The 144,179-nt window shown below is 32.6% G+C and overlaps 2 protein-coding genes across 6 annotated transcripts; one reads left to right on the top strand and one right to left on the bottom strand.

The window, feature by feature from the left end:
• The first annotated feature begins 13,996 nt into the window (after positions 1-13,996).
• On the top strand, positions 13,997-58,396 carry LOC115888289 (centrosomal protein of 131 kDa-like). The gene is made up of 15 exons (XM_030907966.1): positions 13,997-14,216; positions 16,346-16,468; positions 16,627-16,738; positions 18,509-18,718; positions 20,600-21,601; positions 21,725-22,073; positions 22,130-22,255; positions 25,799-26,096; positions 26,195-26,338; positions 27,607-27,824; positions 38,634-38,805; positions 42,514-42,758; positions 47,998-48,169; positions 55,798-55,940; positions 58,182-58,396. The coding sequence occupies exons 1-15, from the start codon at positions 14,154-14,156 to the stop codon at positions 58,312-58,314; spliced, it is 3,510 nt and encodes a 1,169-aa protein (XP_030763826.1). The 5' UTR covers positions 13,997-14,153; the 3' UTR covers positions 58,315-58,396.
• Positions 58,397-125,217: 66,821 nt separating this feature from the next.
• LOC115888294 lies at positions 125,218-129,812 on the bottom strand. 5 transcript variants are annotated; one of them, XM_030908002.1, is made up of 3 exons: positions 129,501-129,812; positions 128,259-129,081; positions 125,218-126,453 (listed from the first exon to the last, which is right to left on the bottom strand). In XM_030908002.1, exons 1-2 carry the CDS (start codon positions 129,643-129,645, stop codon positions 128,273-128,275), a joined length of 954 nt encoding a protein of 317 aa, XP_030763862.1. In that variant the 5' UTR covers positions 129,646-129,812; the 3' UTR covers positions 125,218-126,453; positions 128,259-128,272. The 5 variants fall into 4 exon arrangements, with proteins under 5 accessions (XP_030763862.1, XP_030763855.1, XP_030763835.1 ...); XM_030907995.1 differs by having other exon boundaries at positions 125,218-127,171; XM_030907975.1 differs by having other exon boundaries at positions 125,218-129,081.
• Between the last annotated feature and the right edge of the window lie 14,367 nt (positions 129,813-144,179).

Below are 144,179 nucleotides of genomic sequence, written 5' to 3' on the forward strand. Positions count from 1 at the left end.
GTATATAAAACAGTGGCAGTTTTAATGATTAATACCTACAAAGCCAGGTAAACAATTTGTCATTGAAACCATAACACAAATAACCTTTTTAGATCTAGTATGCATTGAATTGGAACTAGTCCAGGAAAATTCCTAAACGACCACAATAAATTGGTGCAGATTAGAAAATTGGTTTCGAACCTGGCCGCTAAGGACCTCAGGACAATTTTAAACTGTCTCTGAATTAGTTGTTGATAGAATAAATTTGAGCCATATAGATGTACATTGTATAGACTAGACAAAAGAAAAGAAAAAAAATTGCCCACCTTTTACTTTCTTAAATATTTATATACAGTATGTCCCCGGATTGCCTTTACAAGAGAAAAAACTTTTTATTACTGACATTCCTAAAACCGACAAAGTACTAAACATCCAAATGCCTTTCTATGGTAATATAATATCGATTTCATTCTTTGATAGATGGTTATTATTAGTTTCGATTAACACCATTTTTTTCTGTTGTTAAATATACGTTTAATACCACGACGTTGTCTACTAGCAAGCCAATAGAATGTGGAGTACCACAAGGCTCAGTACTAGGCCCTATTTTGTTTCTTCCTTTTATTAACGACATCGCTAACGTAAACATCAGCGGTAAAATATGTCTTTTTGCGGACGACACTAGCTTCACTTGGAGCAACACGGACGTCACGGCACTTCATTGGATTATATCAAATGACTTAAGCTTGATTTTCATGCATCCGTTGTCCGACGATACGATGAGACGATATTAATTTTATTGGTTGAATTTAAAGACTTCGATTGGTTAACCGTTTCTAATCAATTGAAGTCTTTAAAGTCAACCAATAAAATTAATATCGAACCATCGTATCAACGGATAACGGACGCATGAAAATCAAGCTTTAATCACCATTAAATTTTGGTACGATTCGAACCTCCTGAGTCTCAACATTTCTAAAACTAAAGCTTTGTCGTATAAAAACTCGCTGCAGCCTTTTGTACTTAACAACACCACCATTGACGTCGTAAATTCGGTAAAATTCTTAGGGCTTGTAGTAGACAATTCTCTGAAATGGGACATGCATATCGACGCTTTGTCGAAAAAATTGAGCTCTGCCTGTTTTGCATTAAGATCTGTTTCTAAGGAGCTTAACTTGTCAGTGGCTAGAACTGTTTATTATGCACTTTTTGAGTCGCACCCTCAGGTATGCCCTTCCATTCTGGGGTACGTGTTGTGCGACTCAATTTGACCGCATTTTCAAGCTCCAGAAGAGAGCTGTTCGATATTCACTGGGACTAAACAGCAGAACTCATTGCCAGGACTTTTTTAAGAAAATAGAAATATTAACTCTTCCTTCCTTATTTATATTTGAATCTGTTTGCCTAATATGTAAGCATGTATCAGCTTCTCAAGAAAGGCCATCTCACACGCTCAGAGTTAGTTAAAAGTTCAATATTACACAACTCGAAAAAAATGCACAATCACCTGCCACTTAATTCACGTAATAACTCAATCAGATTCTGGTGGATCCATTAGCACACACTGCTGTATATAGAAAACCAACACATACAGGACAATATTTAAATTCTCAGTCGAACCATTTTGAGGCAACCAAAAGAGGTATAATAATTAAAACACTATGTCATAATGCAGTCACCAAGAATCTCTGAATTCTGAACTAAATAATATTAAAACCGATTTGCTTCAGAATGGTTACTCTGCAAAATCCCTAGACAATATTATATCCAATTGCAGGTCCGACTCATTGGTGCGCCAACCTGAGGAGGATGCTCTCTCTCTCTCTCTCTCTCTCTCTCTCTCTCTCTCTCTCTTGACGATTCCATATGTAAAAGGAACAACGGGAAAGATTAGGCGAATAGCTAAACAATATAAAATTTTAGTTTTAAGTCTGGGACTACTCTAAGAAGTATCCTAACAAAAACAAAACCTGAATTATCAAACCAAGAGAAAGAGTACATCTACCAGGTACCTTGCGAGTGCGGTGAGTCGTATATTGGAGAGACAAAACGTCCTCTAGATGTACGACTTGACAAACATAAAAAACATACGCAAAGAGGTGAAACAATGAAGTCGGGCATTGAAGATCATGTGTCGTCCAAGCACCACAACATAAAATGGTCGGAAGCCTGGGTTGTCCACAATGAACCCCATTGGAAAAAGCGCAAATTTAAAGATGCCGTATTCATTTCAAACAATAATAAAATCTTTAGCAATCCAAGTATGGAAATTTCAACAATGTGGCAACCACTCATAAGACGTTTCAATGTAGGTGTTCTTAGTGGAAAACCTCATGCTTGACTGCACCCAACAAATTCACGGGTGAATGCTCGGCTCTAGTATATAAGCTCAGTAGTTTTAGGATTTAGTTTAGTTCACACTTGATAGCGATCAGTGAGGACCGAAACGTTGTGTAAGCAAAATAAACAAAGACAATGGAAGTCCGAAACTCTTTTGAAAAGTTGAAGAAATTTGTAAAATCAGAAAAAATTATAATATATAGGGTATACCATTTAAAAAATGTGAAGTTCCTTAATTTTAAGTAGTTAAAATTCATAAATATATTTTGAATACCCTGTAGCATCTAACTAAAATATTTTTCCAGACGTCTTTTTCTATATCTCTAAATGCTCCTACCAAATTTTAGTAACTTTACTGACAATTTTTACTACACTGATGCACTCTAACATTTGTTTTAACAAATTTAAATATTACAAAAACTATTAATTTTAAGTAAATAACACTATATGTGTATAAAAAAGTTATGGAATTTTATGCAGAATCTAAAAATAAAAAAAATGACGCCGGGAGGCACGTATAGCCGCCCATACTAAAATATGTTAATAAAAAGTTGGTAGGCAGTTCTTTTAGTTTCAAAGTAAAGGATTTTTTTCAATTTTGGTCCGCGGTTATTTCCCCTATCCGCCACCTGGGGTCGCGTCCGATGGGAGTTTGAAGTTCTTCACACGGATTTTCTCAAAAACGGACTACGGAAACACGGAATATCTCAAAAACTGCGACTTTGATTGATTTTGAAATTATTACAAATTTTGTTGCAAATATTATTCCTAATCTTAAATTGAAAACCGCGTTTCGCTAGCTACTGTAATTTTGGAGTTACGATTTTTTTAAATTTTTAACCCTCCCATACCCCCTTACCAATCCCCCACCCCAATCAAAAACTAATGGCCAGATCCTCCATAGTATTGTGTTGCCATAGTATTTTTGTGCCAAATTTGGTTAAAATCGGTTGTGAATCGGTTTTTGAGTTATTCTGTTACAGACTACTACTACTACTTACAGGCGGTCAGACACCATGAAAATATTTTGTATTTAGGTCATTTATGACCCAAATAACTCATTTTGAGTGAAATTAAAAAAAAAAAAAATTGCCGATCTTAATAGCCTACCATACCTGCTGGTATGGTTGGCTAAAAATAGGGTGTTGCATTTAAAAAAAAACATATGTAATATTCGCCACATTTTTTTGAAGCACCCTGTATACTCTATAATAATTTTAAAATGTGTATCTTAACCGTCTCTATAACTTTTATATTTAATATTTTTTTGTAAACCTCGAAACAAATGAGATAATGGACTTTACTCTATCGTTGACTCACCCTGTACATTCTTAATATGTCATCCAATGGGAGGTAAAGTAGTGGAATTTTCCTTTTGAGTATGTTGAGAGCTCCTGAACTCACAATTCTCCTAGTACTGTTGTCCGTCAATGACCATTATAATCGACAGATACAGAAATCACGCATTTTTGAACGAAAAAATCATCGGAAATCCATAATTTTTAGTTCCCTTGGAAAGAAATAATTTTCTACTAAATTAGGATTTTATTTGTATTTATTATACAGGGTGGTGATAATTTCGATGCTCAACATTGGCGTCTCAGAAACTACGAGAGATACGAATTCGGTTAAATGGGACAAAAGTTGCGTAATTAGAAGTTTAACAAACACCTATGAAGAAAACTCCGGTATCTTGATTAGTTTCGGATTTATGTCAAAAAAATGAAAATGATACGTTTATTTTAAATGGCAATATCTTTAGAACTATTGTATCCCCATGCCGTTTTCATAAAATTTCTAAGCCTTCTAGATTTCGCACAACAGTCAAGTTTTTGTTTTTTTATGGGCGCCATTTTGAATTTTTATACTGTTAGATAGAGCGAAAAGTTTATACGGTGGTATCTAATTTTTATTAATTATTATGTAAATTCACCACAAAAAATACATTTTTCCAAAATTCGCCGAAGATCAAGTCGGCCTTGAAAATCCAATTGACACTTTATATGTCGGCAAGTTATTTTTTGTTTGTTCTATTAAGTGTCAAAAATAATTTTTTACGTGTAACAAATAGTTTTTTACATGTAAAAAATATTTTTTTTGTGTAATAAAGTTTTCTTACCAGAAATAATAAGTTCTTGACGCGTAAAAAAATAGTTTTTTACGTGTAACAAATCATTTTTTACACGTAAAACATATTTCTTTTTGCGTAAAAAAGGTTTTTACCAGAAACAATAAGTTTTTGATGCGTACAAAAAATAGTTTTTTATGTTTAACAAATAGTTTTATACGCGTAAAAAATAGTTTTCTACCAGTAAAAATAGTTTTATACGCGTAAAAAATAGTTTTTTACATATAACAGTTTTATTGGCGTAAAAGAATAAAAATAGTTTTTTACGAGTAACAAATGGTTTTTTACACGTAATAATTTGATTCACTTTTAAAAAAATTGTATTAAAATATCAATATTTTTGATAAACACGTGGATTGCTCACAAATACACGTCGCGTCACTACGTATTTCTAAGCCGTTAACACGTTTCATTACAACTAGCTCGTGTGTCAGGGTCGTCTCGCTAGCTCGTATGTCACGGCCTTGAATGTTTACTCCCAGCGCGCGTAAAGAAGTTTTACTCCAAAAAGTTTTATAAATCATGTCCTAAAATTGCGTTAGCAGCTAGTAATATATATTTACTATTCTATTATATAATTATAATTCTTTATTATATTATATTATATTATAATTAGAACAAGTAACCACAACACTACAACATAAAAAACTATAACAAGTAACCACAACAATACAACATAAAATAACTATACACATATAAACTAAAATTCGTAAAATAAATGGCAAATTATTATTTTTACACACACCACTGGCACTAGCAGTAGATTGTGTTTGTCGCCGAATATATATGCCCCGGTTTATCCACAATTCAATCCCAGCATCTTTTATCTTCGTCTCTTCAACGCTAACCGCGCCGATCTCGCCTATCTCTTTCTCACAGGATTGATTGTTGAACGGGCCGGGAATCCACAAGCTTGCCGCGTCTTTTGCGTGTTTTTAATGGACACAAATCGAAAAAAACGCTTAAAACGGTAAAATCGCAAAAAGCGCTTGAGACGCAAAAAACGCAAAACGCTAAAAACGCTTTCTGTGTGGCCGTGGGCTAATTTACAATAAATTCCCACGTTTTTAGTTAATTTAAAGTGTATTATACCGTTTAGTATGCAAGTAAATTTAAAGAGACATTTTAACGTTCTAAACTTGCGGGTACTTTAACTTTTAAATGGCCTTATTCAATATCAAGAGAGAAAAATAAATCTAAAAAACCGTTTACAGCTCATTCGAAAGCAGACGGAAATATTTTCCTTTAAGGCGAAAACGCTGTTTGCAAACCTGACTTTCCGGCTTGTTGGTACATATAAATTAAGTTTATATTTATATAGAACGTATATAAATTGCTGTAAATAACTTTTGACATGAAAGAACTCTTTCAAAACTTTTTTTGGTAAACAGAACTGTAATAAATAAGAATTTTGGATATATTATATTTGGATATATTTCTTTAAATTATAACACACGATTAGGTATACTATGTTAAGGTTGATTTTCACTATACCTTCCGTTTCCATTCCATATCCATTCCATATCCGTTCCGTATTTTTATTGTATTGACAGTATAAGTACAGCTTCCGTTCCGTATCAGTTCCATACTTTTTATTGTACAATTTATATCATTACGAAAGTTTTATTTTAAAAATTTGTATCGTTTGAAAAAGGTAATAGATTTAATTAAGAGGTGAAAGAATAATTATCAGCAAAATTTTAACAGAGCTGTTACTATTGTAGGAACTTGACAACGCTGTTTCTTATCACTGATAAAAAAGATAGACTTGAACTAAAGTTGTCATCGTTCTTGAAAAAAAAAATTTAGTGGCAAGAGAATTTATTTTAGCGTAAAAGAAAATATGTTCGCTGAAGAAAAACTCTCTTAACTCAAGAAAACTTGTTCTCTTGAAAAATTCGAAAATTTCTCTTGAATCTATTTTCATTCAACCAAGTGCAAGTTACTTTGTGTCAAGATAATAACAAAAATACGCTAGGAAGTACTTCATTCAAGGAACATGGCCAATAGCTAAATACTCTTTTGATGAAAAATAATAACGATACGCAAAGACGATGACGAAGGATGGTATATACAATCAGTCGGCAGTCCGATCAATCTCACGTCCGTCGCATTTGATAGGTCGCACATCATATTACGCACGGGTTTTGTTGCTTGGAATTTTCCACTTGGAATTTTGCATAATTTGCTTTTTAAACGCATATCACATAACAAATTAGTGATCGTTATTAACATGTATTTGTCATTTTTTATGCACAAATTTTAGGATATATGGATTTTTCAAAAAAAAAGGAGTTTCTGAAAAAATGGAAATTAGAGCATTTATTTGCTTTATTTGAAGGTAAGAGACATTTACCTAATGCACCTGTTTAGATAATGCATGCCTGACTATAGATAGAATAAGAATATAGGTATCGATTTTTTTATGCAAATAATTACAAAAATTTTAGAATTTCAAGTCGTCGCGTCGTATTAAAAAATTCAAAATGTGACCAAAGCTTATAATTTTAATAATTTGTTTGCTTTACTTTGATTAATCGTGATGTAACGTTTTTTTGTAATTTGTAGAGTGATGAACCACCCCAAAAAATACCAAGGAGTGAAGAAGCAGAAATAACTACCTGCTATCGAGGAAAATAATATCACTTTACTTACTACAGACTACGAAAACCTAAATTTATCAGAAAATAATATACCTCGTAATATGCCTGTATGCCTGTATATGATGTATAGACTTCTCTTAGATCAAAATAAATTTTAGTTGAGTCAATGGTATTCGCTATTGGTTTAAGAAAAGTGTCTCTTTAATCAAGAAATGTCTGTTCAATCAAGAATTTTTGCATGAATCAAAGAGACTATTGTTCTTGTAGCAGGAACTTCTTTGCATATTAATTTTGGGTCAAGAGTGAAATACTTGGACAGATAGATTCTTCTATTCTCTAAAGTAATTTTTTTAAAGCTTAAGAAAAGAGAGTTAATGCTTTGGGCAAAGAAACGTCGTTCTTGGCCCTATTGGAAAGCGCCAATCTTTTGGGTCAAAGTCATATTCATTTCGACTGAGAGATCCTTTTCAGTGATACGCTTCAGTCCATTCGCCAAAAAATGTAGGATACGGAAGGAAAGGATATGGAACAGAAGGGAAACGGAACGGATAGTGTACATTGTCCTATTCATTTACATGATATAATATTTTATGTAAACTGAAGGGAAACGGAAGTGAGCTGATATGGAAGGTATAGCGAGAATCAACCTTTGTACTGCCTGGTAATTTGAAAAAAAAGGTGACTCAATACGAGTATGGATAAACGAGTTGTAACAAATGCTGAGAAACGGGATACACAAATGGTAAGGAATTGTCTCACGCGCAGAAGCTTTTGGTATCAGAGATTAAAGAAATTGCTGATTCAGGAAAGTATTTTTTGAAAAAAAAAAAACAACGCTTTATTGTACAAAAAGCCAAAACAGCTTCATCGAAAAAGCAAAACAAAAAAAGCACAAAAACAAATATACAAATAATAAAAAAATGTCACAAAATACAAATCAATTTAAAAAAAAAATTACGTCATAAAATTATAAATAAAACATATATGGACATTGCAGAACACAGGCGTATCTAGAAAATTTTACAAAAGGAAAACTGTAAATGGATAAAATCATGTTATAATAACATAAAATCAAGAGTTATAAAATATTAAATACTAGACCTTTAACCAGTGTGTGAGATGATCAAAATATTAATATTAAAATTCTAAATTGTTCATGATTAACCATCAACAAAAAGTCGTTTACCGCATATAGGGCTCTCTCCAGTAAGTATGATTTCAGAGCTTTGCGAAATGCGGGAAGGAATGAAAGTGACTTGATATTCGAAGGCAAATGATTGTACATTTTCTTGGCATTGTACAGAATTGAGCCCTTAACTAGTTCTGAGCTCGGGGTTGGCAGATAAATATCGTGCTCCTCATTCCTAAGTGGATAGTTGTGAGAAGGCCTTTCCGGAATAGAGAATATGTGCTTGCGGATTAAGCAAACGGACTCAAAAATGAATAAGGAAGGAAGAGTCAGAATTTTGAAATTTTTAAAGAAATTCTGGCAGTGAGTTCTACTGTTTAGTCCCAATAAGTATCGAACTGCTCTCTTTTGAAGTTTGAAAATATGATCAAATTTTGTCGCGCAGCAAGTACCCCAGAATGGAAGGGCATAACGAAGATGCGACTCAAAAAGGGCATAATAGACCATTCTAGAGGTTGATGAGTTACGTTCCTTAGACACTGATCTTAGCGCAAAACAGGCAGAGCTTAGTTTCTTTGATAAGGCTTCGATGTGCAAGTCCCATTTTAACGAGTTGTCCACAACAAGTCCTAAGAATCTCACAGAGGCCACGACGTCAATAGTGGTGTTATTAAGTACAAAAGGTTGTATAGTACTTTTGTATGACAAAACTTTAGTTTTTGAAAGGTTGAGTCATAGGAGATTAGAATCGCACCAAGATTTAATGGTGCGTAAGTCACTGGATATAGTATCATATAGTGCCGTAACAACTGGGCCGCTCCAAGTGAAACTAGTATCGTCCGGAAAGAGGCAGATTTTACCGCTAATGTCGTTTGGCATATAATTTTGACGCCCTGTATTTTTTTAAGATTACAATATTTATAGCAAAGTAAGTACAGACCAACTATAGTAAATAAGTAAATACCCAGTATAGTTTTTATTTCAGGACATTTCTTGTATTTTTAATATTTTTTTTTAAAAAAGGCTGAAAAAGACATTTTTTATTTATTTATTAATATCTCTTAAACTAACAAAACAAATTTAATAAAATTTAGGGTTATGTAAAATAATCAGAAAGGAAACCAAAAATGCAATAACATAGAGGATTTTCCATTAAAAAAAATCATCGCGATCCACTCACACTTTTTTGAGCTACCCTGTAGAAGTTAACATATTTCCCTGAAACACATCCTACCTACACTACATACTTTAGGTCTGCACTTATACAACAATGCTGGAGTCTTTATGAAACATGAACTTAATTTAAAAGCGTTGGCCAAAAATAACATTTTGATATATTGTTAAATAACTTTAGAAACTTGAGTGCACTGAAAATAAATACCACAGACAAAAAATGCTAATTATTTATACAGAGGAAAATATTAAATGGAACTTACCTTGTTGTTTATATTTGAGAAGCACTTAATAAATAATAAGTGATCTTTTCAATTAAAGTAAACTATATCATAACCCTTATCGGCTATCGACTGATTTTTCTATTTCAGATTTCTATCTGAAACAGAAAAGCCAATCTAAGCATCAGATTTTGTTTTAAGATATACAGTGTGCCTAAGAATATTGGGCATATACGGATTTTTTTATTTAAGGCTTCTTAGAAATTCTTTATTTTGATAAGAAAACTTAAATTGAAAATCGTTTTATTTCAGCAATGGCTTGGTGTACCGGTTGCGTCTCAAAAGTGGCTCACCCCTATAACTTTTTTATTTTTTTAGTTAAAAAACACAGATTTGGATGTTAGTAGTACATTAGTAGATGACATAAATTAGGGTTGATTGGAGGTATTCAATTGTTTTCGGTCACTTCCTGTTTCACCGGAAATGACTACAACTTTTGATTTTATTCGATAGAAAATAACACTCTGTATAGAATGACATATCATATGTCCACTTTTGACATTTTCGCATATTTAAGAATTTATGATATATTTGATATTATAACTTTTGGTTCGTAACAAAAATTTGACTCGAAATACCAAGTGTGTGGTATCAAATTATTCGTAAAAAAATGCTTGTTCCTAATATGCTAATGAGCCATCCTCGTTCCATTTGAAAAAATTGAGATATGATTAAAAATACAATTTGAGCATTTTCAAATTTGACAAATGACATGCCATTCTATTCAGAATGTAATTTTCTATCGAATAAAGTAAAAAATACTGAGGGTGCCATTTAAAAATCAAAAGTTGCGATCAATTCCGGTGAAACAGGAAGTGACCAAACACAAATATATACGTCAATCAATCCTGATTTATGTCATATATGTAATAGAATAATATCAAGCTTTGTAAAATTTTATCTTTTTGGTTTGTTATTCTAAGATGGGACTATTTCAGTTTACAAAGTTATCAGTCGACATAGGCAAACGAATTTTAAAAGGCCTAAGCAAATAATCTAATGATATTCAAGAAACATAAACTCTCTAAATGTACGCATATATCCTGAGAAACTAACTAAGCAAATAATACAATCTTCTAGATAATTTAAAGTCACATAAACGAGGGTAAAGTAGAACAAACATTCATCCCTTATTATCAAAACTCTATTTGACAGAGTGGTACCAGTTGTGTACCCTAGGGATATCTCAAAATAAACAACGCAGAAAAAGCACGTAGGCATGCTTAAGGAAATAAGTAAAATGAAATCATCCCCTCGCTAGAGGTTTGACATTGAAAATTAAAAGTATTAAATATATATGTTTTAAAATCAGAATCCAAATGTTCACGAGATGAATGTCTGAAAATGATAGAAATAGGATTATCTTTTTTCCGTTCCTAGAGTTAAATAGAAATAGACAAAAATATGAAGAAATAAAGAGTTCGTTTCTAGGCGGTTTTTTTTCTAAGGTAGTCCTATGGCACGATATCATTTGTATTAGTTAAGGCTTAGATTATGAATATTATTCAGCAAATTGGTAAAAGAGTAAGATTTACACGGAAGGGTTTAAAAAATTACATTTAATTAATAAATAGGACATGCTGATGCTCTCTCGGGATAAGGACCAGAAACAAGGATGAAAGAAGTCTAGGGATCTTTCGGGGAAGGAACCCTTAGGCCAATTAAAAACGTGCGAAATATGCATTTGGATGGGTATTCGAAGGTTCCTCAAACAGGGGCGTGCCGAAGATGTAGTAACGCCTGTCAGAGATAGTATCAGCATAATGTATTTTCATCTTAAAAATTAGTTCGGTACTTACTTTTAAATTAGATGGTCGAATTTACTTCGTGTAGATCTTATTTTATCCAGTGGTCTTTTTAATTGTTTTAGTAAGTTCTCTATCTAAAAATTTTCTCAAATAAATTCTGAAATTAGGAAATTCTAAACTATTCATGCTTAAAATTTTTTAATTGTTGTTTTGGATTTTCTCTAATAGTTTTTTATTAATGATTCAAGACTTTCTGTTCTAAAGTCTTTAGTCAAATTTAGATGTCATTGCATAAGTGATTATTTTGCAATTATTCTTTTTATTAAATTCTAATTTAAATTTAATTGTTCAGTTAATATTTTTTTTAACATATTAATTTTCTGGCAACGATAACTCTAAGAGAGATTTGAAATTGTATGCTAATTGTAGATCATTTAAATTAGACTAATAAGAAGAATATTTTGTATTTTTTTAACTTTATCATCTCTGAGTTTTAATTTCATTTCTCTAATTGTCATTAATTATTTTTGATTCAATTTATTTCTTTTTCTTTATACTTCATTAATTATAAATGTTTTGTTGTTAAATCTTTTTCTTTATTTTTATTTATTTATTTCTTTATATTAAATATAGTTAGGTGTTGTGAAAAATAGGCATTTTATTTCTTTCTTTCACCTATTCACTAAAATATTAAGTTATTTAAAAGAACACTGTGATAACCGGTCGAGTGGTTCAATCCAAAGAATGAGTCCAAGACCGAATGGGTAGATCTACAAGGGGATCAACGAAGTCTTCGATAGGTTCCTGTTGTTGATGTATTGCTGACGGATGTTGACGTAATAAGGTAAGTGGCAGTAGAGTTTTATGTTAACTGAATTTAGAAAGAACCCTTACCATAAAAGTGCGATGCCTTAATTTCTATTTTTAGCTGGTTATATTTTGTTTTTATATGTAAACGATAAACTATATTTACGCTCTGAAAAGACGGTGCTCTCATTAATCCAAGTTCTGCCTACCGCTCAATAAATTATTTTAATTATAATAATTATACAAAGGCCACACTACCATGATAACGGACATCTTGAAAGTTTTGTCACATATACTAACATACCAATACTTGTTTTTTTTATCTGAAAAAATAAAAAAGTTTTAGGGGTGAGCCACTTTTGAGACGCACTCGGTATATTAAGACTTTATGATAATTAAAGTGAACATGTTCATAACAACAAGGAATTAACCCATAACCAAGCACAAGAAACGTCAAGGATAAAATCATAAAACAAAAAAAATCCAGTTTTATATTTAACAACTACAACTTTAGTTTGAAAATAAGTTTATCATTCTGTATATGAGGCATTCTGTATATGAGAAAAAATATTTTAAAAACGTGCTAATATCATTAAATCAAACATTGTTAAAAAACTATTTCTAAATTAAAATAGCGTACAACTGGTAATGGTATATTATTCTTTTGTCAAATGCCTAGATCATATTGTACTATAAGAGTGTCCCAATATTCTATGGACATGGAACTACTACGTATTTTTGGAATCAAAATAATAAATAATAATCAATATAATAATGGAATAAAATAATCAATATAATAAACAAAAAAATTAGTAAATACTAGAGGAACCAGGTAGGCAGTTGGTTGACCGAAAACTTGCATCAATCAGCAAAAATAAAAGCTCGAATAGAAATAGCCAGAGCATCCTTGGTAAAACTCAAAAAATGTCTGTGCAGTAGAGACATCAACTTAAAGCTTAGATTAAGAATGCTAAGGGGTTACATATTTGCAACTCTACTCTATGGTTCAGAGGCTTGGACACTTAAAAAGGCCGAAATGGAGAAGCTTGAGGTATTCGAAAGATGGTGTTATACGCGTATGCTGAGGATTGCATGGACTGACAAGGTTACAAATGTAGAACTGCGACGCAGAATTCAGAAGGACGAAGAGGTGATTAACACCCTTAAAAAGAAAAAACTTGAGTTCTTTGGATACATAATGAGAGGACCTAAATATGCCCTGCTGCAGAACATAATAGAAGGAAAGATAAAGGGCAGAAGGAGCCAAGGAAGAAGAAGAACATCATGGTTCAAGAATTTGAGAAAATGGTTTGGAATGACTTCAAACCAGTTATTCAGAGCAGCCGTTAACAAAGTTAGAATTGCCATGATGATTTCCAACCTCCATTAGGAGATGGAACCTGAAGAAGAAGAAGAGGAACCATTGTTCTAAAAGAAAATCTGTCGTTGGTAGAGTTGGAAAATATTTATACTAAAATTTATGTAGCGTTAAGGGTAGTAGTAGTCACCCTTCCCGCTTACTTTTTCTTGATTTTTGTGAAAGTCAAATCTTAAAACACTTAGCAAAAACATAGACACCCAAAATCCTATCATTCAAGTCGGGATAACGGTTCTTAAAATATCTGAAAAAAAGTGTTTATTTTTTTAAAATTTGATGCCTTCTAGCGGACAAACAATGCACTTTGAATATTGGGACACCCTGTATATTTGTATTATCATCAAGGTACAGGTACAGGCAATCAATCAAGATCACCGAGGTGTATGGTGTCCTTTATGTTACATTGTGTGGGTTTCCATGACAACCGGGCATCAAAACATAACCAACCACAACAAACGTCATGGACACCGTCATGTCATAACAAACCATGCATTGAAAGAAATACTTTGTTTGATAGATAAACCGTTTATTTTTTTGCTTGGAAATCGTTATTGGAGAATGATTATAATAGAACTGAAGAACAAAAGATGTCAAAAGGCAAAGAAATTAACTCTAGTTCAAACAATGAGTTGAAACTTACTGGCGACAAGGTAATATAAATTTTAATATCTAATTTTTACTATGTTTTTACTTTAATATTTTCAAATTTAAAATTCCGTTATATTATAAACTTTTCATATACAGGGTGTTTCAAAAAACATGTGCCACCTCTCGTGGGGAGATTCCTCTTCATCATAGGTCCGATTCTGCATTGGTTCGTAGCTGCAGGGTGTTAGAGTCTTAATATTTTTTGGATTTATTGTAATTTTCTTCCAAGTACTTTTAGTGATTTGAATGAAATTTTGACGGTAAATATTACTATAAGTGATACATATTTTAATGCTAAAAAAGTGTCGATAAATTCATCAGGGGCCTGCATATAGGTTATCACTGGAATATTAAAAAAAAAAAACATGTGAGCCACTGACTTTTTTCTTTTGATATGAAAATCGTGTAGGCCGTTCAATGTCAATTAAAAATTATCTCTTGATATTTTGTCGATTTCGGTCCCCTTAATGAGATAAACGCAATTTTATTAATTTGCCTTGATCCAAGACTAATAACAACCTTTAAAAAAAATAATATCATTAACTTAAGAAAATATTCATTGATTTCTCATCAAAAATATAAAAAAGTTTCTATAAACATGGGTATGGAAATGCATAGTTTTAGAGTTACAGGATGTTAAAACTTTTTAAAATGAGGTTTTCTGTAATTATCTTAAATACCATAATTTTATTATTTGAAATTGCTGTATGTTGGACTAATACTAATAATAACTAATAGTAATAATATTTAATAATAAATTAGGTAAAAAATATAATATATTAATTTAATTTTTATTTTAATTTTATTAATTGTGAATAATAAAATTGCGTTTATCTCATTAAGGGGGCCGAAATCGACAAAATATCAAGAGATAACTTTTAATTGGCATTAAACGGCCTACACAATTTTCATCTCAAAAGAAAAAAGTCAGTGGCGCACATGTTTTCTTTTGAAAAATATTCCAGTGATAACCTATATGCACGTTTTTTAGCATTAAAATATGTAGCACTTATAGTAATTTTTACCCTCAAAATTTCATTCAAATCACTAAGTACACAATTACTTGGAAGAAAATTACTATAAATCGAAAAAATATTAAGACTTTAACACCCTGTAGCTACGAAACAAAGCAGAATCGGACCTATGTTGATATAAAAAATATATCTTATTTTAACGTGAGGAATCTCCCCAAGAGAGATGGCACATGTTTTTGAAGCGCCCTATATATTCTTATTTTAATTTTAGTTTTATTAAACACACTTTTATTGCTAAAATATTTATTTTTATGAATATATTAATTTTTATGAACATATTAAATTCTTATTTGTGAGTAAACTGTAGTAAAAAATAATATATTAAAATACAACTATTTAATTTTACTTATTATTATACCGTATGATCTGAAAAAACGGCGTTCAGTTGGCTTATAAATGACGATCGATGACATACCTCATATAATTTTACATAAAAATGACAGCGATCTTCATTTTATAGCTATCACTGACGCCGTTTTTTTTTTCAATCACACGGTATTATTAGATAGGTACATAAATATTATTAATATTAATTACTGTTACTATTAAATATTGACAGAAGTTATAATTTTTTGGATATCTTTTAATATTTAAAATAATGTCTATATCATTATGGCGGATTCATTTCTTGAAAAGATTTCTGGGGTTTTCGCCATGGTTTCGCCAGAAAAAAATCTACAAAGTAAAAATATTTTTTGTAAACACCATTGCGTTGATCCAACGGAGACCAATTTGTCAGTGGTATTTTACCAATAAAACAAATTTACCTAACGGACAAAAAGTGCTTAACATAATGGTATATTATGATTATTGTTTGTTCCCAGTAATTAGTATGGAGAAAAAAAATTGTGGGTATTTGGGAAGCCTCAAAGGAAAATAATTTATGTTTTTTTGTGCATAGAAATGAATTCTTTATTATAATTGCTTTAACAAAATATTAATAGGTCTCTCTTAAAACAATTAGAGTTCAAAGCTTTTGCAACTAAATGTTAAAAAACATTTTACAAACTTCTGTTTTAATCAGCTAGTGATGAATATGATCCTGTAATTAGACTGCTATTATCTACTCATATTTATTTACGTACTCATATTTACAGATAAACTTGGAACAAAGAAAGTTAAACACAGTAAACACTGCAAGTGCAAAAAGTTCAATGTTCATATCGAAATGCTTTTCCAGACCAGTGTCAGCATTACCGAGACTTAATTATTCTGAAAAGGTAAAATTAAAGTTATTTTTGTGCCAAATTAAAACATTTATTATTATCTAACAGCCGTTAGTCAAGTTTTAATATTAAACCATTGAATCTCCCTAAACAATAGGAAGATTATATCATAAGTTTATTTTTTTATGTATTTATCTATAAATTGGATGCAGGAGGATCAGTCTTCAAAATGGGACAATAGACCGTTCTCTGCAGATTTTGTGGCCAAAGAACAAAAGTACTTATCCAGAGGATATTTAGGAAGCAGTGTAGAAAGTATTGATGGTAGGTTACAATGACATTTACAGACATACAATAGAAGATGTCTTATTTTTCAATTCATTCTAAGGTCATTGTTAATAAAATAAATGTGCTACCATATATTCTGTCTAGTAAAAGAACATAATTATATTAATGCCACCCAAGTAGCATTTTCAGGACTTGCGACCACATGTTTGCTAAACACAACGTTGGATTAGTTACAAAAAATAGTTAGCTCCCTACCTTGGGTATTAAAATAAATTTAAACGTTTTTATAACGTTGTGCCGACGTTGGACTAGTACTACAGCAAAGTAGAAGCTTCTGCGACGTCGAATAAACGTTGTCTTGTAACCTTTTTTGCTTAAGTGATCTTTAGGTGATTCGGACAACGTAGTTACAACGTTGGACAATATAGAGTTTTCCGACGTCAGTTTCAGGACTTATTCCAACGTTATGCAAACGTCGTCTGTTTTACTAATTCCAACGTTGTTTAGATTTCCTTATTCTTACGTTGGTAGGACGTCGAGTCACTACTTTTTTGCAACTGTATTGAACCATAACCTTAAATTTTAAATTTTCACTTCATTGTTCTGTTCAGTCAGACAGTTCAGTGTTGTTTTGTTTTTATAAAAAACTTAATTAAAATGGGACATAAGAAAGGTACATATAAAACTAAATTTAAATATACATCGACATATATTACCGATAGTTTATCCACTCCCTCGTTTATTTATATTATAGAGGGGGGGCACAAGCTAGACTCTAGGATGACTAAATTAGGCAATCTTGCGACTAGTATACTACCTGTTAAGGCCGAACTGCGACTTTATTAGTCCAGTATGCGACTACTCGAACTACTCCATCTTAATCTCCAAAACAACAAAGTGAAAGCCGCCATGTTGTTAAATAAGAAAATGTTTCGTTCCTAAAATAGCAATTCCTGCTTTTTGAATACATTAACTTGAAATATTTGACCCTAAAAACACGCGGAAACAATTTTTCGACTGCGAATAAATTATTCTCATTTTACTAAAATAAAAAATTCAAGAAAATTTTTAAAACTTCTTTAATTTTAAGGCCCATTAGTATTTTTTAAAGTAGAAACAATACATTTATCAATAAAGTTGTTTGCGTTTAACTTTTTTGCCTTGGGTAACGAGTTACAGAGTCGGTTAAAGTGTTTCAATAATTAAGATCTTCAAACATCCTCCACACTTAAATACTTTTGTTTTGTTTTCCTTCACTGCCATCTGACATATGTCTCTAACTAAATCATAAAAATAATATTTTTACTATAATTATCCCAATTTAGGATAAAACTCGACTTAGACGCCATATTAGTTTTGTATTTCTGTGAATTAGGATATTAAACAACGTTGCAGTTTGTACTAAATTAGGCTTCTAGCCAACGTCGGTATCCAACGTCGTTTCGACCCAAAAATTATTCTCCAAACTAGTGCAGTCTAGGGTTGGCACGAGGTTGTGCCGACGTTGCTCCCCGACGTTTGGTCGCGTGACACAACGTTGTCCCGACGTCCAAATGCTGCTTGGGCAGTTTTGTGATGTTTTGATTTAAAAGTAGATTAATAATTGTTTTTATGTTTTGATGAGATAATTGGTGTTTATAATTTGTTTTATGATGTTTCTTCTTTGAAACCATATATAGATACTCTCATCAGATATAGTATACTAAACTCATAAGTAATTTTTTTTTAATTTAAATGAATTTTAAAAGTATTTGTATACCCAAACTAACAACAACTAATATAACAATATCTTTTTTTTAATTTTAGATGACAAATGTCTTCCATCTACCCAGCTTTACAGAAACCTTCTTTCTGAATCAGTTACTAAATCATGGAAAGGCTATGATGTTCCATCTGCATTAGTCAACAATGATGATACTTCCGATTTTGCCAACGAAAGCAAAGAAAACACATGCGAAGAGAGTAGTTCTATCTCTTCTGTGGATACTTTGCAACCTGAAAATATACCATATGACGGTACAAGAATTTTGATCCAAAATAAATTAATTTTTTTTCTGATTCTCACACAATTGAAAAATTCAGAATTCGCAAACAAAAAAAAAAGGAAATCGCAAACTATTAAAAATATGTATATGATATACCTAATTGAATTTAGATAATAGAATCAATAGAAAATAAATTTGTTCAATAGGGAGGGTGGTAATACTTTCGAACGCCATAGAGCATTAGAAACTAGTTTGTAGAAGTTGATTTATTTATAATAACTACAATTAAAATTATGCATATTATTAGATCCCACACTTAGATTTCAAATTCACAATAAAAAAAAGTTAATTATTGCTGGATATTATCTATTTGAATCTTGGCTCGATTTTCCTTATTCAATATTAATTAGCGCTGATCAATATTGTTGCAATAAATATAATCAGATTAAATAATTTAAAAAAAACAGAGTCGGACTTGAAATTATTTTAAATAATAATTAAACAGTTTTGTTGTAGTTAAGATACCCAGAGTATAAAGTACCCCAATAGTATAAATTGTAGTCAGAAGACTGAGTTCTTTCAAAACCTGAAATAAAAAATGCAAATCCGTGTTTAAAAAAATTAAGTGGGCCTCTGTATCTCACAAATTATCAGCTAATTTCAAAATCTAAAAATACTATCAGATAGCCTCAATAAAGTGGCTATGAGAATGTGCAATTAGTTTTTTGATTTTCTAAAAAATAAAGACATGAAAAAATAAAATTTATTTTCAAAAAAATGCAATCCTTGAAATTTTTAAAACTTTTTTGATGGCATCTTGGCGAACATCCTAAAGCGCATTTTTTCCCAATTTAACCATGTTCGTATCTATTACGGTTACCGAAATACCAATGCTCGTACCGCGAATTTGTAGCACCCTGTATAATAACTGAGTTCAGGCCTATTTGAAAAATGTACCGTAAATAACTACTTTACAGAGCATTCTTATATTGATTCTTTTATATCTGTCTCAAGCATATGTATATCAAACATTAGATAACATTTAAGTTATTTATCAAAAAATCCTAAATCAAATTTTTCTTTAATTTATACCGGGTGCATCTCAAAAGTGGCTCACCCCTATAACTTTTTTTATTTTTTTAGTTAAAAAAACGAGATTTGGTATGTCAGTATATGACTTCCGGTTTCACCGGAAATGACTACAACTTTTAATTTTTAAATGGCACCCCCGGTATTTTTTTACTATAGTCGATAGAAAATGTCACTGTTAATAGAATGACATATCATGTGTCAACTTTTGATATTTTCGCATATGGTTTATTTGAAATTAACTTGCGGTTCGTAACGAAAATTTGACTTGAAATACCAAGTGTGTGGTATCAAATTATTTGTAAAAAAATGCCTTGTCCAAATATGCTAATGAGCCACCCTCGTTCCATTTGAAAAAATTGAGTTATGATTAAAAATACGATTTAAGAATTTTTAACAGGCCAGGACAAGACACTAAAAACATTAGACAATCAAATATATTTTTCCAAGGCTCCTTGAAGAAGAATTAGTGTTTTTAACATAGCCATGGCACTCTAGATTGAATTTTAAAATATAATTTTTTATTTAGCGAGAATGTCAAAGGTTGACATATGATATGTCATTCTATTCAAAATGTCATTTTCTATCGAATAAAGTAAAAAAATACCGAGGGTGCTATTTAAAAATCAAAAGTTGTAGTCATTTCCGGTGAAACAGGAAGTGACCAAAAACAATTGAATACACCAATCAATCCTAATTTATGTCATATTTTAACATACCAAATCTCGTTTTTTATCTGAAAAAATAAAAAAGTTATAGGGGGTGAGCCACTTTTGAGACGCACCCGGTATATATGGTTCCAAAATTTTAGTTATATTTTTAGGGTACTCTGAAATGATGCCTGGACTAAGAACCAAACCACCACTGCCCAAAAAAACTGACCACTCTGTAGACGACAATACGCACACAATGGATGTCATACGTGATTATTTTGATATAAGATATGATACATTTAAGTCCAGAGAAAATTCTACAGTTTCAATTGGTAATGAGAGAAATTTAAATATAAATGATTATAATACACATGGTTATGACTATCATGCTAATAAAATAAAAGAGAACCAACAACAGGAAAGTACCACAGATTTAAATAATGTGAGTTCGAGTGATTTAATGTACAAGGATTGGTTGGATGAAGATATCACGAAAAAAGAAACTGAGACTGATAAATATTTAGAAAAACTTAAAAGCGAACATTGTATTTCAAATTCAAACTTTACTGATAACACAAAAATTGTCGAAAAATGGAGTAAAGTTGATGAATTTCCTACTCTATCGAGTATGGATATAGATGAACTATTCAAAGACGACACTGATAAGAAATTTGATAAGTTCTTTCAACATGAATTAAACAGTGATAGCTCACTTGATGATGTTAACAAAAACAAAATAGTTGTTAAAGAACCCAAAGTAACTAAATTAAAAGAAAAAATTTCAGGAACTACAACTCCAAACATAACCAAGAAGACATTGGTAAATAATAAAGAGCTGCCAAAATCAATTGTACCAAAGAAAATTGATTCCAAACAAAGATTTATCTCAAAACCAATAAAAGGAGGTAAAGATTATACAGATGCATCTAGAAAATCTCCGGACATTGAGACTTGGATGAATAGAAGTTGCTCCAAGTCTAAAAAAACAAATTATCGAGATTTGCTAAAGAACGTAAGCGAAATAGAGCAACTGAGTAGTGTAAAAACTCCGGAAAAGATTATTTCTGAATGCGACGCCGATGATAAAATTGAAGCTTCAAGTCAAATATCGGAAGGTTTTGATGATCTAGTTTCAATTCTCGAGGTGTTGGAAAATGAGGACAAAAAATCGAGTGAGTATGAAATCAAGCTACCTGATTTGATTACCTTAGCTAAGATTCTTTGTTATTAATATAGTAAACCTTGCTGAAGTATAACTTCCAGATCAAGATATTTTTAATTTTATTCATTTTTAGAAAAGAGAATTGCTTCTGTTAAAAACTTAGTTGACTCTTCTTTAAATCAGTATGATACTAAAGAGAGCGAAATAAAAATCAACCCAGTTCATGAACAAACCACTAAAAATATAAGTTTAAATAATGAAGAAGATACAAACCTCCCGGAGATAAATCAAAAACGAGATCCAAGTGAAAGGCAAGTCACTTTTTCTCCGGTAGTTTCGCAAAGAAACATTGAGTCAGCTTGCAGTAATAATTCAGACAGTCCTGAGCCTTATTGTAATACTAAGTTCATTTACCAAGATGCTGACTTTGCTGTGGATAGATTTAATCATAAGTTTGCGATTAAGGGTGATACTAATTACAAGTGATCTAAGAACATATATTTGTTATTTCCAAAAAGTTAATAATGTTTTATTTCAGCCAGCTGCTGTCATTTTTAGATGAAATGGATAGAAAGTGTTCAAAGTCTATAAAGCAGGCAAAAGAAAACGCAATGCTAGCTACAAAAATTACCCAATCTTCTCTAAATTTGGACACTGTACCAAGGTATATGTAAAAAATATGAAGTAGACTAGACAAACCCAGTTTAGTGCGCACTCGGCGATGACCGAATTCTTTCTCCCACCTCGCCCGCAGTGTGATGGATTCCATTATACATTATACACTCTATGAATTTTAAAACTTTCCACCCTTGATATCTTTCTTGCAGTTAAAAATATGAAAAATCAAAAAGACACGTCAATTTTATTTGCAAATGGGACACTTTAGATTAATATTTTTAGCTTTTTTCTTTCATCCCCCTAGGAGAGGTAGATGTGACCGTTACAATCTTAAATGGGAATGGGGGTCAAGTGGCACATCGTTTTAAAGGGCGTTTAATTATCTTTTCAGTGGTAGGTATTCTACTTTGTTGCTTTTTATCCAGAGGTTTCCGAATAATCGCGTTTCAAAGTTGCAGAAACATAAACATTGGGATTTTGGTTTTCGGGCTAGTGTTAACACAAAAATTATTGCAATGAATCTCCTTGTAGTACAAATGATTAGAAGATTAGATTACACCATTTACGAATTTACGCCCTATTTTATAAGTTGCTCAAAATGGTGTCCATTTACCTGTAAACAATAATAAAGTCTGTCTTGAAACTCCTCCCTAATATATTTCGCAAAACTTCACCGGGATTTGACCCACATTCTGCTGCAATGTCAGGAGGTTGTGTTTTATAAACAATGGATTTAAGATGTCCCCAAAGAAAGAAGTCTAAGGGTGTTCAATCCGATGATATAATAATAAATAAATAAATAATGTTTATTCAAACTGATCCAATTACAAAGTATATACAAGACTTATACATAACTTACGAATACAAAATAGTGAATAAACATAATATCCTCTTAAGGTAGAACCTTGTCTGAGGAGTTTTATTTCTACAACAATAACTACAATATTTTATACTAAATTACCCTCTGTTTCAATTTGAGTTTCTAGCTCTTGGGTGATAAGAGGATCAATAGTCTCTTGAAGCATATTAAGATACAGATCACCTGTTAAGTTTCTTTTAATAAATAAAGTACCAATAATGACATTTCCAAGAATACCAGCCCAAACATTAACTTTTTTGTGATATTGTGTATGTCCTCAAAAAATATGCAGGTTTTCGTCACTTCAATATCGATAATTTTGTTTGTTAAAATTTCCATTTAGAAGAAATGAACATTCATCGGAAAAACATATATTCGACAGAATGTTAGGGTTGGCGTTGACTTGACGATTCATGATTTCACAAAACTCTATTCTTCTATCAAAATCATCGTCATAGAGTTCTTGAAGTATCTGCATTTTGTATGGATGAAATTTATGCATTTTCAGTGTTTTTCTTAGAGTTTCGTGTGATATTCCTCTCTGTTGTGCTACTGTCCGCAAGAAGCTTGTGGGCTCCGCAGCAAATAATTCCAGAACCTCAATTTGAGCTCCTTCATTCATCACTTGTAGGTTATTTCTTTTTCGAACCGAACCAGTTTCGGAGAACTTTGTAAATTAACTAGGTAGGTACTCGTAATTTTTTTCTTAATTTTTTATGTAAATTTTTTGAGGTGCCACACATGGCCGTCGCGAAGAGAAGGCAAGGCGCAGCATGCCTCTCTGGAACGCGATGAATCCCAATTATTCGGAAACCTCTGGACAAAAAGCAACAAAGTGGGATACCACTGAAAAGATATACTCTGTTTTTTTTCTCAGGTAAGATTTCGACAGACGATGACAGAAGAAAAGCAGATGACGTCCCATACCAATCTATTTATTTTACTAAAAAAGTTTCTAATAATTTTTAAGTTAACTATGGATGAGTTTAAATACAAATTCGTCATGCGTCGTCACTTGTTGTTTTTAACCAGTTTTATTGGTTTATTTCAAAAATGACAGATCGTCTTTCAATTTTATTGGTTTGACGGAACGATGAACGACAAACGGACGCCGATGCGTATGAACTCGCCTTTAGATTTTTGACGTTTGTCAAAGTCTTGCCAAATTATAGGTTATAATTTTGTGACAACTTTTGTCAAATACCCTGCGTTTTGGAAGATGATGCATTTTGATTCGTGTTATTACGTGTGTTTTGTGTCTTTTGAAGTCAAGTGGAGGAAAAAATCGAGTGAAAATTAACTGTAGAACCCAGAGCACAGTTTATGGTTAATACTCGCTGCCCAGGCAGAAAGTCTTATACAGATACACCAATAAAGTTACTATCAATAAAGTTCGTATACCATCTCGGCGTAGATAAGAGCATCTCGAATATGGTAGAAGGACCATACTAAACACATACTAAAAACTGGAGTAGCTGTAAAATATCGACATCACACGATAGGTAAATAATGGATTTTAGTACTGCAGAAAAATAATGTCAAAAGGTACTTGTTTAAAAAAATTAAGATTAAAGTTAATTAATCAACCTATGAGGTATAAAATTTGGTAAGTGTTATTTTTTGCTGCTTTTTTGGTATGTGGTGTCTTGTTTTTGTTTGTTTTATATTAACACATACCGTTTTGTATTAAATAAAATAACTCGATTACATTTTTTCAGTTGTATACAGTTTTTTTCACAATATTTTGAAGTTACTTGTCAGTCAAATTTTAAACACATATATTAATTTCCTGCTATGCGGTCCAGTTGTACCAACTTATTCCTTTGTAAAGTAAAATAAACTACTTTGAAATTAAAATGACAGACACATCTATCACTGTCAAGGATCTTCTCGTTGGACAGACTATAATTATACACCCTTTAAAACGATGTGCCATTTGATCCCCATTCCCAATAATAAAGCTTGATTTTCATGCATCCGTTATACGTTGATACGAAGGTCCGAATGTGCTCTGATTGGTCATAGCGGTTTCGCGCCACTTAAATGCGCGCCATCCTAAATATTTTACTTCAGCCCGTCAACGGACCCGTTCAAGACCCGTTCATATGATAACGGACGTTTTGACACTTTTTTGACAAATTTAATCTAACCTTAATAAAAATATAAGTAAAATAGCAAAATCGTTATGGAAACACAAATATAAAATAACAGCAACGTATATCCGATAAACGGAGGCATGAAAGTGCAATTAATTTAAAAACTGCGTTATTTTCTAACCAATCAAAGTCTTTAAATTCTACCAATAAAATTAATATCGTATCAACGTATCGTCGGACAACGGATGCATGAAAATCAAGCTTAAAATTGACGTATCTTTCCGATTTTTCATATTTTTAACTGCAAGAGAGATATTTAGGGTGGGAAGTTTTAAAATTGACACAGTGTATACTTATAACTCTAACGGTTTTTGCAGCGCACGGCAGAAAAGCTTGCAAATGGTAGAATTTTACCTATTTACTTGACACATTATTATATTTTGGACAATTCACATATCTTTATAAATTATAGCCTATGTGTTATACAGATGTATAAGCTATATTATTGTAAAGCTTCATTAAAATCTATTCAGTAGTTTTTGCGTGGAAAAGTAACAAACATCCACTCATACAAACTCTTTTGAGTTTATAATATTAGGAAGGATAGTTCCAGGAATGAATTTTTGGATTTTAGGATAGAAGATTTAGAATCACTTTCTAGACAAGAACTAGCTAGCCAGTTGATAGATGTTCATCTTCGTCTTAAAGAGAAACATTCCTCTATTTCTCTATTACTGAACGAGTTGTCAGCATTAAGAGACCAGGCAGTAAAACACAATTCACAAACTGATAATTTAGTGAAACAGAAATTAAAGCAACAGAAAGATGAGTATGAAGGTGTTGTAAAGAGACATCAGAAATTTATCGATCAGTTGATTGCTGATAAAAGAGCGTTGAATCAGCAATGCGAAGGATTGATACAAGAGATGAAGGTAAGCTTAAACAAAATATGTTAGTTATTGTTGCTATACTTTTTTCATAGAATTTAGTCAAGTAATAACTCACTTAACGTAAGGATTTTCAACTTCAGGTAGTCGAAGACAGGTACAATACAAACACAAAAGCGTTAGAGCACAAGCATCAAGTAGAAATTCGCAAAATAAAGGAAATGCATGCAGCTGGTGAAAAGATCAGAAGAGAGCGATGGATTGAAGGAAAAACACAGAAAATTAAGGTATTTCATCTATGAACAGTAGTAAAAATTATGATTTTTGCTCAATGAGAATAGAACTATACCAAGTGCATCTCAAAAGTGGCTCACCCCCTACAACTTTTTTATTTTTTCAGATAAAAAATCAAGATTTAGTATATTAGTTTATGACCTGCTTATATATGACACTTTACACTTACATACACATAGTACGTGACACTTCCCTGTTTCACCGGAAATTACTACAACTTCTGATTTTTAAAGGGCACTCTCGGTATTTTCTTACTTTATGCGATAGAATATGACACATTGAATAGAACGACATATTAGAATCTGGTTTATATGAAATTGCAACATGCGGTTCATAACGACAATTTGACTCGAAATACCAAGTATGTGGTACCAAATTATTCGTAAAAAAATGTCTTTTCTGAATATGCTAATGAGCCATCCTCGTTCCATTTGAAAAAAATTGAGATATGATTAAAAATACGGTTTGGGCATCTTTTAACCGGCCAGGATAAGACACTAAAAACATTAGACGATCAAATCTATTTTTCCAAAGCTCCTTGATTAAAAATTAGTGCTTTTAACACAGCCAGAAAATATCAGAAGTTAACATTCGATATCTCATTATATTCAGAGTGTCATTTTGTATCGAATACGGTAAAAAAATACCGAGGGTGCCATTTAAAAATCAAAAGTTGTAGTCATTTCCGGTGAAACAGGAAGTGGCCGAAAATAATTGAATACGCCAATCAATCATAATTTATGTCATATACTAACATACCAAATCTCGTTTTTAACTCAAAAACTAAAATAGTATATTAAACAACGAGTTTCGAAAATTACGTTTTGCGCACGAGTTCAACAGTTTGTTGCCTGCGGCTCGAGCCACAAATCGAACGAGTGTACAAAGAAGTTTTCGAACGAGTTTTTACGCTATTTTTTCTACGACTACAAATTAGCAGCAGACTCACTCAGTTTTTGTCAGTTTTGTGAAATAATTATTTGGGATGTGATGATGGCACTTTTCTGACGGCTGCGTTGCGTTTGGCGTTTCAGCTAAACATTGAAGGTTAAAAATGTTAAAATTGACACATGTCGTGTGCAAAAAAAAGATAAAGAAAATAAATCCTTAACCCACGACAGTTTGCAAAACGCCAATTTCAGATCGAGATTTCCGTGTGTCAAACTGCATTTTCTAGGCTAGTCGTAGAAAAAAGTCATTGGAATCTCATTGGGACATCAGAAAGGAGCCTTGTAATATCTAGATTATTTATTTATGTTAGGAATTAACAGTTAAAAGTATAGAGCCAGAAATTCAGAGCATGGAAAAGCGTCAACAGCAAGAACTAGCCGATATGAGAGCTTTACAGAAGAAAGAAATCGAAGATATAGAGTTAAGATTGGTCAAAAAGCATCAACAGCAACTGGAGCAATTAAGGGAGCAACTTACGGAAGAAAGAGAAAAATTATTAGCCCATGAAAGGGAAGTTGTCAGACAAAGGTATTTTAGTTCTTAATAAATTTAAATTATTATTAGTGTTTTTATAATTATACTTCATACTTTTTAATTTTCAATCATTCAAAATGTCTAAAAAAATACAGTAAAAATTAATAGAATATCCTAAAGCTTGGAAAATATATAATAGAAAAAGCCCAATATATTTAGCTTATAAAAATACATCTTTATTTATAGCTACAATTTCTCTTAACAGATGATAATCAAGGGCCAAAATAACATTACTCGCAAATTTTGAGGTATAATTAGTGGAAAAAGTTAATAGCTTGTTAACTTTTTCTAATAGCTGAAAATTTCTACCACTAATTTTGATGTTCTGAATACTTACATTTAAATTAGAGGAACAACTTCAACGCTAATTGAAACTACTAAATTATGCCACTAATTTTGAGGTTCTGAATGAGGCTTTTAGCTCAGGGCCGATACATCGTTTTACATGGGTGATCTTCAACAAATTAGAGACAAGCTGCAATTTTGCATGGAGCTTCATTTTGTAGATCTTTAAGCATCCTGAAACGCCAGCGATGAACCGTTGAGCCCGTCACCCTAAAACCACCCCTATAAGGGGTAACAATGGCCCTTTTTTTACTTTTTCTTCTATAACTTTAAAACTACGAATTTTAGGAAACAAAGTCACGAGTAAAAAATTGAAGAAAGTTACCACTGGGGGAGATAATTTTTTTAAATGTGCGTTTTTTACATTTTAAAAATATTGAATAAGAAAAATTGCAGTTTTACAAATAATTTCCGATGAAATAGGTATATTGAAAAATTTAAACGTTTAATAACAAAATAAGAAAAACCTTAGCTCAAAAATAGGATAACTCGTCTTAAGGATAGTCCTCATTCACTCCCACATTTGTTGGGTTCATACATGTAATGCCATTGCATTGACCACATGCCATAGTGCAGGTGAGTTCCATTCGCTTGTATGTACACGCTTTTTTACAGCCTCCCGAAGAGCAATTGCAATTTTTTTTTTCTAAAACCTGTGTAGGAGCAATGGGCTGGTCTGAATGTATTGGATTCATCTCTCGATTTTTCAGATTCTAACCCCAATCTTGCGGTGGTAAATTGTTATTTAACCAACGCTGCGATATTTTCAGATCTGTTTTCTCAATACTATAATTATATAACATATCACTATGGCAAAAATGTCACTGTTGTTTTTGATGGCTATGAAGAGATACAGACCAAAATTGTGGGGCAGAATCGCAGATCTACAGGTAAAAAAATGGTACCAATTGTATCTTTCTCGAATTTATCTGCAGTGAAGGTACCAAAGGCAGATTTTTTGTCAAACAACACCAACAAAAGCAACTTCATTCGTGCACTCGGAAAAGTATTGTTGGAAAATGGAATCAATGTTAAAGTCGCTGATGGTGATGCCGATACTCTTATTGCAATTACAGCGATCTTAATAAGTGACAATTTACCAGAACTGACCGTAGCACTAGTTAACGAAGATACGGACATTATAGTGTTACTGATTCATTATTGCCACAAGAGACTGTTTATGATTCGTCCGGGAAAGGTGTAAAAACCAAATAAAATAATCGACATATCGGCCTTACAACAAAAATTGGAAGTGATTCTTAGTCCACGTCCACGCTATATCTAGTTGTGACACAACGTCTGCTGTGTTCAATAAAGGGAAGATTAATTTAGTGAACACCAGGAGAAAAAGTTATGTGAGCTATTAAAAGAATTATATAATCCCGAGGCTACAAAGGAGAAGTTAGAAGAAGTTACATCTCAGTTTTTTATAGCAGCATATATGTTAAAAACTCGACAAAAAAAATAGATTTGAATAGTGCCAGATACATGCTTTATCAAAAGTACGTAGCTAAACGAAGTCTTAATACCAACTTCAACTTGGCATCATTACCACCTACCTCCAATAGTGCGAAATATCATGGACTTAAGAGTTTTTCACCAGGTAAGTTAAATTTATGTTGCATTCAAATGTTAAACTAAATTCTCATTTTTAACTTACAGGTACAGGCTTGGTTAAATAACAATTTACCACCGCAAGGGGTTCGAGTCTGAAAAATCGGAAGATGAATCCAATACATTCAGACCAGCCCATTGCTCCTGCATGGGTTTTAGAGAAACATTTTTTGCAATTGCTCCGCGGGAGGCTCTAAAAAAGCATGTACATGCAAGCGAATGGGACTCACCTGCACTATGGCATGTGGTCAATGCAACGGCATTACATGTATGAACCCAACAAATGTGGAAGTGAATGAGGACTATTCTTAAGATAAGTTATCCTATTTTTGAGCTAAGGTTTTTCTTATTTTGTTATTAAACGTGATTACAGTTGAGGGTTGGAACCTTTGGTGTTACACAGCAAAATAAAAGCTCCTGCATGGGTTTTAGAGAAAATTTTTTACAATTGCTCTGGACGCGCGTCTCCTGCTAACCATGTTAGCATCATCAGCAGATGATTATAAACTAAGTTTATAACTACTCAGTTTATAATCATCTGCTGATGATGCTAACATGGTTAGCGAGACGCGCGTCCAGTGTAAAAGTAAAAGTGTTTTGGTGTATTGTGGTGATTTAGTGTTTTTATTAAACGTGTAAATTTTTCAATATACCTATTTCATGGGAAATTATTTGTAAAACTGCAATTCTTCTTATTCAATGTTTTTAAAATGTAAAAAAAAGCACATTTAAAAAAATTATCTCCGCCACTGGTAACTTACCTTTATTAAAAAGATCGTTTTTATAGGAACTTGCATCCTAATAAATTTTTTGGTCGCGAGATTTATCTCAAAAATGCTTTCATTTGAAGTTAAACACAGAATGGTGGGTTATTAAAACAATCCTCCTAAATTAAAGAATTCGCACCTGCGCCACTGAAATTCTAAAAATTTGGTTCTTTACCTAGGTGGTAGGAAATTTTTTTCTCTTCAATTTTTTACTCGTGACTTTTTTTCCTAAAATTCGTAGTTTTAAAGTTATTGAAGAAAAACTAAAAAAGGGCCATTTTACCCCTTATAGGGGTGGTTTTGGGGTGACGGGCTCAACGCTTCATCGCTGGGGTTTCAGGATGTTTAAAGATTTACAAAATGAAGCTTCATGCCAAATTTCAGCTTGTCTCTAATTTGTTGAACCTCGGCCTGTATAGACTCTGGGCTATTTAGAGTTTGCTAACTTTTTCTACTGATTGAAAATTACTATCGTTTTAACCTAACTACTATTTTGACGTTCTGAATAGGGTTCAGAACCGGGACTCGAAATTATTAATTCCCGGTTCTTTCGGTACTTTCGGGACTCGGTAATAATAATTAAAAACATATTTTTTGTAGTTTCTATAATGTTTATTAGCAACTATAGAATTTTAAACATGTTATTTTATTATTTAGTATAATATTGCTGAATGTATTAGTTATATTTTTTGTGTTATTTTATATAGGCATTTGCATCTTTAATTGAAAATGTTTTTTCTAGTTTAGTTAAGTTGGTTTTGACGTTGGTTGATGTTGTTTGATGTAATTTTAAAGCTACCTATGTGTTTTCTTTTTTTTTCGCTTGTGTTCAATATTTGCGTTCCTGTTTACTTTCTCATGACCTAATAATTTAATATTGTTTTCATTTGAAACTCAATTTTTTATCGGTTTTACTTTTGAGAACCATCCCTTGCTTGCTAATTGACGAACTCCACAATTGTTGAACGAAAATATTTTAGTACGGTTTTGGAAACTCTAATACTACCAATTAGGGTTCAACTGGGGTTGGGGGTTAGGGTTCAAACCGCCAATTAGGGGCCTCGGTGGTAACAATAATTAAAAAAATATTTTTTTTACGTGAGAAAGTCCTTTGATACCTTCTAGCAGTCAAAATCAAACTCTTCTAAATAAGTAATGATGCTCATTTCTTAGCAATGATTCTATTTTCTATGATGCTTATAAGTAATTATGCTATTCTCTATTTCTTTTTTGCTTTCTTGTTCTTGCTTCTTTTTTCTTTTGACGTTTCTATAATATTTATTATGTTATGTTTTAATAGATATTTGCATTTTTAATTCAATATTTTAGGGCTTTTGTCTCAAATTCAGTTTGGTTGGTTTACGTTGTTTGATGTGAAATTTAAGTTACCTATACTTTTTTCTTTACTGGTGTTCATGTTTGTGTCCATGTTAATTTTTTCATGACTTAATAGTTTAATATTATATATAAAATAGCTCTAAAAGCCTAAAAGGCTCATGGCTTGATTGGTTATCTTTCTTCATTTGTTCCTGTCTTTCGTCTTTATTCTCCACCTTCCAAGTCCTCTTCTACATCCTTTTTCCATCTGATTCTCGGTCTACCCCCCTTCTCTTTCCACCTATTTCACGTTTCATTATCATACTAGGAATTCTTGCTTCGGCCATTCGTTCAATGTGTCCTTGTCCGTCTTGCTACTCCCGTTATACTCGGTGCCCGATATAGTTGCTTTACTTCTTCATTTGTTCTTCTGGTCCATATGTTGTCTATCTTCTTTCCTCCAAAAATCTTCCTCAGTATTTTTCTTTCCCAAATCTCTAGCCTCGAACTTTCTGTTGCATTGAACGTCCACGTTTCATATGCATACAGCACTATTGGTCTTATCATTGTTTGGTACATTCTGATTTTTAAACTTCTAGAAATGTTCTTACTCTTAATAATTTTCTGTAATACGCTGACACATCTATTTCCTGCCATTATTCTTGCCATAATTTCTTGAGTTAAATTTGGATTCCTTAGAAATACTGCTCCCAGATATATGAATGTATCTACTTCCTCAAACTTGTATCGTTTACATCTCTCAGACTTCAATTGTAGACATCTTCCCTTCTCAAAATCTTTATGTAACCACTCCATAAATTTGGTTTCCTTCTCATTAAACACTAAGCCTACTTTTTGCGCTTGATTTTGTACTCTTTTGGTCACCGATATCAGCTCTTTCCGATCTCTTGCTAAGATAACCAAATCATCGGCAAAGGCTAAGCATTGGTGTTTTTTAGTATACAGAAGGCCCTCTCTGTTGATTCCCGCCTCTTTTATAATTTTTTCTAATACTACACTAAACAGTACTGGAGATATCCCCCTGTCTTAATCCGTCCCTGATTAGAAATTTTTCCGTTGTTTTCTTGTTTACTTTGACTTCATTTACTGTCTCTTGGAGTGTCAATTTTATCATCTTGGTCAGTTTCTTGCTAACCCCTAATTCTGTTAATGCTCTAAACATCTTCGTCCTTTTAACTTTGTCATATGCCTGCTGAAAGTCGATAAATAGGAGAATTGTCTGTTTTCCATATTCATAACTATCCGCTTGTATTTCTCTAAGGGTAAATATTTGGTCAATGGTACTTCTTCCTTTCCTAAATCCATATTGGTGCTCTCCAATTTTTTCATCAACCTCCTCTACTAACATTTCTTTTATATATGTTGCCAGTACTTTATATGCTACATTTAGGAGAGCTATACCTCTGTAGTTTTGACACTCGCTCTTATCTCCCTTCTTATGTATAGGGCAGATTATTGCTTCTTTCCACTCTTTCGGTATTTCTTCTTTCTCCCATACGTCTTTCAGTAGTTCCTGGATGTGTTCTATCAACTTGGACCCTCCATACTTAAATACCTCAGCCGGCATGTGATGATTTCCGAGACTTTTGTCATTCTTTAAGTTCTGGATAATTCTTTGTACAGGGTGGGTCAAATTCGAAGCTTTTAAATGGAAACACCCTTTTCTATAGGAGATAGACGAAAACTAGTATCGGTGTCTGGAGCTCAATTTTCATCAAAAACATGATGGTGAAAACCGCATATCAATATCTGTTACCGTTTCGGAGTTACGGGGTGTTTTTCAAAAATATGCATTTTTAACAAATCGCTGCAACTTTTTTGCTATGGAAAATTTTGTATTTCTATGAAAACATTTCCAAAGCACCTTTTTACGTAGAATTCAATGGTTTAAGTATAATTTTTTTGAAATTAATAATTTAAGAGTTATCAACAGAAAAATTATTTTTTTATTTGGGACACCCTCTATATTTTTAATTCATTGAAAAGAATTTAAAATTACCTTTCCAAAAATATAGCACACTTGATATTTTGTTATAATCCCCTACGAAATACAGAATTTGTTAAAGTTCGCCACTTTTCACTAGTAGGCTTTGGACCCCTTATTGATGATGCCCTTAATGGAACTCGAAAACATATTTTCCAGCAAGACGACGCACCGCCTCTGAACGCTGAAGTTATCACCAAATTTTTGCAGCCAATTTCAAGAATAATTGAAAGCTAACGAAGATCCCAGCCGTTGGCCGTCGAGGCCGCCTGACTTAGTGCCCATGGATCTAATCCTATGGATATATTTGCGGAAGAATAAAGGTTCCTTATTATTCCGTATAATCTAGACAAGAATTAGAAATATTTAGCAGTTATGAGAGGGTATTTTTCACATCCACTGAGTTAATGAATTCCGCGAGAAATGTTCAAAATCTGTCTGTCCATAACAGAAGACAGTCGATATGTCGAAAACCTGTAGCAAAATCTTATATCCTGGTATTTTATGGTAGCAAAATCTTATGTCCTTATTTTTATTGTTATTAGATATAGTTTAAATGTGTTGATGTTAGTTAAATATATTTTAAATTGTTATAAAATTCTGCATCTCTCATAGCAAATATTATTTTCGTTTTAATTGATGCTCACAGCTAGAATTTTTTTGCATTACAGCCGGTGCCGTTCAAAGCCTACTTATTTAAAGCGGGCGAATTTTGATATACTCTATATCTCGAAGAGGAATCGAGCAAAATATCAAGTGTGTTATATTTTTAGAAAGGTAATTTTAAGTTCTTTTCAATAAATTAAAAATATACAGGGCGTCCCATTTAAAAAATCAAATTTTCTGTTGATAATTCTTAAATTATTAATTTAAAAAAAACTATACTTAAACCATTAAATTCTACGTAAAAAGGTGCTTTGGAAATGTTTTCATAAAAATACAAAATTTTCCATAATAAAAAAGTTACAGCGATTTGTTAAAAATGCATATTTTTGAAAAACACCCCGTAACTCCGAAACGGTTACAGATATCGATATGCGGTTTTCACCATCATGTTTTTGACAAAAATTGAGCTCCAGACACCAATATTATATTTTGTCTATCTCCTATAGAAAAGGGTGTTTCCATTTAAAAGCGCCGAATTTGACCCACCCTGTACACTTTCATAATTCGGTGGGAGTTTCAATTTAATATTATTTTCATTAAAAATCTCAATTTGTTATCCATTTTACTTTGGAAAACCATCCCTTGCTTTCTGATTGATGAACTGCACCACCATTGAACGAAAATTAGTTAGTAACGAAAGAACAAAAGAAACCGGAAAATCCCGGTTCCTAAGAGGCGCGGTACCGAAATTCTCGGTTCCAAAAAACAGCTCCGGTTCCGGAAACAATAGTTCTCAACGCTTAGATTGAAATTAGGGGAACCAACTTCTATGCTAACTGAAACAACTAGTTTATTCCACTAACTTCTGAATGAAGCTTGGTCTCTCCAGTGAAAAGAAAATACAATTTTAACAGAAAATTCCTTTTCAAAGTATACATTTGAATTAAAATGGAAGGCATTGTATTGTTATACAGGGTTGTTCACCACATACGACACGGAGTATTGTCGCTAAACGATTAGATTTTTACAAATTGTAAGTTTTGGGTTCGTTGAAGGTCTATTAGAGCTACAATTTAAAAATATTTTTACAAGATACAGAGTGTCCCAAATAAGTAAAAAATATTATAGTTGTATTTTTTTAAATGGAACACCTTGTATATTATTCTATTTTTGGATTCTACGATTGAAATAAAGGTAAATTTGATTAAGGTTTATCACACTTAAATCTTACGGTTTTTGAAATATTTTCAATTTTATGAAATTGCAGAAAAAAATTTAAGGCTTTATTTCTCCAAAGGTATCAAAGTTTTTAATACTAAATATTTACTGAATATTTATTGATCAGATATTGTGTTGCAATAATAAAAATTTTACTACCTTATACAGAGTGTCCAAAAATTTATATTAAATAATTACTAGCTTTAAACGGCAATAACTTGTTTAATTTAAATGGAACACCCTATATATTTTACGTGAATCAGATGCACAATGTAATTGTCTATCAAATTGTATTGTTCCATTTTTTACCCATCTCTTCAAGTTTTCATAGAAAATGCATTTTCTATGAAAACTTGATTTAGACCTCATTGATCACTATACCCATGGAACATTCACATTTTAGCTTATTTTTAAAGATGTAACAAATTTTCAAAGGGTACAGATACTAATATTGTCGATAGACTTCGCTTATATAATTAAAAAATTTAAAAAAAAACTGTTTAAATATTTTTTGTCAAAGAAGACCAATTAATATGATCCCAATATTCAAACTACATTAATTGATTGTTTACGTTGTAGTAATAATTGCTCCAAATACTAAAAAACTGAATTTTGTGTGTGTATTAGACAGTGTGGTAAAAAGTACTACCTTATAAATTTTAATTCATTTGTTGACGCATGCTTATTTATAAAAACAGAGACATTCATGTTCATATCTTATTATTATAATGATTTCTGAGCCAAATCCACATTTATTTAGAATAATTTATCAATTAAAACAATTTAAAAGCATGTAATTTACTAATTTTTGGTGTTTTTGTTAGGAAATAATGGTGGTATATTTAATTGGTTGCGAGTAATATTTAATTGGTTGGTATAGTAAACGCCACGAATGTTTGGGAGTGATTTATCGGTCGCTACCATGTGAACTAATCTGTTCAAGGTCACATAAAACTTAACTCCAGTGCCGTGGTGTTTCAAGTCATATAATAATCAATCTTTGAATGAGAAGACTAAGGAAGGAGCATATCAAAAATCTTAGGTATACCGCGATGGGCCTCAAATATGGCCGACTTAAATTCCGGTTTATCAGTGCCGTTCTAATTTTATTTTAAAAATGTAAAACTATGATGTAGGGTAGACGTGGGGTAGACTCAATAATTTGTTATTTTATTTTACGTTGTGAATAAATGTTGGTAGTCATTAAAATTGTTATAAAAATATATAATTCTAATAAAAATAGATAAGTTATAATAAGTATTTATTAACACAAACATCTGATGCGCTACTGAAGCAGTTAAGTCAAATTAACGTATCAAAATTCTTTGACATCTGATCTTTGACAAGTAGTAAATAAAAGTTCTAAAATGCAAGAAAATATATACTTTAGTTATTTTAAGTGAATTTCATAAATGATCGGTTTACTACACGTATGTATATTATATAATCACTTACTAGCGAAAAGTTGTTCCATTATTTCACTCAATTTTTGCCGAGATCTACCGCACGCTACACAACCAACTATTTTAGAGTCTTTTTCGATAAATCGTGATAATGTCACTGTTAATTTAAGTTCTGCCACAATTTTCATCTAGATTTACTACCTTTATACAACTATCAGTAGTAGAATAAATAATAAATAACATAAAATAAGCTCCGTAAAAACTGACAATTCCACAAAATTTCAAATCAAATTCAAATGTGTCAAATGAATCGTCAAACAGAACTGTCAAGGATCCCCACCCTAGAGAGCTTTTTCCGCCCACCATGCATGAATACATGGATAGCATTATGCTCCTTCCTTAGTCTTCTTATTCAAAGTAATCAATACATAATCTGTTGTAATTTGTTGTTTTAACTGTCAAAGTCTTGTCAAAACATATATTTGGTTATAAATATAAAATGGAATGCCCCATTGATCGCACTGCAAGCACACCAATGGACTGACGCACAAAAACGAATCAACCAAAGAAACGCGATATAGTATCGTCTTTGTCAATGGCGCTAACATTTTAGAATAAGTAGAAGGAGCGCAGGCAGATGATTTAAAGGCCGGGCTTTAAAAACCTACGTCTGCGGTAAAAATTTACGTTTTTAATGTAAAAATGATAGCGCGCGTGTCGATTCTAACTTCATCAAGCGATGAATCACTCCCAAACATTCGTGGCGTTTACTCTATACCCTTTTACAAAGATTTAAATAGTTTTTTTGTATGCCAATGGGCTTGCAATATTTACCACCTGTACGTTTTGTACATATTAGGGTGCTATAAAAAAATCTGAAATATCAATATTCCATGGGTATAGTGATAAATGAGGTCTAAATTATAAGAAAATGCATTTTCTAAACAAGTTATTGCCGTTTAAAGCTAGTAATTATTTAATATAAATTTTTGGACACTCTGTATAAGGTAGTAAATTTTTTATTATTGCAACACAATACCTGATCAATAAATAATCTTCAGTAAATATTTAGTATTAAAAACTTTGATACCCTGGGAGAAATAAAGCCTTAAATTTTTTACTACAAATTTATAAAATTGAAAATATTTCAAAAACGGTAAGGTTTAAGTGTGATAAACCTTAATCAAATTTACCTTTATTTCAATCGTAGAATCCAAAAATAGAATAATATATAGGGTGTTCCATTTAAAAAATACAACTATAATATTTTTTACTTATTTGGGACACTCTGTATCTTGTAAAAATATTTTTAAATTGTAGCTCTAATAGACCTTCAATGAACCCAAAACTTACAATTTGTAAAAATCTAATCGTTTAGCTACAATACTCCGTGTCGTATGTGGTGAACAACCCTGTATATTCTCCTTCTAAACAAAACAAATTCATTGCATTCTATAAACGTGCATTGAAAAACTTCTGCACATTGTATCTATAATGCGAGATTTAGGTTAATATTCCCTTCCATTAGGTACGAGAAATTAGTGGAATCGGAGGAAAAAAACTACCAAGAACAAAACAAACGTTTGCAAACGGAACACGCAAATCGAATGAAGGAGTGCGACGAGCGGGATGAGCAGGCCCAAGTGGAGAAAGAAAGGGCGATTAAGCACGCCAAAGAGGAATTTGACGATCAGTTACAGGTAAAAAAAGTTATATTGATCGTAAAAATAAAATATGATTGAAAAAATGGCGTCAGAGTTGGTTTGGCATTAAGATCGCATTCATTTTACATGTAAAATTGTAAAAAACATTGAAGATCATTATTTACAAGCCAACTTTTTTTTAAATGTTTTTTTTTAAGTTTTACAGGGTGGCCCGAACTGTAATCCGGAAACTTCGGCAACATATTTTGCAGATAAAAATAAGTAAAAGTGTTTGTATAAATGTCTGTCCTAAAATGCTTTGAAAATTTGTGTCTGGGAGTATTTGACATGAGAAATTTGATTTTGACGTCTACAGGGTTGTTCACCACATACGACACGGAGTATTGTAGCTAAATGATTAGATTTTTAGAAATTGTAAGTATTGGGTTCGTTGAAGGACTATTAGAGCTACAATTTAAAAATATTTTTACAAGATACACAGTGTCCCAAATAAATAAAAAATATCAAAGTTGTATTTTTTTAAATGAAACACCCTGTATATTATTACATTTTTAGTTTCTACGATTAAAATAAAGGTAAATTTGATTAAGGTTTACCGCACTTTGATCTTACCGTTTTTGAAATATTTTCAATTTTGTGAAATTGCAGTAAAAATTGTAAGGCTTCATTTCTCCAAGGGTATCAAAGTGTTTAATACTAAATATTTACTGAAGTCTACTTATTGGTCAGTTATTGTGTTGCAATAATAAAAATAATACTACCTCATACAGAGTGTCTAAAATTTATTTTAAATTATTTCTAGCTTTAAATGGCAATAACTTGTTTAATTTAAATGGAACGCCCTGTATATTTTAGGAGAAATTGAGATGCATACTATAATTGTCTATCAAATTGTATTATACCACTTTTTACATATCCCTTCAAGTTTTCGTAGAAAATGCATTTTCTTATAATTTAGACCTCATTTATCAATATATCCATGGAATATTGACATTTTAGATTGTTTTTAAAGCAACAAATGTACAAAATATTACCAGCCCATTTGTATGCAAAAAGAAAAATATTTAAATCTTTATAAAATAGTATACCATTAATTAAATATACCACCATTATTTCCGCCCAAATACTAATTAATTAATACTTAATTATGTCCGTTAATAAATTATTCTAAATAAATGTGGATTTGAGTCAGAAATCAATATAATAATAATTTATGAAAATGAATGTTTCTGTTGTTATAAATAAGTATTTGTCAAAAAATTAAATAGGTATCATTTTTAAGGTGTTACTTTTTACCACACTGTCTAATACACATACAAAATTCAGTTTTTTAGTATTTGGAGCAATTATTATTAATCAACGCAAACGGTTAATTAATGTAGTTTGAATACTGGAATCATATTAATTGGTCCTCTTCAACAAATATTTAAACAGTTTTTTTATTTCTTAATGAAATAAACAAGCTATATCGACAATATTAGTATCTGTACTCTTTAAAAATTTGGTATATCTTTAAAAATAATCTAAAATGTCAGTATTCCATGGGTATATTGATAAATGAGTTTTAAATTACAAGAAAATGTATTTTCTATGGAAACTTGAAGAGATAGGTAAAAAATAGTATAATACAATTTGATAGACTATTAAATTATGCATCTAATTCTCATAAAATATACAGGGTGTTCCATTTAAATTAAACGTTAGAAAGTTATTGCCGTTTAAAGCTAGTAATTATTTAAAATAAAATTTTAGACACTCTGTATGAGGTAGTATAATTTTTATTATTGCAACACAATCACTGATCAATAAGTAAACTTCAGTAAATATTTAGTATTAAAAACTTTGATACCCTTGGAGAAATGAAGCCTTAAAATATTGACTGCAATTTCACAAAATTGAAAATATTTCAAAAACGGTAAGATCAAAGTGCGGTAAACCTTAATCAAATTTACCTTTATTTTAATCGTAGAAACTAAAAATGTAATAATATACAGGGTGTTTCATTTAAAAATATATAACTTTGATATTTTTTATTTATTTGTGACACTGTATTTTGTAAAAATATTTTTAAATTGTAGCTCTAATAGTCCTTCAACGAACACAAAACTTACAATTTGTATAAATCTAATCGTTTAGCTACAATACTCCGTGTCGTATGTGGTGAACAACCCTGTATATGACCCCTCTTTGTAGGGGGCGTCACTTACATGTGTTTTAACTGTTTTGAAGAGTGGTAACTTTTCGTCCGTACTTGTATAAAACCACCGAGTGAAGAAATATATATTTTCGTGATTTTTTACGTAAAAAATGTCTTTTGGTAAAAATCGCTACGAGCAACCGTTCTCAAGATATTTAGAATGGAAATCGCGTCAATTCACGTCATTATTGACAAAAAATAAAAATGCCGAGTAGATAGTTATTTGACCGAAATGATAAATTTGGGAACTTTTTATTCTTTTAAATTAATCATAAATTTTTCTTTGAAAACAATGATGATAAAACAGTTTCTGTTGGACTTTTGGCACAATAAGATTCCAAATTTATGATTCCAGTATAATACATAACTATTTAGTAAACATGTTTAATTTATGTCATTGACGACAGATATTGACAATTTGGATTCAGAATATCTTGAAAACCATTACTCGTAGCGATTTTTATCAAAAGACTTTTTCTACGTAAAAAACGTCGTAAATGTATATTTTTTTACTCGGTAGTTTTATACAGGTAGGGACGAAAAGTTATTACTCTACAAGCTAGTTAAAAATATGTAGGTGGCGCCCTTTACAAGTAGGTATCATGTTGACATCAAAATCAAATTTCTCTTGTCCAAAAACTCCCAGACACCAATTTTCATTCAAATTTTGACTTACTTCAGAAATTATTTACAAAAAATTTGAAATAAAAATGAAACTTCTACACCCTGTATCTCCAAAACTAAGCACTTTAGGACATACATTTATACGAACGTTTTTACTTATTTTAATCAACAGAATATGCTGCCAAAGTTTCCGGAATACAGTTCGTACCACCCTGTATATATTGTCTTGTATTACTTTCCTAAAGGAGCTTTACAATCTTAAAAATGCATAATTCATTTTTCAGACCTTACCTAGGGATTCCCCAGATTTATTTCTTTTTAAAATTTTAATTAAAAAACTAATTGCAGGTAAACGTTAAGAAAAATGAAGGACTTCTTTACATAACACAAGTTTTATAAAACTTTAGACATCTATTGGATATGAACTTTCTACATTTTTGTTACTACAACTAGATATAGAATTTAAAATACACTACTCAAAACAATTATCGCATATTTGAATAAAAGTAATTATTACATATTTCTAAATGAAGCATGCATTTTTCTGCCTTTCTATTGTGAGTTTTCTTAGGATAATTAGGGTACGCACTGACATGTAATTTTTAGTCGGCCAACTATTTAGTTGCAAAAGTGAAAACAATACATTTTTATGGAGCCGATATCGGCCCAATATTTGATTACATTGTAAACAAAAAAAATGCGAGTACGTTAGAATTTTAGTCATGGACGTATTAGAATTATTCTTAGTTAAGCAGACTAAATATTTGAATCGCATTGGTTATTAGCTTGGATTATAGGCAAAATATACATTTCTGCATATTTTGTATATTTAGTACAAACCTGAATTAAATTGAACATTTCAATGTATTTTAGCGTAAGAAAAGATAAATAAAAATTAGATATCAATTTGTCTTTATTTTCAGGTGGTTATTCGTCGACATTCTAATGAACTGAAGCTTTTGAAGGAAGCGACGCGTCTCGAATTCGAAACGTGGAAGGCCAATTTTAATAAGAACCAAGCGACGGCCTTAATAGAAAAAGAGGCCGCCATCAGAGAACAGCACAGAAAGGAACGGGATCAGGAGATCGAAAAAGTAATTGAAAGACTGGAGAGGGAAGCGGGAGAGACGAAATGTCAGATAGAACAAAGCACCGAGAACCGAATTAGGTGTATATTTATTATTAACATAAAATTTTGTCTGAGTTAATTTAAAGCAAGCATTATATGAACAGGTTGTAATATAACAACCCATTTTTTACTTTGTCGGTTTGTTTTTATTTATCCAGATTGTTTCAAAAAACATGTGCCATCTCTCCTGAGGAAATTCCTCACGTCAAATTAAGATTTATTTTTCATATCAACATAGGTTCGATTCTGCTTTGTTTCGTAGCTACATGGTGTTAAAGTCTTAATAATCTTTCGGTTTATCTATAGTCTATATAATATAATATAATATTTTTTCGATTTATTATAATTTTCTTATAAGTACTTTTAGCGATTCAAATGAAATTTTGAGGGTTAAGTTACTATTGGTGCTACATATTTTAATGGCTAAAATAGTGTCCATAGATTTATCAGGGACGTGTATATGGGTTATCACTAGAACATTTAAAAAAAAAACATGTGCGCCACTGACCTTTTTTTTTATACCAATATTGTATAGGCCGCGGCCGTTTAATGCCAATTAAAAGTTGTATCTTGTTATTTTGTCGATTTTGATCTCCTTGATGAGATAAACGCAATTTTATTAATTACATTTAATAATATTACAATAAAAATAAAATTAACAAATTATTTATTTTATCTAATTTATTATTAAATATTATTACTATTCGTTCAAGTTACAGCAAATTGAAATAAAAAATAATGGAATTTTAAGACAATTACACAAGGCCTAAATTTAAAAAGTTTTAACATCCTGTAATTTTAAAACTATGCATTTTCATACTCATGTTTATAGGAACTTTTTTTCATATTTTTTGATCGGGAATCAATGATGTTATTTAAAACTTTTGCAAGTTAATGATATTATTTTTTTTAAAATTGCTATTAGACTTGGACCAAAGCAAATTAATAAAATTGGTAATTAATCGGTATTAAACGGCTTACCCTATTTCGCCAACAAGTGAAAAAAAGTCAGTGGCGTACATTTTTTTTAGAAAAATATTCCAGTGATAACCCATATGCACGTCCCTGGTGTATATTTCGATACATTTTTAGCATTAAAATATGTCTCATTTATAGTAACTTTTACCCTGAAAATTTCATTGGAATCTCTAAAAGTATTTGGAAGAAAATTATAATAAAGTGAACAAATATTAAGACTAACCTAACCTAACACACTGTAGCCACGAAACAAAGCAGAATTGGAATAAACCTTATTTTTACGTTAGGAATCTCCCCACGAGAGATGGCCCATAAATTTTTAATCACCCTGTATATTTTACGTTATTAATTATCTACACTCAGATGCAAAAAAACGCAACGGAAAAATTTTCCTTCAAATTTAAAATGTTATATTTTTCTTATTTTTAGCCCAATTTTCATGATTTTTTTGGTAAACTGTATATAAATATATCAACTTGAATTTATAAACTCAGTTTTTCATAAACTTTAGTATTGGGCTTTATTATACAGGGTTTACCGAATGGTTGTTTTTTTCCTTAACTTTAAAACACCCTGTGCAATAATTTCGTGAACAGATTTTCCTAGAATTTTATTTTTCTGTCAGAACCATCTTTCCTGTTTATTTTGTTTTTTATCTCATGACAACACATGTCTTGGTTAATTTTTAAGAGCGAAATGAACTTGCCACCAACAATTTGTAATTTTTTCAATTATCATTACTTTTTGATGTTATTTTTCAATACGCCCGGGTTTTGGTGACTTTGTCGTAATATCATATTATGCTGCATTGGATACTCTATACCAAATAAAAAACAATACAGTCCTGATTTTAATAAACATTAATAAAGATAATAGAACTAACTATGATTAAAGTAGGTAATCATCAAGTATATAAACAGAAAAAAAAATCTAAAAAATACCCTATTACTTTGTATTGCCTCTTTGTATTGGCTGCTATAACTGCCTGTAGACGTCCGTTCATACTGTCAATGAGGTTGTATATATCATATTTATGTTTTCTCATTCTTCTTTAAGGACCAAGCGAAGTTCATTTAATGAAACTGGTGCCCGCTTCGCGACCTCTAACCCTCCTGCCAAGCATTTCCCAAATGTGTTCTATAGGGTTCAGATCTGTCGAACATGCTCGGCAGTTCATAATAGTATCTAATTCATAATAATCACTAAAATCATGCACATCATCAGATTGAAAAATAACATCAAAAATATTGTTAATTGAAGAAATTGCAAATTGTAGGTTGCAAGTTCATTTCGCTCTTAAAAGTTAACAAAGGCATGTATTGACATGATCCAAAAAATAATGTATGCCGAGGAGACGTGGTTCTGATCGAAAAATAGTATTTTAGGAAAATTTGCTTACGAAATTATTGCACAGGGTGTTTTAAAGTTAGGGTAAATAACAACCCTTCGGTTAACCCTGTATAATAAGCCAATTATTAAAATTTATAAAAAAACTGAGTTTACAAATTAAAGTTCATATATTTATATACAGTGTGCTAAAAATTTCATGATAATAGGACTAAAAATATGAAAAATATAACACTTTAAATTGGACAAAAACATTTTCCGTTGCGTTTTCTTGCATCTGGGTGTAGTTGACACGATCCTCTATTTCTAAATATTTATGCTACTTTTAGTAGTTAAAAGGCTTATTGTAATAACATGATATGCCACAAATCCATAATTCTGAATTATTAGACTTCGCAGATTTAAAAAAGTGTGAAAATTTACTTATTAATAAAATATAAATTTAGAGAGGTTTTAGAGTTAGTTTAGTTTAACTCGCTAAATATTTATCTAACAAATTTGTTGGATAAAAAGCAAGAAAAACACTAGTTACTAGTTAATAAAACTGATTTCTGGTTGAGTGGCTTATCATGTTATTACAATAAGCATTACAATTCATATCATAATTTTAAAAATTATGAGACACATTTCTTTATAATTTAAATACTATTTGATATATTTTAAAGACAAAGAATGATCAAAATACTTATGCATTTTGTTTGGGATATTTGTTTGCCATAGAGCACAACAAATTATAAATATCTAAAAAATAATTATGCTTTTGTAGATTAAGGTTGTTAATTCAAATAATGGAAAATCATATTTTATTTTGAAGTTTATAAGTAATATTATAAATTATCCGAATTGAGAATTTTCGAAAATATTTTTTTAGAGCATAGAATTAAAATGTTTTTATCGAGGTTTTTATGTATTTTGTTCGAAATTATGTTATAAAAAAACATCTTATTGAACTTTTATTTTTTCAATTTCTAAGAAATTAAGCTTCATTTAGAACCTCGCAATTAGTGGAATAAATTAGTGGTTTCAATTATTAGCGTAGAAGTTTGTTCCTCTAATATCAATGTAAGCATTTACAACGTCAAAAGTAGTAGTAGGAATTTTCTATTAGTGGAAAAACTTACCAAACTTTTAACTTTTCCACTAATTGTACTTCAAAATTTGCGAAGAATGTCATTTTGATTTTTGATTATCATCCGCCAAGAGAAAATGTGGTTAGAAATCAAAAGTTTATTGTTTTATAAGTTAAATATTATAGTCTAAGAGCTAGCAACGTTTTCGAGAAAGTATTTTAAGACGTCTGGCTCTTTGATATATCTTTTATTATGCTCTCTGGAACAGCGTGCAAGCCGTCTGGCTGCCGATACACGTTGCGTTCACTACTGCGTATCCAAAGAAGATCCTCTATTTTTTACTTAGCGGTTTAAATTCTAGTATTGAATAAAAACCGAGCAAGTCTCCATTAGCTCGGCGCGTAGAGCTTTTGCCTATGAAGCGAAGGTCAGTGGTTCGATTCCGGCTAGGGTTGCAACTTTTTTATTTTTTTTTCGTTTATATTCTGATAGTAAAGTATTAAATATTTGCGTTTTTATCACCAGAACGGATAGCGTTTATGGGTTTATGATCCGTAGTGTATATAAGTAAAATTTGATACTTTCATTTGTTTTGAAGGATTATTGTGGTAATTAATTATTAGATAGGTTTAGGATGGTCTGGCTGCCGCGCCGGTAGGTGGCGTTCACTACTGCGCATCACATGGGTACAGGGTGTCTCATTTTCGTGCGTTTTGGGATATCTGGGATTTCTCGTTTATGAGTGGAGATACAATGATGCGTTTTTTTTTTCACATTACTTGGCTAGTTTTTTATGTAACTAAATATTTTACCCCTAGATTTGTGCATTTTCTATACATTAACATTAATCAATCTTGTTTAGAAAGTATTATTATTTTATTTAATTTAATTCAACCAGATAATTTTGTTTTTCATCGTTATCTTAACAAACTGAACTGAAAATAAACTTGTGTAGCTTTTAGATAACAATCTGTTAAAAAAAGTATTATTAAAATAATAAACAACAGCTGAAAAAAAATTTGAAGAAAGACAGGCAGAAATTACCTTAATAAAGCATTAAAATGTTAATTTTTATATATTATGTTGAAATCTTTAAAATAAAATTATAAACGAGAAATCCCAAAAAACGCACAAAAATGGGACACCCTGTACACATGTGATGCGCAGTAATGAACGCAACCTACCGGCGCGGCAGCCAGACCATCCTAAACCTGCCTAATAATTAATTACTACAATAATCCTTCAAAACAAATGAAAGTATCAAATTCTACTTATACCCACTACGGATCATAAACCCATAAGCGCCATCCGTTCTGGTGATAAAAAAGCAAATATTTAATACTTTACTATCAGAATATAAACGAAAAAAAAAATAAAAAAGTTACACCCCCAGCCGGTATCGAACCATTGACCTTCGCGTCATAGGCGAAAGCTCTACGCGCCGAGCTAATGGAGAATTGCTCGATTTTTATTCAATACTAGAATTTAAAGCGCTAAGTAAAAAATAGAGGATCTTCTTTGGATGCGCAGTAGTAAACGCAACGGGTATCGGCAGCCAGACGGGCCGCATGCTGTTCCAGAGAGCATAATAAATCTTAGTTAAAATACTTGTTTTCCCGACGTTGCTAGCTCTCGTACTATTAGGCTTTCTCTATGGATACAAATGATTACCGCAAGTTGTTGCTAGGATATTCTGTTAATTTTAATTGTGTTTTTTAGACATCGTTAATGATCGTAAACTAAAAAGTATGAAGTGTGATTGAAACCATTAATTTATTCCACTAATTGGGAGGTTTCGAAAGAAGCTTTAACATTACTAATTAATTTCCTATAGTTCATTATAATAAGAGAAAAATATCAATCAGAAATAATTTATTCTATAGCCGACTGAAAGAAAAATACGAAAAAGAAATACAGGATCTGGAGACCTCCGAAAAGGAAGCGAAAAATAAATATTTAGAAACTAAGACCAAACTAATTGAAAACGAAGAAGTTATAATTGGCCTCCAGGCTAGTCTGAAACAATTGGAAACTCAACTGAACGAATATAAGCAGGTTCGTACAGATCTCGTAGATACATTTTCAACACAACCATGCCTAAACTTCTTTAATTAAAACATTTCGTTATTACTGTTTAATTAGAATACGTTGGTTCAAAGAACTCAATTTGAACCTTGAAATTATTTAATAAAGCAATTTTGCTATTTCAAAAAACATGTTGTGGAAAACACTTAAATTTATAGATCATTAATTAAATTTGATTGACCTTTGATAGAATTATATTACTAAGTACAAAGAAAATAGATGCAATATAGTCAAGTCTATTTCATTCACATAATATATGTAGTATTTTATATAGACAGAATGGATGTAGTTATTTCAGCAAAAAAAAATACTGGTGATTTTATTCTTTGAATAAATATATTAAGGAAGGAGTATAAAGGTTGATTCTCACTATACCTTCCGTTTCCATGCCATATCCATTCCATATCCGTTCCGTATTTTTTTATTGATTTGACGCTATACGTAAGCTTCCGTTCCGTATCAATTCCATACTTTTTATTGTACAATTTATATCATTACGAAAGTTTTGTTTTAAAAATTTGTATCTTTTGAAAAAGATAATAGATTTAATTAAGAGGTGAAAGAATAAATAAATATCAGCAAAATTTTAACAGAACTGGTACAAATGTAAAAACTTGACAACGCTGTTTCCGAAACGCTTCAGTCCGTCCGCCAAAAAAATGTATGGAAGGAAAGAATATGGAACGGAAGGGAAACGGAACGGATAGTGTGCATTGTCTTATTCATTTACATGATATAATATTTTATGTAAACGGAGGGGAAACGGATGGGAGCTGATATGGAAGGTATAGTGAGAATCAACCTTAATGCTTCCTACCCTAGTTGGGGACCTAGGGTAGGAACCGTTGACAGTTCTGTTTGACAATTCATTTGACACATTTGAATTTGATTTGAAATTATAATTTATTTTATGTTATTTATAATTTTTTATACAGCTCGAATTAGTTTAGGGGTAGTAAATCTAGAAGGAAGTTGGCGGCTGAACTTAAATTAACAGTGGCATATTGCGATAGATTGCGATTTATCGAAAAACACTGTAAAATAATTGGTTTGGTTTGGGTTAGTTATTTTTAATCCAAGATATTTATATTTGTCACAGTTTTTTATCACGCTTTTTTATCACGCTTCCATCCTCTAAGACTATGTTCTCTTGTGGCCCCCCTACAGTCATACTGTCAAGAAAAATGGCGCATCCGCCAGAAATTAAAAATGTATTACTGGTTGCCTGCACAACCGCAACGTATCCGCCAGAAATTAAAAGACTTTTTCAGGCGCCATCTTTTAGTCAAGTCGAGAAGTAAGGGAATCAGACAATAGAATTGTCTGGTATGAAGAAGTACGCTTTCCGAGAGAATTGGGGAAATTTCGAGAAGCAGTCAATAGAGTATATAAGCCGGAGCCATCGACAACTGAGACAGTTTTTTGAAATTTGAATATACTGGGTGGAAATGGAAAAATCGGACAATTTGGTGAAGGAATCTATAAATAGTTAGTTTGTTGTGTGTATGCAGGTTAGTAATTGTGTATAAAGTGAGAAAATAAATTCGTTAAGTATTTTATCGTGAGTTTAAATTAGTGGACCCACGGAATCTTGTAAAATCGAATTGGTGTCAGAAGTGGATTCAAGAGGATTTAAGAAGAAATTAAGTGGATTGGAAGATTTTTAGACCGGATTAGAGTATTTTTATGGTTGGTACAAGGAAACAAGCGAAGAAAATGGAGGAAGTAAGCAAAACTATTAGGGCGATTTTATGGAGAATATGAGAAGAGAAAAGGCAGAAGAACAAGAGAAGCTGCGAAAAGAGAAAGCAGAAGAACAAGACCGCCTACTGAAAATTTAGAAAATCAAGACAAAATTTTCGAAGATTTGAAAATTCAACGACAACAAGACAAAGAAGAAGAACAGGACCGGCTTGAGAAAATTTTTAGAAGATATGAAAATTCAACGACTACAAGACAAAGAAGAAGTAACAGGCCCGGCTTGAGAAAATTTTTGAAGGCAATTTAGAAAGGCGTCAGAAGAATGAATGGAGGGGAAATTTTAGAAGATATAGAAACGCGCCGCCAAAAAAAGAAAGACAAGAAGATCAGACCGTCTTAAGAAAACTTAGAAAATCAGGAATTTTGACTAAGGAAGAATTTTGAAGACCTGAAAACGATAGGAGAACCATTTCCAAGAAGTCGTAGAAGATCTGGAAGAACGTCAGCAGAAAATGGAAAATTAGAGATGAGACCTACAGAAGACCAAGGTACAAGCAAGGACACCTGGCGTCTCTTGAACTGCAAACCTCAAGGCCCTGACCCATGATGGACAAACTACTTGGACAATGTACCACCGCCAGTTTGAAGCAGCCGCTGCTGCCAACGGATGGACCGGACCAGGAGAAAGCAGCGGCACTCGTCATAGCGCTGCGTGGCCCTGCCCTGAATTGCTACAAACTATTCCCGCAGCCCAACAGCAGGAATACGAAACATTAGTTAAGCTGCATTGACAGAAGATATGGCGACCAACATCGACGCCAACTTTACCAGGCCCAGATCAAGACACGCCTGCAGAGTGTCCGGAGAGAGTTCCGGTAGAGGAATTTGAAGCAGATCTCTTGACGACGGCTGGTACACCTGGCATTCCAGAAGCACCGGAAGGATTTAGGGAGGAACTCGCTGCTCAGTGCTTTATCAGCGGACTGAGGGACAACGAATTAGAGAGGGCGCTGCAAATATCCCGATTTTCTACCAGCAGCGAAGCACTGGTCAGGGCGCTGGAAATCGAAGCTGCTTTTAGCGCCATCCCTAGACCGAAGATAAGATCGGTACGGTAGAGGAACAGCCCGAGAGTACCCACAGAAGTTTGGAGGAGATGTGTAGAAAATTCGACAAACTATGTGAGCTACTAATAAACAAGGGAATCAACAATAACCAGACAGAGAACCAGAGAAGATCCCAGGACATAAGGTGCTATAGATGTGGCAGGAATGGCCACATCAAACGGGATTGCCGCGTTCATGCGATCCCGTTCAGCATCCAGAGAACGTAGGCACCAGGAAAACTAAAATCAGTCAATACTAAGGGGCGAGTATTGACTGGGGAGAACAGAGCCCCCAGGATTTTTTCCATTAGGAGTCTAGGAACAACCGCTGACAGCTTGGTGATCGACGGGAAAGTCAATGGAAAGGGAATTCGAATGACTGTGGATACTGGCGCTATGGTATCGTTGGTGCGGGCTAACTCAGTGCAAGGATTGAAGCTGATGTCTCTGGGAAGAAGAGTGTGTTTACGTACAGTTACGGGGGAAATGGCCGTTGCACGGGGAAAGGCTATCGTCGAACTGAAGTTAGGAAATTTGAAGTTTCAGCATAGCGTCTTAGTGGCAGATATTGAAGATGACTTCATCTTGGGCATGGATATGATTCGTCAACATGGATTTTCGTTCGATCACCAGAGAAATATCTTAAATATTGGATATGAAGAGTTCATGTTATCTCCAGACGAGGGACCAGGCAGAATGGATGTAAGATCAGCGGAAACTGTGGTGATACCTGGTAATACCGAGAAGATCGTATTCGGTAAAGTGGAGAAAATCGCTGGGTGCTGTGTTGGACTGGTAAAAAGTGGCGACAAGAAACAAGATAGGTACTTAGTAGGAAAGTCATTGGTGAACACCGACAAGAATATACCGATCAGAATTGCGAATGTTTTCCCGAATTGTGTCAAGATTCAAAAAGGTGACAAGATAGCCATCTGCGAACCTGTAAGAAGTGTCACCCGATGTGATGAAGTGTCGTCAGCTGTTACACAAATGGCATCCAAAGAAACACTAAAACATCTAGAACAGCCATGGGTCACCTAACACCTGAGGAGAAACAGAAGGCTAAGCAGTTTCTGCTAAAGCATGGCAGTATTTTTGAGAAGTACAACAGTGGAAGAACGGATTTTGTGAAGCACCGGATTAATACTGGTCATGCTCAGCCGATTCGACAACGTCCTAGAAGGGTGCCCCTTTCCAAACAACAAGAAATGGAGACAATGGTAGATAAGATGTTAGAAGATGGAGTAATCGAAGAATCATCAAGTCCATGGTTATGGACTGTTATTTTGGTGACGAAGAAAGATGGTAGTACACGATTCTGCGTGGACTGTAGGAAGCTCAATGACGTCACTAAGAAAGATAGCTACCCACTGCCACGTATAGATGACACATTAACAACTCTGGCAGGTTCGTGCTGGTTCTCCACTCTCGACTTAAAGAGTGGATACTGGCAAGTTGGGGTCTGGACGAGGGCGATAAAGAAAAGACGGCTTTTTCTACAGGAAACGGACTATACCAATTCAAGGTCATGCCGTTTGGATTATAATGCTCCAGCCACTTTCGAACGTCTTATGGAGGTGGTGTTAGAGGATTAACTTGGAAAACGTGCTTGGTTTACCTCGACGATGTATTGGTTATGGGAAGAACTTTTGAAGAGCATTTGCGAAATTTAGAAGATGTCTTCGGCCGCATACGGAATGCTCACCTGTACTTGAACCCGAAGAAGTGTAGTTTATTCCAGCGACAAGTGGAATTCTTGGGTCATGTAGTCTCAGCAGACGGAATTTACACCGACCAGAAGAAAATCGCTGCAATCAAGGATTGGCCTAAACCTCGCGACAAACATGAACTTAGAAGTTTTCTGGGTTTATGCACATATTACAGAAGATTTGTCAAGGGATTTGCCAACATAGCTGCACCTTTACATAAACTTACAGGTGATGAAGTCGGCTACGAATGGAACACCGATTGTGATGTAGCCTTTGGAAGACTTAAGACGGCTTTATGTTCAAGTCCTATTCTAGCCTACCCACAACAACAAAGGAGGTATATCCTGGACACAGATGCCAGCAACATCGGCATAGGTGCAGTGCTATCACAAGTGCAAGATGGCGAAGAACGAGTGATAGAATATTACAGTCGAGTTCTATCCAAACCAGAAAGGAATTACTGCGTTACCCGGAAGGAGCTGCTAGCAATTGTAAAAGCAGTTGATCATTTTCATAAATATCTGTACGGCCAAGAATTTTTAATTAGGACAGATCATGCGGCTCTCAAGTGGCTTATGGAGATGAAACAACCTGAAGGTCAAATAGCACGATGGCTCGAGAAGCTCCAACAGTATCACTTTACCATCCAACATCGTGCTGGAAAAATGCATGGTAACGCAGACGGTTTATCCAGAAGACCCTGTCAAACTGATTGTAAGCACTGCTGTAAAACGGAACAACGTGAAGGCACTGTCATCATAAGGAGTTTTTGCTTGGAACCGATGAACAGTGGACGACGACACAATTGAGGAAAGATCAAATGGAAGATCCAGACATCGGAGCAATACTACGGCTCAAGGAGGGTAACGGCGAGAGACCATCGTGGCAGGAAATTGCGGACAGAGGGCTGATTTTCAAAGCTCTCTGGGCTCAGTGGAATTCACTGGTGATTGAGAATGGATTGTTAAAGCGCACATGGGAAAGTGCGGATGGCAGCACAGTAACAACTCAGTTACTGGTACCAAGGAAGAAAGTTACCCAGGTATTGGAAGAAATTCACGGTGGTAAAACTGGAGCCCATCTTGGGGTAAACAAGACCTTGAGCAAGCTGAGAGATCGCTTTTACTGGGTGGATTATTGCGAAGATGTCAAGAAATGGTGTCGACAATGTAAAATTTGTGCAGCCAGCCAAGGACCAAGCACTCGATCTAGGGGAAAAATGAAACAATATAACGTTGGACTGCCATTCGAAAGAATCGCTGTTGACATTGCAGGCCCATTCCCTGAAACGCACAAGGGCAACAAGTACGTTTTAGTGGCGATGGATTATTTCAGTAAATGGCCAGAAGTTTTTGCCATTCCAAACCAAGAAGCATCGACTGTAGCTGAAGTATTAGTCAATAATGTCTTCAGTAGATTTGGAATTCCTTTAGAGCTTCACACTGACCAAGGAAGGAACTTCGAGTCAAGACTGTTCCAGAAGATGTGTGATCTGCTTGGTATTCACAAGACTAGGACAACAGCTTTACATCCGCAGTCTGATGGGATGGTCGAGAGATTCAATAAGACCATTGAAGAACATCTCTCGAAAATGGTGGATGAACATCAAAGAGATTGGGATCAGCATATACCACTATTCCTAATGGCATATAGAAGTGCAGTTCACAACACCACCGGACTTTCACCATCGAAGATTTTATTTGGTCGAGAATTACGGTTGCCTTGTGACTTGGTGTTCGGATCACCAGACGACAGCACCACGAACGTAGAGGACTACGCGGATGAACTGAAGGAAAGGTTATTGGGAATTCATAAGGCCGTGAGAAGTAAGATTACGCTAGCCAGTGACCGGATGAAAGCTCGTTACGACCTCAGAGCTAATTCTACGGGATTTCAACAGGACGATATGGTATGGTTATATAACCCACAGCGCAAGAAAGGGAGGTCCCCAAAGTTAACTCCAGCATGGGAAGGTCCTTATACAGTCATCAAGAGGATAAATGATGTTGTGTACCGGATTCAACGCAGCCCTAGAAGTAAGATGAAAGTAGTTCATCTGGATCGATTGAAGAGATACCAGACAGGAAACCTTAGATCGGGACGATCAAATTTGAGAAGGGGGCAATGTCAAGAAAATGGCGCATCCGCCAGAAATTAAAAAATGTATTACTGGTTGCCTGCACAACCGCAACGTATCCGCCAGAAATTAAAAAGACTTTTTTTCAGGCGCCATCTTTTTAGTCAAGTCGAGAAGTAAGGGAATCAGACAATAGAATTGTCTGGTATGAAGAAATACGCTTTCCGAGAATTGGGGAAATTTCGAGAAGCAGTCAATAGAGTATATAAGCCGGAGCCATCGACAACTGAGACAGTTTTTGAAATTTGAATATACCGCGTGGAAATTGAAAATCGGACAATTTGGTGAAGGAATCTTATAAATAGTTAGTTTGTTGTGTGTTATAAGTTAGTAATTGTGTATAAAGTGAGAAAATAAATTCGTTAAGTATTTTATCGTGAGTTTAAATTAGTGGACCCACGGAATCCGTAACAATACATTCAATTTTGGTGATATTTACCTACAACCCCTATTTCTTATACTCCTGTATCAGCTTCCTTGCCATATATTCAAGGTCGTCGTGATATTGGGCTAGGACTATCTGGTCGTCCGCAAAAAATATGGTGTACAGGGTGTCCACAATTTTAATAAATGCCAGCATGTATTGACAACGTAAAATAAAACAACAAATTATTGAGTCTACTCTACATCATAATTTTTACATGTTTTGGATTAAATTAGAACGGCACTGATAACCCGGAATTTAAGTCGGCCATTTTTGGTCCCCATCGCGCTCAACCTAAGTTTTTTGTTATGCTCTTTCCTAAATCTTTTTATTCAAAGAATAATACTAAATTTTTATTTCAAAGAACCGAAATAACTAGAAATTATGATCATCGTTCATCTTTATTAATGGGTCAGTTTCTTTCGTTAGGCCGCTATAAATTTTAATACATCGAAAATAAAATAGTAATTGGCCCAAATAAATACAAATTACTAATTAGCATTGATTTATTCCGTTCAATAGCAAACTGAAAACTTTAACAAAGAACGCGCCGAGATGAAAGAAATATTAAGGCAAGAAATGAAAAAGGAAATGGAAGCTTTGGAAAAGGAAGTTGCGCAGCTAAAAAATAACAGAGACAAAGAAATACAACAGTTGTATTCAAGGTAAGTTTTTGTTTATAAGGTGTAATTTCAACATTAAATTCAGTAATATTATAATGTCAATTATTTTTAATGTGTTTTAAGTATATAAGACTAAACTATTTATTATTGAAAATATAATACTAGATAATGAAACCAATAAACAATCATATTGCTGTATGTTTTGTCGAATATCGATAAAACTTTTAAGAAGAATTGCTTTTGCATTTTGGTTCGTGTTATTAGTTTAGTTTTGTGTTGTTTGAAGCGGTGTGTAGTGACCTGGGTCTACAGTTAATTTTCCCCTTTGTGCCCTGGGGCACAGTTTATAGTTAATATATTCGGTGCCCAGAGAATTTTATACACCAATGAAGGTTGCCATCAGTAAATAACGACATCGCACGATAGATTTTAGCATTGCAGAAAGATAATGTCAAAAGATATAACGGAACACAAACGGACAAACGGACAAACGAACAATCGGAACACAAACAGGACGACAAAAAGTCCCAAAATTAGTATTCACAGTTTACATATCTAAATACCAATAACAATAATAATAACCAATTTTAAAATTATAATACTACTCTTAAAACTACATTTTTTTTCTATATAGAGGGTGTCCCAGAAATAAGTGCAAGTATTTTAAGGGGTGGTATAGATCTCGATAAAAGAAACGCATTTTCTCTTTATCGTTTTTCAAATAAGTCCAGAATAACGGAGTTATTTTACTTTGAAAATTTCCAAAAAAAAATTTATTTTGCTAAAATTTTGAGAACCACTGGATCTTTTCAGGATTTTATTTCTTGTAAATTTAATCTAATACCTATGTTGCCATGTTATCAAGAGATTATGTTTTTTAATTAGAAACAAAAAAAAAATCCAATTTTCAATTTTTTTTTTCGCGAAAAAGAACTCATAGGCGTGTTTCTGGTGTTGAACTATACTACCAGTTAAAACACTTGCACTTATTTCTGGGACACCCTGTGTACAGGGTGGTCCAAACTGTATTCCGGAAACTTCGGCAGCATATTTTGTAGATAAAAATAAGTAAAAAAGTTCGTATAAATGTATGTTTTAAGTTTTGGAGATACAGGGTGTAGAAATTTAATTTTTATTTCAATTTTTTCCAAATAATTTCTGAAGTAACGTCAATATTTGGATGTAAATTGGTGTCTGGAAATTTTTTTTGACATGAGAAATTTAATTTTGATGTCAATATTACTCCTATTTGTAGGGGCGCCATTTGTTTTAACTGTTTTGAAGAGTAATAACTTTCGCGTCCGTACCTGTATAAAACCACCGAGTGAAAAAATATACATTTCCGTAATTTTTTTCTAAGTCGCTACAAATAACCGTTCTCAAGATATTTAGAATGCAAGTAGTCAATACGTGTCATTATTGACAAAAAAGAAACATGTTGAGTAGATAGTTATTTGACTGAAACGACAAATTTGAGAAATGTTTATTTTTTTATATTAATCATACATTTTTCTTCGAATAAATTACGATATATACGTGTAGTTTCTGTTGAACTTTTGACACAACATGATTTCAAATTTATAATTTTGGTCTAATAACTATTTAGTTAACAAGTTTAATTTATGTCAATGTTGACAGGTATTGATAATATCGATTCCAAATATCTCGAGAATCATTACTCGTAGCAATTTTTACCAAGAGACATTTTTTACGTAAGAGACGTCGTAAATGTATATTTTTTACTCATTAGTTTTATACAGGTACGGACGAAAAGTTATCACTCTTCAAATCATCTAAAAAATAAGTGGGTGGCGCATGGCGCCCTCTACAAGTAGGAGTCATACTGACATCATGATCAAATTTCTCATGTCAAAAAAGTCCCAGACAACAATTTTCATCCAAATATTAACGTTACTTCAGAAATTATTTGGAAAAAATCAATCGAAATAAAATTAAAACTTTTACACCTGTATCTTCAAAACTAAGCATTTTAGGACATAATTTATAGGAACTTTTTATTTATTTTATCTGCATAATATGCTGCCGAAGTTTCCGAAATAGAGTTCCGAACCAACCTGTATAATTAGATTTTCTTTCTCCTAGAGAATATCATTTTTTTATTAATGAATCTATAAAAAAATCGTATAAAAGAAAAAATCTATTGAATGTTTTTTTCATAAAATATTTTTTGGTGATTTTTAAATGTATTATCATATAATAACGGTTCACTCTGTATCGGAGGACCTATTGTTCCTGTTTTAAATTGTGAAACTTTTGTTACAGGATTAAAATTTCCGTTGCTAGGAAGGACGAAATCCTAAATGAGCTGCAAATAGAGCACAAAGCGTTACAAGAAAAATGCATTTATTTAGAAAATATGCTGGAGCAACAAAGAAAGGAATACTTAGTGAAATAGAATTTTAAAATACTGAATAATTTAAGCAACTTCCACTGAAATACTAGATAAGTTAATTAAGAGATTAATATAAGGTATTTTTACATATTTTTCTACTTTTCTACTTTTATTTATATATTTATTGTGTCTGTGTGTTAGTATATTTAACTATAGAAACCATTCAGTTTGGGACAGCCTAATATTTTGGGATAAATAAATTTTTAATTAAATCATTTGTATTTTAGTTTTTCATATATTTCGATGACCATTTTTTATACGACAGGGTGTCCTAATATTCCGTGGACATTGAACTACTACGTTATTTTTGGAATCAAAATACGTTCATTGGACACAATTTACCTCTATACAAAAGTGCTTCGTTTGTCTGTTAGAGGGCATCAAACTTTAAAAAAATAAACGCATTTTTTCAGATATTTTAAGAACCGTTATTGCTATGAATGAAATTTTGGGTGTCTATGTTTTGCTAAGTGCTTTAAAATGGCTTTCAAGAAAATGAAGAAACAATACGGATAGGGTCAAAACTACCCCTATCCCTATATAAAAAAGTCTCTTGTAAAAAACGTCACCGCGCACACTGTAGCGTTTTTATTTCTTATCTAATAAAATTAAATTTAAATATTTAGATTTTTATTATTTTTTTCTAACGCCATCTATTCGCTACATGTCGAACTTGCCAAACTTCATATATTACAGTTATTACAGTTCTATGGAGTGTAGAGGTAAGGAGAAATAACTCCGTGCATTAAAAAATGGTCAAAAAAAGGGAAGAATTAGGATGGCGCTGCTGTAGCAAGATCCTAAAATTTAAGACATGCGCCGAACATTTTAGAACAGATGATTCAAGACATAAATACATCATAAATATTTGACGTGACGTGAATCAAACGCGAAGCCGCGGGTTTAAAAAAATACAATTTTATTTTCATGTTGCATGAAATAAATTACAGATTGGTATTCAGCAGCAATAGACTAGGTCCTTTTTTCATTGTTTCTCCTAAGTTATTTCGCAAATGTCATTCAAGACGACGAAAAAATATTCTTATCGTTTTAGCTTAAAATTAATGGTAATTATAATTAAGAAAAATTTTATTTAAAGTAATAATTGGTGATGGGTTTAAAATAAATATAATGCAGCTTTAAAATAACTTCATACCTACATTTATTTAGTATAAAAGTAAGTCAATATGTGGTTTTATTATCGATTACTCAGATATCAGAGCCTCTTTTTATTGTTTCTCATAAGTTATTTCGTAAATCTCATTCAAGATGAAAAAGCTTTAGTTTAAAATTAATGTTAATTATAATTAGGAAAACTTTATTAAAAGTTTAATTGATGATATGGGATTTAAATAAATATAATGCAGGTCAAAAATAACGTAACACATGATATTTAGTATAAAAATTAAGCCAATATAATATAATTTTATACTGTAGAAGTATTTATTTACATTTTGCCATCGTAGTTGCCATTCATTCAGAATAGTGGATTTTAAATGTTCGATAGACGGATGGCTTAACTACCTTCATATCAACTACTTCTAGACAAGAATCGTGTGCAGTATTATCTTCTTTTTCACTCCCAGCTATTCCAACATGGCTTGGGACATGAAATAATAATATAATTTTATAGCCCTTCCAGATGCTCATGTCTTCCTTGTAGTTCACCCAATAGAATCGTTCTCGCTGCTTCCTCCCAAGTTGGTAGTTGCTATTCATTCAGAATAGTGGATTTTAAATATATTTGGTAGTTGGATGGTTTAACTATCTTAACAATAACTACTTTTAATAATTCTTTTTCTCAATTCTTTTCACTATAATTTGCATCCCACGTATTGTAATATTTTCCTTTGAATTTCGTTTCCTATTGTTTCATGGCTTGAGACGTAATAAGACGTAATGTAATAGCCCTTCCAGATCCTCATGTATATGTCCATTTTCCTTGTAGTCCACCCAATAGAACCTTTCTCTTAGCTTCCTCTCAAGTTGGTAGTTGCTATTCATTAAGAATAGTGGATTTTAAACATGTTTTGTACTCAGATGGTTTAACTACTGTAACATCATAAATAAATTGTGACCAACACATAATGGCCAAACTTCAACAGACTTTAATATTCATAAACCTCATCAGAAGAAAATATTTTTTGATCCAAAGTTTTTTTTTCGTTATTAGAATAAATTACCTGCAGTTTGTTAATTCATTACAACATTGAATAAAAGATGCAAAGTGTTTATACATACTATAACAGATAAATCTTCATTTAAAATTATGTGATAGATCTGCTTGCTTGTAGGATCTAGACTCATAAACTCAATAATTTCTTTTATTGATAAAGTGGTAATAAAGTGGTAATGCTGAAATTTTGTTTTTGATTTGAGCAGTAGGCTCCATTATTTGATGCTGTTATTGCTCTACAAAATGTTGATCTTTATCAAGGGATGTTTATGTGTATAATATTATTTATGTGTATAATAATATTGTATGATCGAAAAAACACGGCGTCCAGTTGGCTTGGAAACGAACATCTCGATGACATTCTCCATATCATTTTACATAAAAAATGACAGCAATCTTCATTTCATAGGCATCACTGACGCCGTTTTTTATTCGATCAAATTGTACTTACGTGTAACATTCATTTAATGGTTCCTGTTTTAGTTGCTGGTGTTCATATTTTGGTTTTTTATTGTGTTGTTGCTCTACAAAATGTTAATATTTATGTGTATAATATTACTCTTTCTGTGTATAATAATACTTATGTGTATAATATTCATTTAATGGTGCCCTTCTTGCTTGTTGCCGTTGTCGCGACTCAGAATTTAAATTAACCTGAGGCAGTAGGTAGAGCCACAGATTAGGTAGCCTATAAGTATACAGATAAAAATCTTGTCCCTAATTCGTGGTACGAAAATTGTTTTTTATGACGATGTGCAAACGAGTCAAATTTCCTGTGCGCAAAAATAAGCTCGCGTAAAATAACAATAAACAGCGTAATAGAGAGATATCGCTAAACCGAATAGCGTGCATGGACGTTAACAAGGCCAGGTGTTATTTCCTTTACATGGGGTGGTATTAACTCGTTTCATTTATAGTTATTGGATCGGAAAATATTCTGTTCGCGTCGCGTCTGCTATTTAAACTTAACCTAACGTTGAATTTAAAACTTTGAAATTGTTTTGTTTACTAGGTATTTTAAAACTAAAGGGCTAAATGGCTTATTTCCAGTGCTTTATTGTTCAACGTCTGCCAGTGGGTTTAGGGCAACAAGCAACAAATTCTCTTAGAAGGGCTAAGTCGTCATCTGCTGTAAACCTAAGACTCTTTATAGGTTCTTTAGTATTGGAAGAGGTGGAATCCATATTTGGGGCCATATTTATTTAATTAAAAATAATCCCAGCTACTTAAATATCAAATTACCTACCTAATAAAACTAAAGCAATAATTCAAAACAATTCAAACATAACCTAAAATAAAAGATCTCGCCGGCCGGCTCCGGTTGTCGAATACCCGCACATGCCCATTTAAGCAATTTTTAAACGTTATCAGAGGTTATTTAGAAAGAGCGCTTGGTGTAATTGATCCGCAAATTACGTCAGGCGGTAACGTTATTAGCGGGTGTTGCGTTAAATATTGACTCGCGCATATCGTAATTATAACTAATGATAAGGTACGCGTAAATACTGGATGACGCTATTCGGTTTTCCGATATCTCTCTAATAACTGTGCTGGTCAGGCGCTGTGCACAATTTTAGAGGCCATAAGTGGGCGTGCTATGTGCGCAAACTAGTCACCTAACTAGTGCCCGATTTCGAAAATTGGAACCACGAAAAACAATAAAGAAAAAACAAAGATGATAATCTGTATAATCTCTGGTAGAGCCAAGTAGAGTTCATCCTCCAATATTTTCCTATGTAAATACTATGGTAAATACTGAAGTGGACAGTATTTCTGATAACAATTTTATCACAAACTTTAACATCTTGTTCTTTAAAATGAAACTGCCATACCTTATCTGTAGATTTCAAAGCAATATCTAAATGCTTTTGACCATCACTGTAATCTAATTCTTGTCTGAAAATCAATACCTAATATTATCCTGATGATTTTGATTTTTGATAGATTATTAAAATACAGCACTTACAGTTAACTATATTTCTTGAAAGTACCTACAATTTTATGTATTTCCTACTTTTACTTGTTTAAAAAAATGCCAACAATTTGTGCATGTCTGTCAAACTTTAAAATCATTAAAAATAAATTTTATTTAGGTTGTAACTTTATAAAAAGGATTGTAAAAATATACTTTGTAACATGTATGTCAATAATCTTACCAAAAATGTTTACAACACTTTTGATTGACTCTAATTTTTACATATAATACAATACTGAATTATATTATGTATTTTACATACCGTAGGCTTTGCGTTTGCTCTTAATTTTTCCATCAGCTATTCAATCAACTTCGCACCACACACACTTTAACCATTGTTAAATAATAAATAAATAAATAAAGCACAAAATATTGATAAACAATAATTATTTTATATTCAAAAACTCTGTCTGAAAAATAAAAACAAACGCCATTTTGCATCGTCATAAGTAACTAAATTTTATTTCAGTTATTCTCGTTTTTTGATTTGTTTTGATAAGGTTTTGATTAATATTTAATTACTGGTTTGGATCAGCATATGGTTTGAATATATTTTGGTTTATGTAAAGCTGAATTTCAGACCGTAAATTATTTTTTGTGTTAAGCGTCTGTTTTGAGAACTATCTCTTTTACTTATAGAGTAATTATATGGATTTAAGTAATTATATGAATCTGAGTAAATGTATGATACATAGTAGTATAGTATATGGAACACAGTAATTGTATGCCGCTTAAATTTCACCCACTTTCATTTTGTATGCACCTCCGTAGACCTTAAGACAGCATTCATGACCTTACGTTTGTTCTTCTACTGATATCGAAGACTTCTGCTGCCATAGTCATCTGCTTCCACTTCTGTTAGTCTGGAGACTACCTATCTATCTGTTTACAACATCATAAGAAACTATACAGATAAGTCCGATACACAAGGTACTCTTTTATTTTACAATTTCTGAGACAACAGTTTAATATCTGTAAATTATTACTATTTATCCTATATATTATATTCAAAATTACCTTTCAGTTAACGTTAAAAGTTATAATTTCATTCAAACAGTATACTTTTACTTTGTTATGATATTTTATATGAAAATTATTAAAACGTATTCATTCTTGAAGGTTTTTGGACACGACATATTTCGAAACATCATCTTATTGATACATACATAAATTTCACCTGTTTTATATTAAGTAGCATAGTCCGAAGAATACTGTTACTAAATTTGAATTTATTTAAAATAACTTACAGTTTTATTGAGATCATTGAAACTAGCTGATACTTGTGTTTGTTTTTAAATAAATTTTTAATGTAGGATAGTAATCTCTGACTTTTATTCTTGATAAACATAATAGACCCTTATTGTTACTTACTTTACCCCTTTCATAAACAAAGTAAGTGGCGCCCTTTTTACTGTCTTTGACCATATCTATACAAATACTTAACATCAATATTGAAATCTTTGCAGCCTAAATATTATCATTTTTTATTTTAATATTTAACAACATTAGAAAGTCGCCGCAAGCCAACAGCCTTACCTATGAACCCATCTTTCCTCTAACCCTGAGCAACGGATACTTTTTTCTTTCAGTTTGGGTAACGCCAGTTACACAACGAACACAATTGACACAATGAACGCAATTGACACAATTGACACAATTAGCTCTCTATTGCTATTTCTTGGAACCGAATTATATTATTACCGATTTAAATCTTGGAAGTTATCTTACCGGAATTTTTAGAATTTTAGTTCCAAGATCAATAATAAACCCATACGATAGCCTCCCTGAAGCCCAGATTTGTCTCGATTTCTGTATTTAGAAATTTTTGAAATATGAAAAACATCGTGGCAACTACAACAGTCGAAGATCTGACAAATGCTATCAGGCAAGCTTTTAGATATTTGCAAACATATCCCGTTATAATAAATCCCGTTGTAAAAAAGAAGAAAAACATATTCAGAGATTCAGCGAAAGAAGAAAATGATATCTTAAATATTGCAGTCAATAGCGAAAATAAATAGACAGTGTTATATATTTTGAAGAAGTTCATAGGAAAAAACGTATCATGCGATTTATACATATACAGGGTGTTTTGTGTGAAAAAACATAACATTGGTTTATATTTTCAAGAATATTTTTTTCGTAGAAAAAGAGACTACGCCATTGTATTCTACTATTCTACTTAAAAAAGTTCTACAAGGATCAGTTTTCACCTTCTCAATCCCTTTCACAGTAACAAAGATACGGGCTGTCCTAAATTTCTTCAAATTTTCAAAATAACCCTGTAGCTCAGACAGGAAGAGAGCTATGAAATTTTGTTATAGCATCTTCCGTTTGGCAAAAAAGCCGGACATGTTTGTGCAAACCGCATCCTCCTAACTTTACTAATAACGGAGATACCCTATGATTTCAACCAAAATGGGACACCCTGTATTTTTTTAAAAAATTAAATTTTTATCCACCTCCCTTGTATCAAAAATTATTAATACAAGAAACATAGAAAAAACAAAACAAACAAAAAGTGTTTTTATTAAATTAACTAAACAAGTTTCTTTACAGGACAGTTATATTATGCAAAGCTTTTCCGTTTTACTTTTAGTTTTATTTTTACTCGGCAGTCTCTAAAGAGAATATTACATGTAATGAAAGAACTGCTTAATGGTCCTTGTGTATTTCTCTTTTCCAGAGAATAAATGTAATTAGGACTAGTTAATTCAGACGAAAAGTGTTGTAACCTCCAACGTACCTGTGTACTTACATTTCCACACGGAATGTTAACAGAACATGGGGCTTATTTCAAAACTTTATATTTTTGTAAATTGAAACACTTCAGTTTTAATGCTTTGTGTGTTATAAAATGAAATTTTCAAAATGTGCATATTTAATTTATTACTGGGAAAACAACTGAGTCTTTTGCCATACAACTAAAAAAAAAGTTAGATATATTTGATATCAGTTAAACTTTTAGTTACGTAATCGAGAGCACGATTTTTCAATTCATTGTTGCCAACCATGAACATATTCGGCGCCGGGCTGACTAACTGGAATTTTAATTTTGCGCTGGGGATTCAGGTGGTAGCTCCGCTGTAAAAAATGTCAAGTTGCCACATTTATTTATTTTTTTCCTGGTAATTGTCATTCGTTTTGACACTTAGGTTTGTATTACGAATTCTTGGTTTGAATGAATTGTGTTGTGATAATATAAGCTTAAAATTTTTTACTAGCAGAAAAATTTTTTACTTGCAGTCAAATATTGTTCTTTATAGAACTATTTTAGTGCAAAGTGTACAAGATAGCTTAATAGCCGTAAAAAACTAATCGCAACTTAGGTAACTAGAATATTTTGAACGGGAAAGTGGTAGCAATGGCCCTTACATCCTTTAGGTTCTGTTAAGGAGGTGAGTTTTGTTGATGTAATAATAAGTGTTTATATATTTATAATTTATTTATTTTTGTTTTTTAAAATATTTTAATTAAAAGAAAATATGTCAAAGTGGGCAACGCTGTGTCGGTCAAGCTCAATCATGTGACTAAAAGTTTATTTGATATGAACTATAGGTTTTTTTCCTGTAACCTTAATTTACTACCTATGTTGCAATATTATCAAGAAATTATGTTTTTTAACTTCTTGCTCAGCAAAGAATTTTTTCAAAAAATTCCAAATTTTAAGATTTTTTATTCTCGAAAAAATCTCGTAATGGTGCTTCTGGGGTCAAAATATAATTTATGTTGTCCTTTATAGTCTTAAGTTGCTCTTTAAGAGCTAGCAACGTGTTCGAGAAAGTATTTTAAGACGTCTGGCTCTTTGATATATCTTTTACTATGCTCTCTGCAACAGCATGCGGCCCGTCTGGCTGCCGATACCCGTTGCGTTCACTACTGCGCATCGGAAGAAGATCCTATATTATTTATTAATTTAGTCATTTAAATTCTAGTTTTGAATATAAATCGAACATGTCTCCCTCGATGTCTCCATAGCGCAGTGCGTAGAGTTTCCGACCACGAACCGATGATTCAGAGTTCGAATCCGGGTCCTGGGCAAAGACTTTTTTATTTTATTTTCGTTTATATTCTGATAGTAAAGTATTAAATAATTCTGGTGATTCAAAAAATATCTCAATCTGAATCATCGGTTCGTGGTCGGAAACTCTACGCACTGCGCTATGGAGACATGTTCGATTTATATTCAATACTAGAATTTTTAAGGACTAATAAAAATATAGGATCTTCTTTTAATGGGCAGTAGGGACTGCAACGTTTACCGGCAGCCAGGCGGGCTGCATGCTGTTCTAGAGAGCATAGTAAAAGATATATCAAAGAGCCAGCCGTCTTAAAATACTTGTTTTTCCGACGTTGCTAGCTCTCGTACTATTACTCCTACGTGGAGCATATAGGGCTTCAATAAACGCTCTCCAGCGGGTTCGGTTGTTGGCAATTGATCTGACATCTCGCCATGGCCGGTTTACTGCTTCTATCTCATTTTTAATTGTCCTTTGCCATGTATATCTTGGACGACCAGTTCTTCTACTGCCTTATGAATTTCACTCAATAGCTCTGCCAGCGATGTTGTTGCCGCTTCGCCTCAAAGTGTAACCAATACACCTCCATTTCCTAAGTTTGATCTCGTTATACACCTGCCTCTGGTTGGTCAAGCTCCATAAATACTCATTTCTGATAGTATTTGGCCAGAATATTCCTACAATTTTTCGCAGACAGCGGTTCATGAAAACTTGGAATTTGTTAATTAATGGCGATGCAATTTTCCAGGTCTCTGCACCATACAGCAACACTGACTTGACATTCGAATTGAAAATCTTAAGTTTAGTAAGTCGAGACTACTGTAGATCTCCAAATGTCAATATAAAAAAATCAGATCAGTATTAAAAAAACTAAATCGATGCTAACAATGTCGCTCCCTTTATCATTGGAACAACACCTATAGAGGAGGTAAATAATTTAACTTGCTTAGGAAGTATAATCTCAACCAACGGAGGCACAGAGCAAGATATCATAAATAGAATACACAAGGCCAGAATAACATTTGGAATGCTCAACAAGATTTGGAGATCAAAATATACTATCTCTAAAAATATTTGCACTTATTTAAGACTTACGCTGTATATACAAATATACATACATCGCTAACAGGATCTGCAAAAAGGACACAGCTGGAGAATGAAACCAGATTAGAGAACTAAGAAAACTCAGATATAGACTCAAAAAAATTGAAAAAAATATACATATGGTAATCGCAAAACAATTTCCGATGCACGTGACCAACTTTGAGTGACAAGCGATGCCGATAGCGCTGCCAGATTGAGATGGATTATGTATATCATTTTTTAAAAATGTTTACGTTTTATTTTTAATTTCTTTCTTCTTTCTCAGCCTGGTTCCATCCAGTGTTGGATATAGGCCTCTTCTAGGTTTTTCTTATCCATTGTCTTCCCACCACTGCCCTGACGTCATCGACCCATCTCTTTTTTGGTCGGCCCACACTTCTTGTTGTTCCCCTAGGTCTCCATAGGATTACTTTTTGGGGCCATCGGTCTGGATCCTGTCTTGCCACATGTCCTATCCATTGCCACTTCAGACTTGCCACTCTTTTAACGACATCTATTAATTTTGTTTTTGACGTATGTGGGTATTCCGTATTTTTTTCTCTAATGGACTCCCAACATGATTCTTTCCATGGCTCTTTGTGCTACTCGTAGTTGTTCTGCTGTTTTTCGGGTAATTGCCATAGTCTCTAAGCCATACGTAAGCACAGGTAGAATGCAGCTGTCGTAAGCCTTTTTCTTTAGGTTCATGGGCACCTTTTTATCCTTGAAAATATTGCTCATATTTCCAAATGCTACCCATGCCAAATGGATCCTGCGTTTGATCTCCGTATTTTGGTTTTCCTTGCCCAGCTTGATTTTATGACCTAAATATATATAATGGTCTACGTTTTCAATAATAACGTTGTCAACGGTAATGTTATGGATATTGTTGCTCATTATCTTGGTCTTCTTCAAGTTCATTTTAAGGCCAATTTTCTGGGATTGGTCATTTAGCTCATTTAGCATGGTGTTTAGTTCTTGAATGTCGGTGCTCAGCAAGACAATATCGTCTGCGAACCTCAGATGGCTAAGGTGTACCCCATCGATGTTTAGACCTCTATTTTCCCATTCTAATTTCTTGAAGACATTTTCCAGTGCCAGTGTAAATAACTTGGGAGAGATGGTATCTCCTTGTCTCACGCCCTTGCCGAGTAGTATTTTTTCTGTTTTGAGGTCATCATCTAATTTAACTTGGAAGGTTGCACTATCATAGATATTTTTAATAATGGAATAATATCTGGAATCAATTCTCGCGTCCTCCATTGCAGCTAGAAATGACCAGGTTTCGATGCTGTCAAAGGCTTTTTGGTAGTCTACAAAGGCCAAATGTAGAGGTATATTGTATTCTGTTGTTTTTTCAATGACTGTTTTAATTGTTTGTAGATGATCGATGGTACTAAAACCTTTTCGAAAGCCTGCCTGTTCTATGGGCTGATAGGAATCTAGTTTCGTAGACAGTCGGTTGTTGATAATCCTAGTGAAGAGCTTGTATAGATGCGAGAGAAGGCGTATTGGTCTATAATTCTCTATATTTGTAAAATCTCCTTATTTTGTATAATAGCACAACTTCTGCGTTTTTCCATGCATCCGGGATTCTACCCTCCATCAGACATTTATTTAACAATACTTCCACGGCATCCACTAATGGTTTTCCGCTCATCTTCAGCATTTCAGGTGTAATACGATCTTCTCCTGGGCTTTTGCCATTTTTTATTTGTTGAAGTGCGTATTTAATTTCTGTGGTTGATATTTCTAGCATCTCTTCTGATCCTACGTTTGTGATGTGTTTTTGTACTCTATCTTTGTTTGGTATAACAGACTGTTAAAGTTGTTCGTAGAATTTGTGTATTTCATTTCTAATTTCATGTTTGTCTGTTGTTATAATGCCATATGTGTTTCTTATCTTTATTATTTTTTGTTTTCCGCGCATTTGCTTACGTCTTAACACTTTCATGCTTCTATTGTTTTCAATTGTTTCCAAAACTTGGTTTCTCTTATATTCCCTTAGATTTTTTCTTATTTCTTTTTTAGTTGTTTTATTTAAGGTGTCATATTCTGGGGCATCTCTGTCAGTCCTTCTTCTTTCCCTTATTAGTTTTGTCGTTTCTGGTTTTAATTTAGTTTCCGAAGGGTATTTCATTTTACTACATATTTTCTTTGTTGCTGTAGTTATGCCCTGCTTTAGATTATTGAGAATGTCGTTGGGGTCTTGATCTCTGAGTGTCTGTGGCTTTAGTCTCTTTTCAAGCTCTTTTTGATAAGTTTCCTGATTTAGTTGCAGTTGTTTGTAGATGTTGCAGTAAATTTTTAATTTAATAACTAATATTTTAGTAATTAATTGATTTATTTGTTTTATGGCTTATTTTACTTATTACATATTGGCAGAAACTGGTCCATTATGAAGATTATTCTAAGCATTATTATGGGTTATTTATTTATTTATTGATATACATCTTACAACGCCATAAGTGGTAATAACAAGTAAGAGGGTGCTATTAATGCGCAAACTAACAATCACAGAATTTAATAAAAACTAACGTAGAAATAACTTTGAAAGTGGTGTAATGTGCTTACCAATCAAACTTACTTCTCTGACTGCAGTCAAGGGTAATAAAGGACCTTTATTGTCACGTTCTTGTTCAAAATAGTTTATCAGGAAAGCTACAAGATCATTGCTTCGAATGTTTAAATGCTTCGGCATATTTTCGACACACAATTTCAAGAAATGCAATACAAAAACTTGAAAATTTAGTTCTTAAAAGAACTGTTTGTGCTTAAAAGTATAATTTAAAAAAAAAGACTATGAAAATAGGCCAAAAAACAAGAATTACTAACAAAGATTCAACAAAAATACGATATTATACAAAATAATGACTGACATTAGGATAATTGTCAAATAATAAACGACAACCTTGCTGAAAACGGCGCAATGTGACCAACATAGCGATAATAAAATTCGGTTTAAACCACTGGCAGAGAGTAGAGAAGACAAGAGACGACAGTTCGCGCGGTACTTTTCATGTTTGAGTGATGGGGAGAGTGACCTCGTCTCGCTTGTCCCTTTAAATTTTCGTAATTTTTTCGCGGGAAATTTGAAATAGACTATTATTAAAACTTGCCTGTATAGCTTATAAATAGTTACTGTATGGGTAAAGAAATAAATAGAAACGAAAAAAAATGAGTTTTCTAAATATTATATAAAACAAATTAGAATTTTTTAAAAAGGCAAACATGCAAGAAAACAACTTATCAGATTTGTTTATGTTTAAGCCTGATTAGCACAGCTGATTAGCGTCCTAAAATCATAGGTTAGATTAGATAAAATACGCCGTTGTCAGATTTTGAGATTTTATTTGTTCATCTTTGAAATCGATCAACTTAGTCATTCTGTTTCTTTAATATTATCAGTACATTGCGAAAAAAGAACCTAAACCAACCTAAACTAAAAATTTACATTTCCGTATTAACATACGTTACTTATATCCTTCTTATAGTATTAATTTATTTTCAGAAAATCTTGTTTATTTTTCAAAGAAATATACTTGGCAACAGACAAAATGGGACTTGATGGGACCTTTAAATTTTAATATATCTGCGTCTCTCTCGCGAAATTCGACTTCTTTGTTCACTGTCGTCTCTTGTCTTATCTACTATTTGCCTCTGGTTTAAACTAATTTTTGTAGCTTTAATATAAATAAAATATCTGTTACAATCATTTGCTCTATAAAGTGAAATGAAGAGCTGCTCGGTACCTTAAATTATACAACAAATTTAAACATTTTTGCCAAAATTTCATTTAGTCAGGTTTATAGACTCAATACGTCAAAAGCAACCTTAAAAAATCTAAAATGCTCTGGCGAATTAATATATCCGAGCTGAAAGACCAGTTTTTATGGTTATAAAATATATAAGCAATTGCATTAAAAACTGTTGTTCGGGATTACCTGTTCCATTATCTAAGCTAATCTGGACTCATAATTAACAACGACGTCAACTTACCCTTACAAATGACTTAAGGTGTGTGTTCGGAGCGTTGGGCTAATAAATTAACACGCTCGACCACTTACAAAAATTATAATATTTATTATAATTGCAAGTACTTGTCGTAAATTAATTATGTACAGGGTATAGCATCACGTTGCGTGAATGATATACTTAACTTCGCTATAAATAAATATCCTAAATAGGATAGGGTATAGTCTATAAAATGAATAACTTTGAATTTTGACCGTTATTTTTTACCAACATGGCAAATATAAAATCCCTCTACCAAAAAAGTTACTGATATTCTTTAAATTGAGTACCTGAACGAATCAGATAGGTAACTCTTTTTACTTTCGTGAAATAGAAAAGGAAAATAATAAAACAAGTGACAGTTCTTCCTCTTCTTCCAAAAATCAACACGAAATGTCATAATTGTCAAAAGTAAAATGTCATCAGCTTTTGACATTTACTAAATATCAGACCAATTCCGTCTCTAACAGCGTCGGAGCGAGATTTATGACGTCATGCTAGTTAGATACTACGGATTAATCAATATGTTGTAGAATACATGGAAAACGTAATTATTCCTCGTATTTTTGGTTTGTATTTTAAAAATGATATAGTTTACATGAAATATACATAATATACAGTTAATAAATACCATATTATATACCTATTTATAGTAGTAAATACTTTGGCAAATAAACTATAAACCATACAAATGCAGCAAGTGTTTTACAATATATAAATGAATAGGTACATAAGATAATGGGTAAAATGTGAAATATATTTTAAATTTTGAGGTGTGAAAATCGATCTAATTTAACAAAAAACATTCACTACCTACTAGTGATGTATTTATTATTAATTAGTTACTAATAATATTTTTTTTCGTAGGTTGTGATTTTTGTGTGTCTTTGCTGCATTTGTATGGTTCATAGTTTATTTGCCAAAGTATTTATTACTATAAATAGGTATATATATTGTATTTATTAACTGTATATTATGTATATTTCATGTAAACTATATCATTTTTAAAATACAAACCAAAAATACAAGGAATAATTATATTTTCCCTTGTTTTCCATGTATTCTACAACATATTTATTAATCCGTAGTATCTAACTAGCGTGACGTCATAAATTTCGCTCCGAGGCTGTTTTATTAGAGACGGCATTGCGTCAGCATAGCCGCAAGTTGATAACCTAATAAAATTAACACTAGAAAAGCCCGCGGGAACTGTCAAATTCAAAGTTATTCGTTTCACAGACTATATTATTTACTTTTAATTACAGTGAATTAAATCATACGTTTATGGTATATATATAGAAATTATTGTTTAAGATATATTACTATCTCAGGTATAAAAACAAAGAAGGGTTAGCCCGATCCTGTCGTGCTAAGCCACACCCAAAATTCCATACACACGTGCTTTTATTAAGGCTTTATTAAGGTATGCAGAGCTTTAGCATTTGCCGTAAAATAGCGAGCAATTTGTTACAAAACCATATAAATTATATATCACTGTAATCACAAAACTTCAATCTTTGTCGGTATTGCAACGGAATTTTACATTATTTCTTCATTTTGGAGAAACATTAGTCCAAACATAAGGTATATTTTGTTGATGTTTGACCATCAAAATCTTAAAAATAAAGAAGTTATCTATAAATGTGCTACAATACCGACATAGTATAATCCTTTATCATTAATTTCCTTCTTCATTTATATAATAATAGGTTTGTTCCAACCAGCATTTCGGGATCGTTTCAAAATCGTACTCGAATCGGTTTTCTTGCACTTTGTTCGCATACGCGGACTTCGAATAGTTTCGTGACGGTGCAAAAAGTATCAACGTTGGAACGCTTTGTGGATTGTTTTTTATCAAGCGTGCGTGTATTGATCGGTTTTTTGTTTTTGTTTAGAATTTCATAACATAACCCTATTATTTATGTTTGCAATTTGCAATAATAATAACTTTGAATAAGAAGACTAAGGAAGGAGCATAATGCTATCCATGTATTCATGCATGGTGGGCGGAAAAGCCACCATAAAAGCTCTCTAGGGTGGGGATCCTTGACAGTTCTGCTTGACGATTCATTTGACACATTTGAATTTGATTTGAAATTTTGTGGATTTGTCAGTCTTTACGGAGCTTATTTTATGTTATTTATTATTTATACTACTACTGACAGTTGTATAAAGGTAGTAAATCTAGATGGAAATTGTGGCAGAACTTAAATTAACAGTGACACTATCTCGATTTATCGAAAAAGACTCTAAAATAGTTGGTTGTGTAGCGTGCGGTAGATCTCGGCAAAAATTGAGTGAAATAATGGAACAACTTTTCGCTAGTGACTATATAATATACATACGTGTAGTAAACCGATCATTTATGAAATTCACTTAAATTAACTAAATTATATTTTATATTTTTCTTGCATTTTAGCTTTTATTTATTACTTGTCAAAGATTAGATGTCAAAGAATTTAGATACGTTAATTTGACTTACCTGCTTCAGTAGCGTATCGGATGTTTGTGTTAATAAATACTTATTATAACTTATCTATTTTTATTAGAATTATATATTTTTATAACAATTTTAATAACTACCAACATTTATTCACAACGTAAAATAAAACAACAAATTATTGAGTCTACCCCATGTCTACCCTACATCATAGTTTTACATTTTTTAAATAAAATTAGAACGACACTGATAAACCGGAATTTAAGTCGGCCATATTTGAGGCCCATCGCGGTGTACCTAAGATTTTTGATATGCTTCTTCCTTAGTCTTCTTATTCAAAGAATAATAATTATTATTCTTGAAATGGAGAATCAGAATCCAGTAATTGTTGGTAAGTGTTGTTTCAACTGTATACTCACTAACTCACTTACCTATCCTCTCTTTTATGATCCTGTTATGCGTAGTTTCCAGTTATTTCAGCAGTGATCGTCACTCATTCTTAATTATTATCTATAGATAATTATGAAAGTGTACAATTTAAAATTTCCGAACGATTTACTCCACACAAACTCACAAGCAAAAGTATAACGCACACGTATTCGAATTCGTAAAAAATAACCAAAACAGAAGCATCAGCCGGACCAGAATCAGCTGTTAAAAATCGATAATCCCTGCCAATATGCTTTAATGCGCAAGTCAACCCAAACAGTTCTCAATTTGGACCATGTACCGAAGTTACCGTTCTGAAATCGTAACTAAACGATCCCAAGGTAGGTTGGTACGCAAATAGGATCGTTCGATAACCGTCAAATCTCGGTTGGAACACATTTGAATTACTGCGCACGAGCGTGATCTTTCGGTGACGGTTCTGTGGCGGGTTGGAACAAACCAAATATCTAGCCAGTAAAAAAACATAAAAAAACGTTAAATGCCGAACGCTTATTTCGATACTTTTTCGGGCTATTGAAATGGACTCTTAAGCAGTAGTTTTGCGCTTCATGCTTTACTACTACCTGTTTTACTGCTACCTGTTTTACGCTTTTTTTCTCCAGTTTGTCTAAAATAATTTAAAACGTTTCACTACTTTTTACAGCCACATGTTTATAATTTCGCCCATATTCAACAAGAGCAACGGCTTTTGCTCAGTCTTCGACAATAAGAACCGTATTACATTGTCAATATGACATTAAGACAATAATTAACAAAAAGCCATCTCTCATATTAAAAAATAATGATAACTGAAAATACAAATTGTTGGTGGGAAGTTAATTTCGCTCTTAAAAATTAACCAAGGCATGTGTTATGTTAGGGTAAAAAACAACCCTTCGATTAACCCTGTGTAATAAGTCATATACAAAAGTTTATAAAAAAATGAGTTTACCAATTAAAGTAGATATACTAATATACAGTTTGCTAAAAAAAATCATAAAAATAGTGTTAAAAATAAAAAAAATTATTTAAATTTTTGACGAAAAATTTTTCCGTTGCGTTTTTTTGCATCTGGATGTATAACAACAAATAATGTTGAATACAACTGTAAATAAAAACCGATAATGAGAAAAAAATGCATAAAATGCACTTTGCATCTGTTACCAAACATTGCTGTCTACTATGTTATGTTTGTTCGTATACGCTTAATGGAAAAATAAATAATCTCAGATATCTAAACTAAGTTTAGCATAGTTCAAAGCGAGAAACCTCAATAGTATCGCCGAACAATTTAATAATATTACACTCCGGGTTATAACTGCTCTGATATCCAAGTTAGAAACAAATACCAACTGCTCCGAAATTTCCCTGGAATTTCAATTCGACGTCTTGTTCTATGATTGACTATTAATTAATAAAATTATTATAGTATTAATTTCAATCAAATCCTGACGTTGTATAGGTACAAACAATAATACTGCAAAATTTATTTTATTGCACTAAAACCAAAAACTTATTAAAATTCAGTGATAATAATTTCTCATCGTCTTTTTACTTGTACAGAAATTTACTTAACCAACAAATACACTTTAAATTTAAAAAGGTACCGTATGATCGAATAAAAACGGCGTCAAAGACGTCTGGGGATTGACACTCGATGATAATTATGGCGAGGTCACTCTCTAGACGTCAGTTAGTAAAAACTCTGACATAAAACTTGTCTAAATTAACACTAATTATAGAAAGGTTAAAAACGATAGAACGTTTCCAGACACAAATCTATTTCCAAAAAAATATTTTTTTCTCGAATTTTAAACTGCATCATTTAAAAATAATGTTTACTCAATATAAAAATAAATTCCAACCTTCTTAAGACCAACTGGCAGTAAGCGCCATTAAAATAAAAAAGAGTACGAGTCAAGTAATCATATATAAGGCTTGACATCAATCGATTGTCATTCCCCAACCGTCTTTGACGCCATTTTTTTTCAATCGCATGGTATTGAAGCGGATATAATCAAATTAGCTTAAATCGTATGTCCTAAAGAGGACTACACGTTTAATTGAGAGACTACACCAGTGGAGGAGATGCGACTCCAACCAAAGGTTAAGTTTGGTTTTGCCATGGCCGTGAATCACCCTTCATATTTAGAAAATTTACGTATACAGGGTGTCCCAGGCTTAGTGTCGGGTGTCCCGTGCATTAGAAGTTTCTAGAGAACCACAATATCTAGATCGGAGATTTTTTGCACATCATTGTTTTACAACGAGATCTATCGATTAAAAATATTTTCAATATGGCGGCACTTCCGGAAATACCGGAAGTTGACAGCAACTTTCTTATTTTAAATGGGTGTCCCCATTTTTTATTACATACTTTAATTCTCTGTAAAATGCTATGAATATTGATGTTAAACACTCTATAACTAACATTAACCGTTTTTGAGAAAGAAAATATTTAAAATTTTTGGACGAAAAAAACTAATTGTCAAAAAAATTGTATATTTATCCTAAAAGTCAAATTTAGTGATTACAGCCACTGTGACATGAAGAGAAGACATGTGGCTATCTATTTCAAAAATTAAATTGTTCAAATGTTATATAATAATGGCGGCAGCTGTCATGGAATTGAGCGATTAAAAAATTATCATAATCATTTTTTTTTAAATGGAAGCCCGCTTTTTTTATTTCACTATTAAGAGGGTTTTTTAAATCGTTACTTTTTAGCTACACATGTTCCTATACCTAATATAAACCGTTTTTAAGTTTTTTAAGATTTAATTTAAAAACGTATATTTTTTTTTGATTTTATCTAGCTTCCTTTGAAAGTGTCAAACGGTCAGACAATTTATTTTCATCTGTCAGAAAACGAATTATTTGACTTTCCTATATTATAAATACTGCCTGCCTTAAGAGTTTAAAAAGTGTATTTATAAAAATATATCTCGTATTTTCGCTCTTTAGTGATATCTAACGGTGCGTTGAGCACGCACGAGCTGAGCTCCGTTTAAATTAAAAATTTATTTTTCGACGAATGAAGTGATCCATTTATGCTCGAAAGGCAGAGTTGTGGTGGTGAAGACACGCACGCACGCAGACAAAACAAATTGCCGGTGCAAACTGAGCGTTCGTACACACATAAAATCCCTTTGAGCATGGACCAAAAACCGACACCAGACGGCTCACGTTCGCGGCTGCTCGCGCATAGACAGATTCAGAGTGAGCGTGCGCGTACAGCCGTTTACACTTGAGCATTCGTGAAGGATCAGTGCGTGCGTGCTCAAGTCTAAACGCACCATAATAGTTGATATTAATAATATTCCGAATGCTCGTAAAAAAAAGGGTGCAAAGTTGGCTCGGAAATGGTGCTTTTTTTAACAAAGCGTCACAACATAACATGGCCAGGTCTATGGTTTTACATCACTTGACGTTTAAAGTCATAGGCTACTGGTTAAAATCAGCTTTAAAACTAAATCTTAAATACCTAACTTAAAAAGGATTTATTTTAGGTATAGGAACATAAATAGTATAGTCAAAAAGTAACGAATTGAAAAGCTTTTTCACTAATGAAATAAAAAGGTGGGTTTCCGATTCAAAAAAATAATTTATGATAATTTTTTTATCGCTCAATTCTATAACAGCTGCGGCCATTATTATATGACATTCGAACAATTTAATTTTTGAAGTAGATAGTTTTTGTTTGTTTTTTCTTTATGGGACAGTGGCTATGGTAATCACTAAATTTGACGTTTAGGCTATACACATACTTTTAACAGGCAGTTTTTTTTGGTTCAAAAATTTTAAATGTTTTTTTTCTCAAAAACGGTTAATGTTAGATATAGAGTGTTTGATATCAAAATTCATAAAATTTTGCAGAGAATTTAAGTATGTGATAAAAAATGGACGTATGCATTTAAAATAAGAAAGTTGCTGTCAGCTTCCGGTATTCTCGGAAGTGCCGCCATATTGAAAATATTTTTAATCGATAGATCTCGTTGTGAAACAGTGATGTGGCAAAAAATCTCCGATCTAGAATTTGTAGTTCTCTAGAAACTTCTAATGCACGCTCAACCTGGGACACTCTGTATACCGTATTTTATTTTTCTCTACAGTACTACATAGCTACAGTATTTAAATTCTGCATATTTAAACTCTTCGAAACTGCTAAAACCAGCAACCGATAAAAACAGCGGCCGAAGAAATATGGCACCTGGAGTTATAAACAGTGGAAAATTCCCCGTCGGCGCGGCGGCGAATTCAATTGCGCCCCGGGTCTATTTATTCTTGGAAAGTCGAGCGGGACAATATTTTTTCAGGGGTCTGGCGTAAACCTGAAAATAACATAAATTTGCCGTTAGCCGACGACCGCCAGTGATAAACGGTGTTATTCTAGTTATTAAGAGAAAAAGGGTCGAAATGATTTCGATTTGGTTATGCCGACAGGTCTAATGTTAATATTTTCTTTTGGAAATCAAAATCAGCTTAATTATTATCTCCATTTCGTTTTAATAAATTTTAAGACAAATATATACTAATCTATATCTATACGAGATTAAACCAAAGAGACGAAAAAAGCAAAAGAATTCGGTAAAAGCTTAGACGAAGAGACAATTGAAGGAAAGTGGGCGGTTATGAAGGCAAAGATAAAAAATAGTGCGAAGATATGTGGAAAAAGAAGTGGACACAGTGAGTCAAAACAATGGTTTGATGAAGAATGTAAAATGGAGTTAGGAGTTAGAAATAAACTAAGGTTAGAGATGTTAGAAAAAGAAACACAACAAACTAGAATAGAATACGCGAAACAAAGAAGAAGAACTAAAAACATATTAAGAAATAAAAAGAGAAAGTTTTATGAGGAAACCATATAATGAAAATAGAAGAGCATTATAAATCAAGGCAAATTAAAAATTTATATTTTGGACTGAGGAATGAAAGAAAGGGATACCAAGATAGGACACTATATATTAAAGACAAAGAAGGACAAATAATATCAACTGAGGAGGATGTTTTGAATAGATGGAAAGAATATTTTGAACAACTATTAAATGAAAGCGAAGATACTCGAGACAAGCAGGAGGAGGATGAAATATATATAGAGCATCATAATAAAGAGGTACTCCCACCGAATTATGAAAGTGTACAAAGAATTATCCTGAACTTAAAGAATAACAAAAGTCCCGGAAATGATCAGATGCCGGCTGAGGTATTTAAGTATGGAGGGTCCAAGTTGATAGAACACATCCAGGAACTACTGAAAGACGTATGGGAGAAAGAAGAAATACCGAAAGAGTGGAAAGAAGCAATAATCTGCCCTATACATAAGAGGAGAGATAAGAGCCAGTGTCAAAACTACAGAGGCATAGCTCTCCTAAATGTAGCGTATAAATTAATGGTAACATATATAAAAGAAATGTTAGTGGAGGAGGTTGATGAAAAAATTGGAGAGTGTGAGAAATCCACATTTCCAAGTCCATTCCATTCCACATTTCCAATGTGGATTTCTCACACTCCAACATTTTTCTCACACATTTCCAATGTGGATTTAGGAAAGGAAGAAGTACCATTGACCAAATATTTACCCTTAGAGAAATACAAGCGGAGAGTTATGAATACGGAAAACAGACAATGCTCCTATTTATCGACTTTCAGCAGGCATATGACAAAGTTAAAAGGACGGAGGTGTTTAGAGCATTAACAGAATTAGGGGTTAGCAAGAAACTGACCAAGATGATAAAATTGACACTCCAAGAGACAGTAAATGAAGTCAAAGTAAACAAGAAAACAACAGAAAAATGTATAATCAGGGACGAATTAAGACAGGGGGAATCAACAGCCTTCTGTATACAAAACGACACCAACGCTTAGCCTTTGCCGATGATTTGGTCATCTTAGAAAGAGATCGGAAAGAGCTGATATCGGTGACCAAAAGACTAGAAAATCAAGCGCAAAAAGTAGGCTTAGTGTTTAATGAGAAGAAAACGAAATTTATGGAGTGGTCAGATAGAGTTTTTGATAAGGGAAGATGTCTACAATTGAAGTCTGAGAGAGGTAAACAATACAAGTTTGAGGAAGTAGATACATTCACATATCTGGGAGCAGTATTTCTAAGGAATTCAAATCTAACTCAAGAAATTATGGCAAGAATAATGGCAGGGTATAGATGTGTCAGCGCATTACAGAAAATTATCAAGAGTAAGAACATTTCTAGAAGTTTAAAAATCAGAATGTATCAAACAATGATAAGACCAACAGTGCTGTATGCATGTGAAACGTGCACGTTCAATGCAACAGAAAGTTCGAGGCTAGAGATTTGGGAAAGAAAAATACTGAGGAAGATTTTTGGAGAAAAGAAGATAGACAACATATGGACCAGAAGAACAAATGAAGAAGTAAAGCAACTATATCGGGCACCGAGTATAACGGGAGTAGCAAGAGCACAAAGACTGAGATGGCTGGGACACATTGAACGAATGGCCGAAGCAAGAATTCCTAGTATGATAATGAAACGTGAAATAGGTGGAAAGAAAAGGAGGGGTAGACCGAGAATCAGATGGAAAAAGGATGTAGAAGAGGACTTAAGAAGGATAAGAGTGGATGGGTGGAGAATAAAGGCGAAAGACAGAAACAAGAGTGCTCTAGTAGTTGTTTTGTCTTTTTGCTATCTACCACTGGTCATATTCTTCGAGCTGTAGCGCAGTCCTCACAGTATTGTCACGTCTCTTGCTGCTTGGCTTTGATGATAGTTCCTATAGTGCCTCCTTCAATGTGTAGATCGTCACAAGTGGTGGGTCATCCGCCACGGCCTCTCCCCTGGCCCCGTCTTCGGCGAGTCTGTCTGCTTCCTGATTGCCCACCACATTGCTGTGGCCTGGCACCCAGCACAGAGTAGCCGCCCCGACGCAGCCAGGACAGTACTTCTCGGCATTCCTTCACAGTTTTCGATCTCACTGATTGCATGGTGATGCTTCTTAAAGCGGCCAAGCTGTCAGAGTATATCACTATATCCCCTATTGGTCTATCAGCAATTTTCTCTCGTATACAACTAGCCGCTTCCTTTATGGCGTAAACCTCTGCTTGTAGAAAATTACAGCCATCCGATAGCCTTAAAGATCGTCGGATGTCTAGTTCCTCTGAGAAGATGCCTACACCTGTGCCCCCTGAATTTGCGGAAGCATCTGTGTAGACTGCTATCTCTTGAGTGTTCATTACTCGGTTGCTTTCCCATTCTTCTCTTGTCGGGATGCGAATCCTTATCTTTTCTCCAGAATCATGTTTGGTTAGCATATAGTCCGTTTTCTGGTCTAACAGATGTGGACTCGTGTTCACCATGATTTTCCCTATCACTGGCAACAACTCAGTAAGTAACTATCAATTCAAAATTTTTCCTTGGTTTAAGTAAGAACAATCTTCGGATTGTCACGGGGTTTTTAACAGGACACTGTCTCCGCAATGAATGCCTTCGTAGATTGAAGGCAAGAAAAAACGGCTAAATCTATGCTATCGAAAGATACGTGCAACTGATCATCGAAAACAAAAAAGATGGCTATCTTTTCCAATAGTCAAGCAACACTAAGCGATCGACTCAGTAACCATCAATTCAAAGTTGATCAAAGAATGTCTAAGGAAGCTGAACAAATTAGGCAAAGAAAATACAGTCCACCTATTCTGGATGCCAGCCCAGATAGAAGGTAATGAAAACGTAAACGACCTAGCTGAGTTCGAAGAGATTCAAAAGAGTAATGATTTTGCAGTCAGTGAACTTTAAAGTTAAGTATTAATCTAAGCCTAGCTATAGTTCTAGTAATCAAAACTTGTTTTAGTTGTTCGGTTTCTCTGTTTAATAAATGCCCTACTACCTTAATAATTTCAATCTGATGTGTTCGGGAAAAAATTCACAATTTTTTTTTTGGAATTCATATGCTGTAAACTAGTTAAAAAAGCAAAATACCAAACTTAACACTGTAACATTGCTGTCCTGTACTGTAATAACATTATTTCAATTATTATCTGACATTACTGTATTCAGATTTATGGTGTAGCGGCATAGAGAGCGATAGTATAATATTTCTAAAATTATTTCATATCCAACTTGATTATAATCTATGTACAAAACAGTAGTTGCTTTGTACATAGATACGCTTGCTTGTAATTCTACTTATACAGGGTATTCTAATATTTCGTGGATATTGTAGAGTGTATGAGAGAGATGAAGTTATTTACCGCGACCTTATAGATCTATTGTGTCGCCCTTTCTTGAGTTATAACTCATCATACAGTCTTAGGGCTTTGACAAAATCCAGTATCTGAGACGGCTTTACAGAGGTTAGTTCTCTATCTCTGATATTAGTCGTACTAAAATTTACGGCAAAATTGGTTATCGTTTTGACGCACTCAGTGATGTGATTTTCTGGCGTTTCCCTAATTTTCCCACAGAATCAGTATTTGCCGTTGTTTCTTAGCTTCAATCTGCTGAGGTATTCATTGAAGAGACAGTGTCCTGTTAGAAATCCGTGACAATCCACAGTTCTTTCTTAATTAAATCAAGGAAAACTTTGAATTGATGATTACTGACTTTATCGTTCTTTAAGCTGATTGATTATTGGTTAAGAAGGTTATTTCTTGTTTTCGATAATTGTTATCTAAGATTAGTTGTACGCATCTTTAGATAGTATAGATTGCTCCACTGGTTCGGAGTATTTAGTTTTTGACCCAAATACTCATATCCCTGTTCCTACTTTGGTTTTAGAAGCTCTTCCAAAAATCTTCCAATTCTTTTTGTTGCCCAATACTAGTATGAGGTGTTTCTCAAAGTTGTACCATTGATTGAAAGAATTGGGAAGATACGCAACCTAAAGGAAAAATTCGTGACAAGGCTGATTTGATTTTCTCTTAAGTCTCAAGTGCTTTACGGTGGAGCCTCTAATCGTTCTGCGACAACGCATAAAACACCCATTTTCTCTAATTCGGCTATCGAAGACATATCGAAAACGGTGTGGAACTGAAAGCGACAGTGTTGCCATATTAAATGTGTAATATCTGTAATATGTTTGACAAAAATATCTTTGGATGACAAATCCGCGATTATGTATTGAAATTGTATTCGTGTTAAATATAATGAACAACAAAAATAGAAATTCTTTTATAGGTACTGAATGTTTCGTATGATTGAAAAAGTCGTTTAGTTTGCTTGGAAATAATGACTATTGACATTTATTATAATATCCATATTTTTTTTCCTTTTTCTTGGGTATGAGGTTTTTTTTAAATAAATTGAAAGATTTTTTTTATGCGACGTTTCGCTCCAACATAAGGGGTTTATCAGGCACTTTATCTTGGAGGGGCTTAATCAGGCACTTTAGTGGGCTTTATCAGGCACTTTATGTTATCAAGGAGATAAGAGGAGGCCGTGTGGACAACTCAAAAGGTTCAAGGGTATTTTCCACGAAAACTTAAAGGGAATTAACAAGCAGAATGAGTGGGAAGGGGCAGCTCACAATAGAACGGAATGGAGAAAAATTGTAAAGTCAGTTAAGAGCGACAACCAAAAAGTAAAGAGGCAACAAAGCGATGAGATTTTTGAATGTCTGGAGTGCGGTAGACAGATGACATCACGTATCGGGCTTTTCAGTCACAGAGAAGCTCATGAAAGAAAACGCCTTGCGTGACCATCTTCTGATGCGTGTCAAATACTCGTCAGCGAGTAATGGCGGTATGTATGTATGTATGCATGTAAAATGACAGCGATCTTTTTTTTTTCGATCGTATTGTATAATAATTGATGTCCACTGCAAACCAGGGGCATACTAGACATTAGGTATAGAATAAAAATTAAACAGGGGAAAATAGTGGAAAAATAGCATAGTCATTTGCATTCAAGGTAATCGCCAACTATGGAATGCGTAGCTTATGTATAAAATGTCAAAGTTTTCAATTTAATTGAAGGCAACAAACAATAGGACGCCCTTTGACATTAATACGTCTAATGGAAATATTGATCTCATGTTTTGGAACTGAAAATAGCATTATTAGCAGAACATGTACCCAAAATCCGTAAATCTACAAATTAATCCGTAGTTCTGCCAACACTGTCTCCGACAACCACCCACTCTGTCGACTGAAAGCAGAACTATGGTACAGTATTCTTTAAGGCGGGTTCTCACTTGTCAGTTTTGCTGACGCAGTTTGACTGATTCAGTGATACTGAACAAATAATGAACGTCAGAACACATTTTCATGTTAAATGATCAGTAAATTCGTACTTTCAGTTAAAGTGAAAACCAGTTCTACTTTTTTTCATTTTTGACTGATCATTATCGAATAATGAATAGAAACTGAAGCGTGAGAACTACATTTTCGTGATTTGTTCAGTTTACAAGTTAAAGTTAATTAATTATTTTAATATATATCTCCAAAAAAATCCTTTATAGGTATTTCGTAACTGCACTGCAAGAAAATCTACAAAATAAAATAGTTATTTTTTGTAAACACTTCTGGCGTTAAACCTAAACGGACACTGCTTGTCAGAAGTTATGTTTACAGTTATACAAATTTGCCTAACAAAGAAAAAAATGCTTAACGTTTCGGAAAGTCTATCGTCGGAAGCAAAAAAAAATCAAAGAATAAAGAAAAAAAACTATTTAAAATATTTAAATTCAAACTATTATGAGAGCACTTTAGTTTTTTTTAAAGCAGATGCATCTATAAGAAACCGTTGACGTTCTGTTAAAATAGAACGTCAACGGTTTCTTGTAGACGTATCTGCTTTAAAAAAAAACGTTTTCTTCTTTTCTGATTCACCAGAATATTCTGTAATTCATTTTCTAATTGTAAACAAACTTCGCGAACACCTGGTTTCAATTTTGTTTCAACCATTTTCATGTCTACGAAATCACCACGTTAAAATGTTTGGACCAACTGAATACTGAATGTAGCAAAACATGAAACGTGTGAATACAATCGTCGATTTTTATTTTTCATTGAAAGTGAATCAGTCAGACTGCGTTAGCGAAACTGACAAGTGAGAACCCGCCTTTATATCCGCTGCGCTGTAGACGACTATTAGCGCACAGACGGTTTTCGATGCGACGGTAACGCCAACTACATATCGGACATGCTTTGTGCCACAAAATCGCCCCTAAGGTTGCGCATCTTCTTATTTCTTCAATCAACGGTTGCACATTCTTGGTATGTCATCCACTGGGAGTTGGAGGAGTGGAATTTTCCTTTTGAGAGTTTACAAGCTCTTCCTTGGATATACCACTGTTACATATTTTTTTAATCAAAATAAGTTAAGTAAACAGTATTTACCTCTATATAAAATGCTTTGTTTGCACGTTATGGGGCATCAAAGTTAAAGAAATATATAGCTAACTATATTATTTATATTTGGTGATATTTTTTTAATTTTTCTATGTTTAGAACAACAAATGTCGTTAACTTCCTTTTCAATATTTAACTCAAAATAACTTATCTAGAAAATTTAGCCCATCGGATAAGAATTTAAAATAATTCACCCCGACTGATTTTATATTCTTTAAAAGCTGTTAAAGTAACAGTTTTAGGAAAAAAGTTTTAGATAAAATAATTCTTTAAAGGGATTTCCGCGCTGTTTTTCTTTTAAGTAATTTAACTTTGTTCAAAACTAAGATAAATCCCTTCGAACTTGTTAATAATATAGGCGATCGGCCGCATGATATGACCCGAACAAAGACGACATAATTTGAAAAGTTGAGCCGATATAACGATAGGTATTGTGGGTTAGCTTTTTGTTTTGATCGGATTTGAGGCAGGAACTTTCTTTCATCACTTCGAGTTTGATAAAATTGAAAATATTTGAAATATTTTTTTGTTTTATAGGTATTATTAGAATGGATATATTTAAAAGGCTTTATACCGGCTATAAATGACTTTATACTGTGTGTATACAGGTGATATTTTTATACCAATCTTTTTTTTTGAATACGCGGGCAATGATTAACGCACATTTTAAACATCATTATATATATATTAGAAGATTCAAACATATTGTCTGATTAAAGTTACCAAAAATAACTCGAGAGTACAACCAAAAGTTACCAAAGTTAACGGAGTGTTACCTAGTCTACATGTACAGGGTGGCTCGAATTGGACGCTCATCATTGGGATTTCGGAAACCGTAAAGCCGCGTCCAAGCTACTCGAACAAAATGTTCGCGAACATATATAATTAAACAGATACTAAGTTAAAATTGTGAGACAGGTAGATTTATAAGTAATAAAGCCAACAAGTACAGCTAGCTTAGGCCTATTAAGGAGCGCGGAGCGCCGAACGGCTAGCTTGTACACCAGAGCGTGCGTCTGCCTATGCTAGAGCGCGCGCGTCGGTAAATCCAAAGGAGGGAACGGCGTGCATTTCGGCGGACATTGTACCGGACATTTGGAAGGGTCTCATTTAATTTCGGGCGTTCATCTGTGATTTTTATTTTTTACCGAGAATTCGACAATGGAAGACGCAGTTATTGACTGGGATCGTGAAAAACATTTACAACTAATTTGTGATTGTGAAGAAAAAAATTTATAATTTTAATTTTATTGTGGGTTGAGTGTGAATAGCTATGTAGCTAGACTTCGTCCATATAATTTTGTTAATAAAGACCTTTATGATTATTTTTATTAAAAACCGGAATTATTATCGGATTCTGAAATTAAAAATTACTACTTAATAGGAAGTTTGACACCGGAAATGAAATTTTACCATTACATTTTTTGTAATAAATATACCGGGTGTTTCTGAAAAATGGTTCACTTCTATAACTTTTTTAATTTTTTAGATAAAAAACGAGATTTGGTATGTTAGTATAGGACAAAAATCAGGATTGATCGACGTTTTCATTTATTTTTGGTCACTACCTATTTCACCGGAAATGACAACAACTTTTGATTTAAATGGTACCCTCGGTATTTTTTTACCGTATATGATAGAAAATGACATTCTAAATAGAATGATATGTTATATGTCAACTTTTGACATTTTCAATTTAAAAATGGCCATAAATAAACGTAACGACAATTTTACTCCAAATACCTACAAATAAGTATGTAGTACCAAACTATTCGTAAAAAATGCTTTTTCCAAATATGCTGAGCCAGCCTCGTACCATTTGAAAAATTTGAGTTATCATTAACAATACGATTTACACGATCAAATATATGTTTCCAAAGTTGATTACAAATTAGTAGTTTTAACTCAGTCTTGGCACTCTAGATTGAAATTTAAAATGCTATTTTTATTTAATTCGAATTGTCTAAAATTGACGTATTGTATGTCATTCTATTCAGAATGTCATTTTCTATCAAATAAAGTAAAAAAGTACTTAGGATACAATTTAAAAATACAAAGTTGTAGTCATTTCCGGTGAAACAGGAAGCGACCGAAGGTAATTGAATACGTCAATCAATCCCGATTTTTGTCATATACTAACAAACTAAATTTCGTTGTATTATTTGAAAAAATGAAAAAGTAAAATGAAACCAAACCAAATCAAACCAAACCAAAAGACCCCTGTGACCCTCCGCCTGCTAAATATTGATTCTTCAACGACAAAAGTTCTTAAACTGTTTACCGGTTAATTTATTTAATAAAATGCTTGCACTCGAAATCCGGGCACTCGAAAAAACAGCGACTTCCTAAACGCATCTATAGAGCATACTGGTTGTCGCATTCTTCCCCGCACCTCAGTCCTCCGGACCGATGCGATGAACTGTGCCGTCGTTTACGACCTGCAGCTACGAGTATATAGTGTGAATTATACATGTATGTTCGCGAACGTTTTGTTCGAGTAGCTTGGACGCGGCTTAAAGAGATACAGGATCCATTAAATGGAGGCAAAGTTGCGCTATTTGATGCTCAATAAAATGCCGTATTGCATTTTTATTTTTTATTTTTTTTGCATAAAATATTCTGGTGATGGAATTTTCTGTACGAAACGTCGGCAAATATCAAAGTGATTATATATAGTGTTTTTAGAGTGACGAAAGGATTTAATTAAATAGAAAAAAAATCAGGTCCGTATTTAAAAAAATTAAGTTGATGATGGTTGCCAGAAGCCAAAACGTCAGAGTCAATATTTAATCACAAAGAGTTATAGAGCAGAAAAAGCGGCCATGAAAATGTGTTTTTCATTTTAAGTTATCTTTACAAATAAAGCAAGGAAACAATAGAAAACAAAATTGAAAACTCCGTTTTTTTTTCGAATATATTCGGAAGTATTCGGAATTTTTCAAAATGCAATACGACATTTCATTGAGCATCAAATTGCGCAACTTTGCCTCCATTTAACCGACCCTGTATCTCTTACGGTTTCCGAAATCCCAATGATGAGTGTCGAATTCGAGCCACCCTGTATAGGATCCAGAGGGTATCCCATTTTCGTGTGTTTTAAAAGGTTTTTCGTTTATAAGTGCGGTTTTCACATCACTGTGCTTACACATCTGTGTGCTTACAACACTGTGTTTTCACATCAACTTTTTTATGGGACTAAAAATGCTACACACAGATTTGTCTTAGCTTAGCCCTCTTAGCTGTGCTCTTAGTTCCTGAAATACAGGGCGCATTTGAAAATCGAAAAGGCGAAAACTGTGTTCCATAGAGCTTTTCACGTAAAATCCAGTGGCGTAACTGGTTTTTCGCTGGTGGTTTTTTAAATGGGATATCCTGTATTTTTTTAATGTTATTTGACTTTTAGGCCAGTGCAAATAATTTTGAATTTGCAAAATTTTTTAGAAAGCTGCGACCATTGACAATAGTTAGCCTTAGTAACCCTTATTAACATACTAAAAGTCTCCATTTGTCCGATGTGTGCGTCATCAAAAAAAATCGGCCGCCATCTTGAATTTTGGTACTTTTTGGGAAAAAATGTAAATAACTCGAAAACGGTTTGTTATAGCGAAAAACTTCGAGAGGTAAAAATTAAAGAGAATAAAAAACTCTATCAGAATCAATAAAGAATAGTTTATTCTCCTAACGCAGTGACGTACAAAATTTTTTTGAAAATCGAGCAATTCTTAAAAGGAATGACCGAAATGTCAAATACTATTTTTTTAAGCTTATTAACAAATAACATGGATATTTAGCATCAAATCAACTAAAATACAGTCCTTGTGACATTTTCAAGAAATATTTATTGTTGGTTTAATAATATTTCAAAATTAACAAAAATTGTCTAAGCTATATCCTTTACTAAATACATATGTACTAATAATGTGCGAAAGCAGCCTCCACCTTGTTCCAGTCGGGGCTATTTGCACTTAAACCAAGGTCTTTTTGTTGCCATTTTGCAAAAAAACTTGTTTTTAAAAACACAGTGATTGTAGAAAAATTAAGCTACAGGTTGGAAGAAAAAAATAAAATGTAATAAATTACTTGCGAATGTCTTTTTGACATAAATATCATCTACGATCTTAACCTATGATCTTAACACTTTTTCATTATGATAAATACATTAAACATACCCCTACAAATCGAGTAACAATAATTCAAATTATGACTATTTTAATAAAAATGTGTTACCAACTTGTAACCTAACTTTTCAAACTGTCATCTCTAGAAAAAAAAATGAAATTTACAATTTTATTCGATTTGTTCTTCATCGACCGATATTTGTTTGTTCTCGCAAGAAATACCATTACAGTTACCACACAAGCATGAACATGGCATATTGGATTTTAAACATGTACCATTGCGATTAAAAAAAATAGTACAACAAAATATGATTTAATCTGCTGGTCTATTTTCTTGTGTCCGTGTCACGTAATTTTTAAAAAATGCCTTTAACTTCAGAGCAAAAATCGATTATATTTACGCGATTAAGGGATGGCGTTCCCATAAGGGACATTGCAGATGCATTAGGGATAAACAAAAAAACAGTGCTAAATCCAAAAAAAAAATCAATATAATTCAAATATCATTATAGACCAGGAGTTCCATCTGGGACTATTAATTCTTGTACTACTTTTTTTTTATCGCAATGGTAAATAGTTTATTACAGTAAATCATTTTCAATACAAATTTTGGTGCTACTGCGTTTGACATTGTTGTTGGAACTAAGGTATCCATTTTTTACTCTATCCACATTCTGTTGCATCTTCTCCGTTATTTACCCAATACTACATTTATAAATAGGTCCTATAATAACGATTTTCAGCTGCGATAGTTGTTGGAGGTAAGGTAGCTAAATCAAAATTTTTACTATAAGTACCTGACGAGATATTTAAAATACCTCAACTGATCTAAATCTTTTGCTAGCCTATGTCGACCATATAATGAAAATAAGAATGTATTTCCAGCTTCGACTAGCTCAGATTTTTGTGCTGCAAGATCTAAAAAAACGGATGTAATTTGTCGCAGATGAGGATCTTTTTGCAACGTTTTGAAAGTCGCCAGTTTACATTACATTTTATTTTTTTCTTCCAACCTGTAGTCTAATTTTTCAAACTGTCACTGTATTTTTAAAAACAAGTTGTTTACAAAATGGTAACAATAAGACCTTGGTTTAAGTGCAAATAGCCCCGACTGAGACAAGGTGGAGACTGCTTTCACACATTATTAGTACACATGTATTTAGTAAAGGATAGCTTTTACAATTTTTGTTAATTTTGAAATATTATTAACCCACCAATAAAAAATATTGTTTGAAAATGTCACAAGGATTGTACTACAGTTGAATTGATGCTAAATATCCATCAATATTTGTTAATAAGCTTAAAAAATAATTAGTAATTTGCATTTCGGTGATTCCTTTTAAAAATTGCTCGATTTTCCAAATTTTTTTGTACGTCGTTGCGTTAGGATAATAAACTATTTTTTATTGATTCTAATAGAGTTTTTTATTCTCTTTAATTTTTATCTCTTGAAGTTTTTCAAAAAGTACCAAAATTCAAGATGACGGCCGATTTTTTTTGATGACGCACACATCGGACAAATGGGGACTTTTCGTATGTTAATAAGGGTTACTAAGGCTAACTATTTTCAATGGTCGCAGCTTTCTAAAAATTTTTGCAATTTCAACATGATGAATGTCATAACTGCACTGGGGTATTTTAAAATTTGACTTTTTCTAAAAATATATTATACTTTATATTTATTTTCGTAAATAAAGTAAAAATGCATTGCACCATCTAAAGAAATATTACAAAAAATGGACGAATTCTCAAACGAAATCAAAAATATCACATCAACAGGCGGCCCTGACGCATCGCATTGACAGACTGCATCATAATCACTCTGCCGTGCATGGACGCATGGACACATTAAATCGACACATGAGAGCAAAATATGTATATTTTTCATTAAGTAATAATTGTGATAAGGTAGTAATATAGATAAAAGAAACAAGAGTTTAGATTGGAAACTTCCCATAAGGACAATGTAAATACTATTTGGCGCTATTCTTACAACGGTCGCTCTCCAAAGCATTTGATAATTTCGGAACGGTTCGGCTTTTTCCGGAATTATGTCGCCAAATATTATTTATTCACATTTATTATTATTTTCTGTTAATTTCTTAAATAAAATGCAGTGTGTTGCATATACGGAGAACTTTATTTTATAGAAGAACATGTATGATATACTTATGAAACATTGGGAACTGACGCCACGTTATGCCACGATCCACGATGGTTTTTTGCAGTTCACAGTTCACACAGTTTTTTAAGTTTTTAATGCCACTTTTTTACAATTACCAGGGGTTTTAGTAAATAGCATTTAAATTAAACTTACAAGATAGCAATAATTATATTGAAAATGGACAAGGTATACAACAAGGTATTACAACTCAATAAAATGTAAAATACACGAAATAATATTCATGTAATGATTTCTTTCGAAACTAGACAACTATGAAACTATGAGCCCTTCCCCGACACAAACGGTACATTGTGAGACAGGAAATTGTAGAGAGAAACAAGCTCTATAACATAGGATACAACATTTTAATGAACAGTGCTTATCATAAAATCAATAAAATGAAAAATATACGAAATAATATACAGGTAATGATTTCTTTCGAAAATAGACAACTGTGAAACTATGATCCCTTCCCGGACACAAACGGTACAGTGTGAAACAGGAAGTTGTAGAGAGAAACAAGCCCTATAACATAGGATGCAACATTTTAATGAATAGTGCTTATCATAAAATCAATAAAATGAAAAATATACGACATAATATACTTACATGTAATGATTTCTTTCGAAAATAGACAACTATGAAACTATGAGCCCTTCCCCGACACAAACGGTACAATGTGAGACAGGAAATTGTAGAGAGAAACAAGCCCTATAACATAGGATGCAACATTTTAATGAACAGTGCTTATCATAAAATCAATAAAATGAAAAATATACGAAATAATATACATGTAATGATTTCTTTCTTTCGAAAATAGACAACTATGAAACTATGATCCCTTCCTGGACACAAACGGTACAGTGTGAAACAGGAAGTTGTAGAGAGAAACAAGCCCTATAACATAGGATACAACATTTTAATGAACAGTGCTTTCCCTAAAATCAATAAAATGAAAAATATACGAAATAATATACATGTAATGATTTCTTTCGAAAATAGACAACTATGAAACTATGATCCCTTCCCCGACACAAACAGTACATTGTGAGACAGGAAATTGTAGAGAGAAACAAGCTCTATAACATAGGATGCAACATTTTAATGAACAGTGCTTATCATAACATCAATAAAATGAAAAATATATGAAATAATATACATGTAATGATTTCTTTCGAAAATAGACAACTATGAAACTATGATCCCTTCCCGGACACAAACGGTACAGTGTGAAGCAGGAAGTTGTAGAGAGAAACAAGCCCTATAACATAGGATGGAACATTTTAATGAACAGTGCTTATCATAAAATTAATAAAATGAAAAATATACGACATAATATACATGTAATGATTTCTTTCGAAAATAGACAACTATGAAACTATGAGCCCTTCCCCGACACAAACGGTACATTGTGAGACAGGAAATTGTAGAGAGAAACAAGCTCTATAACATAGGATACAACATTTTAATGAACAGTGCTTATCATAAAATCAATAAAATGAAAAATATACGAAATAATATACAGGTAATGATTTCTTTCGAAAATAGACAACTGTGAAACTATGGTCCCTTCCCCGACACAAACAGTACATTGTGAGACAGGAAATTGTAGAGAGAAACAAGCCCTATAACATAAGATACAACATTTTAATGAACAGTGCTTTCCATAAAATCAATAAAATGAAAAATATACGAAATAATATACATGTACAGGGTGGGGTGGACCATTTTGGTTGTTTCTATAGGGTATCTAGGAAACCGTGAGAAATATTCAAATTTTGATACTGCAGTCTCGGGTTCTTTTTTTGAAAAAATCACAATGACGCAAACAGATCGTGGCTATCTTGATCGGTTTCGAAGTTACAGGGGGATTCTCAAATTTTGTACTGTTTGAAGATATTCGATAGTTTGTTTATTTCAGCTACTACGCAAAATTAAATTATACATTCTAAAGGCACTGTTTTGTGTAGAACGCAGTGACATAGTCAGACTTTTTTCGAAAAAAATATTTCAAATTTTTCTTAAAATATCGTAGTAGGTCGCGCGGAGTAACAAAGTAAACGGTTGTCATCATACCTTTGATGGATGCGTGACATTTCATTTCAACAGATTGAAGTGTGTGTATTTTAAATAATAAAAAAATGAGTAATTTTGAAAATTTTGAGAACTATAATATAATATTATGTTATATTTAGTCTAACAAACATAAGCAAATGGCAGCTGATTTATATTTTGAGCGCGAGCAATTAAACCCAGCCATTTTTAAAAGGTCAGAAAATAGTTTAATTTTAGCTACCCAGGTCACCTGATATCACTCCCTGGACTTCTTTCTCTGGGACTTTCTGAAAAACGAAATTTATCGAAATGCAAATAGAGCATTAGAAGAATCACAAGATAGTTTTGTTGTGGCTTTGCAAAGTGTAACCAACACTACACATTCGAAATGCTGTTAGCGGCGGCATGCAGAGACGGTGCCAAATCTGTTTAGATAGTAATGGGCAGCAGTTTGAACATTTAATGTGTAGTCTTTGTGTTTGAAGCCCAATTGAAGTACCCTGTTGAGGTTGTATTAAAATATATGTACTTTTGTTTCCGTCACACTTATTTTTTATTTGCTTTGTATTGTTCGAATTTATTTAATTGCTAATACATGGATTAATTTGAAAGTAGATATTCGCTTTGTTTCCTTTAATATTCGGCATAACCTACCAAGAGGAAAGTCGATATCTTTAAATAAATTGGAATTTTAAAGTTAATAGTGAAAATAAATATATAGTGTTATATATTTTCGAGAAGCACATGCCAAGCTGAATCAGGAAATTTAAAAATATACAGGAGGTTCAATTTAAAAATACTGAAGTATAGTTAATATCTAAAAAAATATTTTTTTCAAAAAAAGTCGGACTACGCCACTGCATTCTACACAAAAAGTGCCTTTGGAATGTATAATTCATTTTTGTGTAGTAGTTGAAATAAACAAACTATCGAACATCTTCAAAAAGTACAAAATTTGAGAATCCCACTGTAGCTTCGAAACCGATCAAGATAGCCACGATCCGTTTGCGGCATTGTGATTTTTTCAAAAAAATAACCCGAGACTGCAGTATCAAAATTTGAATATTTCTTACGGTTTCCTAGATACCCTATAGAAACAACCAAAATGGTCCACCCTGTACATACATCTATTGTACATCCTATCGAAAATCCAATAAGCTTTCTCTCTAATTTAATAGGATTTCTTTCGGATCTATTGTCAAACTTCAAGTCTATTTTGTTCTGCATTTTAGTTTTACTGTCTAGACCGAGTCGATTTCCGTTCGGATTTCCAGTCTTCTCCCCATTTTTTCGACTTGTTAGATCTCCAGGATTGTCAACCAATAACGTAATAGGGGTTTAGGAAAGAAGCAATGACCTGTAAGCTCTTCAACGGTAATAATACTAAATAAGAGGCAATTTCATAAAGGACTTTTCACTCTAATATTTATTGTACAATGGTCAAATTCGACGCTTTTAAATGGAAACACCCTTTCTATAGGAGATAGACAAAAACTAATATCGGTGTCTGGAGCTCAATTTTTGTCAAAAACATGTTGGTGAAAACCGCATATTGATATCTGTTACCGTTTCGGAGTTACGGGGTGTTTTTCAAAAATATGCATTTTTAACAAATCGCTGTAACATTTTTGCTATGGAAAATTTTGTATTTTTATGAAAACATTCCCAAAGCACCTTTTTACGTAGAATTTAATGGTTTAAGTATATTTTTTTTTTAAATTAATAATTTAAGAATTATCAACAGAAAATTTGATTTTTATATGGGACACCCTGTATATTTTTAATTTATTGAAAATAGTTTAAAATTACCTTTCCAAAAATATAAGCCCTTGTTATTTTGCTCGATTCCTCTTCGAGATATAGAGTATATAAAAATTCGCCCGCTTTAAATAAGTAGGCTTTGAACAGCACTGGCTGTAATGCAAAAAATTGCTAGCTGTGAGCATCAACTAAAACGAAAATAATATTTGCTATGAGAGATGCAGAATTTTATAACAATTTAAAATATATTTAACCAACATCAAAACATTTAAACTATATCTAATAACAATAAAAATAAATAGCAAACCAAGACATGAGATTTTGCTACAGGTGTTCGACATATCGACCGTCTTCTGTTATGGACAGACGGAGCAGTTTTTGAACATTTCTCGCGGAATTCATTAACTCGGCGGGAGTGAAAGATACCCTCTCATAACTGCTAAGTATTTTTAATTCTTGTCTAGATTATACGGAAGAATAAGGAACCTTTATTCTTCCGCAAATATATCCATCGGATTAGATCCATGGGCACTAACTCAGGCGGCCTCGGCGGCCAACGGCTGGGATCTTGGTTAGCTATCCAATTATTCTTGAAATTGGCTGCAAAAATTTGCTGATGACTTCAGCGTTCAAAGGCGGTGCGTCGCGTCGTCTTGCTGGAAAAATATGTTTTCGAGTTCCATTAAGGACACATCATCAATAAGGGGACCAAAGCCTACTAATTAAAAGTGGCGAACTTTTAAACATTCTGTATTTCGAACGGGATTATAACAAAATATCAAGTGTGCTATATTTTTGAAAAGGTAATTTTAAATTCTTTTCAGTTAATTAAAAATATAGAGGGCGTCCCAAATAAAAAATCAATTTTTCTGTTGATAACTCTTAAATTATTAATTTTAAAAAAATTATACTTAAACCATTAAATTCTACGTAAAAAGGTGCTTATGAAATGTTTTCATAGAAATACAAAATTTTCCATAGCAAAAAAGTTACCTCGATTTGTTAAAAATGCACATTTTTGAAAAACACCCCGTAACTACGGAACGGTAACAGATATTGATGTGCGGTTTTCACCATCATGTTTATGATGAAAATTGAGCTCCAGACATCGATATTAGTTTTCGTCTATCTCCTATAGAAAAGGGTGTTTCCATTTAAAAGCGTCGAATTTGACCCACCCTGTACAGTATGTTTTTGGACCATCCCGACAAGAAGGAAAACATTTTGAACTTTTTGATTATTAACATTTTCAGGAAAATTTATTCCACATAAAAGTTTTTGTTTGTTTTAAAATGACTAATTCCTTTTATATTTTAAAAATTTCCGTACCGTTTTAGAGAAAAATAAAAAAAATGGAAAATATGAGTGAACTTTCTAAACTAAAAATCTAAAACCATTTACCTATATGCTAATATTATTTAGTTTTCATTAATTGTTGAGAGATGAAATATTTTTATTATTAACATTTTGAGGAAAATGTATTCTTTATAAAAGTTTTTGTTTGTTTTAAAACTGCTAATTCCCTTTATACCGAGTGCGTCTCAAAAGTGGCTCACTCCTGTAATGCCAGGATCCCATTATGCCACATTATGCCATTATGCCCACATGCCACGCGACGCCACGCGACCCCACGTGAGCCCACGTGTTGCGACGTGGGAAAGAGTGTACACATGAGACATATGGGACAGACGAATCGCCCATCACACGTGTGATAACGTGAGATGGCGTGGTGTAGGGTGGCGTGAGCTCTAGTGTGTACGCAACACATGTAATTAAATGGAAAAACATACGCACAGATCTTCTGACGTGCGGTGGCATGGCGTAACGTGGCGTGGCGTGTGGCCTAATGGGGACCCGGCTTAACTTTTTTTTATTTTTTTCAGATAGTAAAAAGAAATTTAGTATGTTAGTAAGTATAAGACATAAATTAGGATTGATTGACGCATTTGATTGTTTTTGGTTTGGTTAGGGTACTTCCTCTTTCATCGGAAATGGCCACCAGTTTTGATTTTTAAATGGTACCCTCAGTATATTTTTACTTTATTCAATAGAAAATAACTCTGAATAGAATGACATATCATATGTTAACTTTTGACATTCTCACTTTAATAAAAATCGTATTTTAAATTTAAATTTAGAGTTGTGTTAAAAACATTAATTTTTAATCAAGGCGCCTTGAAAGAATACATTTGATCCTCTAATGTTTTTCCTGTCTTGTCCTGGCCGGTTAAACGATGCCCAAATGGTATTTTTAATCATATCTCAATTTTTTCAAATGGAACCAGGATAGCTTATTTAGAAATTTCTTTACATTTGGAAAAGGCATTTTTTACGAATAATTTGGTTCCACATACTTAATATTTCTAGTCAAATTGTTATTATGAATCGCATGTTACAATTTCAAATAAACCATATGCAAAAATCTCAAAAGTTGCCATATGATATGTCATTCAAAATAATAAAAAAAAATAAAGAACATAAAGATTATTTAAGAAAGAGCGACTTTCAGAGAAATCTAAGATTTGTATCCAACATTCATGGGACATAGGGAACAGAGTAGATTTTAACAACGAAAAAATTGTAATGAAAGAAGCGATAAAAGAAGAGGCTTTTTTAATAGAATGTAATAAAAATAAATTTACTGCTCATGCATCTGTAGATGTTAGTAATGTATGGCAATCGCTTGTTTGATTTTAAAGAACATAACATAAATAAACATAACATACGTAAAAATTAAAAACAAATTAAAAATAATTATACAGAAAGTTTGAAGCATTTTGGTTTTACCTTGTTGTAATTGTTATCAGGTAGTAATTGTTAATTTTGAAGTTTAACTTGATATAATGGCATTTTGATGCCATTATAACAGAACGTCAACGGTTCTTGTAGACGTATCTGTTTAAAAAAAACGAAAGTGTTCTCAAATATTACAGTTGAGGGTTGGAACCTTTGGTGTTACACAGCAAAATAAAAACACTAAATCACCACAATACACCAAACTTTTACACACTTTTACTTTTACACTGGACGCGCGTTTCGCTAACCATGTTAGCATCATCAGCAGATGATTAAAAACTAAAGTACAATCTACAAGTTGAGCGTTTAGATACTCGTGGACACCGAGTGGGCGTGGCAAAAACTAGCCAACCGAGTCAGAGCCCACTGAGCGTAACAGTTAGATTTCCGCCACTAGAGTAGTAGGAACAAAGAACTTGAAGGAATTGGACCGTTGTCTCTGTTCATACTATCTTTACATTTATTAATTCTGATGTTTTCATATGCATCTAATTGCCTGTAATTTGAGACTTGTTTAATTAATTTCAAATTATTAAGTTAATTTTAATTTTTAAAGTTAATTTTCAAGTGGAGAAAGATACGTCTAAATATTTTTCGATACCGTTTGATAGAGAGTTATCCCGTGGTCTAAAAGGAATTTTTAAGAATGTCAATTATAAACTTGTGTATAGTGCTAATAATAAATTACAACAATTATTAGGTAATCCAAAGGATAAAACACCTCCACTGGAAAGGTCGGGTATTTATGAAATTCTTGTAAAGATTGTAATCAGAAATATGTTGGGCAAACTAGAGAAGATCAATATTAACTAGATTTAAAGAACACTTAGCTCAGATAAGATATAGTAGACCGGATAAATCTTGCGTTGCCGAACATATTGTTGATAAAGAACATTGTATAGATCTTAATAATTTAAAATTAATTACACAAGTCTCAAATTACAGGAAATTAGATGCATATGAAAGCATCAGAATTAATAAATGTAAAGATAGTATGAACAGAGACAACGGTCCAATTCCTTCAAGTTCTTTGTTCCTACTACTCTAGTGGCAGAAATCTAACTGTTACGCTCAGTGGGCTCTGACTCGGTTGGCTAGATTTTGCCACGCCCACTCGGTGCCCACTGGGCGAGTATATAAACCTCAACTTGTAGATTGTACTTTAGTTTATAATCATCTGCTGATGATGCTAACCTGGTTAGCAAAACGCGCGTCCAGTGTAAAAGTAAAAGTGTTTTGGTGTATTGTGGTGATTTAGTGTTTTTATTTTGCTGTTCTCAAATAGTTTGATTTAGATATTTTAAATAGTTTTTTTCTTTGTTCTTTGTGTTTTTTGTTTCCGACCACGGAAAGAGGTATACTTTCCGAAACGTTAAGCATTTTTTTGTCTGCTAGGCAAATTTGTTTATTGCTTGACTAGTGCTGACAATTAGTCTCCGTTGGATTAACGCAGCAGTGTTTACAAAAAAATAATTATTTTAATTTGTAGGTTTTCTTACAGTATTGAAATACCCATTAAGACTTTTTTGGAGAGATGAATCCATCACAGAGATATAGACATTTTTTATTGTTTTCATCAGTATCACTTTTTTACTGTGGCTGTAATGAATTCTCACTCTAAGTTTAATATTATGTTAATAATTCATGTAGCTTATGATAACAGCATACAGGGTATTTAGGCTGTGATCTTCAATAAACGCTATAATAGACGTACAGCGTTAAGCTATAAGCTGTCTTAATGAATGGTGAAATTATAATTATACGATACGGTATCTTTTGCGCACCAGCTGTATAATTATCATTTAAAATTCAGATGCAGCCTACAGCGTCATAATGTATACTACGGAGTTCATAGGAAACCACATTGCTAATTAGAATATTATATATCAAATGCGAACACTGAGGAATTATTTACTGAGCATTTTTAATTATTTTTAAGGTTTACAATCATTTAAAGTTATTTACTTTACTTCTCAGAAAAATGATGCCCTTCTCTTACAGCTTTTAGGGTTTTAGAAAAATAACGAATTAAGAGTCCATTTTACTAGGAAATTAAAGATAAAGGATTATACTATATCGGTATTGTAGCACATTTTTTATTGTACCACATCTTTATTTTTAAGATTTTAAAGGTCAAATCAACAAAATATTCCTTATGTTTGGACTAAATGACTAAATTTTCTTGAAAATGAAGACTTGGAAAGATAATTTAAAATTCCGATATAATACGGAAATAGATTGAAGTTTTGTGATTACAGTGATATATAATTTATATGGTCTTTTAACAAATTACTCGCTATTTTATGGCAAATGCTGAAGCTCTGCAAACCTTAATTAAACCTTAATCAAAGCACGTGTGTTTGAAATTTTGGGTGGCACGACAGGATTGGGTTAAGCGTTAGGCAGATTTCTGAAATATAATATATATTTCCTTCGGCCACACATCCGCTATATCCGACCGCTGAGAGCAACCCGAACAGTACAGCGTAAAGCCGTGTCCAAGCTAGCCGAACAAAACGTTGGCGAACATATATAATTAAACAGATACTAAGTGAAAATTGTGAGATAGGTAGATTTATAAATAATAAAGCCAACAAGTACACCTAGCCTAGGCCTATTAAGGAGCGCGCCGAACGGCTAGCTTGTACGCCAGAGCGTGCGTCTGCCTATGCTAGAGCACGCGCGTTCTTTTTCCGACGGATGTCGGTACATCAAAAGGAGCGAACGGCGTGCATTTCGGCGGACATTGCAGCGGACACTTGGAAGGGACTCATTTAATTTCGGGCGTCCATCGGTGATTTTTATTTTTTACCGAGTTTTCGACAATGGGAGACGCAGTTATTGGCTGGGATCGTAAAAAACATGTACAACTAATTTGTTTACACAAATAAAAGATTTTATAATTTTAATTTTATTGTGGGTTGAGTGTGAATAGCTATGTAACTAGACTTCGTCCATATAATTTCATTTTTATTAATAAAGACATTTATGATTATTTTTATTAAAAACCGGAATTTATTTTTATTTAATTAATAGGAAGTTTGACACCGGAAATGAAATTTTACGATTACATTTTTAGAAATAAATCAAATATCAAATCAAAAGTCTTTATTTCTAGAGTGGTACATAGTTTTACAAATTATAATAAAATATAAATAGTAGTAACCTAGTTACCTAATCAGTAATATAATTCATACAAGTACGTGAATTCATAATAGATATCAATATAAATATTTACAAAAATAGCCTTACGTAATTTGCTTAGAAAATTTACACCATCGGAATTTGACGATCACTGCAATATTTTTAATTGTAGGTCAGTGTAAATAATGTGTTTATATAATGTAATATTTATTTAAAAAAGATGTGGTGTATTGATTTTACCTGTTTTTTTTAATTTTTGTTTTAAATAACTTATTACTATTTAATATTTTTGATATTTTAACTCACTATTACTACCATTATACAGATATTACATTTTAAATAAATATTGAGACACCTAGGTTTCTATGTGAAACCTGTGTGCGTCTCATTGTTTAGCTTTTTCTTAGACTATAAAATTAATATATTTAATTGTCTTACATCTAAGTAAAGATTTGGTTAATTAAACTTAATAACCAATAAAAATGAATCTAGCTATAATTTACTTAATAACTAGAATAAAAAATAGCGTAAATAAAGGAAAGGTAAATAACATAAGGTTTATAAATCGAAAAATATAACTAAAAATATGACAGGCATACATTGTGTTTCTACTCAAAAATGTGTTGAAAGACTGTTTTGTAATTTTTATAAACATATTCTCTACATTGTAGATTTAATTTATGTATGTTACTTATTCTGCGTATCTCCAGAGGAATACAATTATACAATTTTGGACCCATATTATTTACTGAGTTTAGACTCATCGCAGTTCTGTTTTCCGGGAGCATAAGGTGTTTTTTTGTATTAGCTCTAGTGCTATAATTATGATGTATTGTTTTCTTTTTGGTGCCTAATTGCATGAATCTAACGACATTTAAGATGTATATATGTCGAAGATTGGGAACAGTCTCCGAATATAGCCACTCAGTGTGAAATAACTTCGGTTTTCTAAATATTACTTTTAATATATAATTTTGTAGGATGTTCAAAGGCCTTAAAACTGTTTTGGATGCATTTCCCCACACGAGAATGTCATATCTCAGAATAGACTCAACAAATGATCTATATATTAGGATCATCAGAGATTTGTTCATAAATTCTCTCAATAGATAAAACTTATAAATCAAAACTCTAACTGATTTTGCAACTTTATACACGTGTCTATCCCATCTCAGATGCTTGTCAATAATAACTCCTAGGTATTTGACTTCGTAAATATACCGGGTGTTTCTGAAAAGTGATTCACTTCTATAACTTTTTTTAATTTTTTAGATGAAAAACGAGATTTGGTATGTCAATGGACATAAATCAGGATTGATCGACGTTTTCATTTATTTTCGGTCACTACCTATTTCACCGGAAATGACAACAACTTTTGATTTAAATGGTACCCTGGGTATTTTTTTACCGTATATGATAGAAAATGACATTCTAAATAGAATGATATATTATATGTCAACTTTTGACATTTTCAATTAAAAAATGGCCATAAATAAACGTAACGACAATTTTACTCCAAATACCAAGTATGTGGTACCAAATTATTCGTAAAAAACGATTTTCCAAATATGCTGAGCCAGCCTCGTACCATTTGAAAAATTTGAGTTAAAAAAGTTCATTAAAAATACGATTTGGGCATCTTTTAAGCGGCCATGAAGGGATACGAAAAAAGATACACGATTAAATATATGTTTCCAAAGTTCTTTGATTACAAATGAATAGTTTTAACTCAGTCTTGGCACTCTAGATTGAAATTTAAAAAGCTATTTTTATTTAATTGGAAATGTCTAAATTTGACGTATGGTATGTCATTCTATTCAGAATGTCATTTTCTATCAAATAAAGTAAAAACGTACTTAGGATACAATCTAAAAATCCAAAGTTGTAGTAATTTCCGGTGAAACAGGAAACGACCGTAGGTAATTGAATATGTCAATAAATCCCGATTTATGTCATAATATACTAAGAAACCAAATTTCGTTGTATTATCTGAAAAAATAAAAAGTAAAAAAGGTGAACCCCTCTTGAGAAACACCTGGTAGAATCGGCTGAAAATGAATACAGGTCTTAATAACACACTATAACGAATAATCTACCAAAAGACACCTGTAACCATCCGCCTGCTAAATATTGATTCTTCAACGAGAAAAGTTTTTAAACTGTTTACCGGTTAATTTATTTAATAAAATGTTTGCACTGTAGTTTTCTCAGCTTTGCATCAATTTTGTTTTGCTACAGAGTTTCTTTTTTGTTTTTTTTGCAAGCATCAGCCAATACAATAAAAGCAGCTGCCGCAATTTTCACCTTATCATGCATATTTATTTTTTCAACTTACATTAAGCCGGGCATTCGAAAAAACAGCGACTACCTAAACGCATCCTAGATCTATAGAGTAAACTGGTTGTCGCATTCTTCCCCGCACCTCAGTCCTCGGGACCGATGCGATGAGCTGTGCCGTTGTTTACGACCTGCTGCTACGAGTATATAGTATATAGTGCTAATTATATATGTTCGCGAACGTTCTGTTCGCTTAGCTTGGACGCGGCTTAATATACTCTTAATAACGCGTACATGTGACCGTCTAAACAAGACTAGGCTTGTTTGTCATCACAATGTTTTGAAGCAATGAACGTGATAATTAAAAAAAGAAGTTTTTCAAGAATAAAAATAATATTTTTCTCCGACTAGCCTAGAAAATGCAGTTTAACTCACAGAAAACTCGATCTGAAAGTGGCGTTTTGCAAACTGTTATGTGCTAAGGATTTAGCGCACGACATGTGTCATTTTGCACACGACATGTGCCAATTTTAACATTTTTAATCTCCAAAGTTTAGCTGAAACGCCAATCAGAAAAGTGTCATCATTACATCGCAAATTATTTCACAAAACTGGCAAAAACTGAGTGAGTCTGCTGCTGATTTGTAGTTGTAGAAAAAATAGCGTAAAAAACTCGTTCGAAAACTTGTTTGTACACTCGTTCGACTTGTGGTGACAACAAACTGTCGAACTCGTGTGCAAAACGTCGTTTTCGAAACTCGTTGTTTAATATACTATTATGTATACTCTGTAGCGTTTTATTTTTCTTTTCATAAAATTCCAAATTTTAATATTGCTGGCGCCATCTATTCGCTAGATGTTAAACTTCATTCTGTACAGGTAGCGGTTCCTTTCCATAAAAACAAATTTCATTCAGTATAGACGATAGAGTTCACTTAATTGCCTTTGGTCATATGACCTGTCAATCCGGAGACTTCCGTTTTGCGAAAAGGAGGAAGGAGGCTTTTTCCGAGAGATTGAGATCAGAAAAAGACGCGTGGTTCAGCGTCCGACGAATCTCAGAGAAAAAGGGCTTTCTGAAACACTTTTCCTAACAGTAAAGGCACGGGTATCCAAAGGTGGAGATTTGAAATCCTGTAGAATATACTGTTCAGAGCCTAGTTCGTGTTTTTTTGGCCTTTTCCTGGAATAAGATCACAGTAAGTGTATCTACCATTTTGTATCGCCATGTCTAACTAAATTTTATTTCAGTTATTCCGTTTTTATTTATTTTGATAATGTTTGATTGTGCATTACTGGTTTGGATCAGCATATAGTTTGGCTATATTTTTTGGAATGTGTACAGCTGATTTTCAGACCGTAAGTTATTTTTTGGTATTCGGTGACTGTTCTAAGAGTTTTTTTTTATATAGAGAACTGGCGTATAAGAAATTGACGTATAAGTAATTGGCATATGAGTAACCACTTTTGAGACAGTATTTATGACTCTACATTTATTCTACTGATATCGAAGACTCCTGCTACTATCGAAGAGTCTACATCCACTTCCGTTAGTCTGGAGACTGCCTGCCTATCTGTTCACTACGTCATAAATTAAAAAAAAAATACAGATAAGTTCTAAGTTCAACACACAAGGTATTCCCTAAATTTTTTTTACTTTGAGATAATATTTTGAATATCTCTGTGAATTGTTGTCATTTATTCCATATATTATAGTCAAAATTTACCTTTTAGTTAACATTATAAGTCATGCTTTGTCCTTAACGGTACGTTTTACTTCAGTATGATCTTTTATGTGAGAATCGCTAACACGGATTCATTTTTGAAGGTTATTGTACACGATTTGTTTCGAAACATCATCGTATTGGTACTTACATAAATTTCACCTGTTTATATATTACGTAGTATAGTATACTGAAGAGAACTTTAACTAAATTTGAGTTTACTTAAAGCAACTAACGATTTCATTGGGATAATTGAAACTGGGTTTAAACTGATTGATAATTGTGTTCGTTTTTAAATAAATGTTCAACGTAGGATAGTTATATCTGACTTTTATTCTTGATGAACATAATAGACCCTTATTGCTGTTGATTATTTTATTTTAGCTATTTCATGATCAAATTTTCTTACTGGTTTCTTACTTTACCTTTTCATACCCAAAGTAAGTGGCGCCCTTTTTACTGTCTTTGACCATTACTATTTGAATACTTAACATCAATTTTAGAATCTTTGCAGCCTATACATTATTACTTTTATTTTATTATTTAACAACATTATTAAGTCACCACAGGTCACAAGCCTTACCTACGAACCCAGCTCTCCTCTAACCCTGAGCAACGGATACCTTTTTCTTTCTGTTTGAGTGATGACAGAAAAAGTCGTCACACAACTAGTACTTATTACGGTCTATATTTATTATCCAGCTTATGTATCTCCCTTCATAATAAATAACGATACAAATGTCATATTCTGTCAATTATTTTTTGTTCCTTTCTTTATGCTTTCGCGACAAATAGAACTCGAAAAGAAAAAACTGATATAAAATGAAAAAAACAGACTAATTTAACATAAAATTGCAGTTTATTTCTTTTGTCGAGATAAACTAAATTTAGTTTGTAGTTTGTTTGGAGTTTGGACGTTTATCCCAGGAAATGAAGATCATTTGTAATTCAATAAATTTCAGAACTCTTTGGTTATAAAAAATATGTAACAAATTAAAAAACTTAAAAACCAGCACACAATAATTGAGCAATCATTCTCAGAAATAATATTATATTCTTTAAACGCTTAATGACTATTTCTAGGAATCAAGAGATTAAAAAAAGAAAGTCGTTTAGAAACTTTTATCTCATTGCTTATTTTATATAAAAAGACAACGACCTAGTTTCTGCTTTCATTTCCAAATTACATTCCACCTTAATGAGGTCTTTTATTCCGGAGTAGATTTTTATTTAAAAAATTCTTTTGATTATATTCTTAATACACGGTCATTTTAGGATTTCAATTATTATAAAAGTTGTGAAATTAAAGAGCAAAAAAAGAATAATCATTAGTAATGGTTAATATTGGCATTGAAATTTTCAGCAGTTTTTATCAGTTTATCCTAGTAAAAATTACACGAAATTTGTAAAATTTCAAACTATTTATAAAAAATATAAAATACAATTACAGTTTTTTTATCCTTATAATAACATAAAAATATCGCTCAAAACACAAAATATGTATACAGGGTTGTTCACCACATACGACACGGAGTATTGTGGCTAAACGATGATATTTTTACAAATTGTAAGTTTGGGGTTCGTTGAAGGACTATTAGAGCGACAATTTAAAAATATTTTTAGAAGATACAGAGTGTCCCAAATAAATAAAAAATATCAAAGTTGTATTTTTTTAAACGGAACTCCCTGTATATTATTACATTTTTAGTTTCTACGATTGAAATAAAGGTAAATTTGATTAAGGTTTATTATACTTAAACCTTATCGTTTTTGAAATATTTTCAATTTTGTGAAATTGCAGTAAAAATTTTAAAGCTTCATTTCTCCAAGTGTATCAATGTTTTTAATACTAAATATTTAATGAAGTTTATTTATTGATCAGTTATTGTGTTGCAATAATAAAAATAATACTACCTTATACAGAGTGTCTAAAAATTTATTTTAAATATTTATTAGCTTCAAACGGCAATAACTTCTTTAATTTAAATGGAATGCCTTGTATATTTTAGGAGAATCAGATGCACAATTAAATTGTCTATCAAATTGTATTATACCATTTTTTACCTATCCTTTCAAGTTTTCGTAGAAAATGCATTTTCTTTTAATTTAGACCTCATTTATCAATATATCCATGGAATATTGACATTTTATATGTTTTTAAAGCAACAAATGTACAAAGTGTACAGACTAGTAATATTATCGTTTTTAGGAAAACGCCCATTTGCATGCATTTGTATACTAGCCCATTTGTATGCAAAAAGAAAACTAAATCTTTATAAAAGAGTATACGATTAATTAAATATAACACCATTATTTCCGCCCATATACTAATTAATTACATACTTAATTGTGTTCGTTAATAAAATATTATAAATAAATGTGGATTTGAGTCAGAAATCAATATAATAATAAGTTATCAAATTAAAGTCTCTGTTGTTATAAATAAGCATTTATTAAAATTTTTTTAATGAAATAAACGAATTATATCGACAATATTAGTATCTGTACTCTTTAAAAATTTGGTACATCTTTAAAAATAATCTAAAATGTCAATAGTCCATGGGTATATTGATAAATAAGTTCTAAATTACAAGAAAATGCATTTTCTACGAAAACTTAAAGAGATAGATAAAAAATGGTATAATATAATTTGATAGACAATTAAATTGTGCATCTGATTCTCGTAAAATATAGAGGGTGTTCCATTTAAATTAAACAGAGGTTATTGCCGTTTGAAGCTAATAATTATTTAAAATAAATTTTTAGACACTCTGTATAAGGTAGTATTATTTTATTATTGCAACACAATAACTGATCAGCAAATAAACTTCAGTAAATATTTAGTATTAAAAACTTTGATACCCTTGGAGAAATGAAGCCTTAAAACTTCTACTGCAATTTCACAAGTGTGAAAATATTCAAAACAGTAAGGTTTAGTATAATAAACCTTAATCAAATTTACCTTTATTTTAATCGTAGAAACTAAAAATGTAATAAAAAATACAACTTTGATATTTTTTACTTATTTGGGACACTCTGTATCTTGTAAAATTATTTTTAAATTGTACCTCTAATAGTTCTTCATCGAACCCAAAACTTACAATTTGTAAAAATCTCATCGTTTAGCTACAATACTCCGTGTCGTATGTGGTGAACAACCCTGTATATGATACCAATTAAACATTTAATTATGTAATCGAGGGCTCGATTTTTAAATTCATTATTGCCAATCATGAACATATTCGGCGCCGGGCTGACTAACTAGAATTTAAATTTCCCGCTGGGGATTCAAGTGGTAGCTTTGCTGTAAAAAATGTCAAGTTGCCACATTTATTTATTTATTTCCTGACATTGTCATCCGTTTGACACTTTCGTTTTTGGTTTAAATAAATAGTGTTGGTTAGGTTATGTTAGGTTATTAGGTTGCTTTTTAGTTCTAATTTGTATGAAAATCGAGATGAAAATTGATTTTTTTATTTTAGCCTGCTAATATAAGAAGAGCTTGTTATAATTACTGATGTTTTACTATGCAGAATGGTTTTAATTATTTTAACAAAGTCACTAATATGTGATTAATAGTTTAATATCAAATTATGCCTTCAATTTTTCCAATTGTTCAAGGTATCCTACCGACTGCGCCAAAAGATATCTTTCGACTGAAAATAAATTTTGTATAGAACTTTGGAAAGGGATTTGTATTCTACTCTTGGACCACCTTTACTTTATTTCGAGCTTTATTTTTATAAACTTTCAACCAAAATTCTCTACGTCCTAGTATAATGTTAGTTTTAGAACATTTGCATAAACAATACAGGAAATTTAACGCGACCTCTTCCTCAGAAAATTTATGTCCGTTTAACAAAATCAAACAGGTCAGCTTGAAGAGGGTTGGAGTGTGTGGCAGGGAGTAGTTGTTTATGGACTGACTAGACCGCGAATTTACATTCTCTGCCTGATTTATTGGGGTAACAGCAATAAGATCCGATAAACTGAGATGTCCTCCTTTGAACGCCGAATGTGGTCCGATTCGATTTAGTTTGATTGATTAAAAGAGGATTTATTTGTATTGTTTTAGTTTGAAGTAATTGAGAAATACTTTATAATTTATTGAAACTCCTGAAATTTAATAAAAATTGAATTAATGTTTAATTTTTCTGTTATAACGCAAAAAGTTCTAACTAGGAGTATGAAACTGCTCTTTAAATTTTAGAAACACGGCAGAGTTTCTACCAGTACAGGGACAGATGGCGCTGCGTATAAATTTCGTCAAGTCATCCATAGAATATAGTTTAATTAACAATTCGTTTAATTCTCTCTGGAGTAGTTGGAGCTGTTGGAGTAGTTGAAAAATATGAATATTTATATAAAATGTTGATAATTTAACAGTGCTTTGTTACCATATGAATATTGGTATGAAGACTACAAGCAACTTCATACCAATATTCATATGGTAACAGTGCTTTGTTACCATATGAATATTGGTATGAAGTTGCTTGTAGTCGCTGCCGCATTTATAGACCTAACAGCAGCATATGACACCGTCTGGAGACAGGGCCTAATATATAAACTCACTCGCGTCATTCCTTGTGTAAGAATATCCAACCTCATTAACAATATGCTGTCAAATAGAACATTCCAGGTTATAATGGGGAATAACAGGAGCAAAACTATGAAACTGAATGACGGTCTTCCTCAGGGGTCGGTTCTTGCCCCCATACTCTTCACTCTATACATCGCATACATGCCTGCAACTGAATCACGAAAATTTGGTTATGCAGACGACTGGACATTGGCAACGGCGCACAGGAGGGTGGAGGATGCTGAAGTTGTACTTACCAGAGACATAGCAACCATTAGCGAGTATTTTAAAAAATGGAGACTCCAACCAAGTATCGTAAAAACTGAAGTATCTGCATTTCAACTTAATAATAAGATGGCAAATAGAGAATTGCGAGTGTACATGGACAACAAACTACTCACTCACAATAAACATCCAAAATATCTCGGAGTTACTCTGGATATGACGCTTACATTTAAAGAACACTTGATAAGAATGACGGCAAAGTTGAGAACACGTAACAACATACTTCAAAAATTATGTGGCACAACTTGGGGCTCATCAGCATCCACCCTGATATCCTCTGCGCTGGGTTTGGTGTATCCTGTAGCAGAATACTGTGCTCCAGTGTGGCTTAATAGCAAACACACCCGTATGGTTGATATTCAATTAAACCAAACTATGCGCACTATATCAGGGACAATTCGACCAACACCTACAATATGGCTGCCCACTCTTAGCAACATAGCTCCTCCCAATTTGCGCCGAGAACATGCCTTGGTCAGAGAGTTTACTAAAATAATGAATAACCCTCAGCTGCAGGTCCATGATGACGTACCACACATCCAGGGAAATCGACTACGATCAAGACACCCTCCATTGAAGACTGCACATGAGCTGCACCAAAATAATTTTGATATAAATGAGCAATGGAGAGAGAAATGGGAAAATGAGGCAGCTCCAATGTACCATGGTCTACCGTACGTTATTAATGAACCTGCAGGATTCGACCTTCCCCATCGAACATGGACAACTCTTAACCGCATCAGAACTAACTGCGGAAGATGTGCCGACTCTCTAAATAGGTGGGGGAAAGTCCCTTCAGCCGCATGCGACTGTGGAGCTGACAGGCAGACTGTCAAACATATAGTGCAAGACTGTCCAATAAGAGCATATACGTGCAACTCAGAAGATTTCCTTATGGCTACTCAGGAGGCAATTGATTATATACAAAGACTGGATATCTGTTTATGAGACGAATTAGCCTATTTTTTTGTTGTGTATGTTTTTTTTTCTTTGTTTATGCAGTTTTTTTATCTACATATTTTTTTGTTGTTTATGCAGTTTTTTTACATACATTTTTTTTGTTGTTTATACCATTCTGTGTCCTATAACTTAAGATACTGTGATGTAAGCCATACGCTAAATAAAATAAATAAATATGAAGTTGCTTTCGCCAGAAACAATTATTATTAAATAATTTAATAAAAATGTAATTTCTAATTGACCTGGATCAGTTAGATTAGTAAAATAAATTGAAAAATAAACGTCATTCCATATTTGACCGGTGTGTCAGTTTCTGTGAAGTGAAAGTAAATTGTGTGATTTGTCTTTATGGGAATATTTTACGTATTTTCGTGAATTTAGAGTATTTTAGACAATAGGATTGTGAAATTTAAAAGTGAAGTAGTTCATTATACAAGATTAATTAAGCCCTGTGATAATTTGTATGAAATTTCTCATAATCAAAACAAATTCTTTCAACAAAATGGCTATCTCAGAAATTTGGAAGATTATTTTAAAGTTTATTTAAATGAGTTATTATCGAATCAAGATGTTGTATAACACATCATATTAAAAGTTTAATTTTAAAGGTTGTTCAGTAATTTTAATGCAAGGGCACGTACGGGTACGGTTTTAGATAAGTATTAAATATACAAATTTGCAGAGATAAACAAGTAATTTTAAAAGGATCATTTATTTACTTAAACGAGTATAATCATTAATCATTTAGTTTGAAAATATATTTTTATTTACTTATTTATATATTTTCTATACCCTTGTATTTTTTATAAGCTTTATATGCCCTATTTTGTTTGTAAAAAATGCTTCGAGTCATTGAGAATAAATTAATAATCTAGATTGAAATTACCAAATTATTATAAGTAAAAACTTATGAACTGGCACTAAACGTCCATTTAAAAATATGGCGCAAACCTTTTCCTTTTGTTTCCAAGCTTTAACATAGGAATTTTCATTTCTTTCAATTAATTAATATATGGTTCTAACCCTCAACTGTAATGAAAATTGAATTAAATGAATAGTAATTTATGTTTCTTTTTCTGGCAATGTTTACAAAACACTAAAGTAATAATTTTACCACAATGTTCAACCAAAATTCTTAAAAATGGACTTATTGACATCCAAAATAAAATAATTTTATCTCTATTTTGTTAATTTAGAAAACGTCTAAGATTAAAATTCTAGAATACGAACCATAAAATAAATTTCAACAATACAAAATAAAAGTTTTTTTTTCTAATCCAGTCAAATATAAATAAATATATTGCTCAGGTACCTACAGATGTAGGAATTTTTTCCTCGGAGGCTACAGCTTCGTAAATCTTGAAGATGTTGCCGGGAAGAACATAACCTTAACGCTACAGAATGGGTATAAACACTTAATAATCCGACTTTACCATCCCTAGGCATAGGGTATCAGTTTGAGTAGTATCATAATAATTATAACAAATCAATGAGAATCATAAACTTAAGAGTTATGAAGAAAAATAAACATTAAGTACATGTTCCTGTGTACTATTATCAGGAAGTAAATTAGTAAATCTAAACAAACTAATTTTTTAATAGCAACAACATTTTATCGTTTAATAAATCAAAATTCGATCTCCTTTGGGCGAGAGCGGAATTCATTAATTTTTAATGGGTAATTACTTCGCGTTTCGTCTCGAACCAAAAGTAATTAAGAATATTATAAGGGCGAGATAAGGCGGTTTAATCGGTTTCTGAGACTGCGTTTTGTTAAGAAGTCGAAAGGGTGGCGGAATGGTTTGGGAATTTTGTAGCCTTAAGGGTATTAAACGAAGTTAAGAATGGGGTAACGAGGGACGACAGGACTACATTTATTTTACAGATGGGAATTTGAGCTGTTAGATCGCATAAAAATCAGCTTGAACACATCCTAATTGTTTATATTAATGATAGAATAAAATTGAAAAAGTTGTTAACATAAAAATCCCTCAAATAAGTCTTTATAGAAGTATTTGTCAGTATTAGAATAGTGATAATTATTGTAATTATTTATTACTGATATAAAACTTTATAAAATTAGGAGGATATTTAATTTTGCATATAATGTATATCTTTGTTGTAGGTTCATTTCTGAAAACAAAACAGGGCTATAGAAACAGAAATATAAAAAGAAAAAGTAATCATTTTGTAAATTGCTACTATCTTATTATGTTTTATTATTATTCTTATTAGAAAAGTGTTGTGCTGAGAACTATGTATTTCTAAAAAATCTACCGTGACTTTTGGTCACGTTTAAATTCTCAGTAATTTGAATATTTTTTTTGGGTTCACTTAACATTCCTTTCTAAAGTCAAAAAATAAAGAAAAAATCTTGTGTATATAAAGTTGACATTCATAAAGTTTGTACCCACAAAAAATTGAACTAACTGGAATTCAAAGGACATGTTAAAGTTGTAAAAAGTTTTATTTATTTTTTGCTGAATTTAGAGCTTTATTAAATATGTAACGATTTATAATTGTGGGGATTTAAGTAAAATAGTTATAGTTATACCTATACCGGGTGCGTCTCAAAAGTGGCTCACCCCCTATAACTTTTTTATTTTTTCAAATAAAAAAACGAGATTTGGTATGTTAGTATATGACATAAATTAGGATTGATTGACACATTCAATTGTTTTTGGTCATTTCCTGTTTCACCGGAAATGACTACAACTTTTGATTGCGTGATACGTTGTATTCTGCGTAGTCTTTGTGTAAGTTTTCGATTCTTAATGACTTTATGCCATACCGGGGCAGCATATTACAGCTGCGAGTGTACTACACTAGCAAGCACTCTCCTTTTGTATGCTCTAGTTCCTCCTACGTTTGGCATGAGTAAGGCTAAAGCAGTGACAGTTTTTTCAGCCTTGGTGATCGTTTTATTAATAAGGTCAGAAAAATTAAGTTTGGTGTCCAGCCACACTCCTAAGTATTTCAAAGAATTACTTGGCTGAATTACAGCACCTTGTATATAAAAATGCACCGGGGATACTTTTCTTTTTTTGGTCAATAATACTGCTTCTGTTTTATGTGAAGCTACGGTGAGTCTATTATTCTCCATCCAATTTACAACTCGCTGGATTGCCAAGTTGACGGTGTTCATCAGTACAGCTTCATCGCTTGCACATGCAACAATTGCAAGGTCGTCTGCGAAAGCGACTAGAGTTTTTTTATCTGGCATTTTTATCCTCAATAGATCATCATAAAGTACATTCCAGAGCATAGGTCCCAAGACTGATCCCTGTGGTACACCGTACTATTTACCATCACAGCTTTTTGTAACCCCTCGGCCTGGATTATAATTTTTCTCTCTGATAGGTACGATGCTATAATATCGATTAGACATCGATCTATTTTTCTCTTTCGTAGGTTATTCAATATAAGTTGCCAGGAGGCGTTGTTAAAGGCATTTTTGACATCTATTGTGATCATTGCACAAAGTCTATGATGCTTCTTCTTCCGCTATGCACATTACTTTAAGTATAGCATCTACAGTCTGCCTTCCTTCACGAAAGCCATATTGCGTTTCTGAGAATCCCCCTTTGTGAGCAATTTCTTCTTCCAGCTTAATTCGTATGAGATGTTCATACAGTTGTTACGTTTTTGTCGGTTCCGTGTGGATAGAAAATCACAATTTATTTAAACACAATTTATTTAACACTAATTAACAAAAACAATAACGATTAAAAGACTTAAAGAACTATTTATAAATTATTTACAATTTATTTAATTATTTATCTAACAGAAATTTATTTTGAATTAGCGCGGCGATTGTAACTGTACGCGTCGATCGGTTATTTATCTCTGTTTTCCTTAGGCCCCGGCGTCTGCTTATATAGGAGAGAAACAGACAATCCAGATTTGTCTAGTCAATTCTTATTCGTTCTTAGAACGTCAGCATCGCTGGGCGTATGAGTCATAGGCGAGTGGCCAGGCCTAAGGCTGAGTTCACACGGCACGGGTCCGCAACACTGCCACCTTCTTAGGTACATGCTCGTCCCGAGATGTACACGGTGAATGAAGGTATTTGCAAAGCTGGCTCCTGGTACATTGAGGAGTCTGGTAGAAAAAGCAGTCTACAGTTTTCTCGCCCGATCTCAGCTTTGGGTTATAGCAGCAAACGAGGATCTCGATTCCCGTAAATCTAAACAAGACTTCAATCATGTTCCGGATTGTACGCCAACTCAAACCATCGAGTCCACACGCCAGCTTCGGAATGGCTAATTGTGTAATGTTGTTGTTTAGCAGGGCTTCTCTCAGTTCAATAAGGGTCTTCCATAGATTGAGATATGTCGGCTTACTCGGGGACCATTCCTTGGTGACCAGGTAGAAGATGTGTCTTGCTTGACCATGTGCGTTATCGGTTAGCCTCAAGACGCTTCCAACCTCTGGATCCTGTCGGCGTAGTTCTCCGACACGCCCAAACTTCTCATTGAACGTCGCAGCGATTCCTCTGGACATCCGCAAATCTCGGACCACACAGTGAGCGAGCGAATAATCAGGATTCACGGAAAATAGGTCTCGTTGTTCTTCTTTGGTTACAACATAGCGAGCCTTCTCACTGCTGTTGTATCGGGCCATGAAATCGTTAAAGAATATCTCCGAATCAGGGGGATCAAAGCTGCAGGTTCTCACGGTCCCAGCACGATCTTCTATTTCGCCTTGGTAGGGGCTCAAACAGTTGAAATGAACTATCCTCGGTTTTCCTTTTGGCAATTTTCTTACCACAAGGATTGTAGCTTCGGAGATAATCCACGACGTCTCTGCGGGTTGTACAGCCACACCAAATTCCCTGGTTGGTACCCTCCATGTTCAGCTTGAATGTCGTTGTGCTCCTTCATTCGGTCACTAGCGCTTTGAATATTTAGGCGGACTCGCTGATGGATGTCGTTCATCCTTTGGCGTAGTCTATGGACATAATCTTCTCCGGCGACATCTTCTCCCGGTCGGCAACCAAACTTCAGGTCATAAGGTAGGCGCACTTCCCGTCCCATAACGATGCTGGCTGGAGTTTGTCCTGTGGATTCTTGGACGGATGAACGATAGGCCAACAGGAACAGGTGAAGAAATTTGTCCCAGTCTCTTTGGTGGTCAGAGACTACTTTGGCCAAATAACGGTTGATGGTTCTGTTCATGCGTTCAACCATCACATCGGATTGTGGATGCAGAGCAGTCATCCTGGTCTTGCGGATGTTAAGGACTTCACAGACGCCTTGGAACAGATTGGACTCAAAGTTTCTTGCAAATCCAGGGAATTTTCCATAATTTTATCACTAATTTTCTCTTCCAATTTTTGAGAATTTTCCGTTATTTTATCTTCTAATTTTTGTAAGGACGAGTCAAGGTCACCTTCCAGCTCAAAGCAAAATGTGTCAGGATCCTCACTTTCCTCAATCAAAACGTCTCTCAGTCTGGCTTGTATAAATGCTTTTCTTTCCATCTGTTTCGCATTCCCTCTCTTCCAGTACGCATTTTAATTCCGACACTTTCAAGTCTTTCAACAATTTTTTTGGAGCGAATTTTTATTCTTCTAGTCTATCACACACGCCCCACTTGACACCAATTGTTACGTTTTTCATCGGTTCCGTGTGGATAGAAAGTCACAATTTATTTAAACACAATTTATTTAACACTAATTAACAAAAACAATAACAATTAAGAGACTTAAAGAACTATTTATAACTTATTTACAATTTATCTAATTATTTATCTAACAGAAATTTATTTTGATTTAGCGCGGCGATTGTAACTGTACGGGTCGATCGGTTATTTATCTCTGTCCTTAGGCCCCGGCGCCGGCGTCTGCTTATATAGGAGAGAAACAGACAATCCAGATTTGTCTAGTCAATTCTTATTCGTTCTAGAACGTCGGCATCGCTGGGCGTATGAGTCATAGGCGAGTGGCCAGGCCTAAGGCTGAGTTCACACGGCACGGGTCCGCAACACAGTTTTCCTTCCACGTCCAGGAGACTGAGTGGTCTGAAAGATGCTGGTTCATTCAATAATTGGTTTCCCTTTTTCAGTAGTACTAGTTTGCCTATTTTTTCCGATGGGAATTGGCTTTTCTCGGCCAAAGAATTATACACCGACAAAACGTGTTCGGGTTTGTTTAGAGCAGTAGCCTTTAGTACTTCTTGGTAGTACACATTGGTCGAATATTTTCTTCTTTAGATAGAGTGGTATTCTAGATCTGAATATGATTGAGTTTCTTCCATAAGTACTCCATGCTAACTTCATTCTTCTGTTGATTTCTTTTTTTCGCACAATAATAAATATCTTAGGTTATGCTAAGCAATTTTGTCAAATAAATTAAAGCTCTAAGTTTAGGTTCCAAATAGGATATCTGAGGAATAAGATTATTTATGTAATAGATATTGCTATCTATAGGTGATCTATCTTTAGGTACCTAAAAATACGAGGGGGTAAATAATGTACCAAGTGTAATTAAACTTTTGTAAAAATTAAAAAAAATATATATATATATATATATATATATATATATATATATATATATATATATATATATATATATATATATATATATATATATATATATATATATATATATATATATATATATATATAATATATATATATATATATATATATATATATATATATATATATATATATATATATATATATATATATATATATATATATATATATATATATATATATATATATATATATATATATATATCTGGATGTATAAACCACGTCTCCTGTTAAAGTCCCTAAATAGTTGCAGTATTCAAAAAAGACAAGCGTTATTTATTTGTAAATAGCGCAATGGTCGCCTGATATCTATTCGTATCGAAATAAATATATCAGCGGAGAAATTCAATTTCATCGAAATGGTTTAAATAAATTTATGTCCAGTGCTGCTTAGGCACGCGGTGCCGCTATTTCACTCGTACACCAGAGGAAAATCGCTGTGTAAACATTTTCCGGCGACTTGTGACCATTTTTGCTTTTGCTCTTTTGTACCGAACACCATGAATAATGTATCATTCCGACTGCGTCTAGCTTAATGGCTCTTTAGAATAGGTAATAAGAAACACCTGCCTTAGAATAAAATGAATATATAGTAAAAGTTTATACAGTTATTTATTTTGTTTTGTTATCATCAGTTTAAGAGTTGAACAGGTTTATATACGCTGAGAAAAGTAATGTTAAGTATTTTAAACTAATGTCTTTTTTTGGCAAGATTTATCAGGACAAAACATGCATTTTTTCACTTGGCTGTGTTTCACCTGACCATCTAAAAATGTTTATAATCTTCGACCTATGCTTGGATTGTCTCTTATAGGTTTCGTACATTCTCCGCCGGGCACTATCGGAGACTACTGTAAACAGCGGATGAAACAAATACACGAAAAATAATTTATATTAATTTTTCTAAAAGTGTTGGGAAGTATAATTTGTGAAGATTCTACTAAAAAAAATAAAAAAGTAAATATGTTGATATCTTCAGAAGGTCTATGCCACGCCCTTTCTTATTCGAAGTTCAATAAAACACAAAGTTTACTTAATCTGAATGAGTTGCATAGAGGCCACTAGCTTTTTAATTTTAACAGCCGGGTGGTCGGGGTTCAAAGATATTAATAAAAGGGCGCCACGAGATTATACTCTATGAACTCGGCAATAAAGATGTAACTATTAAGTAGACTTCAACACTAACCTCGAACTGTTGAGTGCAACTATCATAAACTTCAAATATTCTATAACTATTTGTACTTAAGTGACTCTAACTTAACTATGAGACTAGACTGTAAATAATACTACTAAAAATATTTAAGCAATTTATTAAAATATCAAAAAGTTTATATTTAAAGAAATGAAATTGAAGTTTGAAATGAAATGTATAGTTAAATAAAATTTAAATCAATAAGTACTAAACCTATGACGTCAAACCCCCTTATCTAACTTAATACTAGATACAAACAGGGTGGTTTACATAAAGCGAATCTAAATCTAAACAGTCTTACTCTAATCGATGTACAATCTTGAAACAACTCGGAAGTTCCTCCGGCTGAGCTACGGTGTATAGCTACAGAGTGGCTACGGCGGTGCACAGCAGCTCGGTGTACTGTCACTGGAGCCCACGGATGTCAGCAGACGTACGGATGCCGGCCAGGTGTAGGACTTCAAGAGGTGAACATAAAAAACCCTCAATGAGGGTTTATGATGTCCAACGGGTAACTCTACACACGGGCAACAGGAACGGATGGAATTCTGGACTGTTCTGTGCTACGGTCTGGATCGGTCTTCTTGCTCTTGGAAATATTCGGGGACTTCTGCACGTGGACTTCGGCACGTGGAATCGGAATATCGGTCGGAAAAATTTGGCTATTTAATCCCTTACGGAGATTGGTCGGTGGTCCATGTAAACTCAACACAATCCAACCACGTTTCTGACCAAATGTGTTTCGGAAGCCTTAATCCTTCTTTACGAAGACCTGCTATTCACCCACAGGGAATGCTTCACGAAACGGCAGCCAGTTCTTCACGACAACACTCTTCAGCCGGGGAGTACACAAGAAGTGATGCAAGGATTCGATTTCCTTCACAAAATCAGATTTCAACCGGAAATCTCCCTCCAGGATATAGATAGAGAACTATATCTCGACTAGTCCAACTCACAAAAAGGCATAAATAAAAAACGACGTTCTAGAATATTTTTCATTGTCATATTTCATATCCGGTCAATGAACGAATTGCACACTGCGATCCACATCAAAAATAACCAATTTAACTACGAAATTTTATCTGATAATTATAAAATTTCAATAACCAAAACAAAGGATAAATAAATCCAAAAACATCTGATTTGATCTGACAGTGACAAGGGACAAGTGATGACCAAAGATTTAGAGAGATGGACAAAAATTCTAATGCTGGGCGGCATCCAGTGATAATATTCTGTGGCTCTATAGCGCGGTGTATATCGGGTTGCATAATTGTAAAATTTAAATAAAATAATATTTAACAATAAAATTATAGTAAACATGATGCAAAAATAATAGCTATTTGAGATATTTTATGAGCTAGCACACAGAGGTCGTTGCGAGGAAATTTGACTGTTACATCTTACTTGTATTATAATTTATTATTCAAGCTAACAAAACTTTTTAGATGAATTCTAAAACGAAACCAAACACTTAAATCGTTCGACGGCAGAAGTTCGTTTTTAAAAATTTATTTATTTTCAAAAACTTAGAAGCTAGTGTACAGTACGACAACAGAACAAGGAATGATTTATTAATACAATGTGATTTAAAAAGTAAACTAGGTTTCCCACGATCTTGCTGAGTTGCAATGTCTATTCCTGGGACTAGAGTGATGATGCGCCGGTTCTCACGGGAATGGTCACATAACTAAACCCAACAACCACCTAATTACGCCCTGCTTTACGTTTTTTGATCAAAACATAACGATAAAAAGTTATTTTGTTGGCAATTTTATTAACATTTGAAATTGTTAATACAACACAACGCGAGGCACAGTTTGGGTTCTTTTTCACTTAATTTTTACTACCCGAAACAGCATTTCATCACACCAACCTTGTACCTGAGTATTTGTGACGACTTTTCTGTCATTACCCAAACAGAAAGAAAAAAGTATCCGTTGCTCAGGGTTAGAGGAGAGCTGTGTTCGTAGGTAAGGCTTCTGGCTTGCGGTGACTTTCTAATGTTGTTAAATATTAAAATAAAAAATGATAATATTTAGGCTGCAAAGATTTTAATATTGATGTTAAGTATTTATATAGATATGGCCAAAGACAGTAAAAAGGGCGCCACTTACTTTGTTTATGAAAGAGGTAAAGTAATAAACCAAAATGAAGAATATTTTATCACAAATTAGCTAGACTAAAGTAATCAACAGCAGCAAGGGTCTATTATGTTCATCTAGAATAAAAGTCAGAAATAACCATCCCGCATTAAACATTTATATAAAAACGAACACAAATTTCAACTAGTTTCAATGATCCCAATAAAACTGTACCTAAGTTATTTCAAATAAATTCGAATTTAGTAACAGTATTCTTCTAACTATGCTACTTAATATAAAAACAGGTGAAATTTATGTATATAACAATTCGATGATGTTTCGAAACATGTCGTGTACAAAAACCTTCAAGAATTAAACGTGTTAATAATTCTCATATAAAATATCATAACAAAGTAAAAGTATATTGTTTCAAACAAATTATAACTTATAACGTTAACTGAAAGGTAATTCTGAGTATAATATATGGAATAAATAGTATAGTCTATAAAATGAATAACTTTGAATTTTGACCGTTATTTTTTACCAACATGGCAAATATAAAATCCCTATATCAAAAAAGTTACTGATATTCTTTAAATTGAGTGCCTGAACGAATCAGATAGGTAACTCTTTTTACTTTCAGTGAAGTTTCATGAAATAGAAAAGGACAATAATAAAACAAGTGACAGCTCTTCCTCTTCTTGCAAAAATCAACACAAAATGTAAAAATTGTCAAAAGTAAAATGTCATCAGCTTTTGACATTTCTAAATATCAGACCAATGCCGTCTTTAATAGAAAAGCCTCGGAGCGAGATTTATGACGTCACGCTAGTTAGATACTACGGATTAATACATATGTTGTAGAATACATGGAAAACATAATTATTCCTCGTATTTTTGGTTTGTATTTTAAAAATGATATAGTTTACATGAAATATACATAATATACAGTTAATAAATACAAATATACATAATATACCTATTTATAGTAATAAATACTTTGGCAAGTAAGCTGTGAACCATACAAATGCAGCAAATGTTTTAGAATATACAAATAATGAATAGGTACATATGATAATGGGTAAAATGTAAAATATATTTTAAATGTTGGGGTTTGAAAATCGATCTAATTTAACAAAAAAATATTTAATATCTACTAATAGTGATGTATATGTACGATGAAGGTTAGGATGTTAGCCGAAAGGTTTTTTTAACTAAAAAAATAATGAAAAACCAAATGAAAACCTAATCAGCGTTTTTCCCGAACCTAAATCCCAAGAAAATCAAAAAAATTAGAATAATTTGACACATAAAATGACAGCGTTCTTTATTTCATAGCCATCGCTGACGCCGTTTTTTCTATGATATTGTATTATTTGCAAATACAATTTTTCCAACATTGATACCTGCAAAATATACATGTAAATTTTGTGAATGTAAATAATAATACATCACTAGTAGATATTGAATGTTTTTTGTTAAATTAGATCGATTTTCAAACCCCAAAATTTAAAATATATTTTACATTTTACCCATTATCTTATGTACCTATTCATTATTTGTATATTGTAAAACATTTGCTGCATTTGTATGGTTCATAGTTTATTTCCCAAAATATTTATTACAATAAATAGGTATATATTATATTGTATTTATTAACTGTATATTATGTATAATATTTCATGTAAACTATATCATTTTTAAAATACAGACCAAAAATACGAGGAATAATTATGTTTTCCATGCATTCTACATTATATTTATTAATCCGTAGTATCTAACTAGCGTGACGTCATAAATCTCGCTCCAAGGCTGTTCCATTAGAGACGGCATTGCGTCAGCATGGCCGCAAGTTGCTAACCAAATAAAATTAACACTAGAAAAGCCCGCGGAAACTGTCAAATTCAAAGTTATTCGTTTCACAGACTAACTGTATGTGTAACTTACAGATATTAAAACTGTTGTCTCAAAAATTGTAAAATAAAAGAATACCTTGTGTATCGAACTTAGGACTTATCTGTATAGTTTCTTATGATGTTGTAAACAGGTAGATAGGTAGTCTCCAGACTAACAGAAGTGGAAGCAGATGACTATGGCAGCAGAAGTCTTCGATATCAGTAAAAGAACAAACGCAAGGTCATGAATGCTGTCCTAAGGTCTACGTAGGTCCATACAAAATGAAAGTGGGTGAAATTCAAGCGGCACACAAGCACCGTGTCCGACACAACTACTATGTACCATAACTACTTATATCCACAAAATTACCAAATCCATAATTTCTTATGTCCGTATAATTACTCTATCAATAAAAGATAGCTCTCCCAAAAAAAAACAACTAACGGTCTGAAATACAGCTTTACATAAACCAAAATATATTCAAACCATATGTTGATCCAAACCAGTAATTAAATATTAATCAAAACCTTCAAAACAAATCAAAAAACGGGAATAACTGAAATAAAATTTAGTTAGTTATGGCGATGCAAAATGGCGGATACACTTACAGTGATATATTCCAAGAAAGACCCAACACAATACGAACTACACTCTGAACTGCATACTTTAAAAAGGTCTTCAAACGTAAGCACGGACGCATCGGACGAATCGCAATATATTTCTTATCATCGCATATTATATTCGGATTTTCTTCCCCCATTTTCATTTTAGTGCAATCCTCGAAGCGGGCTAATACGAAACTTCTGTTTTTCACGTTCGGTTCCCAAATTTAAAATGAGTAGTATTTCTGATGAAGAATTATTATTTGCAATTGCATGTGCATTTGAAGAGGAAGAGCAAAGGAACAAGAATAAAAAAACGAATTTGGGTCCATAATGTGCCTAACCATAATGAACCGTATTTTTAAAAAGATGTTAAACTGATTTTTCTGCTGTTTAAATATAGCTATATGTTAAAGATTTATTCTATTATATTGCGTCTACGTACCTGGTTGTTTCATTATCTGCCCGATTTCCTCCCATATATTTTGGCGTCCTTGCTGATTACTGTACATACTCTTTGTTTTTCAAATTATAAAATTCATTTTATTGTTGCACTAAAGAGATTAATAGTCCGTCATCCATTTTCACTCTTTTAGGCACCTGCTCAAAATAACGTTAAAAAGAAATCAAATTCTGCAAGTCGATTCCTGTTTACATCGCGCATTTCATCGAATTTGCGAATGACGTCATCCGTACGCATCGTATATACGGATTTAATTCTTTTCTAGTAATTCTGAACGGATTTCCGTGTCTACGACGCGTCCGATACGTATGTATGTGCGTTGTCTCATTTAAAATAAGGCAAATTAAAAGATTAATCGACTTACCTGAAGGATGATTAATCATAATTTTCCGAGCTTGTCCGAAGATATAATTACCATGTAGTTTCCGAATAAACCTACTCATCAGCACGAACTTTTTTGGAGTTTTTTTGATCTGTGGCCCGGTTCGATCGCTGCCTGTGTTGTCATTCCGTTGAAGTGTCTAAAAAAATTGCCTAGGATCTGGGGTATATAGGGGGGGTTGGGTAATTATATCTTCGGACAAGCTCGGAAAATTATGATTAATCATCCTTCAGGTAAGTCGATTAATCTTTTAATTTTCCTTCGCTTGTCCTTGATATAATTACCATGTAGATGTTCAAAGTCAAAGGCAATTTTTTTATTTTTTATAACCATATATTGATATAATTAATTATTATCATAAGATATTAACTTCTCTAACAATTACTTATTGTAAGAAATATAAATTCTAAAATTTAAAAAATATTTTTTTTTTGAACTTTAGAAAACTTTGGAAATTATATTTTTTATATTTTTACATATTTACTAATAAATGATTAACATAAACTCTGAGTTTATAACTAACTACTGAGTATATAATGTAAAGAACTTAACTTTTAACTTATAACTAATAGAATGAATATGATATATTGATAACACCTAAATAATAATAAAAAAATACTTAATACTACTAACAGTAGAACACTACGATTTATTAGAACCCAATTCAATAATGGCTTTGGCAAATTTATCTTGAGGTTTTTCTACAGGTCTATTATAAAAACTAAAGAAGGTGTTCGAGGCAGGAGTCCAGCCTGCTGTATTTTTAATTATCTCTATATTTACGCCTGCTTTATACGCAGCCGAAGTTGTAGCGTGACGTACACTATGGGCTGAAAAAATGGACGTATCTACGCCACCTAAGTTTAAAGTATTTTTAATCCACCTGCTTATTGTCTGAGAAGATGCTGAACGGTGTGGTTTTTTATGGGTAAGAATTAGTTTTTCTTCGGTATTGCGTATTGGTTTCGTTCTTTTAATGTAGTCCGCAATGGTGGACGCAACGCAAAGTTCTTGTTTACTCTTAAAAAACGGAAAAATTAGTAGCGGTTGGAATCTGCCTGGAGCGGATGTTTTTACTCTATCTGGTATTTTAATCTCAACTCTGTCTACCGATATATTAATGTTTTGAACTTTAATTAGAGAAAGAGTCTGAACTCTGCTGGCTGATGTCAGTGCCATAAGAGTGACTAGTTTATAAGTTGCGTATTCTAAATCTAACGCCTCTAGAGGATATAATGTACCTAGGTATTTTAATAGAGGGTCTGGATCCCAAGTAATCTTATATTTAGGTCCTGGTGGTCGAATATTAGACACTCCCTTCACAAAACGATTAATTACTTTTTCATCATTATTACTTATAGGACTAAATATCAAATTAAGAGCTGATCTATAAGAATTGACGACAGAAAATGAAAGACCTTCTTTTAAGGCATCGGATAAAAAATCCAAATATGTTTCTAGCTTATAAACAAGAGGATCCCTGTTACTGTCAGCACAAAATTGCCAGAATTTTTTATAACAAGATGTGTACTGTTTAAGTGTTCCTTTTGATATAGATGCCTCGATTATTTCTATTGCTGTCACTGGAACCCCCTTTCTTATATAAGCCTGCCGGATAATTTCCCTACTACCAGGGAAATCTCCTCGTGTAGTGGGTGGTAGTCTCTGAAAGGAGAGACAAGTAAAAATTTGTTTGCTTTAAAATAAATAGGTTTCTCTAATAACAACTTAGTGAACAGGGGATACCATGCCTGTGTAGGCCAATAAGGTACTACTACAATTCCTAATCCCTTTTCCTGAACAATTTTTTCTAAGACCCTAGTAATTATTGAAAAGGGGGGGAAAGCGTAAAAGAAAAATTCTGACCACCTTATTGTGAACGCGTCAACCTTCCATGACTCAGGATCTGGAAACCAGGAAACAAATTTATTGCACTTTTTGTTAATTCTAGTTGCAAATAAATCTATTTCCGGAGAACCAAATCTCTGTATAATTTGATTATATACAGTGTCATTTAGCTCATATTCAGTATTAATTGAGAAAAATCTTGATTCTCTATCTGCCTCAAAGTTAGCAGATGAACTAATATAGCTAGCGAATACTATAATACACTTCTTTTCACACCACTGCCAAAGAGCTTTTGTAATATTATCTAAATATGAGTATTTAACACTTCCACCTCGATTAATACACGATATTGCCGTTTGATTATCAATTCTTAATAAAATGGAAATATTTTCTTTGTCTTTAGCAAGTGATCTCAAGGCGAAATAGGCGGCTTTGATTTCTAAAAAATTAATATGTTTTACCTGCTCTTTATTATTCCAGAAACCGTGACATCTGTGACCGTTACAAAACGCTCCCCAACCCGTCTTGGAGGCGTCTGAAAAAATTTCAAGTGAGAAATTTTTAGATTTTATCGATTGACCTAATCCTATATTATTGTGCCACCACTCTAATTCATTATTTAAAGAGGTTGGAATATGCATCTTTTTATTATAATTGTAATAGTCTCCTCGCAACAAAAAATGTTTAATTTTTTCAAACTGCTTAATATGAATAAAACCATATTTTGTTGAAGGACAAGATGCTACAAGTTTGCCTATTAGTTGGGCAAATTCCCTAATTGTGCATTTCCTTTTCTTCCGTAAATTTAAAATCAAATTTTGAATGGCTTTACGTTTTTCACCAGGAAGTGAAATGGTCATTTTATTAGTATTATATATAAACCCTAAGAATCTAATAGTTTGTTGAGGTATTAACATACTTTTTTTATTATTTATTATAAATCCTAATTTGGCTAGTTCTGAAAGAACTATTTTCGTGTATTTTTTACATTCATTTTTATTTTTACCTATAATAAGAATATCATCTAAATAAAATACAGTACTTATTTCCATAAGACGCAGTTTTTTTGTTAACGGTTTCATAAGTTTAGTGAAAATATATGGTGCGATGTTAAGACCAAATGGTAAACAACTGAACTGATATAGACGATTTTCGAAGCGAAATCGCAGGTATTTTCTGTACTTTTTATTAACTGAAATTAAATAATATGCATCCTTTAGATCGATATTTGAAAGGTAGCAATTTTTATTTATAAGTTTTATTACAGTTCTGTAATTCTCTAATTTAAAATGAGGAGCAAATAAAAATTTGTTAAGGCTTTTTAAATTTAAAATAAACCTATAACAGCCAGAGGGTTTTTTAATTATAAAGTAAGATGATATAAATTGTCCTATTGAAGAATGACACTCTTCGATAGCACCTATTTCTAACATTTGCTGAATGGATTTTTTATACTGGGGTAAGAGTTTGTCAGAGATTTGTACAGAGGGCTCAAAATACTGTACAGGTTTTTTAATAAAAGGTATTTTAATACCTGTGACCCAGTCTAAGACCGCTCGGTCTTTCGTAATATGTTTCCAACTCTGTAAAAATCTCGAAAGTCTACCAGCGCAATTACTCACATCTTCCTCCATATCTATTCCTGGCGATGGTATTTCCTGGGGACTTTCTTGTGATACTTCTGATATCCTGATGGCTTCTTTTCTTCCCTCCTCCTTTTTTCCTTCATTTTCTCTCTGGGAGGCCCACGCCGGTAGTTTAAATGATACATTGATGTATTTATTGATGGTCTTGAAAATTTAGTTTGCCAATTCTTCTTTTTAAAATCAGCACTGGCCTTTTTTATGATTTGTTCATTTTTCATTGTATCTGCAAATTTTTTATTAAATAAAAAATCATCTATTTCCAGACTGTCCACGACTTTTTTGCATTCCGGATTTAAATGTGGTATGATTTTAAATCTACGGTGAACTGAAAGTCCATGATGAACGTTAGTGAATAATTGGCAGGCCTCTGCCAATGATTTCATGTTATCTACTTGTTCTTTGTTAGGCATCATAGCCTCAATGACTGTCCCTATTGCTGATAAGCCATGAGCCAATTGTTGTTGTAACGCTGAGATAAAACGATCATGGTCAAGAACCGACTTATTTAGGCAAGGTTGTACTTCATTATTTATCTGGGGAGGATGAAGAGCTTTGCAATTTGCAGGCACCTTATACTTTAACATTAATTCTTCTCGCTGTTCTTTAGATAGCCCTTTTTTCAAGTGGCTGTGCCAGCGAACAACAATTTCTTCATGTAAGTCTTTGCCTTCATTGTCCCCTGAGTCTGGTCTTAAACCTAAAGCGTCAAAATATTGATCAGAATTTTCTGGTATTTCTGTATCTACTACTGTGACGTCTGGGGCTGGAATATTTGGAATATCAGAGGTAGCCTCCGATTCTGAAAAGAAAACATGACATCAAAGTCCTATTCAAGTGATGAAATCGCCTGATTTCGTTTCTTAGGAGCAACGCACGTTGCCCTAAAAACATTTTATTTATATTAAATAAGGATGACATGAAAAAACCGCACGGTTTTTCAGTCTTTCAGTGAAGATACCAGCTGACAAAGTTCTATTCAAATGAGATCGCCTGATCTCATGTTATATAATTGCTTGTTTATATAAGAAATCGCCCGATTTCAATTTTAGGAACAACGCACGTTGTCCTAAAAACATTTTATTTATATTATATAAGGACGACATGAAAAAACCGCACGGTTTTCCTGTCTCTCAGGGAATATCGCACGATATCCCTGCCTAAATTTCTCCTTGTTATCTGACAACTCTTCATTAAGCTAAAAAGAAAAAAAAAACGTACCTGATGTTGAAAAAACTTCAGAAGATGATTCACTAGAATCACAAATCTTATTTAAATGTTCTTGCATTTCTCTAAATTGCTTTTTTAATCTCTTTATTTCACCGTATTTGTCCTGGTCCTTGTCTTTAAATGGTCTTTTCGGCATTTTTCTTTTTAATTTTCGACACACGCGATTTGTTTACAGTCGTCGCTGACGAGCACGAAAACGGAATGACAACACAGGCAGCGATCGAACCGGGCCACAGATCAAAAAAACTCCAAAAAAGTTCGTGCTGATGAGTAGGTTTATTCGGAAACTACATGGTAATTATATCAAGGACAAGCGAAGGAAAATAATAATTTTCGTCCGTTCCCTGTGTCCGATACGTCCGGTTCTTCCGATGTGAATAAATGCGCGCTTACCTCAAATCTCCAGATCGGATACCCATGCAATTACAGTTAAAAGCGGATTCAGAGTGCTTTTTACTGAAAGAATCGTACGGACGCTGAACAACGCGTTCCGATCTCTCAGCAAAAGGAAAGAAAGCCTACTTCTTGTTTTTCACCTTGTAAAAACGGAAATGGAAGATAGAATGACAAGCGACATCACCATGACAAAAGACCGAGAAAAGTTAACTGTAATATATGTATGAAATTTGGCAAATTCGACATGTAGCCAATAGATGGCGTTAAAAAAAATCATAAAAAACTAAATATTTAAATTTAATATTTTAGAAAATAAATAAAAACGCTACATGTTTTATAGTTTCAACAAGTTTTATAGTTGCAAAGTAAAAACTAAAACAATTAAATGACAAAGCTACGATATATTAAGAACATCTTAATATTATTTTAATTCGATCAACATGAACCGTAATGGGATTGTATGAAATACTTTAGTCGGGCACTTCTAATTTCTGCCGTAGCAAGCGCTGCGGACGGAATTTTTAAAATCACATGAAATGCACCAAGCGGTTATAAGTTATCTTGAATTTAATTTTCCTTCGTATGTTTTGTATTTAGAATAAAACTATTAACTTTGTGATACTTCAATCCATTTTATTATAAAAATGTATAATTTATTATTAAGCACACAACCTAACCTATACAAGGTGCTACCACAGATTAGGTATCCTATAAGTATACAGATAAAAATCTTGTCCCTAATTCGTGGTACGAAAATTGTTTTTTATGACGATGTGCAAACGAGTCAAATTTCCTGTGCGCAAAAATAAACTCGCGTAAAATAACGATAAACAGCGTAATAGAGAGATATCGCTAAACCGAATAGCATGCATGGACGTTAATAAGGCCAGGTGTTATTTCCTTTACTTGAGGTGGAACTCTCTTCATTTATAGTTATCGGATCGGAAAGAATTCTGTTCGCGTCGCGTCCGCTATTTAAACTTAACCTAACTTTGAATTTAAAACTTGGAAATTGTTTTGTTTACTAGGTATTTTAAAACTAAAGGGCTAAAATGCTTATTTCCAGTGCTTTATTGTTCAACGTCGGCCAATGGGTTTAGGACAACAAGCAACAAATTCTCTTAGAAGGGCTATGTCGTCATCTGCTGTAAACCTAAAACTCTTTATAGGTTCTTTAGTATTGGAAGAGGTGGAATCCATATTTTGAGCCATATTTATTTAATTAAAACTAATCCCAGCTACTTAAATATCAAATTACCTAATAAAACTAAAGCAATAATTCAAAACAATTCAAACATAACCTAAAATAAAAGATCTCGCCGGCCGGCTCCGGTTGTCAAATGTGCGGGTATGCCCATTTAAGCAATTTTTAAACGTTATCAGAGGTTATTTAGAAAGAGCGCTTGGTGTAATTGATCCGCAAATTACGTCAGGCGGTAACGTTATTAACGGGTGTTGCGTTGACTCGCGCATATCGTAACCATTATAAGGTACGCGTAAATACTGGATGACGCTATTCGGTTTTCCGATATCTCTCTAATAACTGTGCCGGTCAGGCGCTGTGCACAATTTTAGAGGCGATAAGTGGGCGTGCTATGTGCGCAAACTAGTCACCTAACTAGTGCCCGATTCCGAAAATTGGAACCACGAAAAACAATAAAGAAAAAACAAAGATTATAATCTGTATAATCTGTGGTGCTATAAACTCGGGGTAGGAGCATTGGTATCTCGGTAACCGTAATAGATACGAACATGGTTGAATTAGGCTAAAGTTGCGCCGTAGGGTGTTCACCAAGATGCCATTAAAACAGTTTTATTAATTTAAAGGATTGCTGAGTTTTTGGAAAAACGGATTTTTTTGAAAATCAATTTTATTTTTTCCTGTCGTTACTTTATAAAAAATCAATGAAATAATTGCACATTCACATAGCCACTTGATTAGGGCTATCTGATAGTATTTCTAGATTTTTAAATTAGCTGAAGTCATTTGTAAAAGTAAAATCAATACATTTCAATATTTACAATAAAGAGTACAAAATGCATTCGGAAGTATAAGAAGAATGTTCAAAGAGCTATAAACAAGATTGAACGAAAAATAAATTTGTGCATTAGGGGTAACCCTTTCGAACATGTAAAACATTAGAAACTAGCTTGTAGCAGTTGTGTTATTTATAATAGCTAAACTAACTATTTATTTATAATAACTATTTATAAAAGCGATTAATATTATGCATATTATTAGTACACTGAGATTTCAAATTCACAATGAAAAAAGTTAAAAATAACATCTTTAAATTGCTGACCTGGATCTTATTTCTTTCAATCTTTCAATTGGGTCGATTTTCCTTATTCAATGTTAATTAGCGCTGATCAATATTGTTGCGATGAATATTTTTTTTTTCAGATTAAATAATTAAAAAAGCCAGAGTCGGAAATTATTTTAAATGATAATTAAATAGTTTTGTTATTATTAAGATACCCATAACAAAAAAAGTATCAAATGTAGCATATCATTGTACTCAGGAGACCGAATTCTTTCAAAATTTGAAATAAAAATGCAGGTTTTTATTAAAAAAAATAAGTTGGCCTCTGTATATCACAAATTATCAGCTAATTTAAAAATCTAAATATACTATCAGATAGCCCTAATAAAGTGGGTATGAGAATACAATTAGTTTTTTGATTTTCTAAAAAGTAACGACAGGAAAAAATAAAATTTATTTTCAAAAAAATCCAAACCAAAAACTCAGCAATCCTTGAAATTTTTAAAACTTTTTTGATGGCATCTTGGTGAACATCCCAAGGAGGCAACTTTCTCCCAATTTAACCGTCTTCGTATCTATTACGGTTTCCGATATATCAATGCTCGTACCTCGAATTTGTAGCACCCTGAATATTTATTTTGAGATACTTACTTATTCAATAATTAAAATTAGACAGCCTTTAAATATTATGAAATTTTAAATCAAATCCTTTAATTTCGCATCTCGCTTCTTTCGCATTTTCTTGAAAGCAAAATCATAATAGTCAACAATTTCAATAGTTTTGGATTGTTTTATAGTTTTTGCAATAGTAACACTATAATAAATTATTATGTACTGCTCGATTTTAATTAATTAATTAAATTAACAAAAACATTGACTTCTTTAGGAATTCTGGAGAAAAGCGAGGTTATATTACCCGTATAAATAGTATTAATATTCCCATAAATTTGAACCTAAACCTTTGCAAGATTTTGATACTTTAAGTTAACTCTGCATGATACAGAATAAATTAAAAACTTCATTTATTTGAATTTTCAAATTAACTTGCCAACTTTTAATTAAGAGCGACTAAAGAAAACACTTTTAATTAATGAAAAGAGCCGACTTTTCTTCGTTATTTATTAGTTGTTTAGAAAAAAGTGATTAAACTTTATAAAAGTATCGATAGCAATTTAATAGTGCAATATTTAGTGATGTATTTTTTTGTAGACAGAAACATGATCAAACTGTTTTATGTGCATATTTAACACATGAGTATTTATACAGGCTGGCGCATCTCATTCACCTTGGTTGATTATACGGAAACGGAAAGATGTAGAAACAAAATATTTTATGGCTTTATGTTGGGAGGCAATGTGTACAATTTATTTTTTTTTGAAATATATAGGTTGTTTCAGAACTAAGATCCATCCCAAAATTATATTTTTTCTTATGAAACACCCGGTATTTTATTTCATTTTTGGATTCTTGGGCCCAAAAATGGCATTTATTATAAGAGTTAAATATGTTTAAAATCTTTGGTTTTTGAGATATTTAAAGATATATTTAAATTTGCATGGTACAATAGAATAGATTATTAACACTCTGTACATTACTTTTCAGAATTAATAATTGTGCTGATTTTAAAGGTAGAGAAATAAACTTTACAGAAAAAATGTAAGTGCTTCCTTAAATTTATACAGGGGTATTACAAATTGCTGATCTATTTTAAGAATTTATTTTACATAAAAACTTTGTTATTTTAAATACAACACCCTGTATCTTTTAAAATAACCTATTATAGTATTTTATATATTCCTATTTGAATATCTTTGAGCATAAGCCCTTGAGGCTAAGAAGCCAATTTCCTCACAAAATAATATCACTAGTAACATATCTATTCGTTCTGCCAGCAGATACTGCTTTATTTTTCTTGATAAAATAATGAATACTTACTTACTTATTAAACTATTTTAGGTATATTTAAGTAAACTGTTATAAATTATAAATAATAATGTCCATAAACTAAAGCCGACTTTGAAAATAGTTACTAACTGTCAATAGAAAATTGCCATGGCGACACAAGTCATCTTGATTGCAATTTTATTTAAAAATCGTTTTTTATTCAAAATCTGAGCTAGATAGGTATAGGAAACCCTAGTATAAGTTGAAAGAGCATTTAAATCTGATTCGACTTATTTTAAAAAATACAGGGTATTGCGTTTGAAATAATGAAATTTTTATATAAAATATATCCTTAAAATTGATCAGCAACTTTTGGTAGCCCTGTATAAATTTAAGAAAGCAATACCATTTTTCAGTAAAGTTTATTTCTCTACCTTTAAACTCAGTATAATAATTAATTCTGAAAAGTAATGTACAGGTTGTTAATAATCTATTCTTCTATAAAGTCGTTCTTAATAATCTATTCTCCTTCTATCTTTACATATCTCAAAAACTAAAAACTTTAAACATATTTAACCCTTATAATAAATGCCTTTTTAGACCAAAGAATTCAAAAATGAAATAAAATACCGGGTGTCCCGTAATCAAAAATATAACTTTGGTATGGATCTTAGTTCTGAAACACCCTGTATATTTCAAAATAATTTTAAATTGTGCACATTGTCTCATATACCCATAAAATATTTTGTTTCTACATCTTTCCGTTTTCGTATAAACAAACGAGGCGAATGAGGTGCGCCACCCTGTACCTACATATTATATGACCCAGATTTTCGAAAGTTTCCGAAAAGTTCTATATTAGGTTTTTGTTTTGCAATTTTCATTTCAATTTGTTTATATACCTAATATGGGGGCAATGGCAATACATACTTTGAAAATATTTTTTGAAAATACAGGGTGATTCAAATATATTTTTAAACCAAAATTGTATATTTTTATATGGAATAATATACAGGGTGAGTTTCCTACGATGTTCTCTATGGGTATCTTGGAAACTACTGGAGATAGAGAGTCGGTTAAATGGGGAAAGAATTGCAGTTTTGTGGGGTCATAAATATGCGCCTTTCAGATTTATTGAAAAAGTTCATGGCTTACTAGATATTTTGAAAAAAACAAATTTCGGCTATTTTAAAAATTGTCCCTAATTCTATTATAAGCTATTTTAGACAAAAAGTTTTCAGATAAAAGTTGTAGATAATCACATCCTGAATGAGATCGTGTCCTCTGCTTTTTTTCTAAAGCCTGTCATTTTTGACATATCACACAAACATATGTTTTTTTAAATGGAAACCATAGTTGGCCATGACTTCATAAAAACCGGCATTTTTTAAGCTTTCTAGCGATATAAGCTATAATATGTTTTGTTGGAAAAATTACTGAGTTATAGCCAATTCTTATCATTATTAAACAATTTCACTTAGTTAGCCATGGAAACAAGTTCAATCGCCGTTACTCAGAAATGTGAAGCTGTCACATTCAAACTTTGTAAATTAAAATAAACAAAAATTGTAAATATGAATTTCTCAAATGAAGAAAAGCGTGTAGATACTCGCGCATCAATAGAGTGTTTCCAAAATGACTTTCATTATGCCCCCCCCCCGTATAATGAAAGAAATGTTAAAAATTATTGATATCATAATAATATAAACTCAGGGATAGGAAGAGGTGGACTAATTGCATGGGCCTCCTCGATCACCTGACCTATCCTATATTTTAGATTTTTTTATGCGGTATGGTTAAAAATAAGGTTTAAAAAAGAATTTATGAATTAAGAGAGGCACTCGAAGTGGCGGTACGAGAGAAGTTTAATTAAGTCAACCGGTCCTTTTGTGAGAATAGGTAATAATTCAACAATGGCGGATTTTTTGAACATTTTCTAAAATGACTTAAAGTGTATGCAGTGACTGCAGCGATATTATTCTTTTAAGTTTTAGTTAGTGTAATGTAAATTCTAAAGAACCGTTTAGTCATATATTCTGACTTTTTATAAGTTATGAATCACAAAAGAATAAGAATCTAAGTGAAATTAGTCAAGAAAGATAAGAATTGGCTATAACTAAATTTAACTTTTCTAACTAGTCTTGAAAATCGTTCTCTAAAAAACATAACATTCACCGGTCAACGTATCCTCAAAAATGTATGGTCAAGAAAAGTTGAACCAATAATCTTACACGCTTTTCTTCATTTGAAAAATTCATATTTACAATTTTTGTTTACTTTAATTTGCAAAGTTTGGATGTGGCAGCTTCACATTTATATGAGCAAAGACGATTGTTTCCATGGCTAACTAAGTGAAATTATTTAAAAATGATAAGAATTGGCTATAACTCGATAAATTTTCGAAGAAAACATATTATAGCTTATATCGTTGAAAAGCTTAAAAAATGGCACTTTTTATAAAGTCATGGCCAACTATGGTTTCCATTTAAAAAAAAACATATGTTTGTGTCAAATGTATAAAATGACAGGCTTTAGAAAAAAACGGAGGACACAATCTCATTAAGGATGTGATTATCGACAACTTGTATCTGAAAACTTTTTGTCTAAAATAGCTTATAATGGAATTAGGGACAATTTTTAAAATAGCCGAAATTTGTTTTTTTCGAAATATCTAGTAAGCCATGAATTTTTTCAAAAATCTGAAAGGCGCATATTTATGACCCTACAAAACTGCAATTCTTTCCCCATTTAACCGACTCTCTATCTCCAGTAGTTTCCGAGATACCCATAGAGAACATCGTAGGAAACTCACCCTGTATATATTTTTAACTCAGTTGATTTTCCAAAAAATTTCCGTAGCGTTTTTTACGCATATGAGTGTACATATCTTAATTATTTTTGACAATTAGTATACCGGGTGCGTCTTAAAAATAGCTCATTTCTATAACTTTTTTATTTTTTTCAGATAAAAAAAAATGAGATTTGGTATGTTAGTATATGTCATAAATTAGGGTTGAATGACGTATTTAATTATTGTTTTTGATCACCTCCTATTTCACCGGAAATGACTACAGCTTTTGATTTTGAAATGCCACCCTCGGTATATTTTTATTTTATTCGATAGAAAATGACACTATGAATATAATGTCAACTTTTGACATTATCGCTGAAAAAAAATTATGTAAAATAAAGTATGTTAAATTTTATTCTAGAGTGCAATGGCTGTATTAAAAACGCTAATTTTTAATCAAGGAGCATAGGAAAAACAGATTAGATCGTTTAATGTTTTTCATGTCTTGTCCTGGCCGGTTAAAAAATGCACAAGTCGTATTTTTAATCATATCTCACTTTTTTCAAATGGAAGAAGGATGACTTTTTACCATATTTGGAAAAAGCATTTTTTACGAATAATTTGGTACCGCACACTTGGTATTTCGAGTCAAAGTGTTGTTATGAACCGCATGTTACAATTTCAAATAAACCATATGCGAAAATGTCAAAAGTTGACATATGTCATTCTACTCAGAATGTCATTTTCTTTTGGAATAAAGTAGAAATATACTGATAATTTATGTCATATACTAACATTAGAATTTTAGAATTTAGAATGAGTGGGAGGGGGGTTAATCACTTCGACCTTACAGATCCATTGTGTCCCCCTTTCTTGAATCATAACTCATCATACAGTCCCAGGGCTTTGACAAAAGCCAGTATCTGGGACGGTTTTATAGAGGGTAGTTCTCCATCTCCAATATCAGTCGTACCAAAAATTCATGGCACGAATGGTTTGTCGTCTCGGCACACTCAGTGATGAGGTGTACTGGTGTTTCACCATCTTCCCCACAGAATCTGCATTCGCCGTTTCTTCTTAGTTTCAATCTACTGAGGTGTTCATTGAGGAGACAGTGTCCTGTTAAAAACCCCGTGACAATCCGAAGATTGTTCTTACTCAGACCCAGGAAGATCTGTGATTTTTCTTGATCATAAGCCCTCAGAAACTTCTTCGTAAGCCCTCAGAAACTTCTTCGTAAGCCCTCAGAAACTTCTTCGACACTAATTAAATAACTTAATACTAACATAAAAAATCTCGTTTTTTATCTGAATAAATAAAAAAGTTATAAGGTGAGCCAGTTTTGAGACGCATCCGGTTTAAATGCACAAATGCAACAATAAAAACATAGTAAGTATAGGTTAGTATAATAAATTTAAAACTATGTACAATTTCATTAATGTACGTTTTCATTAAGATAAACGTTAAAACATAAATTGCTTGTCCTCTTTTATAGCATTACCTCCATTTCGCTAATACAAACGTTCAGTTCGATTGCCGCTCTGCATTGAAACATCAGTTGTACACAAACCGTTTCGGTTATCAGAGAGAGCAGAGCACGTTAAAATGCATTCCCGATGTCATTCCAGGCATAAACGTTTTTGCCGATAAAGTGGCGTAAAGTGGCTGCGATTTTTACTGCCGTTATGTCGAGAATTATACGTTGTTGCTTTTAGAGAGATTAGAGAAGAATGCCAGAACTTCTATACAAACGGTTTATCACCGAATTAAAATATATGTGCTATATATAAAACTAGGGCTGTATCATTTTATTGACATACTGCGCTATATTTCATAATTTATATTTAATAAATTTGACAGTGCTTGATAAAACTTTTCTGATTTGATTTTGCATATGAATGTACCAACAATAATTCAAGGATTATGAATTTTTTCTAGTCAAACTTCTTCAACTTCGCCAGCGGCTCTCTCACCATCATCAAAATTGTAAGGTGGTTCTAGAAGTGTCACAAACTTCAAACTTTGAGTTTTAGTTGAGCTTATAATGGAATTCGGGCTAAGACGACAAAATTTCAAAAATAATAAATAACGATTTACAAAATAATCAAAGAAAGTCTCCAATCTGTCACTTAATACAATAAATGCTTAAGCCATATTTTGAGATAAATATCGCACCATTTATTTGTCTTCGCCAGCCAAGATTAATGGTATCCAATATGTTTTCACCTTACAGTATTTTCTCAATAAATATTTTTCTGTTTTTCATTTTTTTTTGTTTTAAGCAAAATTCCTTATGATAAACGATCCTGTAAATCTACCATAAGATAGATTTCTTTTTTGGCTGTCGAATTATTTTAAAAATAATGATGTAGGTACTGGATACATTCTGTAGAGTAAAAATGTGACCATATATTATAAATATAAAAATAATCTTACAAATAAGGTATATAATATGACAAATAAAATAGTAGTAAAATAATTAATGAAGGAAATATTTATAGAAAAACTACGCCAAATGAAAAGAGACTAACATGCTTATAAAACATTTAAAATAAAAAGCTAATAAACTTCTAGTTTTAATCAGAAGCAACTTAAAATATCTCATAAGAATATTGATTGGACCTACTACCAGCTTAGGTATGACCTTAAAAAATAAACATAAGCAGAGAGAAAAAATTAAATATATCTGTTAAGAGTCTATTACGCTGTACTGTTCGGGTCGCTCTCAGGGTTCAGGTAAAGCAGGTGTGTGGTCGAAATTCTCAATACACGTGCTTTGATTAAGGCTTGATTAAGATTTGCAGAGCTTCAGCATTTGCCTTAAAATAGCGAGCAAATTTGTTACAAAACCATAATAATTGTATATCACCAGATCACAAACCATCAGTCTATTTTCGTATTGTAACGGAATTTTAAATTATGTCTTTATTTTCGAGAAAATTTAGTCCAAACCGAGGTCCAAACATAAGGAATATTTTGTTGATGTTTGACCTTCAAAATCTTAAAAATAAATAATTAGTCTAAAAATGTGCTACAATATCCTTCTTCATTTGTGTAAAAATACCTAGCCAGTTTTACATAAAACGTTAAATGCCGCATTATTAACTGCTCATCATAACATAACTATGATAAGCAGATTTTTGAAGTGATTTAGTGTTTTATATTTTTACTCACTAAAATACTATTAAAAACTGTGTCTCAAAACGAAAACGTCTTGTTACGAAAAGCAGACTTTTATGTAAAGTTCCTTTCTGTATTGTAGGGTCAATATTCATCATTTACATTTATTCCGGATATTAGTAGTATGCGAGGCCTTTTTGTTGGTTGGGAAGCTGCTACTCGGGTGCTAGCGGGAATCCCCTCTGGCACTTTGAGTAGGTCTAAGGAGAATTTTACTGTCTTGTCTCTGGCTGTAGTGTAGTGGGCAGGGAATTGCACCAAGACGTATAACGATGCCGGATGAGACCACCCACTCCGTCATACCAGGCGTTTATACTATTGACGTTTATACTATTACGTCAAAGGCAACTTTTTTCCAAAGCCTACCATGACTTCAATGAATTATCGTTTCTTGGCCACTGTTATTAATATCTTACTTACTAGATATTAATACCTTTGGTATTATGGTATTCTAGTATTTCGTCGATTTTAAAATAAACTAACTGTTTCTATCTTATTTTTTGATTATTACTGATACCGTGTTGTAAAAGTAAGGTAATTAAAGGCTTATTTTTTGGTATTTATTATAATTTTCCTAATATCTTCGGTTTGAAAGAAGATATCAAGATGCGGTTTTCGCTGACTTTTTAAGCTTTTTCTACTCTTTCCGATCAGCTAAAATAACATATACTATTACATTTATTTTTTTTGAAAAAACTCGCAATGTTTGTTAAATTGTAAGACAACGCCCCCTAGCGTCTACGTTCAAAAACTTATTATTATTGTTTATATGGCATAATATAGAATAAGAAACGCTCTTTCAAACGAGTCCTCGCTTGTTGGATTCCGATCATCCAGTCCAGAGTTATTAATGTTTAAATAAAAAAACAGATCTAACCCTCCCCCATCACTTTATTTTGGTAGATAGGGGAAAATTGCCATAACGAAAAATATTCAAAATTGACTGAAAATTAAGAAGCTATTACTTATAGTACACCTTATCTAGGCAAAATTGAGTAAAAACTCAATTTTCTTATTTTTTTGTTGCAGTTGCGCCCCCTAGCGGTCGTTCTACAAACTTGAAAATAATTTCCACCAATTTCTCATAGTCCCTTTAGTAATAAATATTTTTTTTAGTAGGCCCTACGACTAATACTTTCCGAGATACAGCCGAGAGCTATTCTAAGTGGGACACCCTGTACATTATGTACCCATATGGTCCAGATCCGAAAAAATAAAAGTAAGACTTTACCAAAAATCTAAATCCTACGATGGGGAGACCAAGTCAAAGAGATGCGTGACTAGATAGAAGACTAGCTTCTAGTGGTTTCAACCTTAGGGCACCAGGGGGCAACTCATTGTATTCCCGTCTCCCTTATACAGGGCTTTGTAGAAGTGGACCGGTTAACCCTTGCGGTGTATCACCAGCTTTGCCAGAACTGCAATATCTTATTGTTATTATTAGTTAACCAAAGTATATTTTGTATTTTGTATATTGGGGCCTAATAAAAAGACTTGATTTGATTTGAAATGTAAGGACATCAAGTTGACGATTCATCAACTCGAGGGAGGAGAGCGATTAGTTAGGTCCTCACAATATATCTTTAAGGTCGCAGTGATTAACCCCCTCTTAACCTAACCTCTCACTCTCAGTCTAGGTCCTCACAATAGGAATTGACCTCGAATCCAAGGAAGCAATAGAGAAAGAGAGATATATCTACTATTATTGATCTAGGGCAACACCGATTCAGGTCTAAGGAGAGACCAAGTTAAACATATGGAGAAAATAGAGACAGATCCTCCAGCCTCCGCCTCAAGGGTACCTCAGCCCGACACAAGCTCCTCGACTGTAAAGGACACGGATGGCTAAACCCCACAGTGGAAGTGTATTTAGTATATCCTAGTGGGAATTAGTTGTTCACTCCTCCCAGGATGAATAGTTGTTATCAGAAGAGGATAGGAAATATCCTGTCCTCCCTACAACTGGAAAATCTCCATTTATGATAAGTTATAGACTGTATAATTATAGTTATAACTCAAGAAAGGGGGACACAATAGACCTTTAAGGGCGCGATATTAATCCCTCACTTATTCTAAAACTACAAATCATTTTTTTGCCGGATTATTTACTGTTCATACTTTCTCTTTATCAAAATGGAATTAAAAACTGTGTCTCATAACAAAACTTGTTATGAAAAGCGGACTTTTATGTAAGTAATAATTTGGTTTTTTTCTTGTACTGTAATGCATAATAATCTTGATTTTTTGTTGGATATAAGAAAATTACATGCATCAGGACAATTCTTTAAACAATTGTGGATTAACAGCTTGCCACTTTATATTACATTCGATGTCTTTATATTAGTAACTATTATCTGTGTGCTCTCTAAATAATTTTTTTTAGTATCTTTAGTAGAAAAACGGATTGTAAAAAATCGCCTGCAAAACGTTTTTCTTTAAATTCAGTACTACCTATTATCACCTATTATAGTATTCATGGTCTACTAATGTTCGTTAATTTTTTATAAAGTTGCTTGTAATTCCTCTTAATTCCTGTGGAATTCCTCTAAATTTCTAAGGAATTCCTTGGAATTCATCGGAATTCTTACGCAAATCATTGGAATTCCTAGTAATTCCTTGGAATTCCTCGTAATTTCTTGGAATTCCTGTAGAATTCCTTCATAGTGTACACCATAATTCCTCTGCGGTTTACTCCTCGTAAAAAAGTTATAAGGTGAGCCAGTTTTGAGACGCATCCGGTATAAATGCACAAATGCAACAATAAAAACATAGTAAGTATAGGTTAGTATAATAAATTTAAAACTATGTACAATTTCATTAATGTACGTTTTCATTAAGATAAACGTTAAAACATAAATTGCTTGTCCTCTTTTATAGCATTACCTCCATTTCGCTAATACAAACGTTCAGTTCGATTGCCGCTCTGCATTGAAACATCAGTTGTACACAAACCGTTTCGGTTATCAGAGAGAGCAGAGCACGTTAAAATGCATTCCCGATGTCATTCCAGGCATAAACGTTTTTGCCGATAAAGTGGCGTAAAGTGGCTGCGATTTTTACTGCCGTTATGTCGAGAATTATACGTTGTTGCTTTTAGAGAGATTAGAGAAGAATGCCAGAACTTCTATACAAACGGTTTATCACCGAATTAAAATATATGTGCTATATATAAAACTAGGGCTGTATCATTTTATTGACATACTGCGCTATATTTCATAATTTATATTTAATAAATTTGACAGTGCTTGATAAAACTTTTCTGATTTGATTTTGTATATGAATGTACCAACAATAATTCAAGGATTATGAATTTTTTCTAGTCAAACTTCTTCAACTTCGCCAGCGGCTCTCTCACCAACATCAAAATTGTAAGGTGCTTCTAGAAGTGTCACAAACTTCAAACTTTTAGTTTTAGTTGAGCTTATAATGGAATTCGGGCTAAGACGACAAAATTTCAAAAATAATAAATAACGATTTACAAAATAATCAAAGAAAGTCTCCAATCTGTCACTGAATACAATAAATGCTTAAGCCATATTTTGAGATAAATATCGCACCATTTATTTGTCTTCGCCAGCCAAGATTAATGGTATCCAATATGTTTTCACCTTACAGTATTTTCTCAATAAATATTTTTCTGTTTTTCATTTTTTTTTTGTTTTAAGCAAAATTCCTTATGATAAACGATCCTGTAAATCTACCATAAGATGGATTTCTTTTGGCTGTCGAATTATTTTAAAAATAATGATGTAGGTACTGGATACATTCTGTAGAGTAAAAATGTGACCATATATTATAAATATAAAAATAATCTTACAAATAATGTATGTAATATGACAAATAAAATAGTAGTAAAATAATTAATGAAGGAAATATTTATAGAAAAACTACGCCAAATGAAAAGAGACTAACATGTTTATAAAACATTTAAAATAAAAAGCTAATAAACTTCTAGTTTTAATCAGAAGCAACTTAAAATATCTCATAAGAATATTGATTGGACCTACTACCAGCTTAAGTATGACCTTAAAAAATAAACATAAGCAGAGAGAAAAAATTAAATATATCTGTTAAGAGTCTATTACGCTGTACTGTTCGGGTCGCTCTCAGGGTTCAGGTAAAGCAGGTGTGTGGTCGAAATTCTCAATACACGTG

This window comes from Sitophilus oryzae, unplaced genomic scaffold (assembly GCF_002938485.1).
Source record: "Sitophilus oryzae breed Bouriz unplaced genomic scaffold, Soryzae_2.0 scaffold_1167_pilon_pilon, whole genome shotgun sequence".
Taxonomy (NCBI): domain Eukaryota; kingdom Metazoa; phylum Arthropoda; class Insecta; order Coleoptera; family Curculionidae; genus Sitophilus; species Sitophilus oryzae.

Bases quoted from the DNA above. Each gene is read 5' to 3' on its own strand.
- LOC115888289 (XM_030907966.1), top strand. From the start codon at position 14,154: ATGTCAAAAGGCAAAGAAATTAACTCTAGTTCAAACAATGAGTTGAAA. The intron at 16,469-16,626 runs GTAAAATTAAAG...AATTGGATGCAG, and splicing joins GACTTAATTATTCTGAAAAG to GAGGATCAGTCTTCAAAATG. The intron at 22,256-25,798 runs GTATATGTAAAA...TTTGGATTTTAG, and splicing joins AATTTGGACACTGTACCAAG to GATAGAAGATTTAGAATCAC.
- LOC115888294 (XM_030907975.1), bottom strand. From the start codon at position 128,270: ATGGAGGAAGATGTGAGTAATTGCGCTGGTAGACTTTCGAGATTTTTA.